This window comes from Gigantopelta aegis, chromosome 13, assembly GCF_016097555.1.
Source record: "Gigantopelta aegis isolate Gae_Host chromosome 13, Gae_host_genome, whole genome shotgun sequence".
Classification (NCBI taxonomy): Eukaryota; Metazoa; Mollusca; class Gastropoda; order Neomphalida; family Peltospiridae; genus Gigantopelta; species Gigantopelta aegis.
The window spans coordinates 30,049,167-30,191,275 of NC_054711.1; the positions used below are offsets into that span (position 1 = coordinate 30,049,167).

Sequence of the window (142,109 nt, forward strand, 5' to 3'; positions counted from 1 at the left end):
CCACAACTGGCACATCAAAGATTGGTATGTGCTGTACGATTCATCCCAATGTCCAACAACTGGCACATCAAAGACTGGTATGTGCTGTACGATTCATCCCAATGTCCCACAACTGGCACATCAAAGACTGGTATGTGCTGTACGATTCATCCCAATGTCCCTCAACTGGTACATCAAAGACTGGTATGTATACTGCCTATAGGAAAACACAAATAAAAGATTTCTCTTTATATAGACCGAATGTCAAAACAACCAAATGCTTGACACCAAACAGATGTGACTTAACATGGGTGTCATGGTTAATTAAGCCATCGGACTACAGGCTGGTAGGTACAGGGTTCACAGCCCGGTACTGACTCGATCCACCCAGAGAGATTTAACGACTCAATGGGTAGGTGTAAGCTAGGCCACTATATATACACCCTCTTCTCTCCCACTAACACCGAACCCACTGTACTGGAAAAACATCCTACATAGCTGAGGTGTGTGTACAGGACAGCGTGCTTAAAATTGAACCTTAATTGGATATAAGCATAAAATAAGTTGAAATAAGAATGGGCTGATGTGTCTATAAACAAAGATTCCTTTTGTTTTACACTGGAATGTCTGTAACCCATGGTATTTCAAAAGATGAAATAAAATTATGTGGTCTTGTGTATTTAAGGTTATCTTAACGCTCAGAACGGGGCTCGGCTAGGTCTCCAGAATGAAATCAATGTTCAAAATCCACCAGTGTCTGCTACATTTGGTATTAAAAAGTATGGAATACTAGTTGGCACCAATATTGGTTATTGAAGAATCAACCTTCTGGGGTTTTATTTGCATTTGACTGAACTACAGTCTGAAGAACATCGTGTTTTAGCATACCACGACCTTTGATAAGCCAGTCGTGGGGTATAATATATGTAGTCGCATTTAACAGAGCTAGCAGATTGTATTTGAAAAGTGTGTGTGGGGGTGGGGTGGGGTGGGGACTGTTAGTTTGATGGTCTGGGTCCGAACCTAATGTCACGTATATACGTAAGACATTTCCATCTTTCTTAGCACAGTAACAGGGAGAGTTACGGTTAGATTGCTCAAGTATCGACAGATCGCGCTGCACCATCATGCCATTGGACTTCAGTCTGGTAGGTACTGACTTCGTATCCTACTTGAGACAATGGGGGATTTTTCATGCCAGTACAGGTGTCACATATAATTTTGCACTCCCCTGGATTTGCACTCCCCAGTCAAGATTATACATAGAATAAGCAATCCCCAGTGCATATTATACATGTAATATACACTCCCCCAGTCTATAATATATGCATGATATGCACTCCCTCTGAATAATATGCACGACCGCAGTGTGTAATACACGTAGCCTATAATAAAAAATTTAACACTCACATAATGATATTTTAATGTGTTTTTTTTTAAATGTTTTTATGACCAGTGCACTTCGTAAAAGTTGATATAAATCTCAGTGTCGAATCTATATGGGTTTGTGAATCAGGGGTGGATCCACGCAGGCCAAAACGTTGCTAGATCCGCCCTTGTAAATTTGCAGAATAAAAATAGTAACTCATCAGATGGATCCCAGAATCTCTTCACCCGTCCTTTGCTTCGCTTACTTCCGATTAAAATGACAGGAATTAGGTGGAGATAACATTGCAAAGCTTGGACTTAAACAGGTTCATATTTTAGAACCAGAAAATCATTACTTTAGACCCACCCTACCCCAGTTAAGTGCCACCTTATATGACCACCATCATTCCTGCATTCTTTATTAATATCAGAGATCCAATATTGACAACCATTGTTTGTTTTAAAACATTTATAATTTTTTAAGTAAAAGAAGTTGTAGACGATTTGAAAGACAAAGGAAGAAAATCAAATTTTAGACGACCTTTTAAACGATTTTCCGTTGAAAATGGAACAAAACAGCAGAATAATAAACAAATATTGGTAACTTAATTTTCGTGCTTGTTAGTAACATATATGAATATCGACGTATAAAACAATAATATACACATGCCATAGATCTATACTATAGTTGTAATTATGTATACAATTTACATTTATAACGTAAACATTCATGATTATCTCGATGCACAAGGGGTAAAGCGTTCGCCTGATGTGCAGTCGGTCTAGGATCGATCCTCGTCGGTGGGCCCAATCGGCTATTTTTCGTTCTAGCCAGTGCATCACGACTGGTAAACCAAAGGTCATGGTATGTACTATCATGTCTTTGGGATGGTGCATATAAAAAAAAATCTACTAATCTAAACATGTAGCGGGTTTGCTAAATCTAAGACTGTCAAAATTACCAAATGTTCGACATCCTATATTCGATCATTAATACATAAGTGTGCTCTACTGGTGTTGTTAAACAATTTGTTTTTAAATTGCACAAGCCTAGGAGCAGTGAGTGGATGTTACGCAATTTATTAAGTTCACCGCAATATAACAAATATATCATTATTATACACATAACCAGGAACTCATATTAATTATTACACATCTATTAGTATTAAATCTATACTCCATGTCCATTACTATACATATAATTTACATTACCCATTCATTATTATACATATAATCTAAACTCCACATTCATTAATCTAACTACACATAATCTAAACTTCACCTTCATTAGTATACATATAACCTACCCTCAACATTAAATATTATACATATAATCTGCGCTCCTTGTTCAAGGGCTATAACTATGTAAAAACAAATGGACAACTGTTCCTACGGACTTGCATTTCGTTTATACTGGCTCCAACCCAACGTGAGTGCACCGCTAGTCTCAATGGGTAGGTGTAAGGCCACGTACAAAGAGCTTCACCCACTTCACGGGTGCGATTATGGGTGTGTATCCCAAGTGCATGACCCCACATGGGGGTTGATTACCCGGCATGCACCGCAGGTTCCGTGTACCCCGGGCTCTGGTAATGGCGAGATAGCTCAACTGACAACGGACCTGTCAAGTAGTCTCATACTGATATGGCCTGACCACAATTAATTTCGCTATATGTTTCTATATAGCCTTAGTGGCTATAACATTTTTATTAATATCATCAGGCCTGTGGATTTTTGTATGTACCTTTGCCTGCCTGGGGGACAAATACCCTGAACAAACACACCCTCCAAACCTGGCCGGAGTACACCCATTTTACACAAAAATCATTAGATTACTTAAGGATCGATAGATCACGCTGCACCATCAATGGGTCCATTGTTAGATTACTTAAGTATCGATAGATCACGCTGCGCCATCAATGGGTCCATCGTTAGATTACTTAAGTATCGATAGATCTCACTGTGCTATCAATGGATCCATCGTTAGTTTTTGGCGGGGTCACTGTATACATGTTGATGAAGCCCAAAATGTCCCAAATGTGATGCTGAGCACTGACCTGAGATACTCCATTGTAAAGATTATGTACAAAGTCGGCCCAAAATGTCCTAACTGCTGAATAGTGTGTTGAAGCAGAAATATATATGAGTAACAGTACATATACGTAAGTACACACGTATGTATATATGATAAATTTAAAGTGTTTTGTTTAACAGCACCACTGGATCACATTGCCTAGTACATGTAAAACATTTGGTAATTTTCTAGTCAGAGGAAACACTGTAATTTTTTTCAATAGTAGACATCTTTTATATGCACCATCCCACAGACAGGGTAGCACAAGCCACAGCCGTTGATACATAATACCATTCTTGGTACACTGGCTGGAATGACTATGTATGCATGCACCAGAGAGAGAGAGAGAGAGAGAGAGAGAGAGAGAGAGAGAGAGAGAGAGAGAGAGAGCACAGAGAGAGAGAGAGAGAGAGAGAGAGAGAGGCTGAGAGTATGAAGAGAGAGAGAGAGAGAGAGAGAGAGAGAGAGAGAGAGAGAGACAGAGACAGAGAGACACATACACATACACACAGAGAGAGAGAAACACCAGTAAAAACATTTAGGTCCAACAAGGAGATCCTATGATCCTTTGCATCTCAAACAAACATACTATAATCATGCTTGCACAGTTTCAAACATTTTACATGATTATAAACGGTTAAAACAAACATCACAAAGTAAGGTTAAATATGTTTATTTTATATGGCAGTCAAAACTTATTTTATATAGCATGTCTTGGCCCAAGATGTCCCAAGATCTCCCAGTTGGGACATCTTGGGCTGATGTTCGGCACAAGATAGGTCTCAATTAGGACATCTTGGGCTGGTGTTCGGCACAAGATAGGTCTTAGTTGGGACATCTTGCGCTGATGTTCGGCACAAGATAGGTCTCAATTAGGACATCTTGGGCTGGTGTTTCGGCACAAGATAGGTCTCAGTTAGGACATCTTGGGCTGGTGTTCGGCACAAGATAGGTCTCAGTTAGGACATCTTGGGCTGGTGTTCGGCACAAGATAGGTCTCAGTTAGGACATCTTGGGCTGGTGTTCGGCACAAGATAGGTCTCAATTGGGACATCTTGGGCAGTTGAGACATTTTTAGCTTTTACACATGTCCCAAAGAAATATGTGTGACACCCCTTTACAAAATCCTTGATTCACCCGTCTACCACTTTTAAATGCACCCCGAGGGCCCAGTATAGTTCACGTTTTTGAATATGTAAAACAAACTTGGTCGTCAAAAGTATGCAAATTTTATTATATACATAAACTATTATACAGTGTTTTTGAATATGCAAAATAAATCAATACAAATATATTGATATATAATATAATATTGCAAGTTGCATAAGAATGTGTAATGGTGGCAGTAAAATTATTTATCAAAATATATAATTTGAAGTAAAACATTTTTTAAACATATTGAAGAAAAATGCTAATTTACCAAAATTGGTTCACCGCTCGAGTGCCATGCTGGTACTAATTTCTGAGTGGTGTGTATCCCCAATCTTTAAATAGGAAAATCATTGTATAACGGGACGTGCAAAACAACAGTACATGCACATGAAAGTAATGATATCGATAGTGATGACGATAGTGATGATGGTAGTGTATAAATATATCATAATATATGAACTATTATTATTTATTATTTTAAATGAATGTATATATTCACATCCGTCCTGCCTTGTGATGTATACTGGGAAGTTTCATGTGGGAATTCTGAAAATATAATAATAATAAAAACAAATAAAATGATAATTTGCAAATAAAGTCTTTACTGGTCAGATAAATCTGACACTTTGGGAACTAAAGCAGAAAACTGTAGGTCAAAAGTCATGGTTGTCATCTTGAATTAAAAAAAACCCCCCCCCCCCCCCCCCCCAAGTTTCTGAGACATAGTTCCGCTCACATTAATGATGCCGTAAGTTAAATTTGGGTCCTGACCTTGAACATGGTCAGAATGACACTATATGTTTTTTAAATCTACAACTTATAACCTTAACAATCATCATTGGTTCCAAAAATTAACATGAAATTCCCACAGAAGAAGAATATAGGAGTTTCCTTAGGATCAGTTTAGTCAAGACTACCCCACATACATAGAACATGCATGTCTATCATACAGGAAAACTAATTCTGTAAGTATCTGCATGACTACATGTAGCACATATTTTTTGTTTTATTAACTTTTAACAGTTCATGCTTAACTGATCATTGTTGGATTTGTTAGAATTAGACAAGCATGCGGGTAGCTTGTCGCAAGCTTGTGGGAAGCTCATCGCAAGGTTGTAAAAAAGGTTCCAAATATAAGCTTAAATTGGACAAGCGTGCAGGTTACTCATTACAAGCTTGCGGGAAGCTCGTCACAAGCATGCGGGAAGCTCGTCACAAGCATGCGGGAAGTTGGTAACAAGCTTGTCACAAGCATATAACAAGCTGGTCGCATGGTTGTAAAAAGGTTCCAAATATAAGCTTAAATTGGACAAGCGTGCAGGTTACTCATTACAAGCTTGCGGGAAGCTCGTCACAAGTATGCGGGAAGTTGGTAACAAGCTTGTCACAAGCATATAACAAGCTGGTCACCTGGTTGTAAAAAAGGTGCCAGATACTACCTCGAAACAAGCTAGTTACTACCTTGTAAGATATACTTGTACAACCGTAATTGTCACAATGTACATGTAGTTACCAGCTATTTAAAAAGCTTGCAGTTTTTGTTTGGAGGCTGGAAAATACAGTACATGTTCTACAAACACCACGACCTGTGCTTATAAAACTTTTAGAGTCTATATATAGCTACATGTACTACAATTAAAGGTTAGTTTGTTTTGTTTAACGACACCACTAGAGCACATTGATTTGTTAATCATCGGCTATTGAATGTCAAACATTTGGTATTTGGCATATGCAGACTTAGAGAGAAAACACACTATATTTTTTCATTAGTAGCAATGGATCAGAATATCATGGCCTTTAATTTTGAGAGTCTATATACAAATATATACATAGCTATATGTATTACAAATACCATGATCTAGCTATGCTTATAAAACTTTTAGTTTAGAGAAGTTCACCAAAAATTACAAATGATTATTATATAACAAACGAAATCACTGCTAGTCATGAGGTAAATAGTACAGATGGTTGAAACATTAACGCTCACCAGATTACATTTCTTTGCCACAACCTTAATTGGCTTTTGAGTGTGAGACTGTTTTTTAATGTCGTCACAAAGCACTTTTTTATTTTCCTTTTCCCCATCTGGCTTACTTGGAGGTATGTAGTAGTACATGCTGAAATAGAGAAAAAGTATAAAGAAAGAAAGAAAGTACTGTGGACATCTGTGTAACGAAAGACCAGCATAATATTAATAATAGCCAAACTGCGAATTAAGTACGACTCCATGCTTCTAGGAATCCTAGATTTCGGGTTGGAGGGACAAGATCATGAGATGCAATTCCAAAATATCTTTATTATATCATTTTTTATGATTATATGCAGAATCCTAAAACAAAACAAAAAACAACCCCAAAACCAACAGCAAACAAAACACCCCACCTAAATTCAAAGTTTGACATGTATAATATAATAATTTTGTCAAAATGTTTTTTTATAATATGTTTCATACATTCAGATATGAGTATTAATTAATTTCACTCCCAAAATCTGCTCACCATCGTGTCATACAAGATTTTCACATTACCAAAATACTCTGAATCCACACGAATAAAGCACTATAAATTTAACTACATTGAGAGCACTATAAAGTCATTAAATTTAAGTTTTGAAAATGGGAAGTCACTCCAAATCTGAATATTGCTGATGTATAGTGTAATTATGTGTTTAATTATTTTGCAATAATCTTCCAAAAAGCTCTTTGTCCTTTTCTGGAAATTTACTCTTAAATTTCCCTGTTGCATGGTCAGTATATTTAATGCAGGTCCCACTTAATTCCTCCAATTATGCTGAATGCCAATAAACGACAATTTAATATCAGTAGAATTTGTTTACTTCTGAAATAATTCATAAAATTACAATCAAATAAAATGTAATGAAGACTTGAGTTGAATGTTTTACAAGTGAGGAAGGAAATGTTTTATTGAACAATGCTGCACTCAACACATTTTATTTAGTTATATGGCATTGGACATATGATTAAGGACCACACAGATATTGAGAGAAGAAACCTGCTGTCACCACTTCATGGGCTACTCTTTTCGATTAGCAGCAAGAGATCTTTTATATGCACCATCACACAAACAGGATAGTACATACCACGGCCTTTGTTATACCAGTTGTGGAGCACTGGCTGGAACAAGAAATAGCCCAATGGGTACACCGGTGGAAAGAAGGAAGGAAATGTTTTATTTAATGATGCACTCAACACATTTTATTTATGGTTATATTGCGTCAGACATATATGTATGGTTAAGGACCACACAGACATTCAGAGAGGAAACCCACTGTCACCACTTTGTGGGCTACTCTTTTTCGACTAGCAGCAAGGGATCTTTTATATGCACCATCCCAAAGACAGGATAGTACATACCACAGCCTTTGATATACCAGTCGTGGTGCACTGGCTGGAGTGAGAAGTACCCCAATGGGCCCACTGGCGGGGATCGATTCCAGACCGACCATGCATCAAGCGAACGTTTAACCACTGGACTACGTTCCGCCCCATCACCGACGGGGTCGATCTTAGACAGACCGCACATCAGGCAAGTGCTGTACCACTGAGCTATGTCCTGCCCCATTTTACAAGCGAGATAAAGAATGATTAAATTCATGGAAATTATCAACTGGTATTACAGGCTTTAACTCCTGAAGATGTTGCCATTTCTTGGCTGTACTTTTGATCGGATGGCACATATATACCATGTCGTTTGATATACCAGTCCACTGGCTGGAACGAGAAAAAGTCCAGTTGGCCCTCCACTGAGGACTATAATCCCAGACCAACTGCACACGTGAGTACTTTACCACTGACTGGGATATGTTCAGCCCTCATGAAAAGTAGGTCACTGTGACCTAGTAAATGACATACTGCCACCTAAGTAGTACTTGCATGCCATGTTTGAATTGATGGTATGAACTAGCTAGTATGGAAGATATGGTTCAAAAATGATTTTCTTCTGTAAACCATGAAAATTTGATCCGAGTGACTCGGTAATATTGTATGGAACATATGATCATCCCAGTAATGGTATGCAACACACTGCCATCCTAAGTTGTACTTACATACAAGGTTTAATGGTCCTACATGTCTATGACTTAATGAGGAAGATATAAGTTAAAGTTCGCTGTGTTTAACAACACCACTGGAGCACATTTGGTAATTCTGCATTAATAATGAATATATGGGCCAAACAAGGATTGCCTTTAATGTGCAGTACGTATACCCATGAAAAGTGGGTCACAGTGACCTAGTAATGATATCTGACACTCGGCCAAGTTGTACATGTAAGCAAGGTTTGAAGATCCTATATGAATTAATAAGGATAATACACATGTATGTCTGGGACAAGAACTCACTCTTTTAATGTGTGCAGTACTATACTGAAACGTAGATGACAGCTATAGTGACCTACATGTAGAAGTAATGGTACATGTATGTGACACAAACCCACCCCAAGGTGTTCCTGTATCAGGTCGGGTCAAAGCTAGGGTTTAACGTGCACGTTCAGAGCTTGCTGTTGCAGTGCACGCCTGTCATGGGTGCAGGTGTCGACTTATGCTGGCTTCTTCGTCCAGGACAGATCGAAAGGGGATGGGTTGTGGGTGGGTGGGCAAGTTGAGGGGACCGACCGTGCTTGGCAAGTGCAAGAGAGCACAAGCAGCCGGTGACCATGGTCGCTATAGTGGGCTGGGTGTATATTCCTGCATCTGTCATTTGATGGTCCTCTACATGTATCAGTATACAAGATTTGGTGTGCACTAGAATAGTTTACAGACAGAAGTAAACAGACATTGATACCATTCCCATAATAGGACTCATCAAAAAAGTTTGTTTTGTTTAATGACGCCACTAGAGCACATTGATTTATTAATTATCGGCTATTGGATGTTAAACATTTGGTAATTTTGACATACAGTTTTAAAAAGGAAACCCGCTAATTTTTCCATTAGTAGCAAGTGATCTTTTATATGCACCATCCCACAGATAGGATAACAAATACCACAGCCTTTGATATACTAGTCATGGTGCATTGGTTGGAATGAGACTGATCGCACATTGCCACTGGGCTACATCCTGTCCCCAAGAACTCGTCAAAGACAGGCACACACAAACAAATACTTGACAAACCAACAGTTGAGGATTCTACGAGATACGCAGTGCAAATTGCTGGTATTAATTATGCGCACTTACTTGTTGTAGGAATAATTATCAATCTGGAAGGGTGCAAATGCAGATGCGCAAAGTGATAAAGGTTTGTAGTTCGGTTCATCTGGTGTGAATTTCTGAAATAATATAAATACAGAAAAACAAATCTGAATAAACCATTTGCATACTTTACATCGAGAGAGATAAAGCAGGGCTTTTAGATTATGGTAGCCCCACTCCCATGGCTAGTGATATTCAATGTTGGGCTAGTAAATAACTACTATTGCAATGCCCGATGGCTAGTCAAAAATCTGATTATTACAATTAGTAAAATTGTATTTACTTTAAATAAAGTAAAGTAGATGTAGTGGAATTTTAATCGTGGCTATAAAATATTTTTAATTACTGATCTCTTTTTAATTAATTATATATACGCATGGCTAGTGGATTTTATACAAATTCTAGAATCCCTGGATAAAACGAGGGAGAGAGAGAGAGAGAGAGAGAGAAAGAGAGATAGAGATAGAGAGAGAGAAAAGATAGAGAGAGAGAAAAAAAAAAAAGAGAGAGAGAAAGTGGAGAGAATTATAGGACAGTGGGAAAGAAAGCGGAGAAAGTATAGAGCAAAGAAAAAAAGTCTTATTGTATTTGGTACATATACAAGTCTGTGTTGGTGGCATCACATTACCTGTGACAAAATGACGTTTCACATTAAATGTGCACTGTGTGATCTATTAGTGATATTCCAATGATCGATCAGAACTGAAAATATTAATGTGTTAGCTGGACTCTACACAGATGTAGATTGTTGTGAGAAATGTTAGCTAATTTTGAATTTGAATGATGTCAGTATTTCAATGACATCACTTTACATCTCCTTACAATAGCACTAAACTGGGTAAATGACTTTCTGCTTTAAGAATGTTGGAAAAATTCCAATGCAAAATTGGTATTGAAAATATTTTGTTTGAACATTACTAATGCACCTGAATGTGTTTGAAGAAAATCTTGTGATTAAAAAATTGTACCTTTTACGAAATATGGATTTCAAGTGAAATTACGGTAAGATATGCTACATTTATTATGTATGAATTCAGCCAAAACATGGGTGCAAAAAGTGACTATCGTCAACCTTAATGTAAATATATGGGCCTATATTTTCTAAGCTATCTGAGCGCTACGAAATCTTAAACTATCATAGGGAGTGACGTCATAGCTTTTAGGATTTCGTAGGCTAAGACTGCTTTAAAAATGTGGGCCCAGGGCTCTACACAGATGTAGATTGCTGTAGGAAATGTTAGCTGTAATTGTTGCTACAGTTTGAATGATGGAACTATAATGTAAATATCTGGGCTCTATATACACACAGATGTGTAGTACATGTAGATTGCTGTAGGAAATGTTAGCTGTAATTGTTGCTACAGTTTGAATGATGGAACTATAATGTAAATATCTGGGCTGTATATACACACAGATGTGTAGTACATGTAGATTGCTGTAGGAAATGTTAGCTGTAATTGTTGCTACAGTTTGAATGATGGAACTATAATGTAAATATCTGGACTCTATATACACACAGATGTGTAGTACATGTAGATTGCTGTAGGAAATGTTAGCTGTAATTGTTGCTACAGTTTGAATGATGGAACTATAATGTAAATATCTGGGCTGTATATACACGCAGATGTGTAGTACATGTAGTCTGCTGTAGGAAATGTTAGCTGTAATTGTTGCTACAGTTTGAATGATGGAACTATAATGTATATATCTGGGCTCTATATACACGCAGATGTGTAGTACATGTAGATTGCTGTAGGAAATGTTAGCTGTAATTGTTGCTACAGTTTGAATGATGGAACTATAATGTAAATATCTGAACTCTATATACACGCAGATGTGTAGTACATGTAGTCTGCTGTAGGAAATGTTAGCTGTAATTGTTGCTACAGTTTGAATGATGGAACTATAATGTAAATATCTGGGCTCTATATACACACAGATGTGTAGTACATGTAGATTGCTGTAGGAAATGTTAGCTGTAATTGTTGCTACAGTTTGAATGATGGAACTATAATGTAAATATCTGGGCTCTATATACACACAGATGTGTAGTACATGTAGATTGCTGTAGGAAATGTTAGCTGTAATTGTTGCTACAGTTTGGATGATGGAACTATAATGTAAATATCTGGGCTCTATATACACAGATGTGTAGTACATATATACTCTTCAAGAAAAGTAGGGGAACTGAAATATTAATGTTAATATCAACTATTAGACCGAACATACGTTTTGACCACAGACATCCTAGTAAAGAATGTTCAGGTCTGTTTATTAACACACCGAAACACATTCCATAGTTTGCACATGCATCACGCAGTTGCCTGTACATGTGCATGGGGTACGTGTCATTCTCAATTTTGATAATTTCCCGGAAGGTCAATTAATCACTGTGGAACATTATTTCTGTCAATCTTTTTCATTCTGTTGATCATACAGTTGTTATTGTTTTGTTTTTAGTAATTTTTATTGTTTAAATTTGCGATTTACTGATAAAAAAACGTCCACTTTCAAATTTCACTTCTGACCCCAATCGTCCTTCAAGATCTTTGCATGGTGGTCATAAAACCTACTGTAATACTGAACTACCGGTTGTAATGTTCACACAATTAATTCACCATTATCATATGATCGTTTCCCACAGCTAATATACCTTACAATTTTGGCAATTGTAAATTCTTATTAGAGTTCCCCTGCTTTTTTTGAAGAGTATAGATTGCTGTGGGAAATGTTAACTGTAATTGTTGCTATACAGTTTAAATACTGGAACTGATGTAAATTTAAAAAAGAAAGAGTTTGTTTTGTTTAACGACACCACTTGAGCACACTGATTTATTAATCATCGGCTATTGGATGTTAAACATTTGGTAATTCTAACATAGTCTTAGAGAAGAAACCAGCTACATTTTTTAATTAGTAGCAAGGGATCTTTTACATGCACCATCCCACAGACAGGATAGCACATACCACATTCTTTGATATACCCGTCGTGGTGTATATACCAGTCGTGGTGCACTGGCTGGAACGAGAAATAGCCCAATGGGCCCACCGACGGGTCTACGTTCCACCCAAACATAACAATAGGTGCACATAGTCATAATAATTAAAATCTTGCTTTAATTATCACGTTTATATAATTCTAACCGATTATGTAACAGAAAACTGATTGGTTGGTGCCAATAGATTTAACTGCTCATGATGTCGATAATAAAATTCCAGTTGATTCCCAATACAAAATGCTCTATTGAAAATATAAAATTAGCGATTGGTAGGGTTTGGCCTGATGAATACAACAGGTGCATATACATTAATTGTAATCCTAACAATTATGGGATAACATCATGCACTGTGTTTCATTGATATAACTATAATGATTTACCATAAAATCCAAGACTTTTGTGGTAAACGTACAGTTGAACAATAAAATTAAACACATGCAGTGATATTGTCTCTACTCCAATACACACTTAGCTACACCTATTAATTAGGAGTATCTGTAAGACATTGTATTGTTTTTATTAAAGAAATCCCACATATTTTAATTAAAAGGATATTCAATAAAAATGCCTGTAATATGTTTATAGAATAATGTAATCTTTTTTTCTTTCTCTTGACAGAACGTAAATGACTTAGGAGTGAAACAAATGGTAAATTTACTAATACTTTAATTTTAGTCTTTATTCTGAACATGACTTGTTAATTGTAATACTAGATATACTACAATGAAACTTGTCTAAACCGGACACCCTCGGAACCAAATAAAAAGTCATAAGAGGTATCCGGTTTAGAGAGGTTCTCTTCTGTACAGATATTTAAAAAGGGGCCGTGAAAAAACATCCGGTTTTGAGGGAATTCATGCCTTTATGTCATTTTGGGAACACAGACTGGAAGAGCAGGCGACAAGACACATGATCAAATTGACAGCGGCGATCGATCAGTGACCGGACGTTATAATTATATTCAGGTGGCTGTTCAGTACTGCTAGCGAAGATTTAAAATTACAATGGCATGAAATAATAATAAAATAATAACAATAATATCATTTTCATCTGAAGAATTTTATTATATTTTTTATTTGTAACGACTTTTAAATAAAATGGAAGACCCGGAATTAATGAACCTTTAGACTACTGGATTAATTTATGACAAAAACCACGTTGAGTGGGTACAAGTTTATAATTTTTACTCACATATATTCACATATATTCATTTAAATGTTTTATAAATACATATTATCTGAATCGGTAAGTATTATTTTCGTGAGTTTTTCAATTTTTTATGATATTTTAGATCAGTTCATATCAATTAAAATTAGGACAAAAATTGAAAACTCGTAGCGTTTACTTATGGGCATTTGTGACCAGCTGTCCAGTATTTATATCCATTATTCCCAATAACAGTTGTTTTCTGACCAGAATTGTTTTTTAAAAAACGAACTATGATTCATATCCAAATATTTGGTGATTTTCGTTGTTAGTAAAATGATCAAATTTATTATCAAATTATCTGTGACAATCAGCTATCGATCCCTGAAAATGACTGCGATGTGCTGCCATTGTTGTCAAGCAAAAATACTTGCCAAAACCAAATTGTTGTCAAGTAAACTGTTTCCTGTTTTAAAAAAAACATTTCCGGTGAGTATCATGTGCAAAACAGTGGGAAATATGAACTGGGGAATGCACTGTATACAGTGTACAGTATGTCGACTGGCGTGACGTCTGGCGAGATATCTCGCCTACAGTAGTCAGAAGGTTAAGACACTAACGAAAACTCCACATGTGAGGCATTGTAATACTGACAGCATATCAGAATTTTGTCATTGTGTTAAACCTTGGTAGCCCATGACAGCTTGTGTACATAAATCATCTGATTTATCACAAATACATGTATTTTGCATATATGTTTATATATTAATTTTAACAGATTGTTTTATCGAAAATTGATTGATTGATGGAAACCGATTATAACTGATGATCGAACAATGATGAAATTCCAACTAGATGCTCTACATTAAAGTTTGTTTTGTTTAATGATACCACTAGAGCACATTGATTTATTAATGTCAAACATTTGGTAACATTTGTATGCATGAACTAAGGCTACATTTTTTTATTATATTGTAGCATGGAATCTTTAATATGCACCATGCAGACAGGATAGCACATACCTTTGATATACCAGTCATGGCTTTGACTTTAAATTAGCTTTACATGCTCATATACCACTAAGGTTTCGAGTATGTCTGTCTCAGGTCCTGTTCCTGGATAGCCAGGGGCCTGATCCGGGACAGATCCAGTCGTGGTGCACTGGCTGGAATGTGAAACATAGCCCAATGAGACCATGCACTGACATGGATCGATCCTAGACTGACTGCGCATGAGGCGAGGACTTTACCACTGCATGAATTCCTCCAGCTACCAGAGTATAAAACAGGAATTATAACGTACGCATACCATCACACGTAAAAACACTTAGTTATACTTCGTTATACGTTACCTGGCCCTTACCACTGAACACACACTGATAGTCCTTGGTTCAAGTCCCGCTAATGGAGGCTGAGTCACTTGTTGCATGTACCTGTAATATCGTACACTAAAACAAACAGAAATGAGAAATTTAACTCACCCACATGCGCGACTTCTTGCCCCGTCCCTTTTGTTTAGTCTTTTTAGATTTGCCAGTTGACGACACTTTGGAGGAAACCACTTTTTTCACGGACAATTTTCGTTTTGCACTACAAACACTGAAAGTGACATGTGGTATTAACAAATTGAGAAAAGATATCAAAGACACAGAACTTAATAGGCCAAGCCGTCAATACACTAACATATCTGAAATACACAGCTTGGGTTAGCAGTCAATTATATACACTAACATATCTTAAATACACAGCTTGGGTTAGCAGTCAATTATATACACTAACATATCTGAAATACACAGTTAGCAGTCAGTTATATACACTGACATATCTTAAATACACAGCTTGGGTTAGTAGACAATTGTATATACTGACATATTTTAAATACACAGCTTGGGTTAGCAGTCAATTATATACACTGACATATCTGAAATACACAGTTAGCAGTCAGTTATATACACTGACATATCTTAAATACACAGCTTGGGTTAGCAGTCAATTATATTATATTAACATATCTGAAATACACAGTTAGCAGTCAGTTATATACACTAACATATCTGAAATACACAGCTTGGGTTAGCAGTCAATTATATACACTAACATATCTGAAATACACAGTTAGCAGTCAGTTGTATACACTGACATATCTTAAATACACAGCTTGGGTTAGTAGACAATTGTATATACTGACATATTTTAAATACACAGCTTGGGTTAGCAGTCAATTATATACACTGACATATCTGAAATACACAGCTTGGGTTAGCAGTCAATTATATACACTGACATATTCTAAATACACAGCTTGGGTTAGCAGACAATTATATACACTGACATACATGTATTCTAAATACACAGGTTAAGTTTGCAGTCAATTACATACACTGACATATCTTAAATACACAGCTTGGGTTAGCAGTCAATTATATACACTGACATTCTAAATACACAGCTTGGGTTAGTAGACAATTGTATACACTGACATATCTTAAATACACAGCTTGGGTTAGAAGTCAATTATATACACTAACGCATCTGAAATACACAGCTTGGGTTAGTAGTCAATTATATACACTGACATATTCTAAATACACAGCTTGGGTTAGTAGACAATTGTATACACTGACATATTTTAAATACACAGCTTGGGTTAGCAGTCAATTATATACACTGACATACATGTATTCTAAATACACAGGTTAAGTTAGCAGTCAATTACATACACTGACATATCTGAAATACGCAGCTTGGGTTAGCAGTCAATTACATACACTAGCTAACATACATGTAACTTAATGTGGGTTTATACTTTTTACGTCGTCACACGACATTAAACGCTAGCACATGCCGGTAAATGGCGGCCACCGGCGAAAGCCAACGCATCGGTTTATACTTTCACGCCGGCGAGAGTCGGCGTGAACATTTTTCAAAGTTCAACCCTGTTGAACTTTCAAGGTAAGCGCTGGAAGACGTCAGCTATTCAGCCAATCAGAAGTAGTTACGTCATTTCACAACACAGCACTGGGTCACTGTACAGCAGAATGGAGAACATTGATGAACTTTGCTGTCACACTATGGGCAACTCTGCGATAAGCAACAAGGGATCTTTTATGTGCACCATCCTACAGACAGAATATCACACAACACGTCCTTCGTTACACCAGTTGTGGAGCACTGGCTGCAAAGAGAAGTAGCTAGGAGGAATCTTGAGCGACAGCTCTACTACTGAGCTACGTTCCGCTGCGAGGTGAAACAGACAAAATACAGTTAACTAAGTGCAAGATGACAGCTCTTGCGAGGTACACATATTTACCTGATCGTCATCATCAAACGTTCCTTTGGACCGATTGGAATCCGATTGTGTCCGACCACGTTGAATAACTGGTCCAACCAGCTGCAGAACCTCTTCGAAGAGTGTGGGTGAAAGACGAGCGTACCTACTGAAATATTGCGCATCAGCAAGCTCAAGCTCTCGCACTAGATGATAAAAAATCACCGTGTTGCTTTCGGCGAGAAAATATAGGTCGCATGTATACTCTTGGCGATATCTGGCTCTCTAAATAACACAAGACGGCTGCTGTTTGCAACTGTACGAGGTGAAGTGCCTCCTCGTCGCTTATGTCCACCATCTTAATATTTGTTCAAAGTTCAATTTTACCGCGGAGTCTTGAAACAAGGTCGGCGTCTGCGAGCGTGTACGTCCGTGTGTTTATACTTGGACAATGGCGCTTAATGTCTGCCGTCACTCGCCAGCTCATGCCGTCAACCGGCATAACGTGTGCTAGCGTTTAACGCCATGTAACGGCGTAAAAAGTATAAACCCACCTTTAAATACACAGCTCGAGTTAGCAGTCAATTATATACACTGACATATCTTAAATACACAGCTTGGGTTAGCAGTCAATTATATACACTAGCTGACATACATGTATCTTAAATACATAGCTCGAGTTAGCAGTCAAATGTATACACTGACATATCTTAAATACACAGCTTGGGTTAGTAGACAATTATATACACTGACATATTTTAAATACACAGCTTGGGCTAGTAAAGCCACCGAAAATCCGCAACCGCGGAAATCACGGAATCGGCCGTTTTCAAAATCGTACTTTTGTCAATAAACAGAGATCTTTTGACTTCTTATTCATTGAAATAACCTCGTGCTTTCTTACATGACTGGTAACTGACAATAACTTAAAATACATTGAACGCAATAGCACATAGCACATCATAAAGTGCAGTCACTTTCGGTTTCTGATAATAATGGTATTAATGCAAAGCAATGTATTATTATTTATTATTTGTTTACATGCAATCAAATACTAGACTGTTATTTAATATAGTTTGTGTCCGCACTTGAATATATAAGTCACAGAAATTGCCGTTTTGACGACGGTTTGTGTGCAGATGATGGGTCCATTGTGGAATTACCGGTTTCTTACCACATGGAAAATCTCGGAAATTGCTATTATCGCACGGAAAATCAAGGAATCGGCCGATTTCCAACGTGGAATTTGCCTCTGTCAAACGCAGATTTTCGGTGGCTCTAGGCTAGTAGACAATTATATACACTGACATATCTTATACTAAAAGGCAAAAGTTATTGTGACACACAAAAGACAAAGATAATTGATGATAAGTTTTTACTGCTGTGTATGAAACGTTATAACATGGAAAGAGAAATGTCCAAAGGTATGAAAACAAGCAACAGTCCATGAAAAGGGTGCACCTGCCATATGCAAATGAGCCACATCACTAGAGGGGGTCCAGAGCGAAGTTTACACAGTCAGTACGTACGTAGCGAGTGAGTCCACCTTGAGCATTGATACAGACCTGGCACCGTCGTCTTATTGAGGCCACCAAACGCTGGAGAAAGGGATGGTACGGGCTGTGATGGTTGCTGGCTGAAACCTGTTTCACAGATGCGTGGTTCAGATCCATGTGTCTTGGTGAGAGGTTGTCACGGGTGGTCGGCCGCTACTGGGACGGTCCCTGACCTGGTTGTTTTGTTGATATCATTGCCATAAGTGCCATATGGTGTTTCTGTGGACGTTCAATTGACCTGCGACGTCACGCTGCGAGGTCCCAGATTCAAGCATCCCTATGTCTCACCATCTTTCATTTTCACTGAGGCGTGGCATGACAAAATTGCATCAAACAGTTCACTAATGGTCTTTTTCTGACTTCTGGACTTCTGAAGGCTGCACAGAGTGGTAATGATTTGCGACTGAATGTCTGGCCTTTTATGGTGAACACTGGACAGCATTTCTCCCGAATATTCCATGTTTCTTGCACAAAGCATGCAATCGCTGCTACAACTGCTTGGTTGCATTTCTTTGAGCTGTTTCATGCACATTTTCTCTGCTTTACATCCATAAATCCATTCACAAATTTATTACTCCCAAACAATCAATGTCACAATAACTTTTGCCTTTGAGTATAAATACACAGCTTGAGTTAGTAGTCAATTACATACACTAACATATCTTAAATACACAGCTTGCGTTAGCAGTCAATTTTTATCCAGTAACATCTTAAATACAAAGCTTGAGTTAGCAGTGTATTATATATATATATATATATAAATAAATATATATATATATACACACACACACACACACACACACACACACATACATACATACATACATACACATACATACATATATATATATATATATTACACACACACACACACACACATATATATACACACTGATATACCTTAAATACATATCATAACGAGTTCATTAGTTATTATATATTATAGAAGATGTTGAAATCTGCAAGCCATAGTAATTTTAACAAATCATCAAGTCGACTTACCTTTCCTGTGCATTCCTTAATCTTTCTATTTCGGCTTCTTCGTCCTGAAAAACAAAACTGTTGATAGAGAAGGAAGTCTCTACTGTTTGCATGGCTGTATTTTTCATTTAGTCTTGTAGAGAAGAAACTAGCTCCCTACATTTTCCCATTAGCAGCAAGGGATCCGTTATATGCACCATCCCACAGACAGGATAGCACAAACAGTAGCCTTTAATTGATATGCCAGTAGTAGTGCACTGGCTGGAACAAGAAATAGCCCAGTGGTCCGACTGACTGGGATCTATCCTAGAGCAACTGTGCATCAGGCGAGTGTCTTACCACTGGGCTATGTCCCGCCCCCTTTCGTATTATAAGCTTCAATTCCAGATCACACGATCAAACGAAGAACATGCACATCAACATACAAACTACATGTACATACAATATGACACATCGTCACGTGCACATCGATATACAAAATACATACAATACGACACAAACCTTTAGTCAGCTAAAGCCTGTGTTTGGCACTCCAGACTATATTCAGTCAGCGAAAGCCTGTGTTTAGTGCTCCACGGTTTATCTTTAGTCAGCCAAAGCCTCTGTGTGGTGCTCCATAGCTTACCTTTAGTCAGCCAAAGCCTGTGTTTGGTGCTTCATAGCTTACCTTTAGTCAGCTAAAGCCTGTGTTTGGCACTCCACAGACTATATATTCAGTCAGCCAAAGCCTGTATTTGGTGCTCCACAGACTATATTCAGTCAGCCAAAGTCTGAGTTCGGCACTCCACAGTCGTGGTTGGAGAGACAAGGACTGGGATGTGGAGGTGGACAGCGAAAGAAATTGAAAGATAGAAATTGCCAGATTGGGAAGAAATGAGATGGAATTCAAAGGAGTAAAAAGAAAGGTGGGCAGTGGATTAATAATAAACAAATAAACAAATAAAATACAAAGCCTGTGTTTGGCACTCCACAGACTATATTCAGTCAGCCAAAGCCTGTGTTTGGCACTCCACAGATTATATTCAGTCAGCCAAAGCCTGTGTTTGACACTCCACATATTATATTCAGTCAGCCAAAGCCTGTGTTTGGTGCTCCACATATTATATTCAGTCAGCCAAAGCCTGTGTTTGGTGCTCCACAGATATTCAGTCAGCCAAAGCCTGTGTTTGGGGCACCACAGATTATATTCAGTCAGCCAAAGCCTGTGTTTGATGCACCACAGATATTCAGTCAGCCAAAGCCTGTGTTTGGGGCACCACAGATTATATTCAGTCAGCCAAAGCCTGTGTTTGGTGCTCCACAGATATTCAGTCAGCCAAAGCCTGTGTTTGATGCTCCACAGATATTCAGTCAGCCAAAGCCTGTGTTTGGTGCTCCACAGATATTCAGTCAGCCAAAGCCTGTGTTTGGTGCTCCACAGATATTCAGTCAGCCAAAGCCTGTGTTTGGTGCTCCACAGATATTCAGTCAGCCAAAGCCTGTGTTTGATGCTCCACAGATATTCAGTCAGCCAAAGCCTGTGTTTGATGCTCCACAGATATTCAGTCAGCCAAAGCCTGTGTTTGGTGCTCCACAGATATTCAGTCAGCCAAAGCCTGTGTTTGGTGCTCCACAGATATTCAGTCAGCCAAAGCCTGTGTTTGGTGCTCCACAGATATTCAGTCAGCCAAAGCCTGTGTTTGATGCTCCACAGATATTCAGTCAGCCAAAGCCTGTGTTTGGTGCTCCACAGATATTCAGTCAGCCAAAGCCTGTGTTTGGTGCTCCACAGATATTCAGTCAGCCAAAGCCTGTGTTTGGGGCACCACAGATTATATTCAGTCAGCCAAAGCCTGTGTTTGATGCACCACAGATATTCAGTCAGCCAAAGCCTGTGTTTGGGGCACCACAGATTATATTCAGTCAGCCAAAGCCTGTGTTTGGTGCTCCACAGATATTCAGTCAGCCAAAGCCTGTGTTTGATGCTCCACAGATATTCAGTCAGCCAAAGCCTGTGTTTGGTGCTCCACAGATATTCAGTCAGCCAAAGCCTGTGTTTGGTGCTCCACAGATATTCAGTCAGCCAAAGCCTGTGTTTGGGGCACCACAGATTATATTCAGTCAGCCAAAGCCTGTGTTTGATGCACCACAGATTATATTCAGTCAGCCAAAGCCTGTGTTTGATGCACCACAGATTATATTCAGTCAGCCAAAGCCTGTGTTTGGCACTCCACAGACTATATTCAGTCAGCCAAAGCCTGTGTTTGATGCACCACAGATTATATTCAGTCAGCCAAAGCCTGTGTTTGGCACTCCACAGATTACATTCAGTCAGCCAAAGCCTGTGTTTGATGCTGTACAAACTATATTTAGTCAGGACCAGGATTTAGTGTTCCACCTTATACTTCAACATTGAGAAACAAAGAACAGTTTTTAAAAAGGTTAAAAAAAAATTGTTTAACGACACCACTAGAGCACATTGATTTATTAATCATCGCATTGGATGTCAAACATTTGATCATTTTGACATATATTCTCAGAGAAGTAACCTGCTAAATTGTCCCATTAGTAGCAAGGGAAGTACTATATGCACCAGACAGGATAGCACATACCACAGCCTTTGATATACCAGTCGTGGTGCACTGACTGGAACGAGAAATAGCCCAATGGGCCCAGCAACAAGTGCTTTACCACTGGGCTACGACGAAGAACAAATAAAGGTTTCTTTTCGACACACATTCTCTGCACCCTGAACAAAAAACAAAGAAAAAAAGTAAAGAAGCAAGGTACATGTATACTAGTTGCTTATAATTTCATATATCAGTATCCAATACTTATAGTACTTTAAAATTTTACCAATTTCTCTCATTACTGGTATAGTCAGCCTGTGTTCGACGCTCCACAGTTTACCTGCAGTCAGCCTGTACGCGACACATTTCAACGTACTATCATCAAACCTTGTGTTTGGTGCTCCACACTTTATCTTTAGTCAGTCTGTGACAAATTTCAACGCAGTCATAAAAGCCTTTATTACCTTTTAGATAAATGTCATGCGTTTTAATTGGTCGATAGCTAATGCATACCACAAATACACTGTGTCATTTGAGTGAAAATACAGGATTTGTGGGACAACACAGAATTTGCCTGGGTGTACGAAATGTCATGTGATTTGCTTAACTGGTTGTATGAAAATACAAACTAAATGAGACCAACTAAATTTTCTCCAACACACCTCACTGATTAAATTTGTTAAACATCTTGAATTCATAATGAATTGGAATACCACAAAATTTCTTGAGCAATATATGTTTGGTTAAAAAATATGCTAGATTGTAGTTTTTCGCATATTAAAAGCTAATGCTAGAATATAGCATTGCGTAATCAGTTACTACATGTATGTTAGAACATGGACTAATTATCACGAACATATTTTAAGTAATAACTTGACATGCATTTTTACAGGTTCTACAAGTTAATTAGTACAACACGACAAACACTTTTCTTTGCCTGCGGGTGTTCAATTTTGTTTTCCCGATACGATTACAACATAATCATAAACGTTTAAAACACGCAAGATAATAAGGTGCTAAGAGTTGTCTCCCTTTGCGAAATACGGTTTGAAATGATTTTAGGGTGAAACCACTCAGAATCCTTGACAGCTAACAAAAAGGCAGTAAATACCTTCCATAGTTACTTGTTAACAAAAAAAATAAAATGCAATACATTTTGAGGAATTTGATGTTATGTTAGGCTATGTTATTAAACTCAAACTCAAAATGTGTGTGTATACTTTATTTAAAAGTTTGACTATTAGTGTAATTTTAGTTTAATTATAAAACAAAGATCTAAAAGGTAATACTAAATTTGTTACGCCATTGTTTGACAGGATGTAAAAGCCTGTCAAAAAACTGTAACTAAGTGTTTGGTGCTAAGGCTGTTTGGTATCTAACATATACAGAAGCAAGGGATCCTGATAATTTGCTGCCTGCTAAGGCTGTTTTGTATCTGACATACAGAAGCAAGGGATCCTGATAATTTGCTGTCTGCTAATTTAAGGCTGTTTAGTATCTGACATATACAGAAACATGGAATCCTGATAATTTGCTGCCTGCTAATTTAAGACTGTTTGGTATCTGACATATACAGAAACATGGAATCCTGATAATTTGCTGCCTGCTAAGGCTGTTTGGTATCTGACATACACAGAAGTAAGGGATCCTGATAATTTGCTGTATGCTAATTTAAGGATGTTTGGTATCTAACATATATACAGAAACAAGGGATCCTGATAATTTGCTGCCTACTAATTTAAGGCTGTTTGGTATCTGACATATACAGAAGCAAAGGATCCTGATAATTTGCTGTCTGCTAATTTAAGGATGTTTGGTATCTGACATATACAGAAGCAAGGGAACCTGATAATTTGCTGCCTGCTAATTTAAGGCTGTTTGGTATCTGACATATACAGAAACATGGAATCCTGATAATTTGCTGATTGCTAATTTAAGGCTGTTTGGTATCTGACATATACAGAAACATGGAATCCTGATAATTTGCTGCCTGCTAATTTAAGGCTGTTGGGTATCTAACATATACAGAAGCAAGGAATCCTGATAATTTGCTGCCTGCTAATTTAAGGCTGTTTGGTATCTGACATACATATATACAGAAACATGGAATCCTGATAATTTGCTGCCTGCTAATTTAAGGCTGTTTGGCATCTGACATATACAGAAGCAAGGGATCCTGATAATTTGCTGCCTGTTAATTTAAGGCTGTTTGGTATCAGACATATACAGAAGCAAGGGATCCTGATAATTTGCTACCTGCTAATTTAATTAAGGCTGTTTGGTATCTGACATATACAGAAACATGGAATCCTGATAATTTGCTGCCTGCTAATTTAAGGATGTTTGGTATCTGACATATACAGAAGCAAGGGATCCTGATAATTTGCTGCCTGTTAATTTAAGGCTGTTTGGTATCAGACATATACAGAAGCAAGGGATCCTGATAATTTGCTGCCTGCTAAGGCTGTTTGGTATCTAACATATACAGAAGCAAGGGATCCTGATAATTTGCTGCCTGCTAAGGCTGTTTGGTATCTAATATATACAGAAGCAAGAGATCCTGATAATTTGCTGCCTACTAATTTAAGGCTGTTTGGTATCTAACATATACAGAAGCAAGGGATCCTGATAATTTGCTGCCTACTAATTTAAGGCTGTTTGGTATCTGACATATACAGAAGCAAGGAATCCTGATAATTTGCTGCCTGCTAATTTAAGGCTGTTTGGTATCCGACATATACTGAAAAAGGGATCCTGATAATTTGCTGCCTGCTAATTTAAGGCTGTTTGGTTATCTGACATATACAGAAGCAAGGGATCCAGATAATTTGCTGCCTGCTAAGGCTGTTTGGTATGTAACATATACAGAAGCAATGGGGGCCTGCTGCCACCACATAGGGCCTCACAGGTTAGACCTAGTAAATACAAAATGAACTAACCCGTAACCGACGGCGATTCTCTTCCTCATATGCATACATCAGTCTCATTAGATAAGCCGGCTTCTTGTAATATTTCTCATATGGCTCAGACCTGATCCATGCATTCTTAGACCTGTAGTTGCTGAAACAAACAGAATAATAACAGTTTAATTTTGTTGTAATATTTCTCATATGGCTCCGACCTGATCCACACATTCTTAGACCTGTAGTTGCTGAAATAAACAGTATAATAACAGTTTAACTTTAATTGTTGTAATATTTCTCATATATGGCTCAGACCTGATCCACGCATTCTTAGACCTGTAGTTGCTGAAATAAACAGTAAAATAACAGTTTAACTTTGTTGTAATATTTCTCATATGGCTCAGACCAGATCTGGACAGGACGTAGCCCAGTAGTAAAGCACTCGCTTGATGCGTGGTCGGTTTGGGATTGATTCCCATCGGTGGGCCCATTAACTGGGCCATTTCTCATTCCAGTCAGTGCACCACGACAGGTATATCAAAAACCGTGGTTTGTGCATATAAAAGATCCCTTGTTACTAAAGGAAAAATGTACCGGGTTTCTTACTAAGACTATAATATATGTCAAAATTACCAAATGTTTGACATCCAATAGCCGATGATTAATATATCAATGTGCTCTAGTGGTGTCGTTAAAGAAAACAAACTTTAACAGACCTGATCCATGCCTTCTAGGTAGTACTAAACCAAATAACTTCCAGCTGGGTCAAACGTTTGATAGCTAGAGCAGTTAACCTCAGAAGTCCTGTGATTGGTGATAAATGAGAGTGTGTTGGTTGAGAAAACAAGTAATCTCATCTTGGCAAAAAATGTATGCACTTTTATTTTATCTAGTACAACAGTGTCAAGTAGCCTTGTGCTTGAAACATATGGGGTACCTGTAAAAACAAGTACTCAAATTTTGTGCCGAACTAGGATAATCATATAGACGCTACCTGTTATCTCTGAAATGAGCAGCTTCATCCCACTTTTTTCTGATTCACTTTAAGGGTGAGGGGCGGTAGTATTTATATTTGTGGTGTATATGTCAACTGATACAATGCAGGTAGGAGTTTTAGCCACATATATGTTACTATTTTCATCTATGGGATTTGATTTGGTGTTAACACGTACCCTCTAATACCTGTAATTGCTGAAACAAACAGTATAGTAACAGTTTAATTTGCTTGTAAACTTTCTAATATGGCTGCTACCTGATCCACGCCTTCTTAGACCTATATTTGCTGAAACAAACAGTGCAATTGTTTTGTAATTATAAAAGAAAAATCAACCTCCACAGAAGTGATTTGAACCAGAGACCCTCAGTGTTAAAGTCTGACGCTTTACCACCTGGAGCTAATAGGGATATTAGCTCAGTTGTTACAATGGTAGTGAGCTGGACTCTTGTACTTTGTTTTGTTTAACGATACCACTAGAGCACACTGATTAATTAATCATCAGCTACTGGATGTCAAACATTTGGTAATTCTGACAGAGTCATCAGAGGAAACCGGCTACATTTTTTTCTAATGCAGCAAGGGATCTTTCATATGCACTTGCCCACAGACAGGAAATCACATACCACAGCCTTTGACCAGTTGCGGTACACTGGTTGGAACGCGAAAAATCAAATCAGTTGAACTGTTCCACCAAGGTGGTTCGATCCTGTGACGCAAGCACCTCAGGTGAGCACTCAACTGATCGAGCTAAATCCCGCACCCTCATACTGAGAGTCCATGGTTCTGAGCACCTCAGTGGAGGTTGTGTTTTGTTACATATTTCTCATATGGCCCCGACCTGATCCACGCCTTGTTAGAACTGTAGTAATTAACTGAAACAAACAGTATAATAATTGACAGTTTAATTGTCTTATAATATTTCTCATATGGCTCCGACCCGATCCATGCCTTGTTAGAGCTGTAGTAACTGAAACAAACAGTATAATAAGTTTAATTGTCTTGTAATACTTCTCATATGGCCCCGACCTGATCCACGCCTTGTTAAAGATGTAGTAACTGAAACAAACAGTATAATAACAGTTTAATTGTCTTATAATATTTCTCATATGGCCCCGACCTGATCCACGCCTTGTTAGAACTGTAGTAACTGAAACAAACAGTACAATAATTTACAGTTTAATTTTCTTGTAATATTTCTCATATGGAAAGAAGTGTTTTATTTAACGACGCACTCAACACATTTTATTTACGGTTATATGGCGTCAGACATATGGTTAAGGACCACACAGATTTTTTTAGAGGAAACCGGCTGTCACCGCATAGGCTACTCTTTTACGACAGGCAGCAAGGGATCTTTTATTTGCGCTTCCCACAGGCAGGATAGCACAAACCATGGCCTTTGTTGAAGCAGTTATGGATCACTGGTCGGTGCAAGTGGTTTACACCTACCCATTGAGCCTTGCGGAGCACTCACTCAGGGTTTGGAGTCGGTATCTGGATTAAAAAAATTCAATGCCTCGACTGGGATCCGAACCCAGTACCTACCAGCCTGTAGACCGATAGCCTGCCACGACGCCACCGAGGCTGGTCCATTCTCATATGGCTCCGACCTGATCCATGCATGCCTTGCTAAAACAAACAGTTTAATTGTCTTGTAATATTTCTCATATGGCCCCGACCTGATCCATGCATGCCTTGCTGAAACAAACAGTTTAATTGTCTTGTAATATTTCTCATATGGCCCCGACCTGATCCATGCATGCCTTGCTGAAACAAACAGTTTAATTGTCTTGTAATATTTCTCATATGGCCCCGACCTGATCCATGCATGCCTTGCTGAAACAAACAGTTTAATTGTCTTGTAATATTTCTTGTATGGCCCAGACCTGATCCATGCCTTCTAGGTAGTACTAACCCAAATAATTTCTGGCTGGGTCAAAGTTCGAGGTGCACCCAACTTTTCATAGAGCAGTTAACACCACAAGTCCTGTAATTGGTGATAAATGTGAGTGTGTTGGTTGTGAAAAAAATTAAGTGATTGATACAATGCAGGTAGAAGTTTTAGCCACATGTTACTATTTTCATCTATGGGATTTGATTTGGTAGTATACGCTCTATAGACATAAATATCCATGCCTTCTTAGAGCTGTAGAGCCATAGTTGCTGAAACAAACAGTGTAATAATAGTGTAATAATAATAGTTGAAATTTTTGTAATATTTCTCTGACCTGATCCAGGGGCCAGGATGTATCCCTGTAGTACAGTGCTTGCTCGATGCACGGTCAGTATGGGATCAATCCCCGTCGGTGGGCCCATTAGGCTATTTCTCATTCCAGCCAGTATACCACAACTGGTATATCAAAGGCTGTGGTATATACTACCCTGTCTGTGGGATGGTGCATATAAAAGATCCCTTGCTGCTAATTGAAACAAGAAATAATCCAATGGGCCCACCGATGGGAATCGATCACACACTGACTGTGCATCAAGCAAGCGTTCTACCACTGGGCTACGTCGATCTGCCACTGGTGCATATAAAAGACCCTTTGCTGAATGAAATAAGTAGCAGGTATCCTTTCTAAGACTACGTCAAATTACGAAATGTTTGACATCCAACAGCTGATGATTAATAAATCAATGTGCTTGTCAACAAATACGCCCACCCATGTACTTCTGTCGAACAGCCTCCTATTGCCAAACATAATGAACATCTTGTTGAACAACACCTCGATTAATTAGGGTCTAAAGTCCACCCCGCACTAGCACTGCACGTCAACAGCAAAAAAATCCCTTTTAATTAAGTTCTCTTTACATACCTGGCCAGCCCACATATAGTGCAGAGTATCGACAGCATACATGTCACTGTTATTTTTGTTTGATATCACTCAAACATCTTCCAACAATCAATTGATTATAATTAAAAGAAAGGAAAATGGCCGCCATGCCATGCTTGGCTATAATTAGCCTGTATATAGTGATCAGAAAAGTGACTGAAAATACTAGAGGTGGATATATACCTAGCTGGTGGTTACATCCCTTAAGACATGTAGCAGTCTTATTTTCAAATACAATTGTTTTCCTTTTTTTTTTTTTTTTATGCACTTCACATGTGTGGGTGTTACTGATGCCTCACTGCATGCTAAAGTATTGCCGTCATGGGTATTCAAGACATATATATGTACTTATCAGGCTTCACTACCAGAAAATAATTTGAGGGTATATAATATTATGTAATAAAAACAAAACAGGTCATAAGTGCCCTACATGTACATGTACTTGGTGGTTATACGGGTCTAAAATCTAAAATTGAATGACTAGTGCATTCATATACTTTGACAAGTTTTAAACAGCAATTCTCTTACTATAATATCTATCTAAAAGAAATTAAAATGTATCCATTAATTTCCAAGATTTTAGGGTATGTAATTTTACCCTTTGTACCCTCGATCTGGCGAAAACCATGCTTACATGTACATTGTACGTACATATATGTACATTGAAGCAAACCAATTAGTTTTCTAAAGTATTATAACGTACATTAATTATTCAGAGCTTCTAGAATTTTTATAAAATCCACTAGCCATGGGATCAGTAATTTAAAAAATTTACTAGCCATGATTAAAAATTCACTAGCCCTACTTTACTTTAAAGGAGACCGGACACCAAAAGACATGTCGTGTGTAATGGATTAAGTTAGCGTCAAAGACCGCATTACTCTAACGCCCGGCTCGCTGCGAGGCACCGGTCAGCTGCGCGTCTTAGGTTTGGGGTAAAAACAGAAGTGGACTGTGGAATTGAGAATACATGAGTGCATGTCCGTTATAGATACATTCAGTTACATGTATATATTACCACAATGTTTTTCAAAATGTACATGTATCTATACAGCTTTTTTACAATAAAGGGCACCATTCACTTCCACATGGGTCCAAAAATAAAGTTTAATTATGGTACTCAAAACTTACATTTTTCTGATGTACAGAATGTTTAAAGTGTGTAGACAACTTTTGTTCAGCAAGTATCACTGACAAAAACATGACTATTTTTCATCTGCCAACAAAGGGTGGTTGCAGACATTATTCTGGTTCTATAACACCATGACAAAATTTAAGAAAAACTACAAAAACACAAACTAATTAAATGTTTATTTACTTCATTTAATGTATATTCCAACAAATTAATGGTGTAATAATTGTCCACTGTAAAATTTGAATATTTTATTTTAAAAAATAAATTTACTATTATGGTATGTCATATATATCCATAAAATGTTTTACACTTCATTTCTGTTTGTATTAACAGTTCATGGTAGATCCAACTACAGTTTATTTCAATAAAAGTATGCCCATTTCACTATTGGAAAATGCACCAATGGGAATTATAAATCTAAGTTTATGCTTATGACAGTAGCTTCTTTCTTTTTCACCTTAAGGTTAAGGCCACAACAATCTTATATAACAAAACATAAATGCACTTCTACCATCTAATATTGTGGTATATATAGCATATTTATTTGCCAGGATGTCCGATTCATGAACAATTGTGAACATAATTATTATTTTAGCTAAGATTTAACTGAATGTTAAAGTACCATATATGCATCACATGATTAATAAATATGAATGTAAGAGATAAAATAAAATTATCATTTGTGCTAAGATATCTTAAACTTATAGTTCCATTACCAACTATTTGTAATAGGGTTATCTTAAAGGCACAATATACTGATTTAAACACAACTTAGACAGGCAAAGAACCTGAAATAGTACAAGTCAGTTAATATTTGGTTATGGACATAATACCAAATAAAACTTGAGTTTTACATATAAAATCATAATGAACATACACAGTATGCAAATTCATAATGTACATTTAAACAGTATGTCAAAAAGTATTAAAGTGCATTCTTTAGCTTAAAATGTTCATGAAACAGTCAGAATTAATAAATTATAACTTTGTTAACACCAAGTAAACAGTAACATTTGTAAACTAATGGCAATCATAAATTGACACAAAATCATTCAACTTTAAATATAACTATAAAAGGTTTGAAACAAAACAAGAAACATTTTCCATATATATTTAAAAAATACAGTTTTAAAATGTTTGAGATGATTATATTAATGATTTCCATTTCATCAGCTGCAAATCTACTGTTCATGGCATGTTGTGACAGCTGGTAGTGTCCATAACCAATGAACTGAACATATTTATTTTCAAAATATTAACATTTCAGATGTGAGTATCAAAATTGCTACTTGTATTATGTTTCATTGTAACTTAATTTGTTTACTATATATATGACTTTTTTGTAAAAGTAAATTTTATGAAAGATTTGACTCTTTTTCTTCTTCTTTTCACCTTAAAGGCATATTGTCACAGACCACTGACCTATTTAATGATCTAACAAAGTATTACCTGAACAAATATAACTTGATTTGTCCCTAAATGTACTTTATTCAACCATCTTCATGAGCACCATACTCAATTTATTCATGACATTTTGTAAAAATAATTGAATTATGGCAATGGTCCGTAATTCAAAACCTAAAATTGTTGAGAGGCATGACATGGATTTCACTCCATCGTGGTTCAGTTACGGTTATGCGATAGCTAGATTTGGTTTCCAACAATTAATGTAATTTTTATATATTATCAATTTTTAGAGAAATAAGGTCCTTAAATCCGTGACAGTATGCCTTTAAAGTCTAAAAAAAAAAAAGTACTGGTAATAAAATGGTAATTGCAAAAATATATCACATTCATATGTAATCTATATCTTACTGGTATTACTGTTGACTTTTAATCACTTAGTTGTGGGAAAGTTACATTTGACCACAACGTTTCTATATTAATTGTTTGGTTACGGACACTACAGAGAATCCTCACTGAATGTAAAGTACCTCTAGTAGTATGTTATTGGTAGGATTCTATCTTCAGTGTTATGGCTGATTGTGAACTTAATTGGTTATGCAAGTTAAAAATTAGCTGAACACTCAACACAATTCAGAAATATTTTCAACATACGGTAAGGATTGTCCTGCTAGTCATAATTTTGTTATTTTTAGAGGTCGATGTTAATTGGATGAAAATAACAATTACAAATTCAGCTATATTATTTATGTTTGTTCTTATTTTAACCTATTGTAGCCGTACAAAATAAAATACAAGAAAAATTAAGTAAAATTTTTTATATTTTTATAAAGTATTTAAATTTGTAATGATGCTTTTCGAAAGGTTACGGACACTACAGTTACAGACACTACAAATCCACCTTCAGTGCGTATTATTTTAAAATCCTTCAGCTACATGTACTTCACATTTCTATTACTTTGCAGAGTTTCTCCGTACATCTGACTTGTAACCCTCAAATGGATGTAACATTCAAAAACTATTAGATGGTTACGGACACTACAGATTTTTTTTGTGATAAACGTAAATGTTGCCTTAATTTTGTAAAATTTTTGTAACATTGAAAAATATTGCACTTGTTATTTCTAATGATACATGTATATACTAATTATTTGTGAGAAAATTCTGTGCAACATATTATTTCACTTAATTTTTATAGCATGAGGTATAAAAACAAGCATAATGAACTAGTACATTCACATAAATTGCATTACCTTTTGAACATGATGACAAATTTTTAAAAAATAACTCACATTTTAAAGAGAATTGAATTGTCTGCAAACTACCGTCATTTTAACATAATTAAATCATGTTCGATACATTTTCACAACAAAGTATCCTAATTTGACCCACTGTGCAATTTTTACTGAAATGAGACCTCAGATACTCCACATAGTTAGGTGTGACCCACATGCACCAACACAAACCACACAGTGATGTGTTCAGGGCCGTACCATCCTCCGTGGGGGGGGGGAAAGAGTACGTTGCCCCCTGAGAATCTCACTTTTTTTTTTTACTCCAGAAAATAGCATACACATCAGGGTTTAATTTGTATAGTGTTTCATTTGTTTATAAAAAGTAGTGCCCCCCCCCCCCCCCCCAAACCCCACCCCTAGGATTTTGATCAGGGTACAGCTCTGGTGTTGGGCCACAATATTTCGGTGTAGGATAGCATAACATACTAAATCATGATTTGGTTCCTTTATTGTAAAAAAAAAACCCCGATAAAGAATGAAAGTTTTGCTTAACGACACCATTGATTTATTAATCATCAGCCTATTGGATGTCAAACATTGGGTAATTCTTACATTCATGTACATGTGTGCAGTCTTAGAGAGAAAACACACACTACATTTTTTCAACAGCAGCAGTATAGGGATCTTTTATATACCATAAGTCAAATCTCTGCATCCAGACCCAGTGACATCAGGCCTGGTGCTTATAAAACTTTCGGAATCTAAACTCAAAGACTGTATGTAATAGCTAGAATCTGAGACACTAATGTCATGACAAAGCCATACAAATTGCTTGTGTGTGACATCATTACAGATCGAGTCTGGACTCTTAAAAGTTTTATAAGCACAGGCCCTGACCACAATTAAGAAGCCCGTGCAACACAAGCTGGAGGCAACTCATGCTGGAACAATGTTCTTCCACTTTCCACTAGGGTGCTAGCTCAACTGTCTCTGACCTGTCACGTTAAGTTTGAGCAACATCGTCCTTGTTTGCCTTATATACAATGTACTTGCAGAATATCTGACCTTTACCATCTAATCTCTGCATAATTAACCACAGGATTTGATCCATTAACCAATCAAATTATTTCAAAATATCATCTTCTCCGACGCCATATAACCATAAATAAAATGTGTTGAGTGCGTTGTTAAATGAAACATTTTCTTCCTTCAAAATATCACTGACCCCAAACAGGTGCTTTTCATATTATCAGCAGAATATTTCCTGGCACAAAAATAAGAGTAACGTCCCCTTTCAGCACATGGCATTGTCCAACTTTCCAAACGTAGCTTAACAACTCATTCAGGTTGGTCATTTGTTACCTTACTAACTATTACACATTTACAGTGATTGCCATTTGAAAATGTTCAGAAGCTCAAAAAAGCTTCCATCAATTTGTTTTGCGAAAGTCATTGCTCTCCTCAGAAATTAGCATAACTTAATTGTTAAAATGTAAATGTCACTAAACTGATAATAATATACAACAATAAAATTAACATCTGTGCATATTTCACTGTCATTTATAATTATACTAACCATCCTTACTTTTCATTTTAGTCCTATTAAAATTAACAAGTTTACGCGACAAATGCTGCAAACCCCAATTTCCGCCCTCTGACAACACGCAAACATTTTGAAAGTAATTAAGCCGATAATTAAATATAACAAGGAGTTACTAGTAAATAAACAAGTAAGTAAACATAGCAATATCGCGCGCCCGTTCTGCAAATATGTGATAATTCAGAACACATCAGCTGATTAGGAATAGAAATAGGCCGAAGTGTTCCGAATGATCAGCATACGACTTCCGCTTACATACATCCAATGAAAACAGTTGATACATGTTATACCGGCCTCGGTGGCATCGTGGTTAGGCCATCGGTCTACAGGCTGGTAGGTACTGGGTTTGGATCCCAGTCGAGGCATGGGCTTTTTAATCCAGATACCGACTCCAAACCCTGAGTGAGTGCTCCACAAGGCTCAATGGGTAGGTGTAAACCACTTACACCAACCATTGATCCATAACTGGTTCAACAAAGGCCATGGTTTGTGCTATCCTGCCTGTGGGAAGTACAAATAAAAGATCCCTTGCTATTAATCGGAAAGAGTAGCCTATGTAGTGGCGACAGCGGGTTTCCTCTTAAAATCTGTGTGGTCCTTAACCATATGTCTGACGTCATATAACCGTAAATAAAATGTGTTGAGTGCATCGCTAAATAAAACATTTCTTTCTTTCTTTTTGATACATGTTATATTAAGGAAGACACCACTTTTTTCTTTTTCTGAATGAAAACTTTTGGTTTCAGTTTCAATTTCTCAAAAATTATATAAGTTAACAGTATAAAATTTTCATATTGCAAATTTGTTAAGGGGAGCGTTTTTTCGTGCTGCGAAATGTTTTACGGGTGTTATACAGGCGTGGCGCGATCTCGCTCGTCAAACGTCAGTCACTGCATTTAGTACATTATTCTGCTCACTGTTACTTATCAGCACAACACAATATTCATTAGATTAGAACATTTTAATAGTACGTCTGCCTGTAAACTTTCTTATAACAAATATATGTCTTTGAATTCATCGGTTTCAATATGAGCAATATCACTGGATTCTTGATCCACGAAAATAAGACATAAACATTTCATAACCATCCAACGCAGGAGTCGAAATTCTACCATTAGCGGTCATCACACTGTCCACCATTAACCTATATATATATATACTATGCCAGAATAGTATAACAACTTAATTTATCATGGCCTTTAAAATACATGTATGTCGTGGTGCACTGGCTGGAACAAGAAATAGCCCAACACAAAAATCGATCCATGCATGCACCAGGCAAGTCCTTAAATTTTAGATGTTTTTAAAATAATCTACAAATATCACCTTTCCATCTTTTGGTATTTTTCACTACAATGCAAAATACAAACAAAACTGTTTTAATATAAACTTGTGCACTTTCACTATCAGTTACCAGATCATACGATAGAAACAATTATAAGCTCCAATATATGCAATTCACAATTAACGTCCAGCATACGAAATAAGCATTTATCCGATTGTCCTGACAAGTGAAAATTTACTCAGACAAGTAAAATGTATCTCTGTGCATGGTTGTCCAGTGGACAAGTACAACTTGTTCAATGTAGCTTCATTTCGAGAAATCAAAAACACTTTCCTTGTACCGTATATTGCTGTGTATTAGCCACCTTTTGAAGTCTAGAAATACTTTCCAAAAGAAGACAGTCGGCTTATACATGTACGGAGGCAACAAATTGATTCATAAAATTCCGATCGAATACGCTCCCGACCCAGACTTAAAAATTTTGATCAGACCCTTAGCCTTTCACAGCTTATGTAACAGTAATTTGTGCACAATATAAATAAAACACACCCATCATGCAGTATTATGTAGGTTTTTTTTTCTTTCATGCATTAATTGTTTGATGAATAATAATAAAAATTACTGGTTCTATTATCATTTCAATGGTAAAAATGTATTCCGCCATCTTTGTTTGACACCTCTGTCAGTATCATTTTATAAGCTCTTATTTGATTGGATCACATGATTTTGTATAAACAACAGTCATGGACCACAGAATCATTTCTTTCTGTGTGGGGGAAAACTGGGATTAAACACGCCTTAATGAGTTTATTATTTGTTGTCCAGTGAATAATTAAATTACTTATACATGTATGTTGTTTCAGCTTGAATTGTTTATTTTTGTGTTATGATTTATCAGTGCTAAATTAGTTTTGCAAGGCATGGAAGATGCTAGCATTGCGATAACGATTACCGTGTCTGTAATAATTAAAGGGGAAGAAAATATAATTAAAAAGAAAAGCACAAGTCTATTTGTTGACAGTATTATTGAAATCAATACAATGTACAACTGGACAAAAGAAGACTTCCGCTTATACATAATTTAAGGCCAATGATATTTTACTTGATATTTAGGTCAAACTAAAAGGTCAGCTTATACAAGGAGTCGGCTAATATATGGCAATATACGGTACTTGAATAAAACAAACCAGTTATTAGGACAAGTAAAAATATTGGTGAACAAGTAGATTTCTAGATGTACTTGTCCGGTGGACTAGTGAAACATTCTGTTTATTTCTATCGCTGACGTCTCGTTGGCAGGGCAACCAACCTAATGGAAATATTTTTCCGTAATTTTCTGATATTTTAATTTTTATGCGCGTGAACACCCTTTTCAAAACAATAATTTAAAGCGTGAGAAAAGGAAGGAAATGGTTTATTTAACGAAAGCAAGCGAAAATATTTTCATAAAAGTAATTTTAAACAGTGTGAAAAATGTCAATGAGTATATCATTATTTATATGTGAACTGGAACTTCCTCATAAAAAGAACCACCACCACCACCCCAATCTACACACACCAAAAATCATCAAGTACACACAAAACCCCCCCCCCCCCCCCCACCCCCACTTTATTCGCAAATATTCTATTACAGTTTAAGACTCCAATCTACAGATTAGCAATAAAATGACAAACAAACTTGGGACCAATGTTATTTTTTATGTAGGTACACTGCCACATATGCACTATTTCATCATATGCATGTAGTGGGGTCGAACTGATTTGTGGCGAACTGTTCAGGGACGAAACGTCTGCCACCCTCACTAAGACTGGCTGCCGTTTTGCATTACGCTTACTTTACTATTACAGTAACACTTTTGGGAAGCCAGTGTACAATTTTTTAAATTATAATTTAACTTACTTGAATAAACTAATATCGGTAGGTATATTAATATCATGGATTCGTCATATAATAGATTAGTGGTGGCCAAATATTATTTAGTCTAATGTTGCATGTGAATGGAAAGAAGACAATTGTCATTTTTTTTTTTTTTTTTTTTTTTTTTTGTATGATCGTAGCATTCTTCTGTTATATATTCATGCTTTCATCCACAGTGGCAAAATTGCATACATCGCCATAGAACCGATGCCTGCCCCGTAGGAATATACGTCTATGATTTGATATTTAAAATATCTTTAAAATGAATTACATAAACTATTCGAGCATAAAAAATAAGAAAGAAAATATTTCATATAATTATGGCTTCAGTTTACTCGACATTTTCATTGGTCGGCTGTTGACAATAGACATACGCCCGCAGCCTCGTTAATGGCACAAAACTAGACAAATCGGAGCTCAGGTTGAAATGAGTTATAAAGATATTTAATTCTAAGAATGTAGAATATAATAAGAATTAGTTGCTTAAAAATAACCCACTTCGAGTGAATTTGAAAAAAATTCCGGATATTTGGCATCTATTCTGTAATTCTGAGTACGTGATGAAAATTCCGGAAAGTTGGTCGGCCTGCGTTGGTATATACATGTATAACACTAAACAGTTACAAATTATATTTTCTCAATTTTTTTTCAAAATCTGTAGCTAGGAAATCCGTTTTGGATACTGTATGCATAACATGTATTATACAGAATTTATATCATGAGGACATATACGTGTGATATCTGACGGCTATTGAAATTTAACAACCTGAGCCAGCTATAAAATATAAGAACTTATTTTAACTGGTCCCTTGAAATGCTGCTAGTTTAGTGCAAATAATAAAGTAAATATCATGTAACTAATACATGTACATGTATAAGAGAAAGAAAAAAAATATATTTGCAAAACAAAATTCTTTTGACAGCATAATTATTTACAGCTGTAGCAAATTTTGAGGGATATATATATATATATATACACACACACACACACATATATATATATATATATACACGTGTATAGCTGTGTTTAACTCCTGGTAATTTCTCTAGCATAATTCTCCAACTGGAGATCTTAGCGCTACACAATTGTAAAAACATATATATCGTAGGCTAGCTAGCTAGTATGACGTCAATGTATAGCACATACATAGTGATGTCATAGCTTATGATGGTTTTACAATTTCGTAGTGCTAAGATATACATACATGTGTATATGTATATACAGTCGAGACTGGTCTAACGGCCACCTGTACATAATGGTCATCTGTCCTTACCTATCCATAATTGCCACCATAAATCCCACCCAATACATTTATTTTACCTGTATATAACAGACACCTGTTCAATGCGGCCTGTGGCCACAATGTTTTGACCAAAATGAATGGTTGAACCTACTATAACGGCCACAAAATTTCAATTACTAAAATTGTATTGTCAAAAGTGGACAGATGAGCTTGCCAAAACGGTCACAAGATACATACACACACTGACCTGTTGCAGTCACAATATAAAGTTATTGTTGTAATTAAGTTAACAGTAATCGTATTTGCATCTTATACGGTATCTGAATAAGGAAGGAAGGAAATGGTTTATTTAACAACGCACTCAACACATTTTATTTACGGTTATATGGCGTTGGACACATGGTTAAGGACCACACAGGTATTGAGGGAGGAAACCCGTTGTCGCCACTTCATGGGCTATTCTTTTCGATTAGCAGCAAGGGAACTTTTATATGCACCATCCCAGACAGGATAACACATACCACAGCCTTTGATATACCAGTCGTGGTGCACTGGCTGGAGCGAGAAAAAGCCCAATGGGCCAACTGAGTGAGCCCTTTACCACTGGGCTACGTCTCGCCCCTGGTATCTGAATCAGGTGTTGAATTTACATATATATATATTCAAGTCATCAGCACCGATATACAGGTAGGGTGTACCACGATCTGTGACTGCTGCCTGTCAGACAAGCAGTTCCGGTAGTATGACACGATGTTTGTTCTGCAGTCATTACACATTGGCAAACTTGCTCTTTTGTTAATGTGTAATGATTTCGTACCTGGGACGTTTTGTGACTCGCAGACTGATTTAATAGATAACAGAATGCAGTAGAAATCAATCAAAGATAAATGACTTTTTGAAAAGGTTTATAATAAGAGAGTTTTTCAACAAAACATATTAAATTTATGCTTTGAATAGATTTATGTAGTCAAAATTATGTTGTTCTCTCTCTCTTATTATATCTTTATTAGCGACTGTTGATATTTTATGCATTCCAGTTTAGTAGTCTTTTTTTTAAAGTAAACTATTTTATATATAGCAGGCATGACAATGACACTTGATGAAATCAGCTGAAAGCTTTGCGAACTGTGCGCGAAGGGGACAGTATATACATGGCCAAAGACTGTGAGGGGGAGGTCTAAAGCGTGAAGTAACCCAACACGGCACAAAAGCAGATTAGAAATTTGAGAAAAATATATTTAGACCATCTGAGTGACAAAATAAAGGTACCTACACCCCCCAAAAAAACCTCCTCGGATTTGGACAATTCACAGAAACGACCTAAAAGGTAGATTGTCATGCCTGATATAGTTTCCTTTACCTATATATAACAGCCACCTGTCAGTAAAGGCCACTTTTGTCAGGTCCCTTGAGTGGCCATTATATACAGGTTCAACTGCGTGTATGTGTGTATATATATATATATATATATATATATATATATATATATATGTTTGAAAATATGGGCAGGCTTAAAAATATGTTTGCATGTTAAATGCGTTAAATTAGAGGAATTACCCGTTTAGAGTCAATGAACCATTTTTCTGAATTCCCCTCTTCTGTCGAGAATCCTGAAAAAATATATAAAAAATTAACAGGCGTCATATGCATGAGGAGCAGATAATAATTAATGCCTATCTGCCTGATAAGAGTAAAAAAATTGGCATGCACGATGCCTAGATTGTACTATGCAAACAGCCTAAATGTGAATTTATTTAATTATGCATATATATATATATATATATATATATAAATATATATATGCATACCAAAAATCAGATACTAGATTTAAATATGAATAACAACCTACAATCTAAGTTGACAGTTTTATTCATTTGTCATGCAATACATGCCCTGAACTGTATAAATATATAGCCTAATTAAGGTTAATATGCTGTTGCTTAAATTGCCAAATTGGCAATTCCAAATTATAAAGTTTCAATTTGGCAAATTAATTTCACCAAAAAGCTAATTAAAAAACTGCACTTTGTTTGTAAATAGAGTGCAATTTGCATCATAATTCCTGTTTTTCTAACTGAAACACGCATGAATGTATATGCATGGCTACTGATTGTTTTAAGCAAATATTTCAAAATGCTAATAATATTTGGTGTCTATATATAGACAGATTAAACCTAATTAATAAACCTTATGAAGACATTTAAACAATGATTAATTAATCTACTTATTCGATTTAGGAGCCATAGACAATATTATCAACATTTTCAGAGCAATCAAAGCAGATGTCTCTTTGCTATATACATGTACATGTAATATATCCCCCGACCAGGGATATTTTAATTTTGTTTAATTCCATCCACACCACCATGCATGCAGTGTATGGTTTAAAATCTTTGAAAATGTTAACTGTAATTATTATTTGTGGTAATTAATGCAGATCGAATACTGCTACAGTCCCCTAATGGCCAAACAAATTTCATTTCATTTTATTTTTGTACTTACATCCAATTAAGGTTCAAACACGCTGTCCTGGACACACACCTCAGCTATCTGGGCTGTCTGTCCGGGACAGCGGGTTATAGTTGTTACTTGTTAATGAGAGAGAAGAGGGTGTAGTGATCTCTCACGTACCCAATGAGTTGTTAAAACTCGCTCTGGGTGGGAGGCGGTACCTTGCAGCCTTGTGTCTGACAGCTTAACCAAAACACCACCGAGGCCAGTTCAAACAATTCTATCTCCTAAAATCAAGGGCCATAACCCTGTGAAAAATGGGTAAATTGTCACGAATGGTAAACTTGATCCGATCCGATAATATTTTAACATGCTCATGTACCACGAAGATTTTGAGCATGTCTGCCCCAGGGTTCAGCCTCTGGTGGCCAGGGGTCCAATCCAGGGCAGAAATTAGGTGGGACAATTTTGATTTTATCCAAAACAAGGAGGGGAACCCTTTATAATTTATTTGCGTCTTACCGAAAAATAATAAAATATATAAAAATTTAATTTATTTCATTTATTTTTGGACGCATTTTGAGTCAGCTAGATGGTTCTAAACAAAAAATTTAAAATTTACAGAACTCTTAAATATTTAGCCCTAGGAGTTGGTAGAGGAGGTTCTTCACCAGGAACTTGGGGCACCCGCCACAGGAAGTTTATTTAGTAGATGGGGTAAACTTGATCTGCAAAATTTCAGTTCAATATCTCAAGGACCGGTATAGGGGACTAATATAATAACAAGTATTCTGAGAGTACTGATAAAGCAATACATGCATTACGTGCATGCAGTCCCGAATCGGACCCCACATTCTTTTTTATTTCCTAAGTTCAAGGGCCATAACTCGATTTATTAAAAATCCATAAATCACCATGAAAGTCAAACTTGATCTGTTACAGTACATGATAAAGCTTCTGTTCAATATCTTGAGGAATTATATGAAAATATTTTGCTCCCCATAGCTTCTACGGTCAAGGGCCATAACTCTGTCAAAAATAGTTAAATCACTATAACAATAAATGATAAAGCTATATACAAAATGTCAGCTCGATATCCTGAGGCATTATATGAAAATATTTTGCTCCCCATAGCTTCTAAGGTCAAGGGCCATAACTCTGTCAAAAATAGTTAAATCACTATAACAATAAATAATAAAGCTATATACAAAATGTCAGCTCGATATCCTGAGGCATTATATGAAAATATTTTGCTCCCCATAGCTTCTAAGGTCAAGGGCCATAACTCTGTCAAAAATAGTTAAATCACTATAACAATAAATGATAAAGCTATATACAAAATGTCAGCTCGATATCTTGAGGCATTATGTAAAAAACAAAAGGCCAGAAAACTATATGTGGGACAGACGGACAGACAGAACCTGACAGACAGACAGGCAGAACTTGACAGATAGACAGGCAGGCAGGACGGAGATGAAACCCATAGTATGTCTCTTCCAGGGGGACCAATAACTCACTTAATTAAATAGAGGATAACAAAAATAAAATTTATGTCCCGAGTGAAAATTATTTCACGAGGGACATAAATTTGATAATAACTGGAACCGAGTTTGTTATTCTATTTATTACCTCAGCTATTTTATTTTCTAAAAACCTTTATTTTCCACGCACATGCACGAAGGCCAACCTGTATAGAAATGATGTAAACCACTAAATACGCACTGTTCTGAGAATTACTATAACGTTGTAATTTAATCACGTTCATAAATAATTAAAAAAACACTCAAGTTCTCTTTATTCTGCTTTAAAACTCTATAAGGAATTGCATTAAAAGGACATTTTGTTATTGATTTAACACCAAAAACAGAGACCCGTAAACGCAAACTCTTTAAACTACATGACGTCATTTAGGGTTTGTCAAATCGTAATGACGTCATATTTAGTACCGACAAAGTCATTGGTTTGTAAGCGTCAAATTGACCAATAGTATTGTTCGTTAAACCAATGCAGAATATTTCTTACTGAGAAAATATGGAAAATATTTTCCCTGTTATGAGTGACCGCTGGGGTAATAATTATTTATATGCTTAATTATACAACTAATGCATGGAAATGATACACAAATAAACTAACTACAAAATACAGTGAAACCTCTCAAAACCAGACACTCTGTAAACCGGAATTCCCCCAAAACCAGACATTTTTCACAGTCCCTCTTTAAAAATCAGTACAGAAAATAACCTTTCTACAAGGGATATCTCTTATAGCCGGACATTTTACTTGGTCCCGAAGGTGTCCGGTTTAGAGGGGTTTCACTGTATATTCAAATAACAACAAGAACAACAACTTACCATGCCCGAGTATACATTGTATGAAAAAAGATATATATGTACAAATAAACTACACGGTAGTTACTATCCTGTAGTCAAACAACAAGAATAACATCAAACAACACATATATACATTGATTTAAAAGTCATAATATGGTAACAGAAAAATTAATAACAGAAAGGGTTTGATTCTAAGCACATGGTCAGTCTCATGAGCAGTGCTCGAAATTAAAAGAATTTCTTGCCTATAGCAATTTTGAAAAGTTACTGCCATAAACAAAATGCTGATCCCCATACAACAGCAATTTCAAACGAGTAACTTTTGCAAGAATTAAATGTAAAATTAAAACCCAAAATTATCCTTTAAATTTTAACCGACACCAATAAACTTTATCCACAGGCAAAACAGGCAAAAAAAATGCAATCAGTAAAGCCCCTGACCTATGATGCATGTAAAATTCATATCGTAGCTACGACAAGTGCCGTCAGTGCTGCTGTTAAGTTTGAGCCCTGATATCAGTTGCATGTCGATGTCATTATTTGCTGCATATTTGCAAGCATTAAATATACCCATAGGCATACGGGTTCCCATTTTTGTAAGGGGTGGGGTGGGGGGGGGGGGGGGGGGGAGTGAGAGGCAGACTGATTTTTGCCCGAATTAAATGAAAATACCTGAATCTGGATAATATTTATGCATATCAGTTTTACTGTCAAAAAGCTACTTAAGAATCGTAACTCGCTGAAAAATGTGTAAATCACCATAGCAGTTAACTTCATCTGTAACTGTACCATATTTTGCCATATATTATGCGCACGGGTGTAGTGCTACAACGATAACCGGTATACCGGTATACCACAATAATTGATCAGCTCGATACGAACCGCGGTACAGTTTTGTGTATCGCGATTTTTATATGCTATTTTTTTTTCCTTGTATCTTATTTGACTTGAAATAGGCAAACAAACAAACAAACAAACAAAAACCACATCATTTTATTAACTGGTGATGACAGGAAATGTAACAATCACGTCAAGCGTAGTCGGCTTACTTGTTGGCATACGAAGTGATAGGTCGGTTATACTTGGTTCTAACTTCTAAACAAAATGTGTTAAAAGTCCAATGAAAATAACCAGTTAACGATAATTACAAATAAATGTTTTGTTACTTACACATTATCATTCATTGTTCATTTACGTTGGAATATGGCTACAGCTATCATCTTCAAAGAAATAAACCAACAAATGAGAATCACACTTCGCTGTTTTTCAATGAACTCGGAATACTTTGGCCAATCGTCCAAAATACCTCGGCTAATAACCTTGGCTCTGGTTTGGTCGACCTGCCGAAACATTGCGACTCAATACGTACATTTCCATGTCAAGCGAGCAGCAACGGAAAAGGCCGATAGTAAGGATTTCCGAATGTGACACCGTCACACCAGTGTTCTAGTAGACTAGTATTGTGTTAAAAAATTAAAATATGGCCAAAAACATTTAGCCTGACAGCTGAAACTAATAAAGATCATTAAAAAGTTATGCCTTCTGTTTTCATTAAAAAAAACTAACCCATAAATATTAAATTTAAATAATATCAACTATATTGCAATACATATTGCAATACAGTTTCTTATATCGCAATACAGTTTTGACCGTATCGTTGCACCCCTACACCAGTGCATAATGTGCACCCCCACTTTGTTAGTTTATTCCAAAAAAAAAGACCCCATGAACCACAATATAATGCACACTGTTTTTAAAAACCACAAAATCGATGGTGAATGCAAGATGTACCATTTTCCCCGTCACCAAAATTAACGAAAAGCGAAAGCAGCAGTAAGAAACAAAACTTAAGTTAGGTACTCGAGTACATAAACCTACATGTCACATTAAACTTAGCATAGTACTTGCGTACTTACATGTCACAGACTCACACATCCATAAATCAAAACAAAATTATATACCCATACACCGTAAATGACTAATAAATAAATTAAAACTTAAGTTAGGTACTTGAGTACATAGACCTACATGTCACATTAAACTTAGCACAGTACTTGCATACTTACATGTGACAGACTCGCACATCCATAAATCAAAACAAAATTATATACCCATACACCGTAAATGACTAATAAATAAATTGAAACAAAAATATAACACATTACATTTGGTTCGCATGGCTAACGTGAATGCACACGATTTCTAAATTTATAGGAGTGTGGCATACATGTATTTCCGGTTTGATGGAAATGGCCGAATTAAATATCATGGAAATTAAAAATATTTACAGTCCAGTTTTGTCATTTTTGTGCACTTTTTGGCGAGGTATGGATACTTTTGTACATTTATTTTGTATTTATTACAACCATCACAAGTGAAAAGTGATTTTTAAGAGTGTTTTAGCATTTCGTTGTAATGAACACTGTCAATAACCTGTAAACTACAGATTGGTGATTTTTTTATGGGTGATCGCTGGACATTTTTAAAAGATATTTTTTCTTCTATTGTTATGTTTAGTGCGCACCCCCATTTTTAACCTGTATTTTTTTTTTTAAGTGCGCATAATACATGGGAAAATACGGTACATGATAAAGCTATAAACAAAATGTCAGCTCCATATTTTGAGGCAATTTTGTGAAAGAAAAAAACATCTGTAAAACTATATGTCGGACAATCAGATGCACACAGACAGACAGACAGAAGGATGGAGATAATTAAAGCCTATAGTTTCCTCCAGTTGGACTGGTAGGGGACTAATACATGTAATGTACAAACAACACTCACAAAATTATAATAGTCGTCCAAAGCAAACCTTGATCGAAGACTTCTGTATTTGTCTACCTTTTTGTACTTCCCTCCTTGATAAATTGCTTTGTTAGAAATTGGGTAAGGGCTGGAAAGAAACTGTTCTTCATTTAGAAGGCTCATAATTTAGCCAAAAACTTATAACAATGGCTACAAGGTCAGGGACATACATGTACATATATAAAATGACTATGAAGGGGCTCATTTTACTGTGTAAACATAAAATGACTATGAAGGGGCTCATGTTACTGTGTAAACATAAAATGACTATGAAGGGGCTTATTTTACTGTGTAAACATAAAATGACTATGAAGGGGCTCATGTTACTGTGTAAACATAAAATGACTATGAAGGGCATCATTTTACTGTGTAAACATAAAATGACTATGAAGGGGCTCATGTTACTGTGTAAACAATAAATGACTAAGAAGGGGCTCATTTTACTGTGTAAACATAAAATGACTATGAAGGGGCTCATTTAACTGTGTAAACACAAAATGACTATGAAGGGGCTCATTTTACTGGGTAAACATAACATGGCTAAACAAGAGTACCACTGAGGTACATGATACACCCATCATGAGTTTGATGGAAACCATATCTATATTAATGAATATATGGTATGATTCAATTCTAATTATATGAAATGTTTGCAATGGGATGGATGAACAGTTTGTTTTGGACCAACCACCATCCCAAGTTGTTCCTACATGTGGTTTGATGTATATGTATCTGTATGCAAGATATGATCTGGACAAGGATTTACTGTTACATGTATGTGCAGTAGACCATGAAAAATAGGCCACAGTGACCTAGTAATAGTACGCAACACAACGCCATCCCAAGTTGTTCCTACATTTGAGGTTTGATGGTCCTGTATGCATCTGTATGCAAGATATGGTCTGGACAAGAAAAAGTTAACAGATGGACGGACAACGCCATACCATAATACAACCCATTGATGACTACTAAAGGGCTCACTTTACTGTGTAAACATAACATGACTACTAAAGGCTCACTTTACTGTGTAAAACATAAAATTACCACAAAGGGGCTCACTTTACTGTGTAAAACATAAATGACTATGAATGGGCTCACTTTACTGTGTAAAACATAAAATGACCACGAAGGGGCTCATTTTACTGTGTAAAACATAAAATAACTACTAAAGGGCTCACTTTACTGTGTAAACATAAAATAACTACTAAAGGGCTCACTTTACTGTGTAAACATAACATAACTACTAAAGGGCTCACTTTACTGTGTAAACATAACATAACTACTAAAGGGCTCACTTTACTGTGTAAACATAACATAACTACTAAAGGGTTCACTTTACTGTATAAAACATAAAATTACTACGAACGGGCTCATTTACTTTACTGGTAAATAAATATACATGTACACATACATATGTTGTTTTTGCTTCCAGTTTATTGCAGAAGTTTATTTTGTACAAGAATATATACCATGAGACCGCGTAGCAATCGAGTGGTATGTTTGACGTTAGTAACTAAAAGGCGCTAATTGCAGTAAAAAATAAAAAAGGGAATTCCCCATTTAAAAGTTCTGGTCCAGATTGCACATATGTGAGATATAAGATAAATTTATCACATGGTTTAAAAATGTCTTTATCACTATAGTAAGACTGAATAGGGAAGTAATAAAAATGAGACATCCACCCACCTCCCTTCCACATAACATTTTGCAACCGCCCAGCTCTACGCATTACGTACATGATGGTCATCATGCATGCACTCCGTTCAGAGAGTTACATGGTTAAACTGTCTGTCATCATATATGAAAAGTTAAATGGAGAAGATAAGTGATCTTACTGTTTGTGAACACATGCATATTAAATGTGTAAAAAAAAACCCACATTACTGCTAAGAATATTATTCACTGATGTATGTGGTATACAAGAAGACACGTACGTACCGATACTGGTTGTGAATTCCATCATATATAAAGTGGACGTATCTTGATGCACTTTGACATCCAAAATCCTGGCAAAAAGACAAGTATCACATGGTGTTAAAACTGTGTTATATTCAACAGTCATACACCATTTGCTTATGCGGAAAACCTTCAAAACCGGATGTTTCTCGATGATGGTCCCTTTTTATATATCAGTACAGAACAGAATCTCTCTGAACTGAATACCCATTAAAGCCAAACTGTTTACGTGGTTTACAGGAGTTTAGCTGTATATAATAATAACAAAATATATAGCAACATGTAATATTAATTTAAGTAAAAACAATAATTCTGCAGAATTGAAAGTCCTGTCTATACTATAATTTAAACTGGAAAATGATTCAGTGAATAAATAAATCATTCAGGATTACTCTTAGACTAGATCTTTGCAAAAACAATTAAATAATTATAATAAATTAAAACAATTAAATAATAATAAAATATTAATTTAGAATTTTTTATTTTTAAAATATTCATCTTTCTTATCAATCACACTCTGCCTATACCGTTCTGATTATCTTAATATATAAAAACTCTTTCCAATTACTCCTTTGACCCCTTAAAACTGGACGTTTTACTTACTCTAACTGCACATGGGACATGTTACAGTTTTTTGTTTTTTTAATCATCCGCTATTGGATGTCAATTATTTAGTAATTTTGACAGTCTTAGACAGGAAACGCGCTATATTTTTCCATTAATAGCAAGGGATCTTTTATATGCACCATCCCACAGACAGGCTAACATATATATACCACAGCCTTTGATATACCAGTCGTGGTGCACTGGAGAACAAGAGATAGCCAAATGTGCCCACCGATGGAGATCGATCTTTTACCGAACACACACCAAGTGAGCACTTTACCACCGAGGAAATGTCTTATTTAACGACACACTCAACACATTTTATTTATGGCTATATGGCATCAGACATATGGTTATAAGGACCACACAGATACTGAGAGAGGAAACCAGCTGTCGCCACTTCATGGGCTACTCTTTTCAATTGACCCCTCCGTATGACGAGTTAACCACGCCCCCCGTGACACGTAATGCAAGGTTAGACAAACATTCAATAATGGCTGCCAATTCGCATAGGTCGATAGCAAAATCAACCGATCTGCCTTAATTTATTTACAAATATCGTTGTTTAAATAAAAAGCCGACAAGAGGAGACATTCAAGTATTTCACTACAGGGTACATTTACGATGACAACGTGATTTAAATCGAAGAAAACATTTTTACTTCAGTAAATTTTATATAAGCACAAGAACCCGGAAGTGAACGTCGAACCAAAAGAACATTTAAAACATCCTATGCTCGTTTTTCTTGTCAGAACTGATAAATTAAAATGTCTTGTTTCTTTCTTTTTTCTTCTTCTTTTTCATCTTAATTTTTGTTGTTGTTGTTGTTCGACTTTTATATTAATGGAATCCCGATATGCCGAGGAACAAGAGAATAGAATGTGCGGCGACGACCCGGCCTCGACCCATTTAAAACCGTGGAGTCTTTATTTTTGGTCGGGTTGAGTTAAATGTTTTGTTTAAAAAAACAAAAAGGGGGGACGTGAGCAGTAACATTAAAATACAAGGCGTGTGGGAATGCTGTCAGTGTACCAAAATTTTATGCACAAAAGGTTACAAAACTATAGCAGGATACAGTCGCCTGTGCCAAAATTATGCAGGCAGTGGTTTAGATTGTGGGATTGCGATATTTATGGGGGTGTATTCTTACATAGCTGCACTGCTTGAATCAACCGATATACGGCACTTGCCCTATTTATGAAACCAAAGCCATACACGAAAAAAAAATTCACAACTGGCGTAGCCAGAGGGTGGGTTGGTGGGGACCACATCTTTGGCCCTCCAGTTATGTATACTGACATATTGGCCCGTCTCCGTTCTGACAAGATATATTAGGGCTGTTTACGTTTGGGTGCCCCATCCCTTCTTTATAAAATCAGGCTGTCCAGCACACCCTTTTGAAAAAGTTGGACACAATTAGGAATGAAAATATAGAAAATGTAGGAAAACGTAGAACAAAAGTAGCGCTGAAACAGTACGTAGCGACATTATTCATGCTCGAAACACCGTTTTATGTAGTGCTTAGTTTGTACATGTATTTTGTGTTCTATCAAAAATAATGTGTATCTTATGTAACGGTCACGTTATAGTTATTTCAAATTACTGTACACTATATTAATCAATATACATATTTACATGCATAGGAATGCTGATGCACAGTAAAACAGAGTTAACATGATTAATTTAAGTTTTCCATAATGTATTATAGATTCTGAAGTCATACATACACATTGTACATTATAATCATATTAATCATTGGAAAATATGTTGGCTTTGAGGGTGTAATTTTAATATGTTGAGATTATATGGTGCCACAAATTGGGAGATGTATCTTGCTGCCAAGAAAAATTAAAATAATTCCCGTAACTGATGACTTTTATAATATTACAAGGAATATGCACACTTTAACAGCAATTCGTGGCATTTTCAAACCAAAAAGTACGAAAAACTAAGTATTCTGAAGAAAAAGTAGGAAAAATAAGGACAAAAACCCAAAAGTACGAAAAAGTAGCTGGGCAGTCTGTAACATATTTGCCAATTAAGCCAGTACAACAATGCTTAAATAAATTATAAACTCATGTGTTGTGGCAACAACTGTTGGGAATCAAACTTGAAGCTTCTGCACCCCCCCCCCCCCCCCCCAATCTCACACAACCCGCCATACCCAAATTTTTATTTTTTTAAGTTAACATTTTGACAAAATTAATGACTCTTATCATTATTGTATGATTTTCTTAAGCCTAACCCTAAATGTAACCCATTTTATTTGTGGAGGAGACCCCCGTAGCCCCTGTTGACTGTGGTTGCATTCAGTAACATAGCGCCATACACAAAAAATTATTTCTGGCAGAAACACTGTATATATATATATATATAACATAAAACCAGACCTGTCAACCCTCCCGGATTCCGCGGGAGTCTCCCGGTATTTGATCAAATCTCCTTTCTCCTGTGTGGGAGACAGTTTCTCCTGTTAAATGACATTTTTGTAAGCATAAAAAAAAAAATCGATCCTCTTTTGTCAAAATAACATAAGGGAAGTAACTCTACCTTTTTTTTCTCATTCGGAAAATGTCGACTACTTTCGGTTTCTGAGAATGTAACAGGCCGAATTGTCCCGACTGTTTAACCTTTGCCGAAGTGAGAATTGTGGGATAGCCTATTTATATTGTTAAAAAAGCACATGGAGTTTATAAAATGACGTGTTATTATAATGTTTGTTGTCATCGTAATGGCTACGAAGCGTGTTGCCGCTAATTCAACAGGCTGTGTATTGACATTCAGTGTTGCATATATATATAAAAAAAAAAACTATCCAATTTAGTTCTAATAACACCTCTGAATTGTAAAATGTCTTCCCACTGGTTTACATAATGCAACTATGACGAATCTGAACTGCCAGACTCCGAGTTGACAGCGATACACACGATGCATGTTAAAATCACATGTCACAGCAAGACAACGAAAAGACCAATTAGCTGTATAAACATACTTGTGTCAGTTAATTTTGTATGTTTGTGCAGTAAAATGTTGGGTGGTGTCAAACTGAATCCCAAGTCTTGGAAGTCTGAATTACTCCTTAGCAGCAATATGTCAAACACAAATTGTTTTTTTTAATATTGTATTAAAATAAATTGTTGAAAGTGTTTCATTTTCAGCAGCAATTTCACCCCCTGCCCCAGTTTTTCTTTCACATATCAGTTGAAACTGTTCTATTATTTCTATCATTCTGTTCTCAATATCAAGATGCAATGTAATTTGTTTAATAGTTTGTCTTCAGAATCTCATTTTCGACATCTAAGTAATGACTCCACATCCATTGGTCCAGTTGCTGAAATATATAAAAACAAACATGTTAAGTATTTCACATCCATTTGTACATTAGTTTGTAACTTAATTACATATCATTGTATTAATTTGAAGTTTAATTTAATTTTAGGAATTTTTTTTTTTTAACAGGAAACAAAATCAATGTGACTAAACAAAGTATAAAATTAAAAAGTATAGCAGTAAATTAAGAGAAGTAGTGAACAATGTATTTAACGTTGATGATGTTATTTGATTTCTATTAGAAAGTTGCACAAAGCTACATATAAGATGGCATGTGGAAGAAGAAAAATGCCTATGCTTTGCTAAAATTTGGGGTATAAAATAATGATGAAAAACAAAACTACTGTCTCCAAAAGAAAATCATATTTAGGGTAGGTAATAAAAACAAAACAGATGTAAGTGCCTCATCTAGGTGGTTATGGGTTTGAAATGTTTTGAAATTAGGGTTAGAACATATTTCAAGCACATGACCATTTATAAACAGCAGTTCTTTTACTATCATTTATCTGAACATTAAAAAATATATCTATTAATTTCCAAGATTTTTTTATTATTATTTTTTGGCTTCAAAACATTTCAGGGTCCCTACATAAAATTTGCCTAATTTATAACTTTCCAGACAATACTTCCTTATCCCCCTAAAGCTCACAACCATATAGGTTACTCCCTCACTCCCCTCACCCCTCCCCCCACACCCCACACACAAAAGAACATACACAGACTCACGCCTACACACATGTAAACAAAAAGAAAAAGAAAAAATGCTAAGACTTTAAAACGTTCCAGCATGCTTGTTAATACTATCACTAACCCTAAACCTAACTTACGCCTAAATTAACTGAATGCTGGAACGATTGGAAGTCTTGCCAAAACTTTTATTTTGGCCATTCGTCTGACTGTGTATTGTTTAACGACGGATTCTTAATGACAATATATACATCGAAGACTGATTAAAAGAGTCAGTAAATTCCATTATATTGGAGGGAAAGTGATTCTTAAACTCTTACCTTCGTAGAATTTTGATGGATTCGGCAAAATTTCACTTTCAATACCATGTGACGGTTTTGCAGGAAAACACTGATTTTACGTCAATCGTAGGCTTTGCATAGTTGTCATCGCTGTTAACACTTGTCAGCAGAAGTATATGTTTACTATGATTATAATTCAGTTGGAGGAGACAATTATTTTAACTAATTTTAATGTTAACTATACAAAAACGTTACACATCGAAAAAAAGTATGTTGTCTAACCTAATGGCGTCCAAGCAAATTTGGGCCCACGGTTTTTGAACCGCTAAACATGATTGGTCCAGAGCGGTTGTCAATCACGCCATACGGAGGGGTCAATTAGCAGCAAGGGATCTTTTATATGTACCATCCCACAAACAAGATAGTACATACCACGGCCTTTATTACACCAGTTGTGGAACACTGGCTGGAAGGAGAAATAGCCTAATGGGACCATCGACGGGGATCGATCCTAGACCAACTGCGCATCGAGCGGGTTAGATGAGTTGGGTGGCTGGAGTTACCTTTCGATCAACTAAGTCAAACCAACCAATATTAGCTCCATTTTCAATTTTGATGAACCGTTCTATATTATGCATCAAAATTATCTTCAAGAAATTACGCAACATTTTCTATTTGGCTTTAATCCTACAGGACATTTGCAAACTCAATAGCACGAGAACCAGCCTTCATCTGCTACCGACCCTGGTTGGGCTGCTTCTTCTCCCTTACACATGCCAGCGCCCCCGTCTCTCACCCACTCCAAACCTTTTCCTGTCCTGGACGGAGAAGCTGGCAAAAGTCAACACCTGCTCCCATGACAGGTGTGTGCTACAACAACTTAAACCTATGATTTGACCTGACCTGACCTGACCTGACACATGTGCCTGTCAGAGCAGGCCTGACTGTACATTAAAAATATATCTCGCATGAATCATATCCAACCCCACCCCCCGCAATCCACCATCCCACCAAACTGACTCACCAACTTTTTTTCCTCAGATTTTGGTTCCTCAATCACTGCCTCGCTGGAAAGAAGGAAAGATTTTTTTTTATAATAAAACACGTACTGTACAAACATCCACAAATGGGAAAAAGTTTAAACATTAATTGATTTCGTCATAATTAGCTCTGTAGGGTGGGACATGCATGTAACTCAGTCGTAAAGCGTTCGCTTGATACACAGTTGATGTAGGATCGATTCCCATCGCTGGTCCCACTAGCCAATGCACTACGACTGGTACATTATCTATCAAAGGCTGTGGCTGTGGTATAACAGAATCAATCACTGTTGTGAGGTATAGATAAGGCAATTCCAACCCGAGGGACAAAATGTTTTTTGTGATGACTGAGGTTTAAAACATTGATACAACGTGAAATGGCAAACAGTATTTTTAAAGCCATGAGTTATGACGTTAATCATCGTAAAACATGAGTTATGACATCACACATATGTAGAAATCATCTAGCCCTCGAGTCAGACAGATTTATCTAGCCCTAGGGTCAGACAGATTTTTCTAGCACCATGCACAAGCTGGATAACTCTGTCCAGTGGGCAAGAATGTGCTATCCTGTCTGTTGGATGGTGCATATAAAAGATCCCTTGCTACTAATGGAAAAGTGTAGCAAATTCCTCTCTAAGACTATATGGTATGTATATGTCATTGCTCGTCGTTTCGTCAAAATTCCACTATTAATTCACCAAAAGACTAATCTGAAAATGAAGCCTTCCGAGAGTAATTAAAGCAACAATACATGACACCCCCTACCGCACCCAACACGTTTTTATATCTCCTTAATGGCCATTAACTTTGTGAAGAATGGGTAAATCATCACAAACTTTCAGCTCATTATCTTGAGGCATTGTGAAAAAGGTCCGGAAACCTAATTTTCATATCTCCTTAAGTTTAAGGGGCAGGACGCAGCTCGATCAGTCTGAGATCGATCCCGTCTGTGAGCCCATTGGGCTATTTCTTGTTCCAGCCAGTGCACCACAACTGGTATATCAAAGGCTGTGGTATGTACTACCCTGTCTGTGGGATGGTGCATATATGAAAGATCTTTTGCTGCTAACTGAAAAGAGTAGCTCATGAAGTGGAGACAGCAGGTTTCCTGGCTGGCTGACTGACTGACTGAATGAATAAATGAATGAATGAAAGAAAGAAATATTTTATTAAACGATGCACTCAACACATTTTATTTACGGTTATATGGCGTCAAACATAATATTATGGTTAAGGACCACAGATAATGAGAGAGGAAACCCGCTGTCGCCACTTTATGGGCTACTCTTTTCGATTAGCCGCAAGTGATCTTTTATATGCACCATTCCACAGAAAGGGTAGTACATACAACGGCCTTTGATATACCAGTCATAGTGCACTGGTTAGAACGAGAAATAGCCTAATGGGCAAATGAATGAATCAGTGCATGCATGCATGAATGTTTAAAAACACACCAGGACGACAAAAATAGGGATCGTCTATTAGCTGTGTCAAACAAAGGGAAGTACATCAATATGATTATTTCCGTTAAAAAAAAATTGTATAATTATCTAAAACAGTGTAAATTTAAGAGCTGTGGGAAATGTACAGTAGAATACAATACAGATATTGAGGTGCATGGTAAGTCTATTTTACTACTCTGTATAAAAATCAAAAGGTTTAAAAACTTCAAAATTAATTCTGGGTGGAATTTAAGATTCTAAAAAACATTTCTGTTGCCAAATATATTGCTTCACATAACCATTGTAGAGGATGTTCCAGGAATCACCAGGAAGGGAGAACAGTCAGATGCCATCCTAAAGTCTCTCACACTGGAAATGCTTCAAGACAAGTACAACACCTCACAATAGATCCATATGTCTACACAGATGGCTCAGCTGAAGAGGCAATAAAGAATGCTGGTAGTGGTGTCCATGTAAGATTTCCTGATGGATGAGTAACTTCAGATCATACCCAGCAGGAAAACAGTCAACAAACTTCAGAGCAGAAACAAATGCCCTTCTTCAAGCTACCAGAATCATCAATTTGGAGAATCCATCACATTTTGTGTTCCTGACAGATTGCAAATACCTCTCTCAGAGCATACAGTCACCTGAAGAAAACCTAGTAATAACAGTTCAACAGGGACTAGCTGACCTTTCTCTACACGTACAAGTTGTAGTCCGGTGAGTTCTAGCACATTGTGGTATTGCAGGGAATGAACATGCTGACAGGCTGGCAAAGAAGGGAAGCACAATGGAACGGCCAAATCATCCAATCTCCTTCAGAGAAACAAAAACCATAATTAAGAGTAAGTTCCGATGCACCCACGCTACAACCAAGGATCCAATCCATCATCTGGAGAGATACCAAGAGACAACCATTTTCAGGCTAAGAACCGGTCACTGCCATCTCAGATCCCATATGTACCGCCTGAAATTGGCAGACACTGATGAATGTCCATATCAAACAGGACCACAGTCCCCAGAGCCCATCCTGCAATTCTGCCCCCTCTACAATGAAGCCAGGATAGAGCACTGGCTGGCTGGAGCAACACTGGCTGTCAAGCTTCGGGGTTTCCATTACATTCTGCCCCCTCTACAATGAAGCCAGGATAGAGCACTGGCTGGATGGAGCAACACTGGCTGTCAAGCTTCGGGGTTTCCATTACATTCTGCCCTCTACAATGAAGCCAGGATAGAGCACTGGCTGGATGGAGCAACACTGGCTGTCAAGCTTCGGGGTTTCCATTACATTCTGCCCCCTCTACAATGAAGCCAGGATAGAGCACTGGCTGGATGGAGCAACACTGGCTGTCAAGCTTCGGGGTTTCCATTACATTCTGCCCCCTCTACAATGAAGCCAGGATAGAGCACTGGCTGGATGGAGCAACACTGGCTGTCAAGCTTCGGGGTTTCCGCTACAGTCATTACAATATAACGTCATCCCATTGGTCCAGCCATAGCAACGGGAGTTTGCTCAATTCTCGATGAATGTAAAAATTACATCGTCAGGGAACGTCATTTTATACTGGTAATTTGTCTTACTGAGCGTTATTGTTTGTTTTAGCAAAAAAAATAATTGAAATTATTATATGAACTTTTAATATTATTCGTAAGTATGTCGCATGTGTAACTGGATTTTTCACGAGTGTGACTACAAATTACTACCAAGTCGCATGTGTGAGACCAAACAAAATAACTAGTTTTACTGGTTGGAAAGTGGCCACTGCATTGACACATACTATGAAATTCGTAGTCTTAAGTTATAGCCAAGTGACTTAACATTTGGTTAATCTGCACGTGATTCACAACATAATAATAATGCTTGGTCTGGTGACATCATCAATTCTGAAGAAAATACGTCACTTTGGCCTACTGTATTATGGCTCAAAACAAACAGCTTTCGCTGAACATATTTTTCAAGCAGTAAGTTTAAAATTTAAAATGTACCTTAAATAGGATATCAACTCAGTTTAAAGAAAATTATAATTATGTATACTGATTTAATCAGTTTTATTAGGATTCTCGTCTGATAACAGTTAATAATAACTGAAAACGAAATAATGCCAAGTGACTAAAAAATCACGGTAACGCGGTTCAAGAAGTTTCTTACAAACAGGCCACATTTTTTTTTACGTGGCTCCATTTGCAAGTCGACTTTTAAACATGTTCACGATTTTAATCTTTAGACTACTGGATTAATTTTTAACAAAAACCACGTTGAGTGGGTACAAGTTTATAATTTTTACTCACATATATTCACTTAAATGTTTCATAAATACATGAAATAAAGTTCATATATGAATCGGTAAGTATTGTTTTCGTGTCTTTTTTTGTAATTTTTATTATTTTAGATCGGCTAATGGTGATTAAAATTAGGCAAAAAATCGAAAAAGTTGCGTTTACTTACGGGCATTTGTGACCAGCTGTCCAGTATTTATGTCCATTATTCCCGATAACAGTGGTTTTCTGACCAATTTTTTTTTTTAAAACCCGAACTACGATTCATATTGCAATATTTGGTAATTTTCGTTGTTGGTAAAACGATCAAATTTATTATCAAATTAGCTGTTACAATCAGCTATCGATCCCTGAAAATTACCGCGACGTGCCGCCATTGTTGTCAAGCGAAAATACTTGCCGAAAACCACTTTTTGAACTCAAAATTTCAAGGTATTTTCAATTGAAAAAATCTAAACAAAAATTATATTTCCGTTTCCGGTGAGTGTCGTGTGCAAAACGGCGGGAAATATGAATTGGGGAATGCACTGTATACAGTGCACAGTATATCGACTGACGTGACGTCGGGCGAGATATCTCGCCTGCAGTAGTCAGAAGGTTAAAGACCTTTAGTTTTAAAGCAAGTATAAGACGTGGCATTGTTACATTTACTTTAATTTTAAAGCAAAGCCTGAATCGTAATGTCTACACACGATCTGATCATCACAAACTGACTGGCGACTGACTGACCAATATTTATAATTCGGCATCATGTGACCGTCGTAGAAGGTGAAGGAGAGAACTGATACAGTTACCGTCATTCTGATGGTCGTGGAAGCTTTGATTTTAATAAACTTGTTTTATATCACTAATATCAAACAATAAATTAGCTATTAAGAGGTACATGCATTCTTCTATAACCTACTATAGTATTCATTGATGATCTGGGGTGTCAGAATTGGGAGCCTGCGGGGATGGTGGGGAGGTATTTTGGCCCCCCACCCCACCCCCCAATAATTTGTTTACAAATAGGGGTTTTTCATCTTTATTACGGATTATATGTTTAATCTTTACTCAAAATTGCTCCCTTTACCAGTTAAAAATTCTCTCACTCGGAAATGTTTGAAACTAATATAGACTAAAACAGTTGCCTGGTATCTGAGTGCTAAAATGAATAATTTGCAAATAATGATTTGGGACTCTTTTCATGGTTATTTCTTTTGATATTATTGAACTACTTTTAGTTTCAAATGATAAAACTACAGATATCTTCTGTCACTCGTGTATTTCCAACCAGAAATCCCTCTGCCTGTGGCATCGGGGTTTCCTGCAGGAAATACACTCGTGGAATACAGAAATCAGAAAACCACATATATGTAGTTTTGTCTCTGTGTTCCCTTGGACCCCTTCATATCTATAAATGTGAAAATGATGTCATCATATTTACCTGTGCACTTGTCGCCATAGACACACATGTTTATGATCGATTTCGTCTGCTAGCCTCCTTCTCACTGGAAATACAGTGATCAATGTACAGTCAAATTGTGATACACATTGGAAATGATCAAATGTCTAATGATACCTCAGCATGTTTTCAAACTACATGTATGGCTATTTGATGTCTGTGTACCAGTAGGGTTATTTCAACACTTGATCAAGTGGAAACTCTCTCCCCTTCTCTTTCTCCCCTACCCTGCCTCCCTCCCGGTCTCTTTCTTCCTCCATCCCTATCTCTCTATCCCTCCCAGCATTTCACTCTCTCCCTGTCTCTTTCTCTCCTATATCCTGCCTCCCTCTCGGTCTCTCTTCCTCACTAATTATCTCTCTATCCCTCCCAGCCTTTCATTCTCACTTGGTCAATTTTCCATCTTCCTCTCTCTTCTCCCACCATTTCCCCCGTCACAGGAAATGTGTTATATATCTGATTTTCTTAGGAATTATAATGAGAGATTTTCCCTCTCCCTCCCTCTGTTTTATAAATCTGATTTTCTTAGGAATTATAATAAGAAAGATTTTCCCTTCCCCTCCCTGTCTGTCTGTCTCTCTCTCTCTCTCTGTCTCTCCCTCATTCTCTCTCTCTCTGTCTCTCCCTCATTCTCTGTCTCTCCCTCATTCTCTCTCTCTCTCTCTCTCTCTCTCTCTCTCTCTCTCTCTCTCTCTCTCTCTCTCTCTCTCTCTCTCTCTCTCTCTCTCTCTCTGTGACTCACTTTCTGATGTGAGCGTTTGATTCACTTGCACGTCGTGTCTTCGTCTTAGTGGACGCGGGGATCCTGGCCTGTCAGGTGATCCACACCTGGTGAAAAATATCACAAAACACACTCTCGTACAAGTATATATATTATATACAGTCATCCAAACATATGTTATTATCCACATGGTTCAACATACCAGAGTTAATAAAAACCATACGAAGCAAACGTGTAAGAGCAAGTGATCATGTGACCAACCAATGACGTAATTCTGGGAAGCGACATCTTAACATGATGTTGCTTCTCGGGTTCTAGATCTGCACATGTGGAATATTGTAATCGCTTATGAAATAACAGTATTTCTGAAAATTACGTCATTTCGTCATCTCCAACATTTAAAACATGTTGACAATGTCCTTATTCATAAAAAAATGTAATAATAATTAATGTGGATAAAGAAATTACATATTGACATATTTATGCAAAATATTGAATAAATTTTAAACAGAATTTTTTTTACCATGTATAGTTGGCATTACAAGAAAAATGGCTACAGAAATTATTAAAGATGTTCATTACATAATTACATACAATACTAGGATGACATTGGATTTGCCAAAAATGGATAATTTACACAAGAAGTTGTAAGTAATCTGTAAGTCAATGAAAACAAAAGCTATGAACATTTTACACCGCCTGATTAATGACTGTCTTTTAGTGTTGATGAAACATTCAACCATAATTTTAATATTTACCGCGTCTGTTCATCTTTCTCTTTGTCCAACAGTATTCTTTGTTTCCTCACTGCAAAATATAATGCAATAAGCTGCTATAATACGCTAGTTATTGCTCACCTAATTTTAAACTTGAAGCTCATAACATTAATGCATGCATGTAACTCTTATAAAAGTTTCAACTGGAAAATGAAGAAAAACTAAAATCTGTTGAACTGTCGGGTGTTTAATTTGTGTCAATAAATTGGAAGATGTCGAAGCAGTTATTGTTTGTGTGTTATTTGCTCATGAACCCGAGGAATATTCTGGGATGGGGGGAGTTTGGAAAACTGATTACGGTCTGAGAGCAAACATAAAACTGTCATTAAAAGGAATTGGAGAAAACTTGGATAGAAAGAAAGAAATGTGGTGCACTGGCTGGAACGAGAAATAGCACAATGGGCCCACCGACGGGGATCGATCTCAGTTTCCTCAAAGACTACGTGTGTAAAACAAATACCAAATGTTTGACATCCACCAGGTGATGATTAATGAATCATGTGTTCTAGTATATAGTGTTGTTGAACAAAACAAACTTTAACTTCAGTTATATGAAAGATATATAAAATTAGCGATTAGAAGTTAATGGTCGTAAAATTCAAAACCTTCTTATATGTTCACATAACTCCATCCAACCAATTGTGTAATCGAAATTGGGACTGGTTGGTGCAAACCGATTATTATAGTTGATAATTATTGATGATGACAGTTGCACAGATTAATTCCCCACACTACAAAACACAACCACACATAAACTTACATCTTGAAGTGCGAGTCTCACAGATCGACATATCCTGAGATAAATATGCGGGCCGTGATCCGAATGTGTCAGCTGATCTGGATCTCACGGGTGGCCTGTACTTGATGAGTTTCTCGTACTTGCCGGGTGAGTCGGAATATATGTCGGGCGACTCGCGGTCTCTGGGTTGGGATTCTTTCTTCTCGTGGCTCTGCCCGAAATGGTATCTGTCACGCACAGCCGAGGTCCTCATTTTCTGGCGCATCTCTTCTCTGGCAGAAAAGATGAAACAAAAACAAAACGTTAGTTTGTTTTGTTTAATGACACAACTAGAGCACACTGGTTTAATAATCATCGGCTATTGGATGTCAAATATCTGCTAATTGTGACATGTTGTCTCACAGAAAAGGCCTGATACATTTTCCATTAGTAGCAAGGGATCTTTTATATGTATCTTTGATAAACCAGTTGTGGTGCACGTACTGTCTGAAACGAGAAATAACACCGACAGAGTTTGATCTCAGACCGACCGCGCTTCACTGGGCTACTTCCCGCCCCAAAAGATAACACTGAATTACAACTGCAGGGCGCATAACATTTCACGCAAACCATTGTTCGGTTCCCGTGTTGGTTAATTCATTTGAACTGTCAGTTGGTTATGTGGTAAACCAGCCCATCATAATATACTGTGTTCTGGTGTGTGGTAAAAGGTGAACCGGAACATAGAAATGGACCAGCCAGACTTCATGCACATGGAAAACTGTAACGAGATATTCCTAACACAGACATTTTTTTTTAAAAATGAAACAAATGAGTGTCAGTTATGGGTAACACAATACATGACATCTGAGTAATTTACAAGTTTTCATGAACCATGCATGCATACACAATTAAAACTTCAACTTTACATTTTCTGCCAACAGTCATTTTTCTTTCCTTGTTCAATTGATGTCAATACCACTTTCTTCCTCACTGTAAAATATAAAATGTAATTAAATAAGTTACTGAATGAATAATTAAAGAATGACTGAACAAACAAATGAATGAAACGAACGAACGAACGAACGAATGACTGAACAAATGAATGAATGAATGAATGAAGTGATTCAATGAATAAAGAACGAACAAACAAATAACTGAATTGAATGAATGAATGATTATACACCCAGTATGAACAATGAATGAATGAATGAATGAATGAATGAATGAATGAATGAATGAATGAATGTTTAACGACACCCCAGCACAAAAAATACACATCGGCTGTCGAGTGTCATAAAAAGGCAAGACGTACAGTTCGCAAAACGATTTCCATGTGAGTGAAAAAGTGCTCGCCTTGCCACATCTCGATATTATCAATGTATTTACCCATACTTATGGCACGTGACACCTTGGATCATTTGTACAATATAAGTGCAGTTACTTCACTTGTTTGTTTTAACCTGCTATCAATGAAACGTCCTCAGAACTTGACAGCTGGGCTCACTCTGTCCATTCTTTCCAAATTCCACAGGGTGAATGCGAGTTGATCTCTTATCCTAGCTAATATTTATACACAGTGCATACATCTTTGGCTTATAAAATATTCCTTAAATTAACACATTTTATTAAATGTTCAACGTAATACTCTGTATCTCATGTGTAATTAGCTACGATAACAGATCAACTCACATTCTGAGGTTAGTCTGGGGGGTGGCTTGTATCTCATGTGTAATTAGCTAGGATACGAGATCAACTCACATTCTGAGGTTAGAGTCTGGGGGACGGCCTGTATCTCACATTCTGAGGTTAGAGTCTGGGGGATGGCTTGTATCTCACATTCTGAGGTTAGAGTTTAGGGGGACGGCCTGTATCTCACATTCTGAGGTTAGAGTCTGGGGGGTGGCCTGTATCTCATGTGTAATTAGCCAGGATAAGAGATCAACTCACATTCTGAGGTCAGAGTCTGGGGGGGTGGCGGGGGGTGGCCTGTATATCACATTCTGAGGTCAGAGTTGGGTGTGTGTGTGTGTGTGTGTGTGGTCTGTATCTCATGTCAAATTAGCTAGGATAACAGATCAACTCACATTCTGAGGTTATAGTCTTGGGGATGGCCTGTATCTCACATTCTGAGGTTAGAGTCTGGGGGGATATATGGTCTGTATCTTACTAAGTGATCAACTCACATTCTGAGGTTAAAGTCTGGGGGATGGCCTAGCTGTATCTCACGTGTAATTAGGTATAGTATAAGAGATCAACTTACATTCTGAGGTTAGAGTTTGGGGGATGGCCTGTATCTCATGTGTTATTAGCTAGGATAAGAGGTCAACTCACATTCTCAGGTTAGAGTCTGGGGGGTGGCCTGTATCTCATGTGTAATTAGCTACGATAAGAGATCAACTCACATTCTGAGGTCAGAGTCTGGGGGTGAGGGGTGGCCTGTATCTCACATTTTGATGTTAGAGTCTGGGGGATATACATGTATGGCCTGTATCTCACATTCTGAGGTTAGATTCTGGGGGGGGGGGGGGGGGGGGGGGGTATATGGCCTGTATCTTACGTGTAATTAGGTATAGTATAAGAGATCATCTCACATTCTGAGGTTAGAGTCTGGGGGATGGCCTAGCTGTATCGTATGTGTAATTAGGTATAGTATAAGAGATCAACTCACATTCTGGGAATAAAGTCGGGGGTGGGGGTGGTGGGGGGGGGGGGGTGGCCTGTATCTCACATTTCTGAGGTTAGTCTGGGGGATGGCCTGTATCTCACATGTAATTAGGTATAATACAAAAGATCAACTCACATTCTGGGAATAAAGTCGGGGGGGGGGGGGTGGGGGGGGGGGGGGGGGGGGTGGCCTGTATCTCACATTTCTGAGGTTAGTCTGGGGGATGGCCTGTATCTCACATGTAATTAGGTATAATACAAAAGATCAACTCACATTCTGAGGTTAGAGTCTGGGGGATGGCCTGTATGTCACATGCGTCAGATTCCATGTGTCGGGCAGAAGCTGGAGGGGGTGGGTGGCCTGTATCTCACGTGTAATTAGGTATAGTATAAGAGATCAGCTCACATTCTGAGGTTAGAGTCTGGGGGATGGCCTAGCTGTATCTCACGTGTAATTAGGTCTAGTATAAGAGATCAACTCACATTCTGAGGTTAGAGTCTGGGGACGGCCTACATGTAGCTGTATCTCACGTGTAATTTGGTATAGTATAAGAGATCAACTTACATTCTGAGGTTAGAGTCTGGGGGATGGCCTAGCTGTATCTGACGTGTGATTAGGTATAGTATAAGAGATCAACTTACATTCTGAGGTTAGAGTCGGGGGGGGGGGGGGGGGGGGATATATGGCCTGTATCTTACGTGTAATTAGGTATAGTATAAGAGATCATCTCACATTCTGAGGTTAGAGTCTGGGGGATGGCCTGTATCTCACGTGTAATTAGGTATAGCATAAGAGATCAACTTACATTCTGAGGTTAGAGTCTGGGGGGGGGGGGGGATATATGGCCTGTATCTTACGTGTAATTAGGTATAGTATAAGAGATCATCTCACATTCTGAGGTTAGAGTCTGGGGGATGGCCTGTATCTCACGTGTAATTAGGTATAGTATAAGAGATCAACTCACATTCTGAGGTTAGAGTCTGGGGGGGGGGGGGGGGGGGGGATATATGGCCTGTATCTTACGTGTAATTAGGTATAGTATAAGAGATCAACTCACATTCTGAGGTTAGAGTCTGGGGGATGGGCTGCATCTCACGTGCGCCAGATTCCGTGTGTCGGGCAGAAGCTGGAGGGTACAGAGGTGCCGGGTGTCTGGTGGGTAGGGCATAACTGGAGGCTGACATGTACATTGAGGGTGGTGCAATTCCCTGCAGATATCTGTCAAATATCACAGACAATTAAAAGAAAGAAATATCTAACAACACCTCCATACATTTCTAACTCTGACTATGTAATATATGATTGTGTAACATGCAGAAATATATATCTATCTAGCAGCACCTCAGTACATTTCTAACTCCTAACTGTCATATATGTGTAACATACAAAAAGAAATATCTAACAGCACCTCAATACATTTCTAACTCTGACTGTGTAATATATTGTGTAACACACATAAAAAAATATCTAACAGCACCTCAACACATTTCTAACACCGACTGTAATATATGTGCAACATACAGAAAGAAATATCTAACAGCACCTCAGTACATTTCTAACACAGACCGTAATATATGTGTAACATACAGAAAGAAATATCTAACAGCACCTCAATACATTTCTAACTCCCGACTGTAACATATGTGTAACATACAGAAAGAAATATCTATCAGCACCTCAATACTTCTAACACAGACTGTGTAATATATTGTGTAACACACAGAAAGAAATATCTATCTAACAGCACCTCAATCCATTTTAAGTTACAACTTGTTTATTTGTCTAACATATGTAGAGGAAGACAATATAAGTTGTAGAAGCATCAAGAGGGGTATATGGCTTTTTATGTACCCATTGTGTGTTCTTTTACCCCGAGCCGAAGGCGAGGGGGTAAAAGAGCACACAAAGGGTACATAAAAAGCCATATACCCCGAGAGATGCTTCTACAATGAATTTATCTTGCTGACATGTTAAACCATATAGCCAAATAATCAAAATAACGCCAGACAATAATTGTTAACAATATATTAATGGAGCCGTACCACGCGGACAGCGAACGAAACCACTTGCCAGTGACGAAAAATAGTTCCATCGATAAACGAGTTTTTAACTTCAAATGTTTGTAATACGAAATTGTCTGAAACAGATATTAAAAAAACAAAACAAAAAACCCAAAACCCCCCAACAAAAGTTTTTTTGTTATCAAAAATGTATGTAGTAAAAAAATTAAAATATTAAAAATAAAAAAACAAAGAAACAACAAGAAGAATCACGCATTAATACAATAACACCACGACCGTAATTAGGTGGCAGAGTTCAACATTGCAGCTTTTAAAAGTATTGAAATAGTGTATTTTATAGTAAAAATAAAATTAATTATGTATACTTGATTGATTGTATTAACTGTGGTGGCTGGAAACTGTTGGAAATTACAGACGGGGTATAAGAGAATTTGGCTCCGCCCACAGGGGTATAAGGGATTTGTCCAACGGCAAACAACCAATGAGATTAAAGAATTTTACATGAAGGCGAGATAATACTTTATGTAGTGACATCTCAGCATGTTTTAAACTATGACTATATCAGAAGAGTAGTATTTATCACACAACTCACACATATTATCCATGTCATATAAACCCATTTGATATTTTGCATTATTATAACCCGCTTAATATGTTTTTGTTTTTCAATGGGTCATTTGTTTACAAGCCAACAAGACCAGTATGCCTGAGCATAACATTTTGAAAAGATTTAGCTAAAAGTCAGTTTGACCTCACTCACAAAACTACATATGTTTTGTACATGACTTGAGAACAGTGATTTACTAAATATTGAATTAAAATGTCATTTTAGAAGTGTTATAGGATAAACAGAAGTTGCTACTTGTGTTTTCAATGTATATTGTAAGTTTTCTGTCAACTGAGTTTTGTGTTTCCATACACACTGCAGCTTGTTAACTTTGATGTCTAGTGTGCAGACTGATTTTTTCAGTGTGTGGAAAAAAGTGTGCATTTTGAAACAGCATAGCTGGGTGCTGTAAAATATAGTAGGATACAGGAAAATAAGAGAGACGCAGAAAAATAAAAGGGGCAGCAGAAAAATACGAAAGCGAAGGGGCAAAACAGAACAGCGGGGCACCCCACCCTGCTTAAATGGACCAGCGAGAACACTGGTAGATTTGAAACTACAGCCATAAATGTGTTCAACAAATAGAAAGAAATGTAATATTTCTTTAACAATACTTAAAATTCAACTGTTTGGTGTCAATCGATCTAACCTTTCCTGTGCCTGTTTTTCTCTTCCCTCTTCTTTTGCAGCGTGTGCCAGTTTCTGCCTCACTGTAAAACATAATCCATTATAGTGCAGTAAACTACTCGCTTTATTTACTCTTAAAACATATTGGCATGGAAATAAGCTCAGTGTTTGGTCAGCCCTTTCTCTGCGGCAATTTTTTTCATTTGGCAACTAAAACATTTTATACTATCTGCATGTACATGCACATTTGTATATAAAAAATACAAGTATATGCACCATTCGGCTCCTATAAAAAGTTGGTTTTCTTTAACGACACCACTATAGCACATTAATTTCCCAGAATACTTGCTCAAGAAATCTTCAAATAAACAGTAAAAATAAAATATACTGAATTGTGGTACACATGTATTCCCATTCATAATGAATTCAAGACTTTTGAGAAATTTAATCAGTGAGACGTGTTGTAGAATATTTTGTCGGTCTCATCCGCTGTTTGTATTTTTCTACAACTGGGCCCACTGGGCTATTTCTCGTTCTATAGCCAGTGCATCACAATTGGTACATGTATATATGTGCTATCCTGTCTGTGGGATGGTGCATATAAAATAAATTGCTACTAATTGAAAAATGTAGTGGCTAGCGGGTTTCTTGTCAAAGACTATATGTCAGAATTACCACATGTTTTGACCTCCAATATCCGATGATTAATAAATCAATGTGCTCTACTGGTGTTGTTAAACAAAACAAGACTTTTTTTTGGCCATCAGGGCACAATTGGAATTAAGTAGGGCAAGCACAACACTTGAATGATTCCAATGCTGTGGTCAAATTCAAACCCTGGTTGTTCTGTTCACAACACTTGAATGATTCCAGTGCTGTGGTCAAATTCAAACCCTGGTTGTTCTGTTCACAACACTTGAATGACTCCAATGCTGTGGTCAAATTCAAACCCTGGTTGTTCTGTTCAAGTCTGTTACTGCCAATTGTTGAGTGTGATTAAACTTACACATTTTGAAATAGAAATTAACAAACTTAAAAAAAGATATTTATTTTCTGTGCAACTTTCATCCAGGTAATTGATTAAGGTTATGCAAACATTTACGAAACTGACACTTCAGTGAAAAACACATACACTGACTTCTGTGCAGTTACCTAAGAATTTAAAATAGTGTCCCCATGCATGCAAATTTCATTTCTGTTCATTTATTCTTATGTTCGTGCTTATATCCAGTTAAGGTTCAAGGTTGTTCTGCATAGGCACACACCTCAGCTATCTGGGCTGTCTGTCCAGGACATTAAGTTAGTGGTTAGTTGTTGGTGTTAGTGAGAAAGACGTCCGTGTGGTGGCTAATATTTACACCTACCCACCATGTCATTAAACTCGCTCTGGAAGCATAAGAGCTGGTACCAGCAGGCTTTATGCCAGAAAATAATTTGATGATACATAATAAAAACAGAACAGATATAAGTGCATGGCCCTACTAGGTGGTTATGGGTTTGAAATCTTTGGAAATAGGATACTACATTTCATGTCCTTTAACAAATTTCAAACAGCACTTCTCTTACTATGATCTATTTAAAACTGACACAAATTTATCCACTAATTAATTTTCAAGATTTTAGGGTACACATGAATTTCCCCTTTGTAAACCTCTGGCAGAAACCCTGACCGGGATGCAAACCCAATACCTACCAGTCTTATGTCGGATGGCTTTACGGCTTAACCACTACAATATCGAGGCTGGTTCCTGCAAATTAACCAAAGGGATCCACTGACCGGCTTCGGTTGTGTCGTGGTTAAGCCATCGGATATAAGGCTGGTAGGGTTCACAGCCCGGTACTGGCTCCCACCCAGAGCGAGTTTTAATGACTCAGTGAGTAGGTGTAAGATCACTACACCCTCTTCTCTCTCACTAACAACTAATAGTAACAACTAACCCACTGTCCTGGACAAACAGCACAGAGAGCTGAGGTGTGCCCAGGACAGCGTGCTTGAACCTTAATTGGATATAAACACGAAAATATGTTGAAATGAAATGAATGACTGGGATAAATCGGGCAAGCTCTGTACCACTGTGGCCTGTTTGGTTACATAGGTAATAGCTGGTATATATGGTAACTAACGTACATGTAGCTATGGTAACTCACATAGCGTGGTGCGATTTGGAGGAACTTCCACTCTTTTTGCTTCCTGTCTTGACAACCTTTCAAATATCACAAACATAGTAAATCTGTCAGTGGATCATCCAAGGAAACAAATGTTTTACAACACCCCAGCACATTTTACAAGTCATCTGCATGCATTTCAAAATAATACTCACCAAAAATATAATACTTAGGAGAGAGAGAGAGAGAGAGAGAGAGAGAGTAGAAGAGAGAGAGAGAGAGAGAGAGAGAGAGAGAGAGCGAGAGAGAGAGAGAGAGAGAGAGAGATGAGAGAAGAGAGAGAGAGAGGGTAAGGATAGAGACAGACAGAAAAAGAGAGTACAGAGAGTCGGTAGGGAGCTAGAAAGAGAACAGAACAGGGAATGATAGGGACAGGAGATACCAGACAGAAAGAGAGAACAGAGAGGGAGGGAGCTAGAAAAGTGACAGACAGACAGACGGAGGGGGAGGGAAAGGGAAGGGAAAAATCTCTTTCCTTCATTATAATTTTCCTAAGAAAAATTCTAAATATATAAGCACAGTTTCCTGTGACGGGGGATGTTTGGAAGTAGAGAGAGAGATAGAGTAGAGAGAGAGAGAGAGAGAGAGAGAGAGATCTAGAGAGACGAGAGGAAGAGGGGAGTGGAGGGATATAGAGAGAGGGATGGAGAGAGAGAGAGAGATGGAAGGAGAGGGAAAGTAGAGACAAGACCTAAAGAGAGACAGAGAGACATGAGGGGGGTGGAGGGAAAGTGAAAATCTCCTCTCATGCATTTTAATAATTCATACGAAACTCAAATATATAACACATTTCCTGTCACGGAGGAGGTTGGGAGGAGGGCAGGTTTGGAGTAAAGGAGAGAGAGAGGAGAGAGGGGAGGGGAGGAGGAGGGGAGGGATGGAGGAGAGAGAGAGAGGGAAGGAGAAGGGAAAGTAGAGACAGAACAGAAAAGAGAGACAGAGAGGGATGGAGGAGGGAGAAAGAGACGAACCGACAGAGGTAGGGGGAGGGAAAAGGAAAATCTCTCATCATTCATTTTAATTCCTAAGAAAATCAAATATTAAACACATTTCCTGTCACGGAGGAGGTGGGAGGGGAGGGAGGGAGGGAGGGAGGGAGAGAGAGAGAGAGAGAGAGAGAGAGAGAGAGAGAGAGAGAGAGAGAGAGAGAGAGAGAGAGAGAGAGAGAGAGAGAGAGAGAGAGAGAGAAAGAGAGAGGGGAGAGGGAGGGAGGGATGGAGAGAGAGAGAGAGGGAAGGAGAGGGAAGTAGAGACAGACAGAAAGAGAGACAGAGAGGGAGGGAGGGAGAAAGAGACAGACAGACAGAGGGAGGGGGAGGGAAAGGGAAAATCTCTCTCATTCATTTTAATTCCTAAGAAAATCAAATATATAACACATTTCCTGTCACGGAGGAGGTGGGGAGAGAGAGAGAGAGAGAGAGAGAGAGAGAGAGAGAGAGAGAGAGAGAGAGAGAGAGAGAGAGAGGCGGGGAGGGAGGGAGGATGGAGAGAGAGAGAGGGAAGGAGAGACCGACAGAAAGAGAGACAGAGAGGGAGGGAGGGAGAAAGAGACAGACAGACAGAGGGAGGGGAGGGAAAGGGAAAATCTCTCTCATTCATTTTAATTCCTAAGAAAATCAAATATATAACACATTTCCTGTTACGGGGAGGTGGGAGGGAGGGAGGGAGGGAGGGAGAGAGAGAGAGAGAGAGAGAGAGAGAGAGAGAGAGAGAGAGAGAGAGAGAGAGAGAGAGAGAGAGAGAGAGAGAGAGAGAGAGAGAGAGAGAGAGAGAGAGAGAGAGAGAGGGAAGGAGAGACAGACAGAAAGAGGGTGGGAGAGGGTGGAATCAGATTGGAAGTGGAGGGGGGGATGAGCAGTACCATGGTGCCCATGGAAACAGAGCTGTTGAACATACAAGTTTACCTGCGAGTCTCGTCCTGGCTAAGTGAGGTCTTCAGTCCATCCCAGGGCAGGGATTGGAGTTTTCTGCAGGGTTCTTTCCCTGGGAGATGAGCTCTTTGCCATGTGGGCCCCTTAAACAGCCTCTTCCCTGTGATACAAATACACATAAAGTAACAGTTTATTTCAAATTCAATTCATTTATTTCTTAGGGTTGACGTACCACCCTGTAATAAGGAGAATTGCACTAACATATATAATATAGCACAAATATATAACAAGCAGTAATTCTGAGAGGTTATACTGCTAATGTAATAAGTATACATGTCCCCTGTGAGATGATCAAATTTCTGTATCAGGGGTGGGAATTGGTGAACTGTAAAAAAGAGGAAATCTGGAGGGGTCCTGAAAATTCTTGAAATCCTAGGTTAAAATCTGTACCATCTGACACATTTTGGAGGAAAGGAAGATTAAAATACGAGGAAACGCAATGTTCCATGAGAGGAAATGGCTGATCCGAGGAGAATTCCCACCCCTGCTGTATAGAGCTCTTAAATTGAAGGGCCATATGGGTATATTGCCATGAAAGTCAAACTTGATCTATAACAAACCAGTGATAAAGTTGTACAGAAAATTTTAACTCAATATCATGAGGCATATTGTAAAACAAAAAAATCCAGAAAACACCTTTTTGTATCTTCCTCCTAAGTTCAAGGGCCATAACTCTATCAAAAATGTATAATTTGCCATGAAAGTCGAAGTTGATCTGTAACAGTACATCATAGGCAGTGTTTCTGCCAGCAAGACCTTTTGGGGTATGGCGTTATGGAACTGAATACAGCCACAGTCAACAGAAGGTATGGTGGCGGGGGGGGGCCCAGAAAGAAAATGGGTTAGGTTTAGGGTTAGGGTTAAGAAAATCATACAGTAATGATAAGAGTAATTATTTTTGTCAAAATGTTAACTTTAAAAACAAAAATCTTTCCAATTTTTGGGGTATGGCACCATACCCATTTTACCCTCTGGCAGAAACCCTGAATTACACAGATGTAATCTGCCATTGAAATCCATGTTAAACTGCCTAACTTCAAATGAAGATTGCCAATAGAACGGGTTCTCGTTGGCACTAGCAACATACACCATTGCGTACATACATTATATAAGCATTTATTTTCACACAAAATTGAGAACATTTCCATCTCAGTTTTTAGCTATATCAGGGCATAACATTTTTATTTTTCAAACAACCAATATGTCGTTCGTGTGGTTTTAGTGTTAATGGGCAACAATATTCAAACGAGAATCTAAGATGAGTGATTTCCGTAGCTTTGTCCTATATTTTTTGTTTGCTAAGACAACTTAAAAACTACCATGCGAAAATAAACATTAGGTTTGTTTGTCCTAAGGCGACCGACCCATGAAAATTGACCTGTATCAAAATCTTTTTTGACCTCTTTTGCGGAAGAACGTTTTTGTCAATATTTAACCAATTTCAATGTAGGCTTAATTAAACAAGTATAATATTGATCTGTAGATGATATTTGTCAAACATTTTAAAACGTTGATATAATTTAAAACTTTTTTATTAACATCAGTCAGTGTTCGAGATTAAAAAAAATTGGTAGTATCCCAGTTGGATACTAGCATTTCAAAATCTGGTGTCCCAACTGAGATTTAGTATCCCACTTAAATGAAATTCATAAATAACATCGTAACAAACTTGGACTTAACTGTTACTTAACTGTTACTTAACTTCAGTAAATGACGACTTCCATTGTTTCAGCGAAAAATTAAAATGCAGGATTGAAAAACCCCCAGCAACAACATTATATGGTATCCCAACGGGATACTGGGTTATTGAAGTCTGGTATCCAAAATTAGATTCTGGTATCCCCAGGATATCGGGATACTGTTAATCTCGAACACTGTCAGTTTGGATTCATTGGAACAAGAAAATGATTTTCCCGCAACGGTGGCACGAGATCTCATGCACCGGAGTGCATTTTGGTAATACATGATACATACTCTTGTGTTTTACACTAAATCAATCAACTGGTAGCTGCACAGGTAGCTTCACGTGAACCAGATGAGGCTATGTATTGGCATTCTTTGACAGTCACAAAGTTAATATTAGTGGTCATTTTGTCCGACACTAGGTACAGTCGCTAGACCTGATTCAGTCTGAAAGAAGCTATATATATATATATATATATATATATATATATATATATATATACAAGAGTCGAACCCTGCAGACAATCCGTAGGGTAGCATTTTATAACTAAAGTAGACGGTGGTCGTGAGGGAAATAGCTGGACATGTTGAACGATGGAGAAAAAGCTGGTTAGAACATTACCATCAAGCACATATGAAGTACATCTAGGTCAGGGATTTCCCACTGCACGCAGTTTTCCAAAACACTGATGGTATTAGCCAACACACGCTTGTTTGGATTTTCTGATGAGTGATTACAGCTTTTGCACGAATGATCCGTTTATGCTGATATTCAATTGGTTTTGCATAACCTACTGATTAGCGGTGATAGATTCTATTATTCTTTTCACACTTACAATTATACACCGGTCTCACTGCACTTAAGAATATGTTTGTGTTTGTTTTGTTTAATGACACCACTAGAGCACATTGATTTATTCACCATCGGCTATTGGATGTCAAACATTTGGTAATTATGACGTAGTCATAGAGAAGAAACCTGCTATATTTTTCCGTTAGTAGCAAGGGATCTTTTATATGCACCATCCCACAGACAGGATAGCACATACCATGGCCTTTTATATACCAGTCGTGGTGCATTGGCTGAAACGAAAAATAGTTCAATGGGTACGCTGATGGGGATTGATCCCAGACCAACAGCGTATCAGGTGAGCACTTTACCACTTACCCTTAATATACGGTAAGACATTAACAGTGAAACTCACAGTCTGAGGTGAGAGTCGACACCAGCTTCTGCGGTTCCTGTCGTGGAAGGCTGTGAATTCAAAATAACATTTCAGTTAATTAATATAACATTACAATTCAACAAGTTAATTCAGTTAAAACATAAAATATTATATACTAAATATGTAGCAGCTTCCTCTGATGACTACCGTGTCAGAATTACCAAATGCGTGACATTCAATTAATAGCCGATGATTAATTAATCAATGTGCTCTAGTGGTGTTGTTAAACAAAACACAAAACACACACTACAGTACAATGATAAATTAATCATTAGCTAGTGGATGTACGTCAAACATTTGATCGTCTTCTAGCAGAGCAAATTTGCTAAAAAAATTCTCTTTTCTTTGCAGTAGTAGCAAAGAATCTTTTATATACATTCCCACAAACAAGACAGTGCATACCATTGCCTTTGAATTTGATATACCAGTTGCGGGGCACTCATTCAAAGTTAATGGGTCTGCCGAGTGGGTTCGATGCTACACCTCTATCACCTTATGTTTCAGTGCTTTCCCAACTGAAATATACTTTTAAGACTTGAGTAAGAAAAAAACCTTTAAAGACTGGGTAGTAAAAAGACAAAAAGACAGTGTAATAAAATAAACTTAAAAGACTGAGTAATAAAACAATCTTTGAAGACTTGGTAATAAATCGTTCTTCCACACACACACACACACACACACACACACACAACACACACACACACACACACACCCATCCACACAGGACTGAAGCTAATGGTTAAGTTTACACAAATTCTGTATGTTGAACTAAGAAATGAAGTCATACACCACTTCCTCTCTCCCATATACAATAAGCAAAATATTAAGTATTCTGAGAGTAGTGCTAAAGAAATACATGTCCCCTAATGGACTCAACAAGTTTCTTAATCTCCTAAATTCAAGGGCCATACCTCCGTAAAAAGTGGGCAAGTCACCATGAAAGTTAAACTTCATCAGTAACAGTACATGATAAAGCTATATGCAAAATTTCATATCAATATCTTGAGGCATTACAAAACAAAAGTCCGGAAAAATAATTTTCATATCTCCTAAGTTCAAGGGCCATAACTCTGTCATAAATTGTTAAATCGCCATGACAGTTAAACTTTATCTGTAACAGTACATGATAAAGATATACAAAAAATTTCAGCTCAATAGCTCAAAGTCGTCTGTAAAAAAAAGTCAGGAAAACAAAGTTTCACAACTCTTAAGTTCAAAAATTAGTAAATTGACATGAAAGTCAACCTTGATCTGTAACAGTATATAATAAAGCTATACACAAAATGTCAGGTCAATATCTCAAGACCTTCTGAAAAAAAAATCAAACAAAATGTAAACCTCGGCCCTCACAAAACACATTTTGTCCCTCGGATTGGAATTGCTTTATCTATCTATACCTCACAATGGTGATAGATTTTATTTGTTGGACCAGTAGGGGACTAATAGAATTTAATGACCACTAGAGCATGTTGATTTATTTATCATCGGCTAATGGTTGTCAAACATTTGGTAATTGTGGTATATGGAAGGAAGGAAATGTTTTATTTAACGACGCACTCAACATATTGTATGTACGGTTATATGGCGTCAGATATATGTTTAAGGAACACACAGATATTGAGAGACAAAGTCCGCTGTCGCCACTTCATGGGCTACTCTTTTTGATTAGCAGCAAGTGATCTTTTATATGCACCATCCCACAAACAGGATAGCACATACCACAGCCTTTGATATACCAGTCATAGTGCATAGTTAGAATTGCCGGATCTATACCTCACAACGGTGATAGATTTTACTAGTCCTCTCCAGTTAGACCAGTAGGGGACTAATAAAATTAAATGACCACTACAGCACGTTGATTTATTCATCATCAGCTAATGGTTGTCAAACGTTCGGTAATTGTGGTATATATAGTCTAGAAAAAACCTGCTACATTTTTTTATTAGCAGCAAGGCATCTTTTATATGCACTTTCTCAGACAGGAGCACATACCGTGGCCTTTGATACACCAGTTGTGAGGCACTGGTTGGGACGGGGAAAAATCCTGTTAGAGAAAGAGACCATCAAGGGGGTTCGATCCTGCGACCAAAGTGCATCCGACGAGCAGTCTACCGACTGGGCTAAATCCCACTTCCTTATGCAGGGCTCACAATAGGATGTAAAATATGGCCTGCTGCTATTGTTATTTTGTTTAAACAGCAGGCCAAATAAGGAAGGAAATTTTTTATTTAATGACACACTCAACTCATTTTACAACAGGCCAAAAGAAATAGGTCCTGCTAGCTAAGAAAAAATATGGCCTGCTAAAAAATAAGAAAGTATATGGGGTGAAGAAGGGAGGGTTTCAACTTTGGGATATAGTCTGTGGAAAATTAGTTAAATAGCATCTGTCCCGAAACCTTAGTGGTATATGAGCATGACAAAATTTATCTCGGCTCGGCTCGGCTCGGCTCGGCTAACCAGCAGATAAGCTAATTGTATATACATCCATCTCTGGAAAAATTATTTTAGTGTGGTTTGAGAAGATGAATTTTTATTTCACCTGCTAGACCTAAAAAACTGACTGCATTTCACTTTTCGTAGACCGCTATTTCGAGCCCTGTTATGCAATAAAGAAGGAAGGATCAACTGATCTCCAAATCTAGTCCCAGTGGTGTGGATATAAAAGCCATCAGACTTAACGCAGTGACTGCCGTTTGTCGGGCATGATCGCAACCACGCCCGTATAGCGCCCATAAAACATATCTCGCAGCGCGAAAAAACGCTCCCCACAATAAATTTGCAAGGTGAACGTTTTTGAGAAACTGAAAATAAAACTAAAAGTCGTGTCTTCCTTAATATAACATGTACATATGTATCAATTGTTTTCATTGGATGTATGTAAGCCGAAGTCGTACTGTCTATCGGAATATTCCGATCATTCGGAACACTTCGGCCTATAGTTCTATTCTTAATCAGCCGAGGTGTTCCGAATTATCACGAATTTGCAGAACGGGTGGGCAAGGTGTGTTGCTTTTGTAGCAATCTAGCAAATTAACTGTAACCAATGTCAAAATAAAAAGATATTGCTATGTTTATTTACTTGTTTATGTACTAGTAACTCCCTGTTATATTTAATTATCGGTTTTACTTTCAAAATGTTCACATGTTGTCAGGGGGCAGAAATTAGGGTTTGCCGAATTTGTTGCGTACACTTACGGCTGACGTCAGAGTCTGAGACAGATGTGTGACGTCGTTAGTTGACCACACTTCCTAGTTGAAAATGAGGAAGGTTAGTAATTAAATTTAATGACAGTGAAAACTTTAAAAGTTCAGTGATTAATAATTAACTATTTGACACACATGTGGTTATATAGTGACAGTCATAAAGTTAACCAGTGAGAATGGTTAGTAATTAATTATTAATGAGCAGTTAAAACTTCAAAATGACAGTGATTAAATTAATATTTGCTTGATGATATATATATTAGTGGTAAACTTGTTAATATGACTAAAATGAAAAGTATAAGGATGTTTAGTACATGCATAATTATAAATGACAGTGAAATGTGAACAAATATTAATTTTATATTATTATCAGTTTGGTGACATTTACATTTCAACAATTAAGTTATGCTAATTTCTGAGGAGAGCAATGACTCTTGCAAAAAAAAATTCAGGGGAGCTTTTTTCAGCTCCTGAAGATTTTACAAACGGCAGTCACTGGTACTGGATTCACCTCCCGGTAACGTCTCCTGTACAGGATGAGTTTTAATAATTTAATTGAAACTGATTTAGTTAGTTTTGTTTTCTTTAATGACACCACTAGAGCACATTGATTTATTAATCATCAGTTATTGGAGGTCAAACATTTTGTAAATTTGACAGATAGGAAACCTGCTATATTTTTCCATTAGTAGCAAAGGATCTTTTATATGCACCATCGATCCCACAATTTTACCTTTGATATACCAGTCGTGGTGCACTGGCTAGAAATAGAAATAGCCCAATGGGCCCACCAATGGGGATCAATCCCAAACCGACAGTGAATCAAGTAAGTGCTTTACCACTGGGCTACGTCCTGCCCTGTGTAGCTAATTCAGAGAAGAAGAATAACTATTAAGTAAAATAGTAGGAAAAAATATAAAATAACAGAAATTTGTTTACTTTATGACATGGTGCTCGAAATTGGTTGCAGTCATGTATGCTGATTGTGGCGGTAAACTGGACACATGTTCTGTTAGCACTGGCATCTTGGCAGTCGCCTGTAAACACAAGGTCTTAATTCAATAAAAACATTCAGTATCAGGGTTTCTGCCAGAGGGTAAAACAGGTATACCCAAACATTTTGCCAATTTCTTTTTTTTTTAAAGTTAACCTTTTGACAAAAGTAATTACTCTTATCATTACTGAATGATTTTTTTAATCCTAACCCTAAACGTAACCCATTTTCTTTCTGATGGAGGACCCCTATACCCCCTGTTGACTGCATGTGGTTGCATTCAACTCCATTGTGCCATACACAAAAATTTCTTTCTGGCAGAAACACTGATAGAGTGTTAAATAAACTAATCTTTACCACTGATACTGTTGTAGTACTTAATAAATACTGTTAAAGCATCAGTCACATAAATATATATTTTAGCTGATGCAGGCTTATAATTTCAGGGCTGGAGTAAAAATAAAACATTTAAAAACGAAGGAATATGTTGGCACAACTGTGGTTATCACTACCCTACTACAGCAAAAGGTTGTAACTGAAAGTTGGGTGCAAAATTAATTAAAGTATTAATTGTGTCTATTTAAAAATATTAATAAGCATCAAAATAATATAGCCAGATACTAGAAAGGTAAAGTTAGTTAACAACACCACTAGAGCACACTGATTGTAAAATGACTAAATATCAGCCTCAGTACTGAAACAAAATATACACTTTACGATGCCTTTTCTTGTTTTGCGGCGGTAAAGTTACTTTCACTTTATCGATGGTACTTCTATACTACAGTGACGTTCCAAATGTTTGTTTTTTAAAGCTCATTAGTAAAATATTATGTCTAATATACAGGCTATTCCTTTAGAAATAAAACATTTGGCTCGCATCTATACTGAGCATTTAGTTTAGACTGGTCGCAAGTTGCAATATAATGTTGTCTACTGGTTTGCTGCACATCAAGTATCTATAAATCAGTCGCAATACTAGTCAAACTTTAGGGTCTCGAAATTACAATACTCAACTGAATAATAAACTTCCTGTAATCGTGAAGTTTGCAAGTTTTAATTTCTGAACATCTACAGATCATGACGTAACCAATTTGTGGTTCACGTAAATTTAATTTTGCGTAACTAACACGCGAACAGAATGGCGGTTCACATGAAATATTGTGCCCTGAAAAGTACCCCTGTATCTGCTATTTCTTTTGGTAAGGAAATGATATTGTTGTCATGAATGGTTTATCACAATGTCGAATAGTAATTATTAACGGTCTTAGTATGAATGAATAACGATGCAGAACCAAAAAGTAATTTACTAAAAAAATTAATGATTGTATTTACAGAATCGGAATGCAAAAGTTTATCCTACTCATATTCTGCAATATATTTTTTTAAGTTAACAACACTGCTGGAGAGTAATCGTAGATAATTCTTTTGAATGCATGTCTGTTTATATTAATGTCGTTTCGCTATTATTAGTGATTCTAGTTGAATCGAGCTGGAATCGATTACATAATGCATGAATGCACTTTAAAGTAGGTTTTCTTGTTGTCGTTCAACTGTATTGGGTGGGGTGTCCAGATCTCCTCAATAGCTGTAAAGCTTTCCAACTTATTTTTGTCAGGTTGATTCGTGTATAATAATTTTAACAACCCCATGCATGCACGTTTACCATCAACGTCCCAAACTGCGTTCACCTAACGACAAAAACACGAATACGATATTTACGGAAATACTATTCTACATTTTTCAGCTACAATACGTGAAACAAACTAAATTGGAATCAAGTAACGTAAAAAATCAACAATGTGGACATAAAACAAATCCATTCTAATAAATAAAAGTGAAACACCCTCTGGTAAACAGGAAATGATGCGACGTTTCTAACTGCGTTCAGGCGCATGCGTTTGCAAAAAGTATCGTACTGCACGTGAGGTTCGTCATTTTCCATTTTTAAGGAACATACATGAAAAAATATGTTTCTTAATTATGCACAGTTGCCGAACACTTAATTTATTAATTTTTTTAAAGGAAAAATTCAATTTGTCTGCGTTTTATCAACACACATCGCTCACACTTGATGTCAATACTGATAGGCATTACATTCATACCTGCGAATAGTTTGTAAAATATCATTTTTTTAATGAATTGATTCTAAATTAACACAATTTATATACTCAAAATTATTTACAACTGTTATGAATGGATTATGAATACTATTCACTACAATAGAGGCACAAAAATGTAGCATACCTTTTGCAGATTGAATATAATAATTGAAAACAAATTCTAACAACAGGGGTCTTAAAAATCATAAAACATTTAATTCTTTGGCCTTGTTGATCTGGCACATTCAAGGTCATTTGACACGCACCGAATGTTAATTCATCTTTCTCCATTTTAAGTCAATTTCTATGAGTCATGTGGACCCGATATCGGTAATTTTAAGGAATAAACAAAAACGACTTATTGTCCGAACCGAATTGTTAACAACTACAAAAAATGACTCTCCTACCTTTAATTGCCGTTAGATTTCCTCCAAACTTTGTCCAGACACAAATCGTAAAAAAACCACTACAAATATACAGATTCCACACATGAGACTGCAACGATGTCGCCGATATCGCCTTTGCTGAGATTGCATAGGGAAAAATACATGCAGTTTTCTGCCGTCTGCCATGTTGCTTGTTTATGGAATACTCTTCAAGAGGGGTGAAAGCCTCCAAAGTATGTGACACAATTAATATGAAATCAATGATCTCTTGTGGTATCATTAATTTTTTTAAAATAATAATAAATAATAATATGACGTCATCACGTCTGCTTTTATATCATAACATGTTATGACGTTGTTAGATTAAGTCCTATCCTTTCACCCCTCTTGGAGAATATTCCATAAAAAGCCAAAATGGCAGCTAGCACAAAATTACATGCTTTTTGCCCTATGCGCTCTCAGCGAAGTCGATATAGGTGACACAGTTATCATCTGGTATGTGGAAACTGTGTCATTCTAGTGGTTTTTTCAAGATTTCTGTCTGGACAAACTTTGGAGGAAATCTAACGGCAATTAAAGGTAGGAGAGTAATTTTTCGTAGTTGTTAACAATTCGGTTCGGACAATAGTAAAATTAATGGATTTAGGGGTTTGTTAAGTTTTGTATTTAGATACTTACTTTTCTCAACTTTATTGTTTATAAAAATGTTCCTGAACTGTGAAGAAAAACTTCATAAATGAACGACATGCCGATGACAACAAATCGGATTTTGATTGCGCGAACCGTGCACGAGAAAACAAAGTGAACGGAATTTGAAGCACAACGCAGTTAGGAACGTTGACATACCCTAACAAAAAGTGAATACTTGATTTGCCTTAGGCTATAAATTTTATCTCGACACATTAATTTGTTTATTTTAATCTCATTTTGCTAAAAACCTGTTCATTTACTATCCCCATGCAAAAGTGAACGCCGTTACAAATCTTCAAATGGACAAAAGCTCGTTTACAAGTGACACATACACCGAAATTGGTCCCTTACGGAATCAGGGCATCCTGAGATACAAAAAGTTATAAACCTCTTTTTTTTCCCCCACTAGTTCCTCTTACTTTGTCGTCGTGTGTACTTCCTACCCTTACCATATATTTACCTACAGAAGATTAAATACGTCTGCCAGCAATGGTTACAAACAGTCTGCGCTTTGTATTAATGATTTTGAAACAAAGGCAGAAGGCAAACTTTTTTTTCCTTCTTTCAAAAGAGCCATTAATGACGTCAACCGAGCTGGAGATTTAAGAACTCGGCCGACAGTGGCGATATCAGCCGAGATTTTCCGAATGAAAACGATTAAAAAACTTTTTTAATAATAATAAAGTTTGTTTTGTTTAACAACACCACTGGAGCATATTGATTAATTAATCATCGGCTACTGGAATTCAAACATGTGGTGATACGTAGTCATCAGAGGAAACACGCTACAATTTTGCAGCAAGGGATCGTTTATATAGGCCTATGCTAGTATGCACTTTCCCACAGACAGGAAAGCACATATCACGGCCTTTGAGTCTGACCAGTTGTGGTTGAAACTAGAAAAAAAAAACCAATCAGTTGAATCCGATCCACCGAGGTGGTTCGATCCTGTGACGCAATCATCTCAAGAGAGCACTCAACCGATTGAGCTAAATCCCGGCCGTAATCATAAAGATTAGAAGAAAAACGAGTACCGTACTGGGGCGTAGCCAGAGAGGAAAATAACGCCGAGACAAACCCAGACCTGTAAAATTAGTATCCGTGTCATGGGAAAAAAAAAAAAAATCTGGGGAAATTCCAGACGAGGCAAGCGCTTCATCTGCCTCATGCTGTCTACGCCATTGCCGTATATATTATGACATAGATTAAATGCATACAATATGATATATATATGTGTGTATATATGTAGATTAATTAATGCTAAATAACAAACAAAAAATAGCCAAACCTGTCTGATTTGGTCTCCTTTTTTTTAATAAATAGGTTTTCCATATCAAGCAGTCATTTTCAAATTTTTAAGTTGAGTGAGGGCGTCACAAAATTCAACATGGCCACCATTTCATGTTATTGGCTATAACTGTCTCGATCTATATTAAACCTAGGATGATAAGTTTTGTGTCTAGCCATAGGTTTTGGCGGTCAAATAATCCATTTAAACCATTTACAAGGTTTGTTACGGTTTATGTCTTAGGAAATCCAAGATGGCCACCAATATGGCTTGGATATGACTTTCAAGATTCACATTAATTCTATTACAACTGTTAATTTTGGTGTCTAGTCATAGTTCTGTTGCGTTGGTGAATTTGTTTAAACTATTTACAAAGTTGGTTAGGGATTACATAATAAGAAATCCAAGATGGCCACTAATATAGGTGTGAAATTATAGGCAATTCCACGAAAACAGCAATCTCAGGGTGAAAATCAAAACATACTTTCTGATTGTGGTTTATTGTTATTTAGCAAGGTAAAAGGCTTCAGATACCTACACCATATATGTAAAGTGTTATTCACTGTTTCAGCTACTAACTAGTATACTGAGTGGACGGAAACAAATGCTACATTGCAAAGACTATAAGCAATTAAACCAAATTAGTGGCGTTCAAAAAAGAACTAAATATTAGTCTTTAAAACTATATACACAGCTTTTCATTATACAGTGGAACCTGTCTTAAGCGGTTACACAAGGGAGTAAATAAAAGTGGCCTCTTAAGCCAGGTGACCGCTGATTACAGGTTGCCACATATAGAGTCTTTAAAACATTTGTTGTTGTTTCTTGTTCTGCCGTCTGTACTGCCAATTAACGCATGTGTGCTTCACAGTTGACTATAAATAAACTTTTGACATGTCGCCCCCGTCAGAAAAAACTGGAATGTATTAAATTAACCGTTCTCAACACGTTTGTTTTCTTTTTCTTTAATTCCTACTTCATGTGGTAGATTGTTATAGTAAGTGAATCTACATACATGTATATCAAGCGTAGTCTGCCCAAAGGCAATTAGAAGCATTCCAGAATCAGACTCGAGTTGAGATGTCGGGACTGAATGGGTACTAGTATTCTTGAAGGTGTGAAGATCGGTTATTTGCTGCACCTTATAGCTGTTGTTAAAATATCCCTTTTATCTAACCTATATACTGTGGCCGCTTAATACAGTTATTTTAGTGATTTGGGATCCGATTTCAGTGGCCGGTGGCCGTGTTAGACAGGTGACCGCTTATTACAGGTGTATTTACATTATAAATCGTTTCGGAGGGAAAAACGTGGCCGCTTATGACAGATGACCACTGATTACAGGTGGCCGCTACGACAGGTTTGTCTGTAGTTTCATATTTCAGTCATACTGTGCTAGGGTCTCCACAAGTACTCGAGTAGGCTACCCGTGCAAGGAAGAGCAAGACTCGACTCCGTTCACAGGACTCTAGTACCCGTGCAAGGAAGAGCAAGACTCGATTCCGTTCACAGGACCGGGACTCTAGTACCATGGGCGTAGGCTGGGGGGGTTCGGGGGGTTCGGACGAACCCCCCCGCTGAAGCAAATGGTCCGCTTTCAGAAGTAAAATATTACTATTTTTTTTTTTTTTTTTTTTTTTAATTATTATTAAATTTTGTTTAACACAGTGCTGTATATGGCTCTATATTCATATAGGCGTCCATGCGTGCCCGTCGCTTGTTATTACATAGTTTTATTTTGTTATAAAATAATGTAGTACACCGAGCTCATGTTAAGCTTTCGAAATGTATGGTCATCAACAAGGATATGACGTCAGACGTTGACGAAAATATGATCCAAAGACATAGAAGCCTGGTGATTTCGAATTCCAAACGTAAGTACTTGCAAATGACACAGCCCAACTACATGTACCTATATGCACTAGTAGCGGCAGTATACTTATTTCAGTTGTTTTCCAGCCTAATTTTGTTTTGTTCAAAGGATAAGGAACATACACACTCGTTTTCAATATTTGATGCGCAAGCCAAAAATTAAAGCCGCATTATCGCCCAACCATACTATCCAAAGACATCTTATCTGCTCAGTGGTGTAGGAAGGTGATTTCCAAACGTAAGTAGGCCTACTTGCAACAGATATTCCCCCAACTATCAATATGCACTTAGACTAGTAGATATAGTATACTTATTTCAGTTGTTTTCCCGGCCTAATAAATTGTTTTGTTCAAAGGATAAGGAACATACATGTAGCACTCTATTTTGAATATGTGACACGCAAGCCAAAATTAAAGTCGCATATCGCCTAACCATGTTATCCAAAGACAGTGCTCCACAACTAGTTAACGAAGGTCATGGTATGTGTTATCCTGTCTGTGGGATGTGCATACAAAAGAGCCCTTGCTGCTAATCGGAAAGAGTAGCCTATGTGTAAACATAATTATGGTCCTTGACCATATGTCCGACGCCATATAACCGTAAATAAAATGTGTTTAGTGTGTCATTAAATAAAACATCGGCAGTGTCGTACCGGATATACGTTTTTTCATTGGTTCGTATCGATAATTTGATGTAATTTTAGTAAGCGACGCCAGCTTCTCTGATAGCACAGTGCATTTTACTTCATAAACATGTTGGTAATAAATAAAATACCGCACTCGTTTCACTAGATATCATTAATTTTAGAAAACTCATGAACTTCCCAAGTATCTGACCTCACTTTCGTTCGGTTAGATACCTTTGGGAACTTCATTCGTTTCGTAAAAATGATATCTAGGGAAAACCTGTTTAGTACTCTCTTGCTCACTCTCTTTTCCCCCATCTCCCTCTATCTCATGCATACGTGTCCACACACACACACACACACACATACACACTTGACATTGACAACTTACCTTAAGCTTAAAATGTCCAGTACTCATGGCGACTGTCATTTTAGAGTAGGCCTACACGATAGGTTTTATTAGCGAACAAACAAGAGCTTTTTAAAATAATTTTTGTGGTCATATTTTACTGTAGGAAACATGCTAACAATGTAACTTTAAATAAAACAGTAGAGCTAGTGTTTGTTGCCTAGTTAGGCCTCGCATTATTGATAATATATACTGTAGTTCAACTCGAACCTTTGATCGTTGTACTCCGTTTTGAATTACGTATGCAACTTTCTATTCCAATCCAATACAATGGAATAAATGAAAGTATAACTTAGTGTGGTTTTAAATTGTTTGCAGCAAACATTCGAGATGGGCAGGCCAGAGAAAAGAAAACAGGAACTGAAAATTGCATCCAAGAGATGTCAATCCCTGGATAAATTCTTTAACAATAAACGACCACGACCAAGAGAAGGGCAAACCCAACAGGCACCACGAGAAGAACGCCCGACTCCTGACGAAAAAAGTAATCCATCAGAATCGCCATCAGGGTCTGCTAGCGAAGGATACAAAGAAGAATCCCAAACCAAGACACCTACTGCAACAATTAACGATATTGGACATATCATTACTGCAACAATGTCAGTACTAGATATTAAAAAAGCAATTGAAGGACTCTCTGATGGAGAAAAATATACACTAATCAAACACCATAGCCAGCCGTCCGAAACATATACATTTCCTATAATATATGTTGGTGGCTGTAACCGCAGTTTTAAACTCAGCTGGTTGAAGGAATATCAATGGTTAGTTTATAGCCAAAAACTCGATGGTGCCTTTTGCATCATGTGTTCACTTTTCTGTATGAATCGAGAAGGGAAAGGGCAATTTGTCAATCGGCCATTTATAAATTGGCAAAAGAAGTCCGAAAAGTGCAAAAGCCACGAAAGCAACGAGTACCACCAAGAGGCAATGCAAATTGCAGACACGTTCATCAAAAGTATTGAAAATCCTAATGCCACTATTCCAATTTTGATGGAAAACAATAGGTCAAAGAACATTGACAAAAACCGAGAAATACTTCGATGCATTGCAGAAGCAATTGTGTATTGTGGCAAGCAAGGTATAGCATTACGTGGGAAGAACGAACACTTGGAGGATGAGAAAACAAACCCGGGAAATTTTCTCTCCTTGATCAAGGTACTGGCTAGGTATTGCTCAACCTTACATGAACATTTAATGGAGCCACAAATGAAATGTGTCACTTACTTGTCACCACAAACACAAAATGAGTTACTCGATGTTATAGGCAATCACATAATTCTCGGTGACCTTGTCCAAGAGATAAAGACAGCACAGTTCTATAGTATCATGGCGGATGAGGTGACATCTCATAACACTGAACAGCTGGCTCTGTGCGTCCGCTTCGTGGATTCAGATGAAAATATTAGGGAGGAGTTCATACAATTTTCAAAAGTGATTCGCACCACGGGTGAATATCTGGCCAATGAGATCATTCACATACTGGAAAACCTTGGTATACCATTGAAAGATATGCGTGGTCAAGGATATGATGGGGCGAGTAACATGTCATCTGGTCGAGTTGGCGTCCAGGCTAAAATCCGAGAGCATGCTCCATTAGCAACATATGTGCACTGTAGTGGCCATTGCTTAAATCTGGTTATAAGTCACGCCTGTAACATACCAGAAGTGCGTAACATGATCGACAAACTTAAGAACTGTTGCCTTTTTTTTCCGAAATAGCCCAAAGAGAAATGAACTTCTTGAGTTGATTACAGCGATTAAAGTCGAGAACCAAACAAGGAGAAAAACTTTAATTGATCTCTGTCGGACCCGATGGGCGGAGCGCCAAAATGCCTACCAACACTTTTACCAGTGCTATTTCTTTATTGTTGATGCCCTACAGGTGATCGGCTACAAGATGCATCTTGAAGAATACAATGGTCTACATGAAGGTTTTGCAGAATTGTATTGGGATTGGAAAACACAGACCCGCAGTGATGCGCAGCAGTTGCTCACTGGTATAACAAGTTTTGGCTTTATTATAGTTTTCCTCACAGTCTACCAATATCTCTCACATCTTTCTGGACTTACTGTTCAGCTCCAAAGCTCCTCTCTGGATATTATTCATGCATATAATGCCGTGAACGATATTAAAGATATCTACAAGAAAGAGCGCCATGACGTTGACAGTAATTTCGAATCTGTAATTTTCAAACAGGCAGAGAGAATGGCAGCAAAAGTGGGTGTTGAGCCCAATAAGCCAAGGGTCAGTGGGAGACCGATATACCGTGCCAATAATGCTGCAAGTAGTACTGTACTGGAACACTACAAACTGAACTTGGCAATTCCTTTCTTGGATCATGTGTGTGAAAATTTAAACTCTAAGTTTTCTGGACTGGCTAAAACTGCAATTTCACTGCTAGGACTAGTACCATCTATACTTTGTGAAAACAACATGTCGATTGACGAAATCCTACGTATGTACAACGAGGATCTCCCATCACCCGAGGTGACCGACCTAGAATTGAAACGTTGGAAAATGCGATATGAAAATGTGTCACCTGAGAGGAGACCTTCTACTCCAGCTGCTGCGTTGAAGGATTGTGATGGAACCCATTTTCCTAACATAAAAACTCTTCTCAGGATCGCATGTACTATTCCAGCAACCTCCTGTGAGTGCGAACGAAGTGCAAGTTCATTAAGGCGTTTTTACATTCATATGCGAGGGCAACGATGGGGCAAGAACGCCTGTCTGCATTGGCACTCTTGCACATTCATTACGATAAGGAGATTGATCTTGACCGTGTCGTGAACGTGTTTGTACAATGTCATCCAAGGCGTCTTGAACTCTCATCGATAATTAAACCATAAACCAGTTACGATCTAGTAAGTGGAATTTCTGTGGTTTGTTGTTCGTTTGTATTGTTTCTTTGGGTTTTTTAAAATATATAATTGTAATATATATATATATGTATACGTTGTGTGTGTGTATGTGTGTGTGTGTGTGTGTGTGTGTGTGTGTGTGTATGTGTGTGTGTGTGTGAACAAGGGTCCACTTGGTTCATATCCGAACCCCCCCATGACCAGGTCACGCTACGCCCCTGAGTACTCGTTCAAGGAAGAGTAAGACTCGACTTCGTTCACAGGACTCGAGTACCCGTGCAAGGAAGAGCAAGACTCGACTCCGTTCACATGACTCTAGTACCCGTACAAGAAGAGCAAGACTCGATTCCGTTCACAGGACCGGAACTCTAGTACTCGTTCAAGGAAGAGTAAGACTCGACTTCGTTCACAGGACTCGAGTACCCGTGCAAGGAAGAGCAAGACTCGACTCCGTTCACATGACTCTAGTACCCGTGCAAGGAAGAGTAAGACTCGACTTCGTTCACAGGACTCTAGTACCCGCGCAAGGAAGAACACTCTTATTTAATTATATTTCAACGTCATTTTGCCATATGCTTGCAGCCGGTTACATTATAGGGCTATGATAATGTGTGAAACGCAGTACAAAGGCATGATTTGGCATCCATGTACTAATACCAGTTTAAAAGGACGGGGCCGTTCAAATATTACGTAACGCTATTTTTGTCAAAATTAGACACCCGCCCACCCCCTTGTAACGCCCATAAATGCTAGACCATACAACCCCAAAATATTACGTAACGCTCGGAGATACCCCCCCCCCCCCCCCCATTTGACATTTGATCCAAATAGGAAACTCTGTTACCACATAGGTTACGAAAAGGCAGGTAGGAATTTGTTATTTGTATATTCCTCCAGACAGTACATACCAGTATTTGATGTACTAGGGGACAAGATGTAGACCAGTGGTAAAACGCTTGCTTGATCCCCGTCGGTATAGGATCGATCCCCGTCGGTGGGCCTATTGGGCTATTTCTCGTTCCAGCCAGTGCACCATAACTGGTATATCAAAGGCCGCCTGTTCTTCTGTTTTTTTCTGTCAGGCCTTCTTTCGGGTCTGTCTCTCCGTCCTTTATGTTTGCCCTGTCTGTCTGTCACTGTCCGTCTATATGCCTGTTTGTCCTTTGGATGTCCTAACGTCTGTCCCACACATAATTTCCCAGATGTTTTATTTTTCACAATGCTTTGTGATACTGACCTGAAATTTTGTGTACAGCTTTATCATGTACCGTTACCGATTTACCCATTTTTGACAGAGTTCTAGCCCTTGAACTTAGGAGATACTAACATTTATTTAGTCATTACTCTAAAATACCTCTAGTGAAATCCCTTTAGCAGTACGTCTAGAATGCTTGTTTATTCAGTCAGTCACTGTTCTAAAATACCTCTTGGGAAATCCCTTTAGGGGGGTCTTCACAATTGTGAACGTGTATGCTGGATTAACCAACCGTCGCTCACTCCCGACATCCCAGCAGAATTGGTACACTCCTCAAATGTTAATAACTTTTTAACACCCATGTAAGATTTATTTTGTGTCTAAAAATGCACCAAACCACCACCCCCACAAGCAAAAAACCCCCACCCCAAAACAAAACAAGAGCCCCCCCCCCCCCCCCCCCCCCCCCCCCGAAAATGACTATCAGGACTGAGATTTATGAAACATGTGACAAAGATATTAAATCTAATCTGTAGCATTATTTGTCATTTTAACACTATCGGGGTACTTTTTAAGAAGGTTACCTTTATTATCACCTACTTGGACGAACAAACAGTCTGTATTAACGTTATTAAATTTAACAATTTGGACAAAAAATTGGTTATGCAAAATTAAGACTAGCGACGTAAGAACAAAACTATCATTCTCGCAGTTTTCATTGGCCCTGGCACTGATAGCAGAAACTCGATACACAAGATATTTAAAGGTGCTATTTCTTAACACCAACACATATACCAATGTTAGCCCCCACGCCACCCACCCGTACAACAACTGTACATAACAACGTCATTATTATTCCAGGTATGTAAAATGACGTCATTCGGAAATGTTTGTTTGTTTACAAATGCACCAACAGTATAACGTCATTATTATGAACATGAACATCTGCACCATTCGTGAAATGTTACATTAAAAATATGCAATAATAAATAGATGTGCTGACATTGTGTAGTAGCATTATATGTGTACTACCGGTAATGCCGTGTTCGGGTGTGTTCGGAAATTGATAAAAACCACGTGATAATGACGTTGTTGGACCGTCATCTGTTGCTATGAGATACCATTGTCATTTCGTTTGTTGTATTTGAGCCAACTTGAATCCGTTGATATTAAACCCCCAAATTCCCGAAGATTTACATTACCAGAAGAAAAACGATTAAGAACAAAAACAGCAGGTAACAGTGAAACCATTTATATAAACGTACTGACACAAACATAACTACGAACTGAGAAACCATAGGGAAAGCATGTATGGTTTTACTCCGAATCACTGCAATCGGACGTAGCAAATGTCTGGGTTTTCCCCGAGTATCGATCATAATATAGCTAGAGACCCTGGATACTGTCTTTCTAAATACTAGTAATATGACAACAATGATGGCGATTTTTTTGGTGTACTAATGGAATACATTTAAAAGAACTATTTTAAAAAACAGTAATGAAAAAAAAAAGTAATGAAAAAAACGCCCACAACCCCCCCCCCCCAAAAAAAAAAAAAAAAAAAAAAAAAAAAAAAACAAAAACAAAAACAATTCTATTCTGGGGAAATAACTCTTTAGCAAAAATTGACAGAAAACATTTTAAAAAAAAATAATAATAATAATTAAAAATTAAAAAAATATTGACTGAAAATTTGGGTTAAAATACTTTCATTAGCATTAACATACAGCCGATTTAAGGATCCACGGGGCCTGTAGGGCAAATAACAGCAGGCCCCCCCTCCCAGGATATATATTTTGCAACACCCTCGGGGAGAGGGGAAAAATGACCTGAGGAAAAATAAATATACACATCATTGCGGGGCCTGTAGTACGTACTACATGTGCTACTAGGTTAAACGTGCTCTATGTACATATTTACAATAAATCGTCTATATAATAACCCCAATAATTGTTTTTCAAGTGGAAGGAAGGAAGGAAATGTTTTATTTAACGACGCATATGGCTAAGCACATATCGCTAAGGACCACACAGATATTGAGAGAAGAAACCCGCTGTCGCCACATGGGCTACTCTTTTCGATTAGCAGCAAGGGATCTTTTATATGCACCATCCCACAGACAGGATAACACATACCACAGCCTTTGATATACCAGTCGTGGTCCACTAGCTGGAGCGAGAAATAGCCCAATGAGCCCACCGACGAGGATCAAGTGGAGAACGTAGATACTTTTACGATTTTAAGATAGTTTTAAATATAGTGATGGAACAACTTTTAAATAATATATATATTTTGTTATCTTGCTCCAAATCCCCCAAAATATAATTTTTCTAATCAAGGACCTAACTCCGTTTGGTAAACAATGACATTAGCACTAAAAAGAATGGCATGGTACACATTATTTATCTTAGTATTATATGTTGGTGTAAACTACATTAATAACCATTCAATAACTATTCAACAGAATACCTAAAATTAAAGTAAATTCAGCAAAAAACCCATTGTTAAATGAGGTATTAGGCATATATTAAATTACCTCTTAAGAAAGGTGTTTTGACCAATTTACATTAATGTTTTTGAATAAAAGAGACTATTATACAGGTACATGATGCTGATTTCAGTCCATGATTGAAATGTCTTGAGTATTTTAATGCAATACAAGGTGTAATTTTTCATTCAGGCCTTGAATGTGTCCAGTGACAAGGGGGAGGGGAGCACAGGCGCAATACCCCGAAGATAAAACACATTACACTCACAGAGATCCCCCACCCCACTAGGGTCTCCACGAGTACTCGTCTCCGTTCATAGGACTTGAGTACCCATGCAAGGATGAACACTCATTCAATTACATTTTTTACGTAATTTTACCATGTATGCTTGCCAGGAGCTATGAGACATGAATGTGATGTATTCAAGGCGCCAAATAATCCAAGCTTACTGTTAGATGTATACCAACTAATGTCACAGAAATACGTGCATCTACACTGCAGCCTGAAAATTGAATTATTCAACTACGTTTGTAGGTGATCATTTCAAGGTTCCAGTGCCAGACAAACAAGGCAGATATGGAAGACAGCTGGAGACCGCAGGTAAATAAATATTTACCGAATTAGATTATAATATTCTAGACTACTATGATAGCCAACAATAATGATTTATTTTCGAAGGTTAATGTTATTAATTGTATAATAGATGGCAGCACTATCTATATGACAACCACTACTTGATTTTGTCGATTCTTTTTCATCTTTAATATAACAAAAACTTGCCAACTTCGCCAGTGATTAAATTTGCTAGGACTCTCTTCTGTCAATTTCCCCTGACTCCTCTGAATTGTACATGTCACCTACTTGTCATGTGTAATTTCCTTCACCCATGCAGTTTCTGTACATCTCTCCATACACCTGACATCTTGCTTCCTCTTTCGCTGGCACCAATAAAGCTGGTTTTAACTTACAGTGGCTGGTACGTGGGAATGTAGTTTAAATGGTTACAGGCACTTCTTAAAGGTAGTCATAGTAAGCCTACAGCAAAACTTGTAGTGAAATAAAAGGGTTTTGTACATCCCTCGATACACCTTGCTTCCTCTTTGTCTGGCACCAATAAAGCTGGTCTGAACTAACAGCACTTGGCTGATACATGGGAATATGGTTTAGATGGTCCTGACATGAATGGTGACAACAGACAAGCACATGTCATGGTTAGAGAGACAAGGACTGGGATGTGGAGGTATAAGCATTAGCAGTTAGATCAGTAAAATAATTTGGATGGAATCAATAGGAGGCAAGAGAAAGGTGTGTGTTACTGGGAGGCTATGGGGTGGGGGTGGGGACTTACATTTATATAAAGTACAACCTGTGTTAATGACAAAGGGAGATTTAGCATGTGACCCTTTAAGACAGGTGGCCGCTTATTACAGGCCAGTTTATCCAATAATAGATTTGGGAGAATAAATGGCCACTTGAAACAGGTAGCTGTATAATACAGGTAGTAGATGGAGCAGGTTTGACTGTAATAAACATGTATTTGCTTAATATTATAGCATGTGAATTTATAGGTGATCCAAATTGTATGGTAATATATGTTTAAATCCCATTGAAATAAATTTAAAGGTTGTAATGAAGATAAGAGGGCTTTTTTTATATCAAAAACATTAATTAACAAAGATTTCAAAATTCAACAATTCATGTAACCAGGTAAGGTAACAAATATGTTTGACAAAGATAACTAATCTACATTCCAGAAATATGCGAAACTAAACCTTCCAGTGGTATCTGCTACTTACCCTGTGAATTCTGCCAGTGATATTGAATACCATGTGAAGGTAAACAATGAAGTTAAACAAAAGAGCTTCGAATATGGACTTGGCAAAAATAATCTGGAAATATCACACTTGAAAGAAGGATATTATCATAAGGAAAAGGTAAATAAATATTCAGGCAAGATTTCCCTTTCCCGGAAGCCCCCCCCCCCCCCCCCCCCCCCCCCCTTCAGATTAAAAAAAACACCCCATGAAAAGTAAAGGAAAAATCTGAAACGGAAAATCAGTGCCTCTACATATGTCGGACGAACGAATACAACAAATACTGTACTTAAAACTCTGTTTAATTTGGTTAATAAAACCTTGTTCATTAATCACTTTTTAATGTATTGTGCTAAAATAATATTGTCAATTGGTTGTAAACGGTGGTACTGTTTATTACTATTTTGTTATGGATTCTAAATTATTAATATAATTACGTTGCTTGGTGGAATTGTAAAAAAAAACCATGTACAAATTATTTGTAATCTAATCAGTTCACCAAAAATACAAGCTCATCTATTTTTAAAATATAAATACTAGTAGACCTAACTGTTGACCTAAAGGTGTTGGGAAATATCTGCAACTGCAGGCACGGGTGATAGATTAATTTGTATTATCTAAAGAGTTAGAGATGCAAGTGCCCCCTCCTGCCCAACTCCCACCCCACCCCTCACCACCACTTGTGACATGTTTTGTTAATAATGATTTCACGTTATTTGTCAGAAATAATTTAACAAAAACTTTCCTATAATAAATAAAATCTGTAAACACTACATAGAAATAAAGATATAGAAATAGTAAAATGCTAAAATAATATTGGGTTAAAATGAGTTTTTTAAAATAGCTTTCTAAAACAATTTTAATAGAAAAATCATATCTCCTTCCTGTTAAACATTTTTGTCTCATAAAGTTAGAGATAAGAGACTTCACTTTACAAATTGTACCTTGCTTCACCATGAGAGTTCAACAAGTTCAGAATTTTTCTGGAATTCAATATTTAAACAGAACTACATGTTTATGTGTGTTAATGACAAAGGGATATTTAGCATGTGACCCTTTAAGACAGGTGGCCGCTTATTACAGGTCAATTTATCCAATAATAGATTTGGGAGAATACAATGGCCACTTAAAACAGGTAGCTGTATAATACAGGTAGTAGATGGAGCAGGTTTGACTGTAATAAACATGTAATTGCTTAATATTATAGCATGTGAATTTATAGGTGATCCAAATTGTATGGCAATATATGTTAAAATCCCATTGAACTAAATTTAAAGGTTGTAATGTAGATAAGAGGTTGGTTTTTTTTTATATCAAAAACATTAATTAACAAAGATTCCAAAATTTAACAATTCATGTAACCAGGTAAGGTAATAAATATGTTTGACAAAGATAACTAATCTACATTCCAGAAATATGCGAAACTAACCCTTCCAGTGGTATCTGCTACTTACCCCGTGGATTCTGCCAGTGATATTGAATACCATGTGAAGGTAAACAATGAAGTTAAACAAAAGAGCTTCGAATATGGACTTTGCAAAAATAATCTGGATATATCACACTTGAAAGAAGGATATTATCATAAGGAAAAGGTAAATAAATATTCAGGCAAGATTTCCCTTTCCCTTTTCACAATGCCTGGGTATATTAAGCTGAAATTTTGTGTGTAGTTGTCTTTATCATGTACTGTTACAGATTAAGTTTGACTTTTATGACGATTTACCCATTTCTGACAGTTTTGGCCCTTGAACTTAGAAGATAAAGTGTTTTGTTGGGCCCGGTAGGGGACATGTATTGCTTTAGCAGTAGGCCTACTCGCAGAATGCTTGCTACAGATAAGTTTATTTGATAATAAATGATTTGTGAGAATAAAAATGGTGGGAGCTAGGACAGATTTGACTGTAATAAAGACAATTGCTTACTCTTGTTGAATGGAAATGTACAGATCATCAAAATTTATAGATCATATCTGTTTAAATGCCAGTAAACTCAATTTTGAGGTTATACTGAAGGTAAAGTTTTTTTCAGGTAAAATATTATTCAAGAAAAATTCCAAAGTTTAGCAAGTTGTGTAACCATGTAAGGTAAAAAAATAAAAAAGTTTCACAAAGATAACTAATCTACATTCCAGAAGTATGCGAAACTGAAGCTTCCAGTGGTATCAATCCCAACTGCTACTTACGCCATGGATTTTGCCACTGACCTTGAATGTAATGTGAACTTCAAGGATAAAGTTAAACAAAAGATTTTCGAACAATTACTTGACAGAAAACCCTTGGCTACACCACTCCTGGAAGGAGAAGGGTATTGCTATGAGGAAAAGGTAAATAAATATTCAGGCAAAATTTCAGTTTTTCTTCCTTGATTTAAATTTGGTCAAATTTAGCTTGTTTTACCACTATTTTGAAGTTGAATTAAAAAAAACTATTCCTTCAGAGGGTTAGGAATAAGGTTAGGGTTAGGTTATTGTTCCATAAACATTGCACAGCAAAATAACTATAGGCATGTACAATGCAGCTCGTCTTAACCATACCTTGTTATGATACACTATGCAAAACGACGCAATGATCAAGCATGTGGCAGTGTTTGCAGCAATGAGAACATTAGCTTCTTTCACTAACGTTTCGAAAAGTTTTTTTTTTTATTATTTATTATTTTTTTTTTTTTTTTTTTTTTTTTTTTTTTTTTTTTTTTTTGGGGGGGAGGGGGGTTCGAGAATAGCGTAGGAACCCCTCAAGCGAATATGGAATAGCCAGATTTAAATTTTGCTATTTCCTGTTTTATTGCAGCTATCATGACAGATAACTAGAAGATTTTTACTATTCCATTTTTGGAATAGCGGAATAGTGTATATATTTCAACCCATGTTGAAATAAGAAACATCTAATTGCTTACTCTTGTGACATGTTCAGTGGTTTATAACTGGTTCAACAAAGGCCATGGTTTATGCTATCCTGCCTGTGGGAAGTGCAAATAAAAGATCCCTTGCTGCCTGTCATAAAAGAGTAGCCTATGTGACAGTGTTAGAATGACCATATGTTTGACGTCCAATAGCCGATGATAAGATAAACAATCAATGTGCTCTAGTGGTGTCGTTAAATAAAACAAACTTTACTTTTACTTTACTTTTGTTAATTTACAGGTGATCCAAATTGTGTATAGCAATATATACATGTATGTTTAAGGCAATTGAACTAAATTTAAAGGCTGTATTGGAGATAATGTTGCTTTTTTTACCTAAAACATTAATCAACATAGATTCCAAAGTTTAGTACTTCGTCTAGACATGTAAGGTAAAAAGATGTTTCATAAAGATAACTAATCTACATTCCAGAAATATGCGAAACTGGATCTTCCAACCCCAATTTATGCCATGGGTTTTGCCAGTGACCATGTCAGTGATGTGAAGATCATGGATAAAGTTAAAGAAAAGATCTCAGACCATGGACTTGAAAGAAAAAAGCTGGATATGCCACACTTTGAAGAAGGAGATTGTCGCGAGGTAAATAAATATTAAGGCAACATTTCTCTGTTTTGTTCCCTCTCTCCCTCCCACCCTCTTTCCCTCCATATCTTTTTCTCCCCCTCTCACTACCCCCTCTCTTTGTCCATCCGTCCGTCTCTCTCGTCCTCCCTCTCTCTGTCCGTCCGTATGTCTGTCTCTCTCTGTGTCTGTCTGTCTCTCCTCTCTGTCTCTTCCTCTCTCTCTCTCTGTCTCTCCCCCCCCCCCCTCTCTCCCCCCCCCCCCCCCCCCTCTCTCTCTCTCTCTCTCTCTCTCTCTCTCTCTCTCTCTCTCTCTCTCTCTATATATATATATATATATATATATATATATATCTGTGTCTCTCGTTTGTGTAGGTGTTTGTGTATAAATTGAACAATACATAACATTTACTTTACACTGCTTCTTTTACAGAAACTGTCAATCTCTCTGTCTCTCTCTCTGTCTCTCTCTCTCTGTCTCTCTCTCTCTCTCTCTCTCTGTCTGTCTGTCTCTCTCTCTCTCTCTCTCTATATATATATATATATATATATATATCTGTGTCTCTCGTTTGTATATAAATTGAACAATACATAAGATTTACTTTACACTGCTTCTTTTACAGAAAGTCTCTCTCTCTCTCTCTCTCTCTCTCTCTCTCTCTCTCTCTCTCTCTCTCTCTCTCTCTCTCTCTCTCTCTCTCTCTCTCTATATATATATATATATATATATATCTGTGTCTCTCGTTTGTGTAGGTGTTTGTGTATAAATTGAACAATACATAAGATTTACTTCACACTCCTTCTTTTAGAGAAACTGAACGTGCAGCAATATAATGATCATCACAAGGCACCAGTAGAGGAGGCGTGAGTTTCTTGTTTTAAAAATCAATTTTCTTTATTACTTATTTGACTTAAAATATCTGAGATAATCTTTGTTTTGATCATTGTACAATTACAACAGCTGATCAGTTGATAATCTTCGATTGTTTTTTCCACTGTATCTGGAACTTTACTTTCATTCATTAAATGTTCCTAATCGTGAGTTAGTTAAACATGTTATATGATCTACAGAGATATATATACACCTATTTTGACTCAAGTGTTTCAGAAGTGTGTCCCAAATGTTTCTTTATGCAAAGTAAACTTTTGTTTGTTTATCTCAAGCTCAAAATATACACAGTATTTAAAATGACTTACGTGCATGATCCCAAATGACGCATTCACAGATCTCGCTGTTTATTGTGAGCCATCGTTCCTGATCACTCCTCTGAGACTATAGTTCAAGGAGAGTGATTTTTATCTCCCATTAGCATGTGAATTTATAGAGTATTAATATGGTAACAGCTTAAATGGCTCCCCATATTTCAAGTTAAGTGAACAGTTAATTACTCACCTCATTTTGTTTTCACATTGAGCGGCCAAGAAATATTTTTTTAGTGGTGCCTGTCAAAATTATGTATGTCAGTCAATTTGAGCCTGTCAAAAATTACTCTGTACCTGTCAACCATCATGTACTATTATATTATACCCATCTATAGTCCTTTTTTTTTCATACTATGGAATTTACTATAAGATATATATTTTTGAGCCAGTTGTTTTCTTTTCTGTTCTTCTTATGTCAAATCAAACTCAAATTATTTACAAAAACATAATCTCTGTAAGAGGATGGGACAGACTATAAACATTACACCCATTGGCCAAAATGAGCGATATGTAAATAAAAAAAATAAAAAAATGAAAGTCTATTTGGATGGGTATTCAGCTTACTGGGGTTTGGATTTTGTTCATTATTAAGTATAGAAATTAAATTGCACTGGTAGGTAGATTGACTGGTGAGATAGTATTTATTTATAATAATTAGATTGTGCATATGAATTTGGTCAACAAAAATGTCACATTTTAGCTGTAGTGCTGGTCATTATTTTGGGTTAATTGTAGTAGCCATTGGGCATCATTAGACTAATTATGTTCTAGTCCAATGATAAACACTAGCCACAGGCTACCATATTTTAGGTCTAAATAAAGCATAGTTTGGCGGGAGGGGGTATATTTTGGGCTGTTACACCTGGTGATAAAAATGACTGCCGTCTCGGTAAAGCTCCCCAATGATGGCAAAATGTAGACACTAAAATGAAAAAAGACTTCATATAGCAAACTAACCTTTCAGTCATGTTTACTTGCTATGGGGGGGGGGGGGGGTGGGGGGGGTGAGGGCTCAAAATTGCCATTGATGGGCCGTTTCACCAACGTTTGTTTTAAAAACAAATTGCTGTGGGTTAAGTTCGAGCCCAGCGAAATGTATTGTTTCATATTTTTTAAACACATGGCTCTGAGAAGTATAGGTTATGGTGACGAGCTCTAGTTTATTATTTAAATGTATATCCCCATTTCAACATCACAGACCCTTGTTTCATTCTATTGTATCTTTATCCAAATGTTTTACAGATTTGTAGATTAACCCAACTTTGTGTCCACTTTAAGAGGTTGAAACTAGTATTTGCGACTTTTAACTGTTACTCTTGTTTGTGATCGAACATTTATAGTCTGCCTCTGCATCACAAGGACATGTATGATCCCAAAGCACTGCTGCATCCTATGTACAACAGTTACTTAAAATCGACAATCGTCTGCAAAATTAAGGTGGGTACGCTCAAACGAGCAATTTATGTTTCGTTTAAAAAGAAAGACATGTTTTATTTAATGACGCCCTCAACACATTTTATTTACTGCTATATGGAGTCAGACATATGGTTAAGGACCTCACAGATATTGAGAGAGGAAACCTGCTGTCGCCACTTCATGGGCTACTCTTTTCGATTAGCAGCAAGGGACCTTTTATATGCACCATCCCACAGGCAGGGTAGTACATACCACAACCTTTGATATACCAGTCGTGGTGCACTGACTTGAATGAGAAATAGACCAATGGGCCCACCGACGGAGATCGATCCCAGACTGACCGCGCATCAAGTAAGCGCTTTACCTCTAGGCTACATCTCGCCCCTAGAAATGATAAATGCAGTCATCAATTTTTATCTTAGAGTCACATATTGGCCTAAACCATTCTCTTTTACGATAAGGGGCAGGATTTGCTGCACCTTGTTCCGTTTAAAAAAAAATTATTAAAATAACATTTTTGAAAATAGAATTTACAGTGGTCGCTTAACGCCAGCATTTTAGCGACTTGGGAGTTCATGTACATTAAAACATTTTAGTAGAGAAAAAGTGGCCGCTTATAGCAAAGAGATCGCCGATTACAGGAGGCCGCTAGGACAGGTTTTCCCTGTAATATTATTTTATAATTTCGATATCTTTGTTTGAATTTATTTGTTATCAGAAAGTCTGTGTGAAACTAGTTATTCACTCCCTGCATTTTTGTTTCATGTCGAAGTCTGCTGCTCCAAACGAATATTATTTTTCAATTCGAGTGCTCACCTGAGCAGTCTGATTAAAATTAGCTCCACTGGGTCTACCATTAGATCTAACAGCATTGCATGGACTCCCATGTCTAGGTGACATTTCATCTATAAATAACAATTTAAATGTCGACCAATTACACTTCGCCTTTTATAGCGTTATTCGGGAGCATACAAATTCTAAAAATATCGGGAGAACAGGTGAACTTGTTGGTCTATTTCAACATTGAAGAAACCAGGGGAAAAAGTGCAGTAATAAACTTTGGATTGTATACTAGTGTAAACAGATTTTGTAGCTATACCATCACAGGGTGTTTTTCCGTCTTGAAATGAATTTTATATAAAATTTTATATTGCAATTAGTTTTCGACATATTTCGTAATTCGCCCGAATGATTTCGTATACCCTCGGCATAATCCCGAATGTTTTCAAATTACTGGCATGATTTTGCAAGTAAGGTTTTGATTAGTTGAATGAAAGGTCAACTGGACATGAGCTCTAACGGGCTGCTGTTAGATCCACATGTAATAGTGGAGCTAATTTTAATTAGATTGCTTACCTGAGGTGCTTGCGTCACAGGATCGAACCACCTTGGTGAATCCATTCAACTGATTGGGTTTTTCTCATTCCAACCAGTGCACTACAACTGGACAAAGGCCGTGGTATGTGCTTTCCTGTCTGTGTGAAAGTGCATACAAAAGATCCCTGGCTGATTATGGATGACTATGTGTCAGAATTTCCAAATGTTTGACATCCAATAGCTGATAATTAATAAATCAAAGTGCTCTAGTGGTGTCATTAAACAAAACAAACGTTAAACTTTAAAGATAAATTTCTACAGCAGTCCAGCCAGATATTATGTAAAGCTCTTCGGCTACTCTATAAATAGTCCCAGTCCAACCAGGTATTAAGTGAAGCTCTTCGGCTACTCTATAAATAGTCCCAGTCCAACCAGATGTTACGTGAAGCTCTTCGGCTACTCTATAAATAGTCCCAGTCCAACCAGATGTTACGTGAAGCTCTTCGGCTACTCTATAAACAGTCCCAGTCCAACCAGATGTTACGTGAAGCTCTTCGGCTACTCTATAAACAGTCCCAGTCCAACCAGATGTTACGTGAAGCTCTTCGGCTACTCTATAAACAGTCCCAGTCCAACCAGATGTTACGTGAAGCTCTTCGGCTACTCTATAAACAGTCCCAGTCCAACCAGATGTTACGTGAAGCTCTTCGGCTACTCTATAAACAGTCCAAGTCCAACCAGATGTTACGTGAAGCTCTTCGGCTACTCTATAAACAGTCCCAGTCCAACCAGATGTTACGTGAAGCTCTTCGGCTACTCTATAAACAGTCCAAGTCCAACCAGATGTTACGTGAAGCTCTTCGGCTACTCTATAAACAGTCCCAGTCCAACCAGATGTTACGTGAAGCTCTTCGGCTACTCTATAAACAGTCCCAGTCCATGATGCTGAAGGGGGCAGGACGTAGCTCAGTGGAAAAGCGTTCGCTTGATGCGCGGTCTCTCTAGGATCAATCCCCGGCAGTGGCCCCATTGGGCTATTTCTCGTTGCAGCCAGTGCTCCACAACTGGTGTAACAAAAGCTGTGGTAGATATTATCCTGCCTGGGATATGGTGCATATAGAAGATCCCTTGCTTCTAATTGAAAAGAGTAGCTCATGAAGTGGCGACAGCAGATTTCCTATCTCAATATCTGTGTGGTCCTTAACCATCTGTCTGACGCCATATAACCGTAAATAAAATGTGTTGAGTGCGTGGTTAAATAACACATTTCCTTCCGAGATGCTGAACCACTGTTCCGTACATACTTTGAGTGATGTGTGGCTTATAAAACCCATCTTATATGTTAATGGTCCCTGTAAAACATGTTAAATTACAGTGGTGCTGGTTATTTAAAGGTGTGTTGTATAGTCTGCAAAATATGGTATACATGTAGGTCAAAATTACCAAATGTTTGTCATCCAATAGTCGATGATGTGACCAATAAATCAATGTGCTCTACTGGTGTCGTTAAAAAAAAGAAACTTTACAGTATTGAGGGGTGGGACGTAGCCTGCCTGAGCAGGGGTGTTTCAACTGGAGCTGCAATCGCCGCCTCAATATTTCGGCAATTTTGTTTGTTGATTTTTGTTTTTAGGTTGTAATTTTCCTTAAAACAAACCAGCCTCGGTGGCGTCGTGGTAGGCCATCTGTCTACAGGCTGGTAGGTACTGGGTTCGGATCCCAGTCGAGGCATGGGATTTTTAATCCAGATAACGACTCCAAACCCTGAGTGAGTGCTCCGCAAGGCTCAGTGGGTAGGTGTAAACCACTTGCACCAACCAGTGATCCATAACTGGTTCAACAAAGGCCATGGTTTGTGCTATCCTGCCTGTGGGAAGCGCAAATAAAAGATCCCTTGCTGCTAATCGCAAGAGTAGATATCTTTGAAAATGTTTCAAGCGGGAACACCCCTGCAGCACGAACGGCAAGAAGGGGACACCCCTCACACACCCACCCTCTCCACTGACCCAATGTCAAATTCCTTACGACGCCTCTGCCGTGTGAAGTCTCACCCGTTAATTTCATCTAAATAAAATTAAATTCCATACACAAGGTCCTCATCTCTCTCCTTTTCAGCTATTTTGAATTCGTCAGATATATTAGTTCTTTACTAAATGATGGATAAAATTTTTCAATACAAAAATGTTAGTATTTTGAAATTTGCTCGGTATAGTAAATTGGTATCGATATGATACGTTATACCGCCCAGTTCTATTCAAAACTAATATTCATAACAGTTTTGTATTACTATAGAGCAATTTTTAAAGCATATTTATTTCTTTTCTACTTCACCTGGCCTCAAACAAAATGCATATTTCCATATATAAGGATAGTAGTCTGTTCGGGGAAAAGAAGGACGTTACAATCACGAATGAAGGACTCATTGGAACAATTTTAGGCCATCCCATTTGCTGTTGGGATGTTCAGACCAAACTCTTATCCTTAGGGGAATATGCACCCCATGTGTTTTCCATTTTATTGTATTGTACTGTACTCTCACATGTAGGATGTACAACCATTTGAAGAGTGGTATTCCAGTCATGTATCTGCCACGCTTCTTAAAAAGGAAAATACCCACTGAAGGAAAGGAAGACCAAGCACGGGTAAGGTCTCACTTCACAGTTCACTTCTGGGTGAGAGTTCATTCACCGGCCTTGGTGGTGGTGTGCTTAAGCCATCGGAAATAAGACTGGTAGGTACGGGGTTTGTAGCCCAGTACCGACTCCAACCCAGAGCGAGTTTTATCGACTCACCTTCTTCTTTCTCACTAACAACTAAACCACTGTCCTGGACAGACAGCCCAGACAGCTGAGGTATGTGCCCAGGACAGCATGCTTGTACCTTAATTGGATATAAGCAAGAAAATAAATAAGTTGAAATGAAATTTCATTCATCAACGGTCCACTATATACCTAATTGTGCCTTATTATGACATGTTGCGTTTCTAATAATTGGGGAAGAATTAAAACAGTTTGTATTTTTATTGGTAAGCCTTCTGGTTGAATTTTGCCCATGTTATTTTGTAATATTGTGCATTGATGTTTTGGGACATGGGTGTATAGCAGAATAGACAGCTGGAGTGAATTGGTTAATGAACCACCTTTTCAGACCGGTACTACAGCCAGATGCATATGGCAAAAAACTGAGACACAATTTTGGAGTGAAAATAATAAAATATGCTTATATAATATAATGTATGTTCGCAAAGGTGTATGGTGTTAGTGCCAATGAAAACCCATTCTATTGGCAATCTTCATTTGAAGTTGGGACCGGCCTCGGTGGCGTCATGGCAGGCCATCGGTCTACAGGCTGGTAGGTACTGGGTTCGGATCTCAGTCGAGGCATGGGATTTTTAATCCAGATACCGACTCCAAACCCTGAGTGAGTGCTCTGCAAGTCTCAATGGGTAGGTGTAAACCACTTGCACCGACCAGTGATCCATAACTGGTTCAACAAAGGCCATGGTTTGTGCTATCCTGCCTGTGGGAAGCAAAAATAAAAGATCCCTTGCTGCCAATCGGAAGAGTAGCCCATGTAATGGCGACAGCGGGTTTCCTCTCAAAATCTGTGTGGTCCTTAACCATATGTCTGACGCCATATAACCGTAAATAAAATGTGTTGAGTGCGTCGTTAAATAAAACATTTTTTTTTTTTTTCTTGAAGTTGGGCAATTTAACATGGTTTCAATGACAGATGACATCTGTGTAGTGAGACCTAAGCTAGAAAATGTCCAGTCTGTTTCAAAGATTGCCTACAGTTGTATTTGATCTTGTGTATCACAGCCATTTTTAGTCTTGATTAAAGCTATTTTATGTTGTTTTATTATTTTTGGTCAGATCACATGTGTAAAACATTGGGAAATATGAATTAGTAGCAAACATCAGGAAATACGAATTAGTAGCAAGCAAGATAGATAATTGTATTAATGAACACTACCACTTCCGTTGTTTTTATAAGCAGTGACAGAACCGGTTTATCCTAGTTAGCACGTGCTAGCGGCCCCGCGATTCAGTGGTGATGTGTACATTTATTTTCTCCAGGTAATTTTTCCCCTCTCCCCAAGGGTGTTGCAAAATATATATCCTGGGAAGGGGGTCGCGCTGTTATTTGTGCTTCAGGCTCCACGGATCCTCAAACCGGCTCTGAGCAGTGATATTCCCAACAAAATGAAAAGTTTCTAATATTTTATTAGGAATTCCAGAATAAACAAATAACTAAGTAAAAAAATAATCACTTCGAGGTATATACATAGAGGATTCGTCACGAGTATTTTTTAATATGGGAAATATCAACCGAGGCTTCGTTAATCTATATTTGTCGAGGCTCTGCCGAGACAAATACAGATTAACAGGCCTCGGTTGATATTTCCCATATTAAAAAATACTCGTGACGAATTCTATTTATCATATCACTGTCAATTTTGTTTATTTTCCACTTAAATGATTAATAAACAAAACCCCAACGCTCGGACGTAACAATCTGTTATGACGTATGAATACATGTACATGTCAATCACTCAGCTAATCGGTTTGTCAATACACCTTGAAGGTTATCTATGCTTTCTGAAACTAGGTTAAAAGCGGAAACAAAGATTGTAGCTATTTAAACAATTTAATACTAATTTAACAGTTTTATATATAAACAATGAAATTATAATAAAATAACTGACAATAGCAAAATTTTTCAAAATAACTTTTCGCGGCATTTTGCCGAGTACTACGTCATTGTCAGACATAGGCCTATCTACGTCACTGACCTATTTAAGGGCTTCATCAAGTTCAGTCTGAGTCTGAATCACTGTCGAAAATAATTCTTCGTCGTTTTAGGGGGACAACAGGACTTTTAGGCTGAGCCACATTTATTACGATGTTGCTTTGGAAAGAGGTAAGACTGTTCGGTTCGTAATGTCCCCCGGTTTCTTTTCGTACACTGATGTAAAACTTGCACAGAATTACATCGAGTTCTTTGGGGGGCATTTCATGTATTGGTCTGGACTCATTGATTGATTGTAGATAGTTTTCAAAAATGCGCATGTCGTATAGAGTTTTTTTGGCAGTATTCTTATTTTCATTTTCTGTAATGACATTACCAATCATCGTATCATCTACTTCTACAAATCTACGAGTTTTGTTTTTGGGCCTGCCGGATTGTGGCGTCTGCTTCGATGTCCGTGGATCTACCCTATCCCCTGTTTGCACTAACTGTAAACGTTCTGGTGACAATTCAGCTTGAATCATAACTATATAATTACCGGAAGGTAGAGTTGCTTTGATTGTAGCACTTCCTTTTTTATCGATAGTAACGCTATCTCAGACTTCAAAAGACGCCATGTTTGTTTGTCAACAATTTTGACAGGTGAAAATAGTTCTACGTTTTCGGTATATAATTTGCATAATAATGTAATTTGCATACTTATGTTCTAAATATTTGCATACTTATGTCTCAAAATATGTGATTTATGTAATGGGCTATTCTTTAGTAGTGATATGATAAATACATGTACCTTTTTGTGTGACATAAAAATGTGGATGTGCTTCGCTTTTGAAAATTCCAGGTCAGTGATAAATGACTCTCCTCATAAGCTCCAGGCGAGTGATTTGCATTCCATATAAAAAAACTGTGAGTTTGGACATATTGACAAAAATAAGTTTTGAATAGGGCACATTGAAAAATCATTGATAATAATATAATAATATATTTAAAATAACAGGGCCAACTGGGCGTAAAGCAGCTTCTATTCATTAACCACTAACAGGTGCACAGTTAACACATTTTTAGGCAGATGATAAAAAAAAAAAAAAAAAAAAACCCCCCCCCATACACTTCTTAATTAAATTAAGGAGCATTTGAGGGATCAAAGTCGATCGCGCACCTCAGATATGAAGGACTGATTTTGGGTTACTACAAACCAGTACAACCAGAAACATTCTGGATTTGCCAGAAATGATAATTAAGCAAAACGTTGTAAGTTAACAAAAAGGCTGTAATAGCCGAACATATTATACACTAGCCAACAGCCAGGGTTTAGCATCTTAAAGTCCTAACGAGCACACCACTGAGGCGAATGTTTATAACAATGCTAGTTTGTATCTGTTTCAGGTGGACAGCAAGCTGAGAAACATAGCTGCTTTATCCTGTGAAAGGCTTGGAGGAGTTGTTCGTTAGATAATAGTTTTTCTATTTGAAATTTGCTTTGCGACGTGTATTTTAAAATACTATTGACAAGTATTTTCGTACCATAAATGTGATATTTATATTGATTATTAACAAGTTATTAACTTGATTTAATTTACCATTTGTCATGCCGAACGTAAATAAATATTAATGATGTTAAATAATGAAATTTGTACAACCGTTTTTTTTAAATAGCCCAGAAAAATAATTACAATATTTGGTATTTTCTATGCATTAGTAGACTAAGAGGTAAATGGCTATAGTCGGAATTTCAGGTAAGGACGGTTTGACAAGCCTACTTTATGTAAAACGTGGTGCTGATTCCAAAAATAGTTATCTTATTGACCCTACTTAAGACAAAGTTGCCATTTTGGCCTTTTTTGGCCAAAAACGACCAAAGACATATATTTATTGTATGATTGGTCTGGCGTTACCTTATGATATCGAATAAGCCTCTGAATATTTTATAGTAATATTTTGTTGTCTAGAGCTAACCAAAGAATAGCATGTTATTTAAAAATATGTCCATGCCCATGAGTGGCAAGTGGATGTCGTCTGGGGGAGGGAGGAATAGGGCTGGCTAGTCGATTTTGATGTCGGGGTATTTCATGTAGCACTCCCCATGTGTGAGGATGGCTTTAGCTGCTGCGCTATTAATTCTCCTCCTAGCCGTCTCCATCACCTTCTCAACACCAGAGTGCCTCCAGGCTAATCTGGGATGCACCTGAGAACACACCAGCCGAGTAGATGGAAGCTGGTCTGCTAGAAGTCGTATGGTCTCCAAAATGTTAAAACGCAAATCTCCTGCTGGCATGTTCCCCATGTCATCCTCTCCCCCCCCCCCCCCCCCCCCCACCCGCAGTACAATAACACAAACTGAGATGGTGCTTCGCAAGATAACAAAAATATCATCCTTCTCGATACCTCTCTCCAACACATTCTGCCTTTTCCCTGCCACCAATAAACACAGCCTATCCTAGCTAGTTGATAATCACATTAAATTTAATACCTTTTAATAGGATTTTACACTGGTAGACTGGGAATTCATATGTAATATTTAAATGAGGATGATTTCCACCTCCCTGCCACCTGAATTTCCTCCTCTGATAAGCCCTGAATCGCCGCCGTTGTTGCGGCCCATATTCGGAAATAATGGGATTTGAATTGAAGCCCTTTTAAGCCTACTTGTTCTAGAGCATTCTTCAATACAGTCATAAATTGGTAACGGGTGAGACGTTTCCCCCAAAATGACAAAAGGAAGCACCTTCAATTGCTGGTCGCACTGCTAAATATTCATTTGTGCACTGCAATACCGATATATCGCCTTTATTTCATGGTATCATCAACGTTGTTCCCTTGGCACATTGGCCAGTCTTAGAATGACGTATGCTTAGGTGAATAGTCTGTGTTTTGTTATCTACTAGTACATCCTGTTTGTTTAGCGAATGGCCTGTATTTGTCACGCTACCTGCTCTGATTTTCCCCATCCTTAAAAACCCGAAGAAGGCCAAAGTATATGCTGCTGGATATAGCTTTGTCTCATATGTGCCCCTACAGACAATGGGAAGTATGTCCACCATATTTTTTTTTTTTTGAAAAGGCGAAGTGAAACCAATCCTGTAATCTTGACCACTGTTTGTGAGAAATGGAATTAGCTATTTGATTTGTCATCCCTGCCAAGTGTTGTGCGCGAAAACTAATATTATTTTGTAACAGCATTAGTACCAGATCCCTAATGAGCGCCATAATATATATTTTTTTGGACGACTGTTAATTACTGTGTCCAGTGCTTCATTATCAATATGCACATTTTTTTTTTTTTTTCACAAAACTGCCCCTGTTACCTGCACTATCTGTAAACAGCTGCTTAACGTTGCTATGTGACCAGTGGGTACATAGAAAGTAATGTTTCCCGTTGAATGATTGCAGGAAAATGAGCCACAGAAGTCTTCTCGTATTCCAGCTGATACCCTTACAAAGTGGTGTGGTTGTTTAACCTCACAGGTCGCGTCATAAAATCGCCAGTTACATGCCTTATCATTTAGCACTGCCCGACTGAAAAAGCTGAAGGCCCCCACTAATGCTTGTAATTCTTTTAATGTAACCTTCGTTTTCCCCAATCACAGCAACAACAATGCTTTCAACTCTTTTACCTTATCCCTTGGTATAATAACCACCATTTGTTGTGTATCGATAACCAGACCTAAAACGAATAATGATGTGTTTGGGCCAACAGTTTTCCCCCAGCTATGGGTAGCCCTAAATCCTGACAAACACTGTTAAATCCATCCACAACCACTTCACAATCATTTGTATCAGAGGACCCAGTTAATTTTTCAGGTTTTTTCTTGTACAGCCCATTGCAAAAATGTTGAGAATTTTTCAAACCATGAACAGGAGATAGAACAGTCCATAGGCAAGCATTTATCTATGTAACATTTTCATTAAACTGAAAATCTAACCAATCAAGATCACCAGGATATAAATCGTTAATAAGTGGAAAGCAGACTTAATATCCATTTTGGCTAACCTAGTACCTGTACCTAATTTTGCAATCATTTCCACCACCTCGTCAAATGATGTGTATTTTAAGGAACATTCCAATAGGACAAGGAAATCATTAATGCTGAAGAATGACACATGAGTAATCGACCCCCAGTTGCTTTAGGAACTACCCCTATTGGTGAAATGCATGAATTTGAAATTGGTCTTTTTAAAAGGCCCAACTATTCTCCCTGCTTCTATTTCTCATTTTAACTTTTCATCCAGCTCCTTGTTATATTGTACAGTGATATCAAATATTTTGTGTCGGTCTTTAACCTATAGGTCCCACATATGGTAATCTAAAACCGAACTGGAACCCCACACCCAATTCCCTAGCGATATCCTGCATTGGATATGTTTGTAGAAACTCCACTAGTGTATCGACCTGCACCGGGGTATGACCTAGGTCCCATAAGCCTTTGATGTGTTGGTCCTCTTCCTTGGCCGCCATTTTGGCAAGACAATTGACCCCTTGTGGTGGGTGAGGTGCCACGAAAGGGCGACCCGACTAATTAACCCACTTGGGGAATGGTAATTGCTACCTTTCGAAAAGCAGCCCAACATAGCATGGGCAGGTCTGGGGATGGCATCATACCACAATAACCACAATCCGTGTACACATGCATTTAATGAGCGTGAGGGTGCGACTACATGACCATTGTAATGAAAGCGTAACACCTACCACCACTCGAGTTTTGATGTTCGAACGCGTGCTATGGGTCATGGTCACAGTCAGCAGGTATCATCACACAATAACCACACTTCCGTGTGACACCTCCATGAATGCTCATAGCGTGATGGGTGCAATGCCTTTTCGAAATGCCAAATGCTCGTTCTTATCTTTGTCCACCCCCCACCTTGAATACTCGAGACGCACCCAGTTTCACAGTCAGCAGGTATTTCAGCATCTCCTGCACTTTTTCTGGGTGAGCATTTACATGAATGCTCATAAACACAATGAATGCGTCCAACCATTGGTCGATACTGCCAGTTTTATTAGGGTTCTTCTCCCTAATTGTGTTGTCCAAATTGTGTTGTCCAAACCTAATTGTGTTGTCCAAACTACTCCCAGGCGCTGTTGCCGCTGTGGCGTTTTTTCTCCGCTGTTGGTTTGGTTTTGGCTTTCTTGCCGAATTCTCTGCCCTCACTTTAGGCATGATTTCTGGAAATGTACTATGTATCAGTTTTTCCCCCAACAGAAGTAATTTATTTCCTAAAAATGTAGACAAGCATCCACTTACAATTAACCAGAACATTTCAATAATTGTGTTGCGTTTGTCTTTACTTACTTACATAAAGTTAATATACTTATTTATTATATACTCTGTCAAAAAAGAAATGCATAGTCGAAATATTCATGGAATTATCTCTTTAATACAAAGTGGCATAATTTCGTTATTTATGATCGTATCACAGTCAAATTTGACATGCGTATGTGACAATGTTCTTGCTATAGACGGACAGCAGTGGAGGCGTTTTTGTCACCAAAGAGCGTTTCACGAGGGCGCTGAAATCAGTACCATGTGTGACCACCAGCAGCAGCAATCACTGCGTGACATCTCCTTGGCATGGACTGAATGAGTCTCTGAATCCGGGCACGTGGAATCCTAGCCCATTCGTCCTGCAGTGCATGTGACAGTTGCGGAAGCGTCTAAGGCTCCGGGTCACGCTGGCGTACACGTCTGTCCAGTTCGTCCCATAGATGTTCAATGGGGTTGAGATATGGTGAACTTGATGGCCATGGCAGCACATTAATGTTTTCATGCTGTAGGAAATCCATTATTACACGTGCTGTATGCGGCCTGGCATTGTCCTGCTGAAAGAGTTCTCTCTGTCGATCCAAAATGGGAAGCATGTGATGGCGAAAAATTTCATCCCGGTAGCGTACAGCTGTCAGGTTGCAGTGTACGAAAGAGTAGCCCATCACTTATGCCGGTGTATGCGGGTGGCTCCCTCACAATCATGACACTCCCTCCACCGAATCTGTCAACTTGGGCGACGCATTTGTTGGCAAAAAATGTCATTGCGGATTTTGTAAATACGTTGTCGTTTCATCACTTTCGCTGTAGAAGGAAACGTAGACTTCGTCGCTTAAATTTACTGATTATAGCCAAGTTACCCCTGTGCATATGTTAATGCATATTATAATTAACTGTCTATGTTGACGTCGCAAAGCAAATTACATAAAAATCTTTAGCCCGTAAAATAAGCTTTTTCGAAGTAATATATTCTTTAAATGGTTTGTGCAGACACCCTTCTCAAACCAAATATGCGTCCAGCAGTGTTGTGTTTCTGTGGCAGTTCGGTGGGGGAGTCCTTTGTTCCAACCAGGTTTGGGCTCAGATAATTGTCAGATTAATGGAACATCCAACCAAACCAGATAGCTGAAACATGATTAATGCTGATTTAAATTGATGTGTTTAGATAAATAGATCAATAAAAACTTTCTGATGACATTCTTCAGTGTACTAGTTTCCGGAAGATATAGACTGGTCTCTTCAAGCCATTTACCTGAAAGGAGTAGATGGTAATGCAATTTATAATTACTACCACCATGCTTACGCAAAGGACTGGTTTTCACCAGACCAATACCACGGCAGTTGCTATAATAACCAGATTTATTCCGAATTAATCAATATATTGTTATTGAAAATATTACATTGTACCGTAACCAAAATGTATTGTTTTCCTACAACATGTTAACAACAACTGTATTAAAGCATGCAGTATCAGGAAATTGTCACTTTTGTTTTATTATCTTCATTTGTTTTAATTAACATCAGTACTGCTATCATCATCATCATCATCACCAGCACCACCACCACCATGTCTAACTGCAACATAAAAAAATTATAAAGCTGAGTGGTAGAAAAACTCCATTAGTCTCTTTCTAACCATAGACTCCAAACCCTGAGTGGGCTATCAGTTTTGCAACAACACCATTCCTTACGCCAAGGTTTACCGAGGCACCATCACTTCCAAAACCAATACATCTTGATTTCCAGTTTGTGAGACCAGTTCGCTGAAGAGCCCACTCCAATGCCTTGATCACTCCAGCAGCATCACTGGATGGAGCACTTTCAAGACTGAAATAATAATTATGTGTGGCACAACGGGGCTTTATGTCATAAAATAATTTGAGTGTACTTAAAAAGCAAAACCTCAGACAAATATTAGGAGTGTTCTGCTAATCTTTTGTGTCTTGGGCCTTGACCTAACTTCTAAATGGGACCATTCCAAATTCCGACCACCTCAATGTGCACCCTTCCCCTCCAGTTCCGGACTTAGTCACTGGCTATTGGTCATATAAAAATGTACCATATTCCTTTTTACAACACCCAAAAACCTATATGTGATATTTTATTACACGGATTATATGCTCTAAACACTTTAATAATTAAATGTCAAATGTGGAAATTTTAAACAAAAACAAACTTCAAGATATAACAACGTGGCCATAGTACAAAGACAATTCCACTGATTCGTGTTCAAGTGACCCAAATGGCCATAGCTGGTCTAGACATAAAAATTCGACCTTGAATTGCCCAGACCTAATATATATCATGTATCATCAGCTGAAATGATCATATTACGAAGTGTGACGGTACATCTCTCTAATTTGTTTTCGCCTGTGGCGATTTTACTTGTTTTAGAGGGCCGAAATGCAGTTTAATTGCACTTAAGCCCAGATGGGCAACTTACAGTTACGTAATACTTCGCATCGAGCGGACATTCCAATATGCACTTAGTCCATTGCTGTGGATGCCATGTGGCGAGTAGTTACGTAATACCTCTGCGAGTGCGGGTTTTACAAAACGTGATTTGGCGACGATGGCGTCAGTAAGTCTGACGATCAGAGAGAAATAATACCGACTCTAGTAGAGTTGGAATATAAGATGATACGTGAGGTACCGCCTTGGGCCCCCAGGCAAAATCTGAGAAGATAATAAATAGCTAGTGTTTTAGAGATATCGAGGAGAAACGGAAAAGGAAGCTTCCTGGGAACGTTAGTCCGTTTGGACTTTGGTAAAATATCATTTCAGCTCTGTGTATATCAAAGATGTGATTGATGTGACTTTAAATATTTTGATACTGTTTATACCAATATTCTTTAGACAGTGTTTTTCGGTCATCTAGACGAAGTAAATCGTAGACTTTTTGTTCTAACATTATATGAGTTTTGGTAATATAAAGCTTCTTTCAGCGCCTAGACGACCTAGGTACACTGTAGGTTATTGTCTTTATTGTGATAGGTACCAATATTAATTCTGTGTCACAAGGTTACTGAAGAGTAGTCCAGGGCCTTAATTAAAAAGCAGCACCAGTTAGGAATAGAGCTTTAAAGACCTGAAATAATAATTAAGTGTGGCCCTGGAAGCGTTCCTAAATCATCAAACGTAATTTGACGAGTAGTTAAAAAGCAAAAAAAATTAACCAGTTAGGAATGGGATGTAATTCCTTTATTATTAACTTCTCTGGAAGCGTTTCTCAATTACCACACGTGTGGGTGGGTGTATTCGGTGAAGTGATTCGCATCATTGTGTCACCAGACCCCTAGAGATCCGGAATTAAGTGATCAGTTCTGGGTTGTTATATATGCTGTTATTAATTTACTACAACGGCAAAACATTTATCAGCGTAGATATACAGATTCCAAAGTGTATTGTGTTCTTGTTGTGTTTCTAGAGAACTAACGTGACGAATATTAAACATATACTTACAGTTAAGATATAAAACGTGATCATAGACAGAGACAAGCCACCTAGGGTTTAAAAGCCTGTTACATAGAGAACTAATAGATATACAAATTAGACCTTGATTTTGATAATCGCCTAATATATATCATGTTACGGGAATTATAGAATCCCCGTGACAGGAGCGAAGCAAAAATAAATGAAATGCTTGATGACAATAGTTTTTACAAAGAAAGTGACAGAAATGATAGAACTATCTTGAAAAATCTACATAAATTGATACGTAAATATTCTGCAGAGCTTCACGAGAAGGAAGAGTCATATTTGTTATTCTCGGACTTTGCCACTGCTAATTTCTATGTTTTACCCAAAATACACAAGAATAAAACGACACAGGAAGCAATACTCCAACAGAATAGTGAGTATGTAAAAACAGTGGAACCTAACGATCTATCTTTTAGACCCATTGTAGGTGGACCCCGGAGCCCTACACAGAGGCTCAGTAATTTTCTGGATATCATACTGAAACCAATCGCCACTTCTGTACCAAGTTATGTGTGCGACGATATTGAATTTTTAAAAGACTTACCTAATTCCTGCCCAGAAAATGCCATTCTAGCTACGTTTGACATAGTAGGTCTATATACAAACATTCCTGCTGATCTAGGAATCAAAGCCATTAAACATTTTGCAGAAAAATCACTTGACAATTTTCTGTGAATTTTATGCTTGAAGCTCTCCACTTTGTATTGGACAACAACACCTTTGACTTTAATGAGAAACACGTCAAATTAAAGGGTGTGCAATAGGATCAAAGGTTAGTCCTACCTATGCAACTCTCGTGGTTGCTTATTTGGAAGAGACATTATTCAGTAACATCAATGAACAGTGGGATAATATATCAGCAGATTATGTTACATTAAACTGGAAAAGGTATCTAGACGATTGTTTCTTGATATGGATAAACGATGATGACTCAAGTAAGCAATTTCACAGTATTCTAAATAATTTGCACCCATCCATACAATTTACTATGGAGACGAATCGTAATAGAATATCATTTCTGGATATTGAAATCATAAAAGAAGGTGTTAATTTAATTACGGATGTGTACTACAAACCAACTGATACACATCAATATCTCCAGTTTCATTCTTGTCATCCTAGACATACCAAACAAAACATACCCTACAGCATGGCAAGGCGTATTTGTACTATAGTTACAGACAGGGATAGGAGGGAGAACAGACTTTTAGATTTACAGATGTTTTTACGAAAACAGGGATATCCTATGGGTCTAATTACCAACTGTATTGAAAGAGTTAAGTGCATTCCAATAGAAGAGTTGAGAAAAACTTCAAATAAGTCTTGCAATCAGAATGAGAGTATTACTCTGGTCACTACATATAATCCGAACAATACTAAAACAATGCCTATTGTCCAGAACCATCTACCTATATTACTGAAAAGTTCTAAAATAAAAGCTTGCTTATCTAAAAGAAATATTATTAACAGCACTCGACAGCCTAAGAATCTTAAACAAATGCTATGTCCTTCTATATTTACATCTAACTTGTGTAAGTCTGTTAGTAAATGCGGAGACAAAAGATGCGGCACATGTGACATATTAGTTGAAGGTAATACATTTCAATTTGCAGATTGCAAATCATTCTATGTACATACCAACATGAATTGTAAGACAAAAAATGTTGTTTACGCTATAATATGTACAGGTTGCAAAGAAAATTATATTGGAGAGACCGGTATGGAACTTCGATACAGGGTCACCTTGCATAAACAGCACATTAGGGACTCTTCAACCAGTATTTTGTGGGTAAGTCATCACATCAAAAGCTGTGGGAACGGCAAATTTACTATATTCCCATTTTATAAAGTTATGATGGATGACAAACAATTTCGACAGCAAAAGGAAGCCCATTTTATTCGCATTTTCAAACCAAAACTTAACATACGCTAACCCATACTGTGATCACTACACGCCAACATAGTTTGAAACTTTGTTGTACAATGTATCTACTGTTAGAACATTTGACTTTTATATGCGTGTTTACATGTATTACAATGTAACAATAGCAATGTTAATATGACAGTTATATACCGTCACTATAATTATAATTATTATCTCGTTTAATGTCAAATATGCAATTTGTTCGTGGTATTCATCTTTTATTGTTAGAATTGCCGTGACGTCATCGAAATTACCTCCTGCTGTAGATGACATCATGTATATATATATATATATATATATATATATATATATTATCTATATCTATATCTATATCTATATATATATGATGGCGCCCTTGAATAAACTTTCACCTTTTGCCATTCAAAAGGCAATTGTTGGCTTGGCTGGTGAGAAAATTAAGAATGGGCTGTTTTTTGCAATGTGCCGATTAAGGTAACTCCGTATACCTCCGTCAACTCGTCAAAGGGAGTGATCAGAAAAAAAGAAAGAAGTGTTTTATTTAACGACGCACTCAACACATTTTATTTACGGTTATATGGCGTCAGACATATGGTTAAGGACCACACAGATTTTGAGAGGAAACCCGCTGTCGCCACTACATGGGCTACTCTTCCGATTGGCAGCAAGGGATCTTTTATTTGCGCTTCCCACAGGCAGGATAGCACAAACCATGGCCTTTGTTGAACCAGTTATGGATCACTGGTCGGTGCAAGTGGTTTACACCTACCCATTGAGCCTTGCGGAGCACTCACTCAGGGTTTGGAGTCGGTATCTGGATTAAAAATTCCATGCCTCGACTGGGATCCGAACCCAGTACCTACCAGCCTGTAGACCGATGGCCTGCCACGATGCCACCGAGGCCGGGAGTGATCAGATGCAGAGATCTGGAAGAAATATGCCAAAATTAAGTTCGCAGGGTCTTACTGCTGTGAGGAAGATAAAGGTTCGTCGAAACAATGACTTGTTACCGATGAATACTTGTATCCTCACCTTTAACGTCCTTACCCTTTCCCAGTCTGTCAAAACTGGTTAACTTAATATCCCTGTTGAACCCTTTATTCCAAACCCCTTGCGTTTCTTCAAATGCCAGAGGTTTGGCCATGGTCAAAACACATGTCGTGGCAGACTTACATGTGCTCGTTGTGGTCTTTTTGACCATAACAGCAAGACATGCAAGAACGATGTACTTTTTCTCAACTGCAAAGGCAACCACTGTGCATACTCGCCAGAGTGTCCGCGGTGGAAACAGGAAAAACGAGTTCAACAGGTAAAGGTACAAAATAAACTATCCTTCATGGATGGCAGAAGGTTGGTGGAGACAGCAACACCGACAGTGGCTGACAAGTCATACGCAGCTGCTGCCAAAGTCGCCACTAAAAGTGTTGTAGTCAACACAGACCTAACCTGGCACTGTGACGAAGACAAGTACAAAACACTGTCGGACATTGAGAAGGCACAAAAACAAGTGAACAAAGCAGCACAAAAAGAAAAAGTTACTCCCCAGCACAAGGAAATTGAAACCCAAGTGTCACTGAATTCTAAGAATCCCCCAAATAGGTCGAGCACTAGTCTCCCTAAGACAGGCAGTGACACAAAGAAATCTAAAGAAGTACTGCCTGGTAGGCTGAAAAAGATTGAACTACGTTCGATCATGATCAGCAATATGCATGAAACTTTGGCTGATATCGGTGATGATGATATGGAGATCACAAAGACCACCAGCAAAGCCAAAGATAAAAACCGTACTTCCTCCCTATGGAAAATAACGTTATCCAGTGGAGCTGTCGTGGGCTTAAGCCCAATTTTGATGAATTAAGTCTTCTAATTCAAAAGTATAATCCGCTTGCAGTATGTCTTCAGGAAACCTTCCTGAAGGATACTGACAGTATTAACATTAGAGGATTTAATCTCTACCATAAATGTCCAGAAACTGAAAATAGAGCGTCTGCGGGTGGTTCCATTGTTGTAAAGGAAAACATTCCACAGAGTGAAGTCATATTAAAGTCAAATGTATAAGCTGTGGCTGTAAAGATCACGGCTCATAAAACTATTGCTCTACTGTAGATTATCAATTTCCGTACATTCGAAGTCGAGAGTTGGTCTATTTTTAGAGGGTATTACATCAGTTCAAAGTCACAGACTCGTGTTTCACTCAGTTATAACTTTATCAAAATGTGTTACAGGTTTGTAGATTAACTAAACGTAGTGTTAATTTTCACGAGTTGAAACTGGGGTATGTCCCTTTAATACCTGTAATTGTACCTATTTTTGCATTTTTTATGAATAAATACATAAAACCAGTGATGTACTTTGTATGAAAAAATTGCAACAAAGTGCCACCAGATTGCACCATTTAAAGTATAGATTTCAAAAATCGCCTAAAAAAACCTCAACCCCCCACAAGCTCCCCCGTAGTACACCTACCACTTTCTAATTCTAAAATGTTGGCAAGTATGTACTTACCTTTTCCGACGCCCAATAGCCGATGTGTATTTTTGTGCTGGGATGTCGTTAAACATTCATTCAGACCCAGGCCTGTGTGTGATACTGAGTACTAGTTCTGTCTCCCCCTTGCCCCCCCCCCCCTTCCTTCTGCATTAGTTACAACATGAATGTTATAGGACACAAAATGTTCTAATCGGTGAGGAATTGGAAATGTGTTGTTCATTGTGCAATCTAATTAAAATTAGCGCCACTATTACATGTGGTTATCAGGGGCGTAGGCGAACCCCCCTCCGCTGAAGCAAATGGTCCGCTTTCAGAACTAAAACATACAGGTGTATACATATGGAGTTTCTGGTGGTGCAAATTTTTTTTAGAAAAAGGTCCACTTGGTTCATATTCGAACTCTATCTCTCCCCCCCCCCCCCCCCCCCCCCGGTCCAGATCACGCTACGTCCCTGGATCTAACAGCAGTCCGTTGGAGCTCATGTCCAGTTGACCTTTCGTTCGACCAATCAAAACCTTACTTGCAAAATAATGCCAGTGATTTAAAAAGAATTTGAAAACATTCGGGATTATGCCGAGGGTATACGAAATGATTCGGGTGAATTTCGAAGTATGCCGGAAACTAATTGCAATATAAAATTTTACATAAAATTCGTTACAAGACGAAAAAAAAAAACCTGATGGTATAGCCATAAAATCTGTTTATACTAGTATACAATCCAGAGTTTATTACTGCACTTTCCCCCCTGTTTTTTCAATGTTGAAATAGACCAACAAGTTCGCCTATTCCATAAATAGTCTCGCCCGATTTTTAGAATTTTTATGCTCCCGAATAACGCTATAAAAGGCGAAGTGTAATTGGTCGATATTAAAATTGCTATTTATAGATGAAATGTCACCTGGACATGGGAGTCCACGCAATGCTGTTAGATCTACTGGTAGACCCAGTAGAGCTAAATTTAATCACATTGTTCATTGTGGATCATAAAATACGTTCAAAACACTAGACGAATGTATAGTAATTTTAGCGGAAGGTCAAGACTAGCGAAGTTTAGAATACCCGAAAAATATATTGAAAAAATAAATATATATATTGCTCAAGGTCAGGTTTCCGACCTCCTTTGGAAATATCTGGGCCACAGGCAGCACATTTTACTTGCGAGCCTATCCGTTCCACTACTAATGCAATTAAATTGCGACCATTTTCGTGTGCATGACAACTATTCATAAATTACTAATAAGACAACACCTATTTGTGCTTATAAAATTAGTTGTTTCTGTCCTGATCAAATTAAGTATGTCCTACACATGCAGCTTGAAATAGACATCGGTTTAGGATTGGGAGATCAAAGAACAAAAGTGCAGATGAATGAAAACAATGTTTTACTTGGTTGCTTTCGGGAACCACAAAGTGTGTTGATTTCATGTTACTACATTGAAGTACTAATTTTGTTATTGTTCTAATTTCTTTGTTTTCATTTATTATTACGCGTTTATCCCCGTTTGAGTCACCACACGCACACCTTTTAGACTTGAGTGTGGGCACATTAATAGTGGACTAATTTAAAAAAAAGTCCTAATAACAGGGTGGTGGAAATTTTAATTCTTTAATTTGTTGTATATTTGACTGTGGTCGTAGTTTTGGAAGTATTTAGGCACTGACGTGCTGTAGAAAGATTCACGGTCGAAATTTAGAGGTGTACTTGTAGAGGAAATACGGTATCTCGTAATAGGAGTTAGTCATAATTATTGCGCAGATTAGATATGTTACACAGCCCGAATACTCAGACTGTAAGAGAGCTAGACGGACATTTGGATGGTTGTTAGCCTTATTATACTCGGATACCAAGCTATATAATTTGTTTCGCAATCGATGCCCACCAAAGAGTAGTCAAAGATTCCCGCTCAATTACCACAACAATCCTGTTTGACGTCAAATACATTTACAAATATATTTTTCAATAAAAATGTCTTCACTTTTTTCTAACAACTTGTAAATCATTAATACCCAGAAGTTACAGAACTCTAAAGTCGCCACGTGAGGGTATTTTGAATCAAGAGTTACTAAGCCTCCAGAAGCAATTTGAAGACCTTTGGTGGGTCTGAGTATTATATGATGTCACTTTGGTAATATTGAAAGAAGATACTAACACACTTCTAGGTAGATTAGCAAATGTGCAAACATTGCTCTTGTACTTGGTATATACTCTGCATTGTGCGGAGACACGACTCTGATCATGTATTACGATACTGTCGTTCAGATTTTATAGACTGAGCATTGTTTAACTATTGATCGGCCTTGGTGGCGTCGTGGTTAGGCCATTGGTCTACAGGCTGGTAGGTACTGGGTTCGATCCCAGTCGAGGCATGGGATTTTTAATCCAGATACCAACTCCAAACCCTGAGTGAGTGCTCCGCAAAGCTTAATGGGTAGGTGTAAACCACTTGCACCGACCAGTGATCCATAACTGGTTCAACAAAGGCCATGGTTTGTGCTATCCTGCCTGTGGGAAGCGCAAATAAAAGATCCCTTGCTGCTAATCGGAATAGTAGCCCATGTAGTGGCGACAGCGGGTTTCCTCTCATAATCTGTGTGGTCCTTAACCATATGTCTGACGCCATATAACCGTAAATAAAATGTGTTGAGTGCGTCGTTAAATAAAACATTTCTTTCTTTCTTTTGTTTAACTATTGTTTTATACAGAAAGTCACGTATTTTTCTCTGTGCCTTGAACAATACGTACGTGCATTTCATGTTGTAGACAAAACTAACACTGGGCGAGTGAAAACTGCTGCGAGCGACTGGGAATACTTATAATTAACCAGTTAGGTTATTTTGCTGTGTTGTTGTATGGATCACTGTTGGATCATTGTGACATTCAGTTGTTTCAATTCAGAAATACTTTCATGAACCATTTCTTCTGAGTTGACTGATGATTGTATACATAGCACTATTAGCAATTGTGTCCACACAATGTACCCGGAGGGGGGGGTGGGGGGGGTGGGGGGAGCAAACTCCTTTTTAAGATGGACCGAGCGTCTGGGTATATCTAAGATCACAACCAAGGTGGTCAACCTTGTCAGCAAGCTACTGGACATGTGTAGATGACTGTCAACTGTGATGCCCATTCACGGAATGTTTTCCACTTGCTAAGTAGCCAGTCTCAGATTTCGACTCTATAGGGAAAGTTGGGACGGGATTTAGCTCAGTGGGTTGAGTGTTCTCTTGAGATGCTTACTTCACAGGATCAAACCACCTTGGTGGAACAGTTCAACTGATTGGTTTTTTTCTCGTTCCATCCAGTGCACCACAAATGATCAAAGGTCCTGGTATGCGCTTTTGGGTGTCAAACATTTGGTAATTATGACTCGTCGTCATCAGAGGAAATCCGCTACATTTTTCCATTGGCAGCAAGGGATCTTTTATATGAACTTTCCCACAGACAGGAAAGAACATGTCACTGCCTTTGTCCAGTTGTGGTACACTGGTTGGAATGAAAAAAAAACCCCACAATCCGCTGAATGGATCCACCGAGGTGGTTCGATCCTGCGACGCAAACACCTCAAGTAAGCACTCAACCGACTGAGCTAAATCCCGCTCCTAGTTGAGAAGGAAGGAAGGAAATGTTTTATTTAACGACGCACTCAACACATTTTATTTACGGCCATATGGCGTCAGACATATGGTTAAGGATCACACAGATAATGAGAGATGAAACCCGCTGTCGCCACTTCATGGGTTCCTAGTTGGGATGGCGGAAAACACCTTAGTGCCCACCATTGACCTACTTCCGGGTTGTATGGCAGAGTTATTAGCGCTCTGAATGCAAGTTCTTGCAGTGTTTGTTTACCGACAATTAAAGTAGCTCAATCGAATACAAAGAGGATGTAATCGATAATGAAGGTAAGACACTAGCTGCAGACGATACGGAAAACAAACACAACATTATTATTGAGTCAGATAGAACAAACAGAAGATGAGAATTTGAGAGTTTTATATTTAAATAAACTTTTTTTCTTTTTTTTTCTTTAAATATACCTAGATAATGACGGGCACTTTAGTTGGCACACATATACTGATTAATGATGTGCATTGCGAAACAGTTACGTGAGACCAACTAAGAAAGGAAATGTTTTATTTAACGACGCACTCAACACATTTTTCATTTACGGTTATATGGCGTCGGGACCAACTAAGAAGGTAAGATATATATAACTAAAATCTCTAGTGCGAAAGTTTTTAAAATGCATCTAATGCGGTCCAACGAATCACCTGAAAGGGCCGAAAAGGACTGAACATTTTCGGTGTTTAGTATGTTCCATTTCGGTCCTTTTCGGTCCAATTTCGGCCCTTTTCGGTTTTTTGTCGGACCCTATTTAAAGCTGCTATATTGAGTATCATAGGTACAACCCCTGCAACTGCCCACGTCAATCGGCAATGCCGTGGAGATTGCCGTGGAGCTTTTAATTTCCCGACGACACTTTTTTGCCTTGGACTGTATTCAGGGTTTTTTCAATGACATGGTTGTTTTTTTTTTTTTTTGCTGTGGACATTTTCTTAATTGCAGGTGTTGATATATCGGAATCAAAACCGGCTGAGTTTCATGATTATAAATTGTCTAAATTCTAAAAAGCGACCATCGGAACCTGTCAAATTTGAATAATTGCCTAGTAAATTTTAAATTGCAATAGTTCTGCTATTTAGCTTTTAAGTCGGAACATTTCATCTGATTAAAGCGTTTTTGACAGTTAAAGGGACATACCCTAGTTTTTAAACGCTAAGCATGTTGTTTTACTATTAGAGCCGTTTCTGATAACTGAAATCATACTTTACTTAGATTTTATTGCTTAGATTATCCATGTCCGTACATTCGAAGTGTTTTGGGTCATCCTGGTGTTTTTAATACCACAAAATGCATTTCTCATATTTCTAAAAACGCACGTGCGTTTGAGAAGTAACAGTTATGGAGTCCCGTTTTAGTCTATTTTTAGAGGATATTTCACCATTTCAAAGTCACAGACTTAAGTTTCACTCAAGTGTAACTTTATCGAAATATGTTACAGGTTTGTAGATTAACTAAACTTAGTGTGCATTTTCATGGGCTGAAACTAGGGTCTGTCCCTTTAATAGTTTTATTTCTCATATATTAACAATTTATTTTGAAATCCTTTCTTTAATATACGTGGCCATGCACCTAATATGTATCCCGTTTCTTTGGCACTAATTGTTATTGTCATTTTGTAATTATATAATATTTTTGCATTTACAATAGTCATCCATTTTTTATTTTGTTGTAGTGATTCATTGCAGTTCAAATGTGCCCTGTGTATCTAACTGGGGATGAGCCTAAAATACTATACAATGATTATGTTTAATTTTCTTTGTGTTCCAACCAATATCTAAGCCAGAAGCCATTGCAGATTACTGTTAAAGAGTGGGTGGAACGTCCAATAACGACACCTGAGGTACTTCAAAATGCAATAGTATACATTATCAAGTACGGCAAAAGCAAGTCGACATTGTATGTGTGTGTGTGTGTGTGTGGGGGGGGGGTGACAGATCGAGGTCGCAAAGTAGTTTTTCATGTGTAACACACACAGTTTCCACAGGGGGTCGGAGGCATGTGTCTCACACACACACAAACACACTCACACCCCACACACACACACACACTCACCCCCCCCCCCCCCCCCCCCCCCCCACACACACACACCTGGATCCACGCGCCTGTTTGCCCCAAAGTTCACTGGAATACCAGTCGTACACTCTACATCCAAGCAGCCGTACACTATCCCCTTCGGATGAATGCCAGTCAGCCGTACACTCTACATCCAAGCAACCGTACACCATCCCCACGAAGGAATACCAATCAGCCGTACACCATCCCCACGGATGAATACCAATTAGCCGTACACTTTACCTCCAAGCAACCGTACACCATCCACACGGAGGAATACCAATCAGCCATACACAGCCAAAACCCGCCACATTTTTCTATCAGTAGCAATGGATACTGTGTACGCACAATCCCACATACATGCTAGCACATACCACGGCATTTGATATACAAGTCGTGGTGCACTGGTTGAAAGAGAAATGGAAAGATTTCCGCCCGCATGTCTAACTACTTGGCAGCCATCTTGAATTTTATTTTGTCAAACAGCGAATTCTAATTTTAAAAAAGAGCTGCAAACTGACCAGGAATAGACTGCATGTAGATATCATAATTTGGGCATGCGAATATGTGATGAGCCCATGGAGGTCATGGCAACGTTGTTTCGGAGAAAGTTATCGACCAAGACACGGACGTTTGTTTTTCTTTCTAAAAAACCACTCAACGATTCTTGCATTCACAAATATTTACCTTTGTACTTTCATAAGTGTTTGCCGGTTTGCTATGTACACAGTTCTGGAAAGAGTCAAACATCACATATCATGCTCCGTTTGGTTCCGTCAACTCTCGTTCGATTTCCGTTTCGTTTCGTGGCAGTGGTGCAGTAGTCTAGTCTGCGATGCACTGACCTAGTTATTGGGCAGTGTAAACTATTTTCTGCTTACCACCAAATAGGCATTTCCAATTGAAGATGAATTCGGCGAATTTATTTCATTATTAATTAACAATAGATAAATAAAAAATAAAGTATGTGTTCTTCAACATCACTAGAGCACATTGACATATTGTATGTTAAACATGTGGTAATTATAACATTTAGTCTTGGAGGAGAGAGGAAGATACCACGGCATTTGATATACCAGTCGTAGCACATTGACATATTGTATGTTAAACATGTGGTAATTATAACATTTAGTCTTAGAGAGGAGAGAGGAAGATGCCACGGCATTCGATATACCAGTCGTAGCACACTGGTTGGAACGGGAAAAACACTCAGAGAATGGGTTCTTTGATCGTTGAGAAAGTAATCCAGTGAATTGATTTAAGCTTAGTGCGAGACATGTAATATTTTGGTCGACAGCAGGGGAATACAATATTTAATATTATTACCCATATGGATGAAAATATCTTGATACATTTCAAAGTGATACGTCCCACTTGGCGATGGAAGGAAATACAATATTTAATAATATGAATTGATTTAAACTATGTGAGAGACATGTAATATTTTGATCGTCGGCAGCAGGGGAATACACTATTAGATAATATGAATAACTTTAAACTTAGAGATATGCAATATTTTGGTCGTCAGCAAGGGAATACTGATCAATTATTGGCCGTCATGGAGGGCAATATCATGTTTTACATCCCTGCTTTGTTTATCAGAATCGAAATATGACAATGCTTACAATTTCCCGCAATGCGTTAAAACTGATTAAATTTGTATGACACGCAGAGGAATGCGGAAATAAACAGTTGAAACATTACCAAGACAAAAATCAAATTCGAGACACTATGACCAGCAAGAGTGTCAGAATCATATTAATAACAAAATAAAACACAAAATGTGATAAATCTGAACATACATTTATAATGAACAGTTACCGATTACCTCCAAATGCATTTTTATTTGTAACATGGAATCCCGAGAGTGCTGATTCCAACTGCATTTTGATTTATAATGTACGTTTCAAAATCTGCGAGATATTCATTACACAATTTGACGATTAATGACCTTGTCTTTATAATCTTTGCGGAATTAAACTCAGTATGAATAAAAATTATATATTTTTCTTGAAGAACAGCAAAGTGTTTTGTCACAAGTGTGTGCTTGTTTACATTAAAAGTAGCAGTTGACATTGCGTTACGTTACCTACTCATTAATTGGATTCGTCTCATCTTTATTTTCATTGGTTAAATCTCCCAGGGCAATATCACTTTTGATGGACCGGTGGGACCGTCTCAGGGCAATATCACTATTTACGGAAGGTCATGGGACTGGTTGTTGACCAATAAGAATACAGATATATTTTCATTGTGTAATAAAATATATAATACTGTGAATTACTTTAAATTTCATGCGGATTTTTTTTTTAATACGGTGTGGATATTTTCCCAGTTTCTGCTCAACCAACTGGGAAAATATTATAATAACTGACCCGGGCAGATACATGTGTGTGTGTGTGTGTGTGCGCGTGTGTGTGTGTGTGTGTGTGTGCGCGCGTCTGTGTGTGTTTGTGTGTTGTGTGTGCTGTGTGTATATATTAGTGTATATATATGCACACACACACATGATATTGCGAATATTCGATGGATATACACACAATATTCGCACAAAGACACACACACGATATACATATGTTATTGACACGTCACACTTAAGGGTTTTTTTTTTAGCTTAACATGTACACACTTTGAATTACACACGCCGAACACACACCCCCGCGCGCGCGCACGAACACACACACGCACGAACACACACACACACATCGCACGCACGAACACACAACTAGCCTAGCTACGAACACACACACAAGAATTTAAGGGTCACACACACGCATCGACACATTTTCACGGTCACACACACAAACACACACACACACGCACGAACACACACACACACACACACACCAAAAATATATACACACACACACACGCACGACACAGACACACATACTAGAACACACACACACACATACACACGCACTCACACACACACACACTCACGCACGTAAATTAGGGCAAAGCGAAAGGTCTGCTAAGTGCCCATAACTTGCTTTTTCACGCACATGTGTACACACATGTTCACACACACAAATTTCCGTATACACACACACACGCACGAACACACATACACACTCGCAAATTCGACAATGGTACACGTCAACTGACTAACACACATCACTCACACTACACTTGGCTTCACGAACACACACACGTACGCAAAGAAATGTTGCACACAGACTTGGTGTCACACACACGTGTCGTTGGCACGACACGTGGCAACGGTACCAAGCAACGAACACACACACACACATCGTCACACGTTCGGGACGACCCCGAACACACACACACGCACAGGACCGCTACACACACACACGAACACACACTACGTCAACGCACAACACACACACGCACGATTACACACACACACGCACTGCACACACACACACGAGTGTCACATCAAACGGACACACGCACACACGTCTGAACACACAATCACGAACACACACGCCACACGCACCACTCCTACCACGTCACACAACACACACGTCACGAACACACACACTGCACGAACACACACACACGGGGTCACGAGTGAACACACACTGCGACGAACACACACACACTCCAGTTCACGACGGTCGGGTTCGTGTCACACACGTCCGAACGCACGCACGCTGACGTTACACGTTAGACAACGTCACCGGTTCGGTATGTGGCAGCGTCATGATATGGGAATATCTCTATCCAAACAGGACCCCCGAATATTGGTGGATGGCACTAAATAAATCAATAATCTGACTCGATTATCCGGCCGTTGTTTCTCCCAGGCCTTCAGCAGATTGGCGGCGGGGCAGTTACACCCAGGATGACAATGCCAGACCCCCCGCGCCAGGGTGGTAAAAACTTTCTCAAACAACAAGGTATCGCCAGGATGGATTGGCCAGCATATTCGCCTGACTTGGCCCCAATAGAGCACGCCTGGGACGAATTAGGCAGGAGAGTTCGGGATAACCATGCCCACTTCGGCCAGCCTTCATGATCTGCGTCAACTTCTTATGGCAGAGTGGCGGGCCTTCCCCACTTCAGTTCAGACGTCTGATCAACAGCATTCGGCAACGATGTGTCGAGTGTATTCGCGCCAGGGATGGATTCACACACTATTAAACGAATGTTCTAATGTGTAAAATCCATGTTTGACAACCTTCAACTTTAACAGCATGTCATGTGACTTTCTTGTATACAGTGACGTTTATTTGTGTTTTTTTGTAAATATGGAACAATAAATTAAATTTTTGGTGTAGTTTACATCATCAATCTAATACACTCTGAAACTTATTTGGTTATACATTTTAATATATCAGTCGTGGTGCACTGGCTGGAACGAGAAATAGCCCAATGGGCCTACCGACGGGGATCGATCCCACACCGACCGCGCATCGAGCGAGCGCTGTACCACCGGGCTACGTCTCACCCCTTTTTTAAATGTCTACAGCACCCGGTGTTCCCAGGCGATCACCCATCCAAGTACTAACCGGGCCAGGCGATCACCCATCCAAGTACTAACCGGGCCAGGCGATCACCCATCCAAGTACTAACCGGGCCAGGCGACCACCCATCCAAGTACTAACCGGGCCAGGCGACCACCCATCCAAGTACTAACCGGGCCAGGCGACCACCCATCCAAGTACTAACCGGGCCAGGCGACCACCCATGCAAGTACTAACCGGGCCAGACGATCACCCATCCAAGTACTAACCGGGCCAGGCGATCACCCATCCAAGTACTAACCGGGCCAGGCGATCACCCATCCAAGTACTAACCGGGCCAGGCGACCACCCATCCAAGTACTAACCGGGCCAGGCGATCACCCATCCAAGTACTAACCGGGCCAGACGTTGCGTAACTTCGGTGATCAGACGAGAACCGGTGCATTCAACGTGGTATGGCCGTAGAAATGCGACAAAAAGAGACAGACAGACATACAGATAAAAAGAGAGATAGAGAGAGTGCAAGTAGGTATGTGTGTGTGTGTGTGTGTGTGTGTGAGAGAGAGAGAGAGAGAGAGAGAGAGAGAGAGAGAGAGAGAGAGAGAGAGAGAGAGAGAGAGAGAGAGAGAGAGAGCGCAGGGGAGGAAAGGAAACCCAAGTAACGACACTTAGGCTATTTCTACCAACAAAGCGGCAAGGCTATTTTATAATGCACTGACAGGACGGTTAAGTTCATGGTCTTTGCTGTACCATTCGTGGGGCACTGGTTGGGGCTGGGAAATCCCGAGTCCATAGGGGTGTATTGATCCTGTGACACAATGCACCTCAGGCGAGAACCGAGCTACATTCCATACGTCAGTAGACCAGGACACCAGGTCATGGAAACCTTGCCCGTGTAGAACATGCTCTAATCCGGGAAGTAGGTCATCCTCCATGACGTCGGCTGATGGCCTTGTAATACATTGAAATATTTGTACAGTCGGATTGTTGTGGTCATTCCTAATCAATGATCACTCTGTTCGATATCGAGTTACATTTGGAAACAGATATTATCTCAGTATAATTAAACGGTGATCTAACACGAACGGTTTAGGAAAATGCCAAATGTATTCATACAGCATCGTTATGATATACACTATGTAGATATCGCCTATACATCAAATACACATATAAATAAACACATATACACACGTTTGTTTTGCTTAACAACACCACTAGAGCACATTGATTAACTAATCATCTGCTGTGCCATGACAAATATTTGGTGATTCTGACATGTAGTCGTCAGAGGACAGGGATCGATATGCATTTGCGAACTCAGTGGGCCCATTGGGCTATTTCCCATTCCAGCCAGTGCACTACGACTGGTATATCAAAGAATATGGTATGTGTTAGCTTGTCAGTAGGATAGTGGATATAAAAAAATGAAAAAAAACACAAAAATTCGCTATATGTAGGAATTATCAAATGTTTGACATCCAATAGCCGATGATTAATAAATCAAGACAAACTTTACTTTTAACTGTCATCAGAAGAAATCCACTACATCTTTCCATTAGCAGCAAAGGATATTTTATATACATTTTGCCACAGTCAGGATAGCACATACCACGACCTCATATACTAACTGAGGTGCACAGGATGGGACGTGGGGAACGCATACATTTATTTCCACCGAAGAGATTCGATCCTACGACGAAAGCGCCCCAGGCGAGTACTCTACGGACTAAACTAAATCTGCCCCCACCCCGACACATGTAACGCATACATATATATTATAAAAATAACAATACCTGCGACAGTCTCTCTCTCTCTCTCTCTCTCTCTCTCTCTCTCTCTCTCTCTCTCTCTCTCTCTCTCTCTCTCTGTGTGTGTGTGTGTGTGTGTGTGTGTGTGTATGTGCGTGTATGTGCGTGTACGTGCTTGCCTGTGCATGTATGTATGTAATTTTGTGGTACAAAAAATCTTCATTCTCTATTTTATGTTTCAGCCTCAGCTTATTTTTCACATCCTAGACGCTGGCTGAGGTTTACTCAATGGCATCGAATAACACTGGATATTCATTGAACTCAACTCAGCCAATCAATGAACTAGAAACCTACATCGAGTACCAAATTTCATTAAAAATACACCTCTACTACCTTCCGGTAATAGCTTCAATCGGACTTCCGGGGAACGTCATTTCCTTTGTCGTTCTAGCATTTTTCTCCTTTCGAAAGAAAACCACCTCGATCTATCTGGCGGTTATTTCCGTTCTGGACTCTTTCATACTTTGTATAAGCATTGTCTGGCACGTGAACAGAAAGATGCCCGAAGAGCAGATCTTTAACACTGCATCGTGCAAAGTAGTCCACTTTCTGTTCTTCTTCTCCATCCACTACAACGTCCTCCTGGTGGTGGCTGTGACAGTGGAGAGGTTCATTGTGGTTGTGTTCCCGCTGAAGGCGCAGTTATGGATCTCCACGAGGAGAACTGTGGTCGCGATCGTCTGCTGCGGTCTCTTCTCATTTGGTCTAAACTTCCATCACTTCTTCACGAAGACTGCGCGCATCTCAAAGAGCACAGGTAGGTCTAACATCATCTTGGCAAGAAGCAGTCGTAGCACTGCTATCATGGTAAATACCTGCCATCGCGAAAGTAACTTTTTCCTGCGATCACCAGCCTGTTTTTCGATGCGATGTCCGTAGCCCGAGTACTCAGCCTTTCGTAAGCTAGACGGACACTTGAACGGTTATGATCGCTCTCTGCCATCGAGATAACTGTATAGCTAAAACAGGGAATTGCTACCTACCATCAGGTAGGCAAACATTCCCGCTCTAATACAGAGTAGAGAGCAGAGAACGACCATAACCGTCAAAATATCCGTCTAGCTCTCGAACGACAGAGTACTCGAGCTATACGGAATGGTACCTTGGCTTACGAAGATGGCCTAATATGAACTAAGACGCTTGTGCAGGGGAACGGTTTCTGGGTGAAAACCCCTCCTTGCTGAAACAAATTTCTCAAAATATTTTCCGTGAAAGCATGACTCGACCCAACTCAACACATTTTATTTTAAAATATGGTTAAGGACCACACATATATTGAGGGAGGAAACCTGCTGTCGCCACTATATGGGCTACTCTTCTCGATTAGCAGCAAGGGATCTTTTAGATACACCATCCCATAGACAGGAAAACACATACCACGGACTTTGATGTACCAGTCGTAGTGCACTGGTTGGAGCGAGAAATAGCCCAATGGGCCCACTGACAGGCATCGATCCAAAACCGACCGCTCATCAAGCGAACGCTTTACCACTGGGCTATCGCTCGCCCCCGTGTATGGGAATGGTTTCAGGGGTCAAATTTTTTCTCTGAATATACTACTACTGCTACTGCTACTGCTACTACTACTACTACTACTGCTACTACAACAACAACAACTACTACTACTACTGCTACTACTACTACAACTGCTGCTACTACTACTACTACTACTACTGCTACTATTGCTACTACTACTACTACTACTACTACTACTACTACTACTACTACTACTGCTACTGCTACTACTACTACTACTACTACTGCTACTACTACTACTACTACTACTGCTACTACTACTACTACTACTACTGCTACTACTACTACTACTACTACTACTACTACTACTACTACTACTGCTACTACTGCTACTACTGCTACTGCTACTACTACTACTACTACTACTACTGCTACTACTACTACTACTACTACTACTACTACGTCTACTACTATAGCAATAACACTAACTACTACTTCTACTACTACTACAACAACTACAACAACATCTACTGCTACTACTACGTCTACTGCTGCTACTACTACTACAACAACTACAACAACAACTACAACTACTACTACTGCTGCTACTACTACTACTACTGCTACTACTACTACTACTACTACTACTACTCCTACTACTACTACTACTGCTACAACTACTACTACTGCTACTACTACTACTAATACAACAACTACTACTACTACTGCTAGTACTACTCCTACTCATACTACAACTACTACTTCTACAACTACAACTACAACAACAACAACTACTACTACTACTACGTCTACTGCTGCTACTACTACTACTACTATAGCTACTACTACTACTACTACTACTACAACTACTACTCCTACTACTACAACAATAACAATAACTACTACTACAATAACTACTAATACTACTTCTACTACTACAGCTACTACTACAACTACAACTACTACTCCTACTACTACTCCATTTCATCTACCTATGTTTCACTGCTTTCTAATGATTATTTTTCTTTCCGTTTTCTAGGTGCAACTTATTGTGGAAGTGTTCGCGGAGAAACGACCCGGTTCTTCTTAAACAAAGTGTATCCATGGATGGATTCCATGATCTACTGCGTCATACCTCTGTCGTCACTGTTTGTTCTAAACACGGTAATGATACACCACATGAGAAAGCACATCCGCCGACGTCAGAGCATGAGGACCGTAACGGCAACCGACTACCAGTCTAGCCAGAGACAGATGACAGTCATGCTTCTATTGGTCTCCTGCTTCTTCCTTCTGTTTACCGGACCAATGGGAATCTTCCTTATTGTTGACAAATACGTCTGGATCTCCAGAACAGCCAAAGAGAAGGCGGTATCGCGGTTACTTCACAGCATCATCGACAACATGGTGTTTACGAACCACGCCGTAAACTTCATCTTCTACTGTTTCAGTGGGGAGAGATTTCGCACGGAACTCAAGAGGATGGTGTGTTGTATCGCGTGCAGAAGAAGGAAATCCGAGTTACACGTAGGCCTGGAAATCTGCACGCTGTCAAATGGAAGTCTAGCTAATTTCTCCCGAACATCTTCTGGAAACAAAAAATCAAATCCCAGAGACGACAATAGCAACATATGCGGTTGAAAGAAGAATTGTTTTGTTTAACAACACCACTAGAGCACAATGATTAATTAATCATCAGCTATTGGATGTCAAACATTGGTAATTCTGACTCGTAGTCAACAGAAGAAACGCGCTACATGTTTCCTAATACTGAAAGGGATCTAGTACATGTAATCGGTTGACGGGCACCTGAAACAAACCTACACCGATTTAATTTCAACTCAATAACTCGAATTTACCGAGTGTAAAGCATGTATATTTTAAAATTAAATTTACAGTAGATTGATTTTTTTTTTTTTTTTTTTTTTTTTTTTGATGGGTTGCTATGATTCGAGTTAGTAGTATAATAAATGGCGTGTTAACTACAGTACACCAATAATCAAAGTAACGTTAATCCTGTTTGTAAAAGTATGTATTTATAAAAATTATAGTAAGATATATTTGGGTAGAAAACAATAGATGTTGACATTTTCTCTGTTATGATATTATTATTATTATTATTATCAGGGTTCGTACGCGCCTGGAAAACCCTTGAAAAACCTTAAAAATAAACTAATGTATTCCAGTGCTTGAATACCCTTGAAAATCATCTTGCGGTCTGGAAAACCCTTGAAAATGATAATTTGATGTCAAATAAAATATAAACGCCTAAAACGGAGGCTTTATTTACTTTATTTAACATGTAATTAAATTATTTGTTTCATTTCCGCGGCACAATCAAATGCCAATCGTCCGGCCAATCGATGTTTACCGGCTCAGTTGACGTGTGAATGTTTGTTGTTGTTTTTTTATCTTGCGATGCGAGGATCACGCGGCCACGAGATCCAAGCGACAGCGTCGCCATATTGGAAAAGAAAGTTTGTCACTTTTTGCCGCTGGGTATTTAGCAAGTTCAGGGAGCGTGTCAAGTTAATGAATCTATTGTAAACCCACAAAGATGGCTGGCACTTGCGTGTTTAACGACCTGTGGAAACTCGGTAAGGTCCTGGAATTTTGGTAAAGTTGACCTGGAAAGTGCTTGAAAAACCCTTGAATTTTGACTTCCTTTAAGTGTATGAACCCTGTATTATTATTATTATTATTATTATTATTATTTAAAACAGAGAATTTGCAGGTACATAACATGTATATTATGATACCATGATAAATGTAATAACCCCGTGTCATGTGGTTGTTACACTTTTACATTCAGTTCACAGGTTTGTGTCCATGGAGAAATCATATCATTCTGCGATGAAAACTATTGTACTTCTTTAAATGAAACAGAATAAACACAAACAAATCACTTTCAATTCCTTATTCATAAATAGTAAACAGATTATCATGGTTTAGAATTTTAATGCAACATGTTATGCATATAATACATAAGAAATCGATAAATGTTGTGTTCATGGTGTTTCTTTTTCTTGTGTAAGACTGCAATAACCCATTCCTTCCATCTTTGAGAACAGCCATCATATCAGTTAAATTAGGATATTTATTTTGAAACCACAAAACATTAACCCTTACGATAATAATTTAGAAAGTATTCCTCCTCAAACTTAATCATGTTCATGGGGGCAATTCCTCTCGGTCTCTTGCTTCTAATTCTGATTATTTTGAGGGGTGCGATTTTCCACTCTTATGCATTTTGAGGAGTGTGATTTCCACCCCCTCGTAAGCATTTTGAGCAGTGCGATTTTTAACACTCCTGGGTTTTTCAAAAACAAAAGTCTGACTGACTATTTACACGACAGTCGTATTTTTGGAACACAGCAGCCCAGTGTCATGCCGGAGACAGACCATCGTCAGCGACGCGTAGCAGTAGCCAGTAATCAGTTTCTATGTATATATATACATTGGCAGTGACAGACTATAGCTGGATTTATACTTTTGACGCCGTCACCCGCCGTAATACATTAGCATACGGCCACAGGCAGTGGCTGCCGGCGTTCGCCAACGCGTATGTTTATACTTTAAAGGTCAGGGAGCACTCGCCGTATACCGACGCATTTCGGCATAAACATTTCCAGAGTTCAGTTGTGCTGAACTTTCAAGATGTGCGCTTGCAAATGCAATTGCAAACGACCATTCAGCCAATCAGTAGTAGCCACATCATTCCACATCACATATAATAAGGAGTTTGTTTTACTCATTTACTCGGTTTACTGATTCTCTGATTATTTTTCCCTCATCCCAACCATTGCCCCACAACTGGACAAAGTCCGTGGTATGTTTTATCTTGTCTGTGGGATGATGCATATAAAATATCCCTTGCTATTAATGGAAAAATGTAGCGGGTTTCCCCTGAAACTGTCAGAATGACCATTCTATTTGACGTCCAATAGCCGACGATTAAACACTATAGTGGCGTCGTTAAATAAAAACAAACTTTACTTTCAGTTATAACTGTTGCATTAGGTCGCATTCCCAGTCTGGAGCTCAACGTGGTAAGACGTGTTTGTTTCGCTTGTGCACACTGCACGTGCTTTCGCGGCTCGACTTGGGGATCCTTCAGTTTTCTACTGGGATGTATGCGGCCATTGGAACTAACTGAACGCTGAAACGCTTCTCGTTTCGACAGTCTGCACCACCAGGTTGGATTCTTTTTTAGCGAGGTTCCTTGCCTCCACGTGATTTCTCCGTCTAACTGTGTTGACTTGTTTTTTTTCGTGACTCGTATGACGGCCATTCTTGCAGAACGCCACGGTTGTGTGCGTTTAGTCTCTACATGTCCGAGCCTGTCCTAGCAGCACTGGAAGACTGACCGCCCCACTCTAAGAAGAAATAGGAAGCGGGGTCGGCCCCTACTACTCTTTTCTAGACTTTACTTTGTTTTATTGTGATACCATCTCGTATCCTCCGGAATCAAGCGCGTCCGCACCACTATACCAACCCATGACGACTGGATTATACCCTAGTCTGATTCTCTCGTTCAGACGGATCCGGCTTCTCAAGATATGTATTTCAGCACAGCACTACTGGGCTCTACATTAACTTTTTAAGGCACCTGTCCTGTAGGACATGCAACAAATAAAACTACCTGTCCCATCAGACATACCACATGTCCTTGTATTTTTTTATTTATTTTTTCTCGCATTCATCACGTGACATGAGTTAGAAATCAGTATCCAGAAGTTGACTAGAAGAATCTTTATTGCATCACAAAATAAGATTGTGAACTTAACAATAAAATCTTCAATGTAGTCAGTGAGTCACAAATCTCAGTAAAAAAACAACCCCAAACAAACAAAAAACCCACAATCAAATGACAACAATCAACTGATGAATATTATGTTCAATGAGATAAACATTAGCACTCGAGTTTCAAATGACCAGACATCAATTGTAATCGCATCTATATCACAATAAACAAAACAAAGAATATAAAAAAAATCAACTGATTGATATGCACTAGTGTTTCAAACAATTTAATACAGCTTACTTCGTTGTTAAGGAGGAGCTCCCCTTCACTGTCTACCCAAAGTTATTATCACTCCACGAAAAGAATGGTGCTAAGATGGGTAACCAGTGTCAAAGTGACAATGCTTGTCGGCGATTCATCAAGTACCTCTACGAAGATGTCACGGCTACAACCATTGAATAGATATCACACTGTTCAGTGATGGGGCTCATGTTTGATGGAGCAACTGACACAAGTGTCAGTGAAGTTGAACTCATCTATGTTCGCTATGTCATCAATGGACAAGCACAAAATCAGTATCTGCGCTGCCAGCCGGTAGAACATGCACATGCTGATGGTGTGTATCATGCTATCGACCAAGCATTCCGAGATTGAATGGAGGTTAAAAGTTGTCGGTGTAGGTTGTGATGGCGCGAATATATTATATCTGATGTGTTAATGCATATTGAATTGCATGCACCACTGAAGCAGTTTAAACACTCACAATGGCATACACTGATTGCCGCAACTGACCAAATATGAATTATACATGCAAAATATAGACCATGAAATATGTAAATAAACACATGATTGTATGCCTTTATACCAAAATTAAGCCTAAATGCAGAAAAATATAGGTTGTCAAATAAGAGAAATAACTCTACATACAATTCATCAGAGAGAACATTAATATTGTACCAACAATAACTTCAGCTCCATATTATTCCAAAGAACATAACAAGTTCACACCATAGACTTCTAAACATGTTTTCATGATGTGGTTATATTAATTATCATGCAAAACACAAGTTTATGCTTCGTCAGAAAGTGATAAAAATTAAATTATTTGACAGATAATTGATGGGGTTTTTTTTACTGGATGTCACATGTTATTGTTTTCAATAGGTGCCGACATTGACAACTTATAATCTATGGTGCGAAAGTGTCCGTCTATGTTACCCTAATTAAATTATTTTGCCGTCTACTTTCAATCTTGCTGATTCAACTATTTATACAGATGAAAGTATGATGTATGTAGGTCTTTTGCCGTTTACATTTGCTACTCTGCGCATTACTTCCGAATTCTACTGAAATTACTGCATGGTTTTTTATATTGATTTTATTGATTATTGTTTTGTCAAAAAATACTTACGTAAATATACGCCGTCCCTGGCCCTTTTCCAGTCCAGCAGACGACAGCAATTGACCAATGCCAGCGCTACATAAAGCCTGCATGGCTTGCCATGAGAAGTATCGCGATTGATCTGTTGTTATGGCATTTTAACGCATGCGTATTGGAAGTTACTGAAATATCAACTTCCGACATTGGGACACAATCAACAAGATCGTGTTCACGCTGAATAAATGCGAAAAATTAGCGATATTATCGGATTTTGAAGCACCTGTCCGGTCGGACAGGTGAACTGGGGTATTCACATGTCCCTAGTAAATTCTACCTGTCCCGGACAGGCGGACAATCCTTACTGTCGAGCCCTGCACTACACCTTCAACGTCTGTTGACGGTCAATCTAGGGTTTTCTTATCGGGATGCAACCCATCTCGTCCCTACAAACTGTGCACCCTAACGGCTTTAACGAGGCCACTCACGTGGACATATAGATCGGACTTTAAACTTTTAGACCTTCGTTCAAAAGTTTATGTCGAAATTACTTTCTATTTTTAATATTATTAAATAGTCCGATCCCCTTTTCTTTCTCTTATTTATTTTTGGACTGTCCTAAAATGCTCCAAATTATATAAATATTCGACCGAGCAGTCAATTCTTTTTATTTTTGGCTTGGCTTTTTTTTTTTTAATTCTATTAACTTTTTTTTACTAATTCCCATTTTCACCTCTATTCCCCCCCCCCCCCCCCCCACCCCCCCCACCCCCCACCCCCCATCCCGAGTCAGGCCACCGATCTGATCTAATTTCTTTTTGACCACCCGATCTAATCTAGCGACAAAATTTAATGAGTAGAATTTTCTTTATTAATTATATTAATTAGAGATGCGCATCAAAATTTTAAAGGCCCACAATTTAATTTTTGGATGTAAATTTAAAAATTATCCGCTTTATTTTTTTTTCGGCTATCCAGAGACAGGCCCCGGGACGGACATGCTCGAAACTCTAGTGGTATATGAGCATGTAGAAATTATTCGCACTCGCACTCGCATTAGGTCGGCGCCTGCGAGCATTGATTTACACTTGGGACAATGACGCTAATGACGCTAATGTCTGCCGTAGTCGCCAGCTGACACTGGCAATCGGCGTAGCGTATGCTAGCGTATTACGGCGGGTGACGGCGTCAAAAGTATAAATCTAGCTTTAGACATAAGCGAGGCGTGACGTGGCTAGGGTGCACGTTCTGATGACTTTACAGCGATTTTTACGCTCTACGCCACATTGCGCTGGATCTGCACATGCGCGACAACAAATAATCGAGGATTGCAATAAGCAACACTGGACAATTATTGTACTATACAGTTTTAATTTTATTATATATTATTTGTTTTTTACAATCCCCCTCCAAGTGCTTGCGAAGGGGTGGGGAGGGGAAGGCGGACTTATCGCTTACGACTTAAGCACTGAAGGGGCGCAAAAGACCGGTTGTTGGTGGACCGAGGTAAGGCGGAATGAGGCGGCGGTAAATTTTGAAATTTTGAAATTTCTTAGGAGAATTAAGCCGAAAAGTTGAATGAATGAATGAATGTTTAACGACACCCCAGCACGAAAAATACATCGGCTATTGGGTGTCAAACTATGGTAATGCAAATAAATAAAGTGATGATCAACATCAATATAAAAATTCAAGACTTATAACAAAAACAGTGTAAAGAACTGTGTAAAAACACAAATATCACAGAATTTTACGGATACTGAATTTTACTCAAAACTTCAATTTTGTGTTGTATTTGCCATTCTCAAAGAGAATGTTACACCCCTGCACCACGGTGAGGTTACAGCACGCGCAGGGGCCGAAAAGTTGAAGTAATTTGTTAGCGTTACGTCCAAAAGAATTATGGTAATTGACCTATACGAACCTAAAGTCCTAACCAAAATGTTAACAACTACGAAAAATTGCTCTCCTACCTTTATTTTTCGTTAGATTTTACCCACATTTTGTCCAGACAGAAGATTCCACATACTAGATGATAACCATGTCGCCTATATCGACTTCGCTGAGATCGCATAGGGCAAAAAACCATATAATTTTGCCGCTGCTGTGGCCGTGTCTAGCTTGCCAGCTGGTCGGCGTCCCTCTGCGCTGGGTCTGGGTGCGACCACCGGTTCGATCCCTTCCAACGGCGCCATAAGATTGGCCCTTAAAAGGGTCGGCGGATGGGGGTGTCGAACAGTGGGCTCTGGAGAGTCAGGGCTGGCCGGCGGGTCCACTTCGATGTGATGCGGGCTGGCCGGTCTGCGTCGCGGCGGGGACGGTGTCTTCGGCGTCGGTGGCGGCGAAGGAACCGCCACGGTGGAGCACCCAAACTCTGGATCATCGACCCCAGCAGTTGGGGGAGATCAACAGAGCAGGGCGCGACTTCGAGCTGCTCAGCGGCAAATGTCATCTTCGGCTGAGAGCTGGGTTCAGGTTCGGGTAAAGTTTTTACGTGCGTCTATGCCACAAAAGCTTCATGCACGCCTGTCACGGGCTTAATCTCTGACTTTCGCCAGTGACTAAGTCCGGGCCAGGAGAGGGTAGGGGTAAGTTTGAGGTGGGCAGAATTTGGAATACAAAATTTCGTGGTCGGTCAAAGACCTAAGTCCTAAAGTAAAAAACCTTCTGATCCTATACATGTCTGGACGGAGAAATTAAACCCAAAAGTATTTTTGAAT

The 142,109-nt window shown here is 38.1% G+C and overlaps 4 protein-coding genes across 7 annotated transcripts; 3 read left to right on the top strand and 1 right to left on the bottom strand.

The window, feature by feature from the left end:
* Window positions 1-4,636: 4,636 nt before the first annotated feature.
* On the bottom strand, window positions 4,637-82,609 carry LOC121387463. 2 transcript variants are annotated; one of them, XM_041518585.1, is made up of 22 exons: window positions 82,471-82,609; window positions 78,781-78,878; window positions 74,614-74,663; window positions 71,699-71,825; window positions 69,777-69,832; window positions 67,651-67,711; window positions 65,431-65,591; window positions 62,635-62,698; window positions 61,748-61,998; window positions 60,970-61,018; window positions 60,233-60,318; window positions 59,473-59,536; window positions 54,306-54,348; window positions 48,360-48,427; window positions 46,401-46,509; window positions 40,393-40,445; window positions 25,220-25,340; window positions 19,753-19,796; window positions 15,408-15,525; window positions 9,768-9,859; window positions 6,561-6,690; window positions 4,637-5,119 (listed from the first exon to the last, which is right to left on the bottom strand). In XM_041518585.1, exons 2-22 carry the CDS (start codon window positions 78,864-78,866, stop codon window positions 5,069-5,071), a joined length of 1,884 nt encoding a protein of 627 aa, XP_041374519.1. In that variant the 5' UTR covers window positions 78,867-78,878; window positions 82,471-82,609; the 3' UTR covers window positions 4,637-5,068. The 2 variants fall into 2 exon arrangements, with proteins under 2 accessions (XP_041374519.1, XP_041374518.1); XM_041518584.1 differs by having other exon boundaries at window positions 82,460-82,594.
* Window positions 82,610-84,849: 2,240 nt separating this feature from the next.
* On the top strand, window positions 84,850-88,457 carry LOC121387033 (zinc finger MYM-type protein 1-like). Its single transcript, XM_041518041.1, has 2 exons — window positions 84,850-84,901; window positions 86,523-88,457. Exon 2 carries the CDS (start codon window positions 86,535-86,537, stop codon window positions 87,924-87,926), a length of 1,392 nt encoding a protein of 463 aa, XP_041373975.1. The 5' UTR covers window positions 84,850-84,901; window positions 86,523-86,534; the 3' UTR covers window positions 87,927-88,457.
* Window positions 88,458-91,363: 2,906 nt separating this feature from the next.
* Window positions 91,364-111,277, top strand: LOC121387781. 3 transcript variants are annotated; one of them, XM_041518988.1, is made up of 10 exons: window positions 91,364-91,499; window positions 93,288-93,353; window positions 94,508-94,687; window positions 95,980-96,159; window positions 96,699-96,890; window positions 97,902-98,069; window positions 98,860-98,914; window positions 100,594-100,690; window positions 104,532-104,628; window positions 108,125-111,277. In XM_041518988.1, exons 2-7 carry the CDS (start codon window positions 93,330-93,332, stop codon window positions 98,866-98,868), a joined length of 753 nt encoding a protein of 250 aa, XP_041374922.1. In that variant the 5' UTR covers window positions 91,364-91,499; window positions 93,288-93,329; the 3' UTR covers window positions 98,869-98,914; window positions 100,594-100,690; window positions 104,532-104,628; window positions 108,125-111,277. The 3 variants fall into 3 exon arrangements, with proteins under 3 accessions (XP_041374922.1, XP_041374923.1, XP_041374921.1); XM_041518989.1 differs by lacking the exon at window positions 104,532-104,628 and adding an exon at window positions 106,852-107,644; XM_041518987.1 differs by lacking the exon at window positions 104,532-104,628 and having other exon boundaries at window positions 106,852-111,277.
* A 7,444-nt stretch (window positions 111,278-118,721) lies between these two features.
* LOC121387257 (probable G-protein coupled receptor 139) lies at window positions 118,722-138,473 on the top strand. The gene is made up of 4 exons (XM_041518282.1): window positions 118,722-119,036; window positions 131,999-132,548; window positions 134,307-134,752; window positions 138,324-138,473. The coding sequence occupies exons 1-4, from the start codon at window positions 118,722-118,724 to the stop codon at window positions 138,471-138,473; spliced, it is 1,461 nt and encodes a 486-aa protein (XP_041374216.1).
* Window positions 138,474-142,109: the final 3,636 nt, after the last annotated feature.

Coding starts and splice junctions, on each gene's coding strand:
- LOC121387463 (XM_041518584.1), bottom strand. Junction 65,592..67,650: donor GAAAAACAGGCACAGGAAAG/GTTAGATCGATT, acceptor GATATTTGACAG/ATATCTGCAGGGAATTGCAC. Junction 62,699..65,430: donor CCAGACTCTAACCTCAGAAT/GTGAGTTGATCT, acceptor TATATTTTACAG/TGAGGAAGAAAGTGGTATTG.
- LOC121387033 (XM_041518041.1), top strand. CDS start 86,535: ATGGGCAGGCCAGAGAAAAGAAAACAGGAACTGAAAATTGCATCCAAG.
- LOC121387781 (XM_041518988.1), top strand. CDS start 93,330: ATGGAAGACAGCTGGAGACCGCAG. Junction 93,354..94,507: donor AAGACAGCTGGAGACCGCAG/GTAAATAAATAT, acceptor TCTACATTCCAG/AAATATGCGAAACTAAACCT. Junction 96,891..97,901: donor GGTATTGCTATGAGGAAAAG/GTAAATAAATAT, acceptor TCTACATTCCAG/AAATATGCGAAACTGGATCT.
- LOC121387257 (XM_041518282.1), top strand. CDS start 118,722: ATGGATGGCAGAAGGTTGGTGGAGACAGCAACACCGACAGTGGCTGAC. Junction 119,037..131,998: donor ACACAAAGAAATCTAAAGAA/GTACTGCCTGGT, acceptor TTCACATCCTAG/ACGCTGGCTGAGGTTTACTC. Junction 134,753..138,323: donor GCACGGAACTCAAGAGGATG/GTGTGTTGTATC, acceptor TTCGTTGTTAAG/GAGGAGCTCCCCTTCACTGT.